The sequence below is a fragment of the Pelodiscus sinensis genome, chromosome 2 (genome assembly GCF_052426305.1).
Source record: "Pelodiscus sinensis isolate ZL-2025 chromosome 2, ASM5242630v1, whole genome shotgun sequence".
NCBI lineage: Eukaryota > Metazoa > Chordata > Testudines > Trionychidae > Pelodiscus > Pelodiscus sinensis.
Genome location: NC_143053.1, coordinates 2849280 through 2985279, shown reverse-complemented (window position 1 = coordinate 2985279; position 136000 = coordinate 2849280). Strand labels below are relative to the sequence as shown.

The following is a 136000-nucleotide window of genomic DNA, read 5'->3' as shown; positions in this document are numbered from 1 at the left end:
AGCGCCAGGCAACGCTGGCCTGGGAGCCGGGTCCCAGCCCACAGGGGTGCGCTGAGAGCGCTGCCAGCCGGGCAGCCCGGGCCCCAGAGCAGGGGGAGGGGGAGGGGCAGAGGGGCTCCGGGCATCGGCCAGTTGGCAGCAGGCGAGAGGCCAGTGATTCCCGGGGCCGGGGGCACCGAGAGCTCGGGGCCCGGGGAATAAGGATCCCCGTGGGAACAGTCCTCGGCCTGCTCTGCCGGTGCCCCTCAGCCCTGGCACCAGCCCCTGCCAGGCCAGCCCTGCCCCCCACAGCCCTGCCGGTGCCCCTCAGCCCTGGCACCAGCCCCTGCCAGGCCAGCCCTGCCCCCCACAGCCCTGCCCCCCCCCACAGCCCTGCCGGTGCCCCTCAGCCCTGGCACCAGCCCCTGCCAGGCCAGCCCTGCCCCCCACAGCCCTGCCCCCCCCCCACAGCCCTGCCGGTGCCCCTCAGCCCTGGCACCAGCCCCTGCCAGGCCAGCCCTGCCGGTGCCCCTCAGCCCTGGCACCAGCCCCTGCCAGGCCAGCCCTGCCCCCCACAGCCCTGCCCCCCCCCCACAGCCCTGCCGGTGCCCCTCAGCCCTGGCACCAGCCCCTGCCAGGCCAGCCCTGCCCCCCACAGCCCTGGACTCCCCCCCCCCCACAGCCCTGCCCCCCCCCACAGCCCTGCCGGTGCCCCTCAGCCCTGGCACCAGCCCCTGCCAGGCCAGCCCTGCCCCCCACAGCCCTGGACTCCCCCCCCCCCCACAGCCCTGCCCCCCACAGCCCTGGGCCCCCCCCGCCCAGCTCACTGGTACCCCTTGGGGCGCCGGTTGCTGGGGGGGGGCCGTACCATGATGGCGTCACTGGCCCCCGTGGACAGGTAGATGTTGTCCGGGTTGGCGGGGACGCCCCCGTCCCGCCGCTCGATGTAACGCGCCACGTCCTGGCGGATGAGCTCGATGCCGGGGCTGGCCGTGTAGGCCCCTGGCGGGAGACAGAGCGAGCTGGGCCGGGGGCTGGGCCGGGGGCTGGGCCGGGGGCTGCAGTGACTCTGGGCCGCCAGGGGGGCCAGCGCTGTCAGCTTCCCCCCCCCCCCCGCAGGGCGACCCAGGCACCCTGCCTGAGCGCCAACCCCCTCCCCAGAGCCCCAGAGGGGGAGCCAGGCACCAAGCTGGGCGGGGGGGGGGGGGGGCAGCACACGGGGCTGCAGGGCCAGGGTAGCAGGCAGGGGGGCTGGGACAGCAGGGTGGGTTCCAGGGGGGCAGCGGGCTGGGGAGGGGGCCGGGGGCAGGAGGGTGGGTTCCCGGGGGCAGTGGGCTGGGGAGGGGGCCGGGGGCAGGAGGGTGGGTTCCCGGGGGCAGCGGGCTGGGGAGGGGGGCCGGGGGCAGGAGGGTGGGTTCCTGGGGGCAGCGGGCTGGGGAGGGGGGCCAGGGGCAGGAGGGTGGGCTCCCAGGGGCAGCGGGCTGGGGAGGGGGCCGGGGGCAGGAGGGTGGGTTCCCAGGGGCAGTGGGCTGGGGAGGGGGCCGGGGGCAGGAGGGTGGGTTCCCAGGGGCAGTGGGCTGGGGAGGGGGGCCGGGGGCAGGAGGGTGGGTTCCCGGGGGCAGCGGGCTGGGGAGGGGGCCGGGGGCAGCAGGGTGGGTTCCAGGGGGGCAGTGGGCTGGGGAGGGGGCCGGGGGCAGGAGGGTGGGTTCCCGGGGGCAGCGGGCTGGGGAGGGGGCCGGGGGCAGGAGGGTGGGTTCCCGGGGGCAGCGGGCTGGGGAGGGGGCCGGGGGCAGGAGGGTGGGTTCCCGGGGGCAGCGGGCTGGGGAGGGGGGGCCGGGGGCAGGAGGGTGGGTTCCCGGGGGCAGCGGGCTGGGGAGGGGGGCCAGGGGCAGGAGGGTGAGTTCCCGGGGGCAGCAGGCTGGGGAGGGGGGCCGGGGGCAGGAGGGTGGGCTCCCAGGGGCAGCGGGCTGGGGAGGGGGGCCGGGGGCAGGAGGGTGGGCTCCCAGGGGCAGCGGGCTGGGGAGGGGGGCCGGGGGCAGGAGGGTGGGTTCCCGGGGGCAGCGGGCTGGGGAGGGGGGCCGGGGGCAGGAGGGTGGGCTCCCGGGGGCAGCGGGCTGGGGAGGGAGGCCGGGGGCAGGAGGGTGGGTTCCCAGGGGCAGCAGGCTGGGGAGGGGGGCCGGGGGCAGGAGGGTGGGTTCCCGGGGGCAGCGGGCTGGGGAGGGGGGCCAGGGGCAGGAGGGTGGGCTCCCAGGGGCAGCGGGCTGGGGAGGGGGGCCGGGGGCAGGAGGGTGGGTTCCCAGGGGCAGCGGGCTGGGGAGGGGGCCGGGGGCAGGAGGGTGGGTTCCCGGGGGCAGCAGGCTGGGGAGGGTGCCGGGGGCAGGAGGGTGGGTTCCCAGGGGGAGCGGGCGGGGGAGGGGGCCGGGGGCAGGAGGGTGGGTTCCCAGGGGGAGCGGGCGGGGGAGGGGGCCGGGGGCAGGAGGGTGGGCTCCCAGGGGGAGCGGGCGGGGGAGGGGGCCGGGGGCAGGAGGGTGAGTTCCCGGGGGCAGCGGGCTGGGGAGGGGGGCTGGGGGCAGCGGGCTGGGGAGGGGGGCCGGGGGCAGCGGGCTGGGGAGGGGGGCCGGGGCAGGAGGGTGGGCTCCCAGGGGCAGCGGGCTGGGGAGGGGGGCCGGGGGCAGGAGGGTGGGCTCCCAGGGGCAGCGGGCTGGGGAGGGGGGCCGGGGGCAGGAGGGTGGGTTCCCGGGGGCAGCGGGCTGGGGAGGGGGGCCGGGGGCAGGAGGGTGGGTTCCCGGGGGCAGCGGGCTGGGGAGGGGGGCCGGGGGCAGGAGGGTGGGCTCCCAGGGGCAGCGGGCTGGGGAGGGGGCCGGGGGCAGGAGGGTGGGTTCCCAGGGGCAGCGGGCTGGGGAGGGGGCCGGGGGCAGGAGGGTGGCTTCCCGGGGGGCAGCGGGCTGGGGAGGGGGCCGGGGGCAGGAGGGTGGGTTCCCGGGGGCAGCGGGCTGGGGAGGGGGCCGGGGGCAGGAGGGTGGGTTCCCGGGGGCAGCGGGCTGGGGAGGGGGCCGGGGGCAGGAGGGTGGGTTCCCGGGGGCAGCGGGCTGGGGAGGGGGGCCGGGGGCAGGAGGGTGGGTTCCTGGGGGCAGCGGGCTGGGGAGGGGGGCCGGGGGCAGGAGGGTGGGTTCCCAGGGGCAGCGGGCTGGGGAGGGGGGCCGGGGGCAGGAGGGTGGGTTCCCGGGGGCAGCGGGCTGGGGAGGGGGGCCGGGGGCAGGAGGGTGGGTTCCCAGGGGCAGCAGGCTGGGGAGGGGGGCCGGGGGCAGGAGGGTGGGTTCCCGGGGGCAGCGGGCTGGGGAGGGGGGCCAGGGGCAGGAGGGTGGGCTCCCAGGGGCAGCGGGCTGGGGAGGGGGGCCGGGGGCAGGAGGGTGGGTTCCCAGGGGCAGCGGGCTGGGGAGGGGGCCGGGGGCAGGAGGGTGGGTTCCCGGGGGCAGCAGGCTGGGGAGGGTGCCGGGGGCAGGAGGGTGGGTTCCCAGGGGGAGCGGGCGGGGGAGGGGGCCGGGGGCAGGAGGGTGGGTTCCCAGGGGGAGCGGGGCGGGGGAGGGGGCCGGGGGCAGGAGGGTGGGCTCCCAGGGGGAGCGGGCGGGGGAGGGGGCCGGGGGCAGGAGGGTGAGTTCCCGGGGGCAGCGGGCTGGGGAGGGGGGCTGGGGGCAGCGGGCTGGGGAGGGGGGCCGGGGGCAGCGGGCTGGGGAGGGGGGCCGGGGCAGGAGGGTGGGCTCCCAGGGGCAGCGGGCTGGGGAGGGGGGCCGGGGGCAGGAGGGTGGGCTCCCAGGGGCAGCGGGCTGGGGAGGGGGCCGGGGGCAGGAGGGTGGGCTCCCAGGGGCAGCGGGCTGGGGAGGGGGGCCAGGGGCAGGAGGGTGGGTTCCCGGGGGCAGCGGGCTGGGGAGGGGGGGCCAGGGGCAGGAGGGTGGGTTCCCGGGGGCAGCGGGCTGGGGAGGGGGGCCAGGGGCAGGAGGGTGGGTTCCCGGGGGCAGCGGGCTGGGGAGGGGGGCCGGGGGCAGGAGGGTGGGTTCCCGGGGGCAGCGGGCTGGGGAGGGGGGCCGGGGCAGGAGGGTGGGTTCCCAGGGGCAGCGGGCTGGGGAGGGGGCTGGGGGCAGGAGGGTGGGTTCCCGGGGGCAGCGGGCTGGGGAGGGGGCTGGGGGCAGGAGGGTGGGTTCCCGGGGGCAGCGGGCTGGGGAGGGGGGCCGGGGGCAGGAGGGTGGGTTCCCGGGGGCAGCGGGCTGGGGAGGGGGCTGGGGGCAGGAGGGTGGGTTCCCGGGGGCAGCGGGCTGGGGAGGGGGCCGGGGGCAGGAGGGTGGGTTCCCGGGGGCAGCGGGCTGGGGAGGGGGGCCGGGGCAGGAGGGTGGGTTCCCAGGGGCAGCGGGCTGGGGAGGGGGGCCGGGGGCAGGAGGGTGGGTTCCCGGGGGCAGCGGGCTGGGGAGGGGGCAGGGGGCAGGAGGGTGGGTTCCCGGGGGCAGCGGGCTGGGGAGGGGGCCGGGGCAGGAGGGTGAGTTCCCGGGGGCAGCGGGCTGGGGAGGGGGGCCGGGGCAGGAGGGTGAGTTCCCGGGGGCAGCGGGCTGGGGAGGGGGGCCGGGGCAGGAGGGTGGGTTCCCGGGGGCAGCGGGCGGGGGAGGGGGTCCGGGGGCAGGAGGGTGGGTTCCCAGGGGCAGCGGGCGGGGGAGGGGGTCCGGGGGCAGGAGGGTGGGTTCCCGGGGGCAGCGGGCTGGGGAGGGGGCCGGGGGCAGGAGGGTGGGTTCCCGGGGGCAGCGGGCTGGGGAGGGGGGCTGGGGGCAGGAGGGTGGGTTCCCGGGGGCAGCGGGCTGGGGAGGGGGGCTGGGGGCAGCGGGCTGGGGAGGGGGGCCGGGGGCAGGAGGGTGGGTTCCCAGGGGCAGCGGGCTGGGGAGGGGGGCTGGGGGCAGCGGGCTGGGGAGGGGGGCCGGGGGCAGGAGGGTGGGTTCCCGGGGGCAGCGGGTTGGGGAGGGGGGCTGGGGGCAGGAGGGTGGGTTCCCAGGGGCAGCGGGCTGGGGAGGGGGGCCGGGGCAGGAGGGTGAGTTCCCGGGGGCAGCGGGCTGGGGAGGGGGGCCGGGGGCAGGAGGGTGGGTTCCCAGGGGCAGCGGGCTGGGGAGGGGGCCGGGGCAGGAGGGTGAGTTCCCGGGGGCAGCGGGCTGGGGAGGGGGGCTGGGGGCAGCGGGCTGGGGAGGGGGGCCGGGGGCAGGAGGGTGGGTTCCCAGGGGCAGCGGGCTGGGGAGGGGGGCTGGGGGCAGGAGGGTGGGCTCCCAGGGGCAGCGGGCTGGGGAGGGGGCCGGGGCAGGAGGGTGAGTTCCCGGGGGCAGCGGGCTGGGGAGGGGGCCCGGGGGCAGGAGGGTGGGTTCCCAGGGGCAGCGGGCTGGGGAGGGGGGCCGGGGGCAGGAGGGTGGGTTCCCAGGGACAGCGGGCTGGGGAGGGGGGCCGGGGCAGGAGGGTGGGTTCCCGGGGGCAGCGGGCTGGGGAGGGGGGCCGGGGGCAGGAGGGTGGGTTCCCGGGGGCAGCGGGCTGGGGAGGGGGGCTAGGGGCAGCGGGCTGGGGAGGGGGGCCGGGGGCAGGAGGGTGGCTTCCCAGAGCGGGCTGGGTGCCAGGGGGACACTCACCGGCACTCTGCCCCCCGCACCCTGCCAGCAGTCTGTGCGCTCGCTGCCTGGCGTCGGCGGGGAAGAGCGGGTCGTTCAGCAGCTCGGGGTAGAGGCAGAGGGCACTGACCTGTGGGGCACAAACCTCGCTTGCTCCACACGCCACCCTGGCCCCGCGTCGGCGCCCCCACCCCCGGGAGCCCTCCCTGCCTCCCAGGGAACTTGGGGCCCAACAGCAGCCCCCCGCCTCTGTGTGAGGGGGGTGGGCCTTGAGCTCTCGGCCATCTCAGCAGCCGGCTCCTGAAGCGGGGAGTTCCGCAGGTTCCTGAGCCCTTCGCCCCACCCCCCATTGTCTGGGCACTGCCCCTGCATAAGCAGCGCCGGCCAATGGTCAGAGCAGGGACGGGTGGGGCCAGCACGGACCTGGGACCTCAGAGCAGGACCCGCTAGAGCGGGGGCAAAGCGCCAGCTGGTGCTCAGCTAAGGCCGTCGAGCAAACCCCTCTGCCAGCGCCAAGCTCAGACACGTCCCTTCTGCCCCGTGCCTCAGTGTCCCCACCCAAGGGCAGTGGGACGCTGGCCGCACGGCTGGGCCGTATCACCCGCCCCCAGACAGGCTCCTCCCAGCTCCCCAGGGCTGCAGGGGCCCCCCCAAAACCTGATGCCCGCACCCAGATGGGGGGGCGAGGTACCTGGCGCAGGAAGGTGACGGGGCGCTGGCCCATGGCGTGGGCATCGCCGATGTTGGCTTTGATCACCTCAGTGAAAGGCTTCTTCACGCCCTGCGGGAGGAGGGGGCGGGATGACGGAGCCCCCCAGGAAAGCGGCACCCGCCACCTGCAACGCCCAGCCTGTGCCCAGCGGGGCAAGCACCGGTCCTGCCCCATCGCCCCTGCCTGGCAGCACAGCGCCCCCTGGCGCCCCCTACTGCCCCCCAGCAGCACAGCGCCCCCGGTGCCCCCTACTGCCCCCCAGCAGCACAGCGCCCCCTGGCGCCCCCTACTGCCCCCCAGCAGCACAGCGCCCCCTGTGCCCCCTACTGCCCCCACCCTGCAGCCCAGTGCCCCCTGGTGCCCCCTACTGCCCCCCAGCAGCACAGCGCCCCCTGGTGCCCCCTACTGCCCCCCAGCAGCACAGCGCCCCCTGTGCCCCCTACTGCCCCCACCCTGCAGCCCAGTGCCCCCTGGTGCCCCCTACTGCCCCCCAGCAGCACAGCGCCCCCTGGTGCCCCCTACTGCCCCCCAGCAGCACAGCGCCCCCTGTGCCCCCTACTGCCCCCACCCTGCAGCCCAGCGCCCCCTGGCGCCCCCTACTGCCCCCCAGCAGCACAGCGCCCCCTGGTGCCCCCTACTGCCCCCACCCTGCAGCCCAGCGCCCCCTGGTGCCCTCTACTGCCCCCACCCTGCAGCCCAGCGCCCCCTGGCGCCCCCTACTGCCCCCCAGCAGCCCAGCGCCCCCGGTGTCCCCTACTGCCCCCCAGCAGCCCAGCGCCCCCGGTGCCCCCTACTGCCCCCCAGCAGCACAGCGCCCCCTGTGCCAACTACTGCCCCCACCCTGCAGCCCAGCGCCCCCTGGTGCCCTCTACTGCCCCCACCCTGCAGCCCAGCGCCCCCTGGCGCCCCCTACTGATTCCCCTAGGAGCCCAGCGCCCCCTAGCGCCCCGTACTTCCCCCACCGTGCAGCACAGCACCCCCTGGCGCCCCCTACTGATCCCCCCTCCTGGCAGCCCGGCGCCCCCTGGGGCCTTGGTACCCCAGAAGGGCCGTAGTGCAGGGCCGAGCTCACCCCGCCCAGCCAGCAGCACCCAGTGACGGGCTCTGAGCGAGGCTCTGGGCCGGCTGTTTCCTGCCGCCCTCGAGAGGCCTGCCACCGGCACCCCCGCCCCGGAGCTGCCCTCGTGCTGGGCCCCTGCCAGCCAGGCTCCTGCCCCCGCGCCCCACAGCGCCCCCTGTGGGTGGGGCTGGGCGGCACCGGCCTGGCTGCCCGCCCAGGCCGCCACAGGCATGCAGGCAGCGCGGTCAGTGCCCTCCGGCTGGCGCGTCTCGGAGGCGAGACGTCCTGCGTCAGGGCGAGCCTGGGACGCTGCCCTCTGCTCCGGGATCAGCTGGGGAAAGTGCAGTGACGCAGGCAGCCACCGCCCACCCGCCCGCCCCCGGGACTTCGCCCCGTTCCGCCTGCCCACCCTGCCCTGACCCGCGGGGAACCCGCAGCGAGGGACACGCAGCCCAGACCCGGCAGCTCCCGGCCCAGTGCCCCCGCACAGACCCCTGCCCCGGTGGGAGGAGACCGACCAGGCCTCATGCTGTGGACCGACACGCGTGTGCAAGAACCCTGCCCCGGTGGGAGGAGACCAACCAGGCCTCATGCGTGTGCATGGCTGTGTGCCAACACACGTGTGCGAGACCCCTGCCCCTGAAGGGAGGAACCTGACCAGGCCTCATGCGTGTGCACGGCTGTGGGCCAACACGCGTGTGTGAGACCCCTGCCCCCGGCAGGAGGAGACCGACCAGGCCTCATGCGTGTTCACAGCTGTGTGCTGACACGCGTGTGCGAGAACCCTGCCCCCGGCGGGAGGAGACCGACCAGGCCTCATGCGTGTGCATGGCTGTGTGCCGACATGCATGTGCGAGAACCCCTGGTAATGATACTCACACGCATGTGCCACCTGCGCGCAGGCCAGCCAATGGCTCTGGCCTTGGCTCACTTGGGCCCATCGTGCCGCCCTCTGGGTGTCTGAGCCGAGGCTGCGACCCTGCCCTGGAGCTGACGGAGCCGCAGCCGAGCCAGCCCCAGCCCCAGCTCCTTCAGCCCGGGCGTTGGCGGCCTCTCCAAGGGACACCAGCCAGGCCGCCCGGACCAGGGAGGGATGGGGCTGGCCAGTCCCACCAGAGACCTGCCAGCGCAGCCCAGGGCCAAGCAGCTCCCTTCCCCCTTCCCCGGAGCCCTGGCCCAGAGCAGACCTGGCCCTAGCCTATGCCTCCCCCTCCCCCCACACCCCAATTCGCCTGCCATGGGGCAGGCCTCGCCCCTTCTATGCTGCCCTCTGCCCTGCCCCTCCCAGGGCCCGGTGCCCCCATGGTCAGGCTGGGATGGGGCCGGCTGGGGCCCTCAGGGATGCCTGGGCAGGCCTGTGTGTGCAGACATGGGCCTGGGACGGGGGCCCGGGATGGGCCGTGGTGCAAGCCGAGCCAGCTGGACCCAGGCCAGGCCAGGGCTGGGGGCCGCGCTGGGGACGCTTATGGTGGTTGATGGGAGGCCGGCAGTGAGACAGGCCAGGTGGCACCATGCCACTGCCGCGAGGGCGGGCACAGCCTCTGCTCCCGGGCAACACGCAGCAGGCACCGGGCAGGGGACAGTCACACGCCCTACACCCACTGCCCTCCCCTGCATGGCCACAGCACTGCCCAGCTGTGTGTCCTAGGCCCCGCACTGCTCCCAGCTCAAGGAGATTCTCCTCTAGCTAAGTAGCAGGGCCCAGTTCTTCGGAGCAAGAGGGTTCGAATCCAGAGCCAGCTCTTGCTGCATGCGGCTCAGGGATCCCGGGGGCCCTCCGTGCCCACAGATTCACTTGGGCGTGGTTGTCTCAGCCGGGGCAGAGGGGTTACACGCGGCTCGTCAGCCCCCAGCCCTGTGCCAGGGGGCGCTGCAGGGCATGGGGCATGGGCTCAGTAGGGGGCGCTCTCCCCTGGCAGCCAGTGCTCTCCAGTGTGGCACCAGGGGGCGCTGCAGGGCATGGGGCATGGGCTCAGTAGGGGGCGCTCTCCCCTGGCAGCCAGTGCTCTCCAGTGTGGCACCAGGGGGCGCTGTGCTGCAGGAGTCAGAGGGGCTCAGAAGGGCCCCCTACAGGATCTAGTGCCCCACTGCAGGACTAGCGGTCGGGAGGAGCCAGCCGTGACCCTTGTGCTCCTGCCTGGCCCTGTTGCCCCAGGAGCGGGGGTTTCCAGGCAGCAGCCCTAGCAAAGCTGAACTTAGGAGTCGCTCGCCTCTCCTGTCCTCCCTCCGCTGCGCCTCAAGGACACTCCTCTCCCCTTCCTGCTGCGGCCCGGCCTCCCGCACGCTGCCCCTTGCCCCCAGAAGCGGCTGCATTTCAGGTGCACTGACGGGCTGCACAGGGCTCCGGGACGTTCCCCCGCCCCCGTCATTCCTGTCCCAGGCTGCTCCCAGATGTTTGCTCAGGACCTTGTACTTCCTGGTGCAAATTCTCAGGGGAGCAATGACAGCGGGTGCCCTCCTGCCCTCAGCCGGTTACACACTGCACCAGGGACGGGACGGGGCCAGTGCCCCAGGCGCCTGATGCTGTTCTCAGCCGACCCCAGGGCCCGGACCCCAGAGACGCTTCAAGAGGAGCTGGGGGTTGACAGGTTCAGGATTGGACCCAGGAGGGGGGGATGACACTGCACTGGGTGGCAGAATTCCCATGCACTTGGGACACAGGGGGCAGGGTGCCCATGCACTGGGGGGGGCACAGGGACAGGGTGCCCATGCACTGGGGGGGGCACAGGGACAGGGTGCCCATGCATGGGGGGGCCACAGGGACCGGGGGGCACAGGGACAGGGTGCCCATGCACTGAGGGGCACAGGGACGGGGGGGCACAGGGACAGGATGCCCATGCACTGGGGGGGGCAGAGGGACGGGGTGCCCATGCACTGGGGGGCACAGGGGACGGGGGGCACAGGGGACAGAGGGCACAGGGACAGGGAGCCCATGCACTGGGGGGCACAGGGGACGGGGGGCACAGGGGATGGGGGGGCACAGGGACAGGGTGCCCATGCACTGGGGGGCACAGGGACAGGGGGGCACAGAGGGTAGGGGGGGCACAGAGGGAAGCTGTGGGGGGCCAGAGGGACAGGGTGCCCATGCACTGGGGGGCCAGAGGGACAGGGTGCCCATGCACTGGGGGGCACAGGGGACGGGGGGCACAGGGACAGGGTGCCCATGCACTGGGGAGCACAGGGGACAGGGGGGCAGAGGGACAGGGTGCCCATGCACTGGGGGGCCAGAGGGACGGGGGGCCAGAGGGACAGGGTGCCCATGCACTGGGGGGCCAGAGGGACGGGGGGCCAGAGGGACAGGGTGCCCATGCACTGGGGGGCCAGAGGGACAGGGTGCCCATGCACTGGGGGGCACAGGGGATGGGGGGCACAGGGACAGGGTGCCCATGCACTGGGGGGCCAGAGGGACGGGGGGCCAGAGGGACAGGGTGCCCATGCACTGGGGGGGCAGAGGGACGGGGTGCCCATGCACTGGGGGGCACAGGGGACGGGGGGCACAGGGGACGGAGGGCACAGGGACAGGGTGCCCATGCACTGGGGGGCATAGAGACGGGGGCACAGGGACAGGGTGCCCATGCACTGGGGGGCACAGGGACAGGGGGGCAGAGGGACAGGGTGCCCATGCACTGGGGGGCACAGGGGACAGGGGGGCAGAGGGACAGGGTGCCCATGCACTGGGGAGCACAGGGGACAGGGGGGCAGAGGGACAGGGTGCCCATGCACTGGGGGGCACAGGGGACAGGGGGGCAGAGGGACAGGGTGCCCATGCACTGGGGGGCACAGGGGACAGGGGGGCAGAGGGACAGGGTGCCCATGCACTGGGGGGCACAGGGGACAGGGGGGCAGAGGGACAGGGTGCCCATGCACTGGGGGGCACAGGGGACAGGGGGGCAGAGGGACAGGGTGCCCATGCACTGGGGGGCACAGGGGACGGGGGGCACAGGGACAGGGTGCCCATGCACTGGGGGGCACAGGGGACGGGGGGCAGAGGGACAGGGTGCCCATGCACTGGGGGGCACAGGGGACGGGGGGCACAGGGACAGGGTGCCCATGCACTGGGGGGCACAGGGGACGGGGGGCACAGGGACAGGGTGCCCATGCACTGGGGGGCACAGGGGACGGGGGGCACAGGGACAGGGTGCCCATGCACTGGGGGGCCAGAGGGACAGGGGGGCGCTGCTGCCAGACCTGCCCGCTGCGGTGCCGGTGCCCGCCGAGGGGATCTCACGACCCTGTTATTCCAGCAGCGCCCCAGGGCCCAGGACGCGCCCGGCGCTGCCCAAGCCGCGGCGGGTCCCTGCCCCGAGGGGCCGGCCCGGTGCCCCCCGGCGCGGCTCGGCCCTTACCTGCCTCAGCTCCTCCTCCAGCTCCAGGGCGCGGGCCAGGATGGGGCCCCGCACCGCGTACTCCACCCGCTTCACGCAGGGGTTCATGGAGTCCCGGGTCAGCACCTTGCCCCGCAGCCCGTTCTCCGCCATCCCGCCGGCTCTGCGGGGCGAGAGGGAGCTGAGAGCCGGGGCGCGGGGCGCGGGGCGCTGAGAGCCGGGGCGCGGGGAGCTGAGAGCCGGGGCGCGGGGCGCGGGGAGCTGAGAGCCGGGGCGCGGGGAGCTGAGAGCCGGGGCGCGGGGCGCGGGGAGCTGAGAGCCGGGGCGCGGGGCGCGGGGCGCGGGGCGCGGGGAAGAAACTGACCTGAACCTGACCAGGGGACGGGATCGGGGTCTGGCTCCCCTCCCCCTGCCCCTCCCCCGCCTCGCTCCCTGCCCCCCCTTTTCCCCCTCCCCGGCCCCTCCGCCCCGCGGGGCGACTCCTACCGGGTGCAGCGCTGCAGCGAGCCGGCCGGCGCCGCGGCTCTTTAAGAGCGGGGCAGAAGGGGCAGGGGGGGGGCGGGGGGAGGAGACAGGCCGGGCCGGGGAGGAGAGTGAAAGAGACACACGCGAGCCCGCTTGGCTCCATGGCAGCGAGCCCCCGGCCCCTCCCCCCGCTTGTCACCCGCCTCCAGGAAAGGGGGAGGGGTCCCCCCAGCCGGAGGAGAGCTTGGAGGCCCCTGTATCTAGTCGGGGGCTGCCATGCTTGTGACGGGCTCCGGCCACTGGAGCTCCAGGAGAATCCCCGCTAGCTGCAGGCGGTACAGGGCCTAGGACACACAGGGGGTCCTGAATCCATCCAGGAGCGGGCAGGGGGCAGGCTGCAGAGCTACACGCCCCAGGGGCATTTCTACTCCGGGATGTGGCCCGTCACATCTGGGGGGTGGGCTCGTCTCAGGAGGCCCCACTGGGGGGCAGGTGGGGGACACCAAGCCCCCCCGTCCCCCCTCCCAGCGCAGCCCAGGCAGCCGTGGCCTCCGTATCGTGTTCCGGGGCATGTCAGGGCAGCGAGGCAGGAATGAGCCTCGCGCTGCGCACAAAGCGGCGAAGCTGGGGAACTGGTTCTCGGCCCACGCCAGCCAAGGGCGCGAGGAGCCACGTTGCACGGGGTGGGGAGGGCCGGCTGGCAGGCCTCCCTGATTGCCCCTGCAGCCACAGGGGAGTCCTACCAGGCAGTAGGGGGCACTGTTCTCTGGGCCGCAGTAAAGGGTGCGACCTAGGGTGGCAGTAAAGGGTGCTGTGCTGTGTGGGGTGACTGTGCTGGGGCCCAGAGGTGGCCAGGTGATTCACCGGCCCAGTGCCCTCTACAGAAGCACTCTGCATGCCAGCTTGCCCTGCCACGTGGTGTAGAGAATCTCCGTGACCTGCTGGCAGTATAGGGCTTCTGACACACAGTAGAAGTTTGCTACGGTGCTCACCCAGTGAGGCAGCACGTGTGGAGTTTGTAAGCCATTTCCAGGATGAACCGGGAGCTGGGGGAGGGGGATAACGCCTGGCTCACACGGGCACTGACCAGCTCTGAGCCCGGGCACCCAGCTGGGCTCGCCTGCACCAGGCTGCACCCTCTGACCACGGCAACCGGTGCTCAGCCGTGTTCAGGCCCCCTCCAACCCCACTTGCGTTGCCCACGGGGCCGGCTGGAGAACGTCACTGGCGCCCAACTCTGGGCATGGAGCCACCCAGCATCCTGCGATCCACAGGGGGTGGGGAGCTGCTCCACCCCAGAACAGGGCGCTGGGAGTGGGGCAGAGGGGTGTGGACACTATGGGGTGAAGGGGGCGTGGCAGCTGGGGCGCCAAGGGGATGGGGCGCTCTCCTCTCGCACCCCTGGCAGGCCCAGCCAGATGGAGCCGGCCCAGGCAGGGCCCCAGGGCGTGGGGCAAGGGGCCAGCTGTGGGCAGGGCAGAGAATCGTGGGTTTCACATCTGCCCAGGCCTGGGGGCAGGGGCAGGTTTGACAGGCCACGTGGTGCCGACCGGGCCGGAGTTTTCAGCTGAGCCGGCTGAGCTGGAAATAACCCGAACTGGCTGGCCAGCATCTGGGGTCAGCGCGGGGGGGGGGGGTCTCCCAACTCAGCCAGCAGCAAAGGGGGCTCAGTTTGGGGGCGGTGGCTCTGGCTGGCTCTTGCCCAGGCCCACCGGGCTGGCCCCAGGAAACAGGCCCCGGCCCATCAGCCAGGGCACGGCTGGGCCCCAGCGCCAGTGCCAAGGGTCCTGGGGTTGGAAGCCAGTGTCTGCCAGGGAGCAACCCCCCCCCCCCCCGGTTGTCAGGGCGACTGTTGCCCCAGGGGGCTCTGCTTTGCGAGCGGCGGAGCGGGCTCCCTTCCGCCCCGCGGCTGAAATCAGCCAGTTCTGGGGTGGAGCACGGCAGCCAAGCACAGCCGAGCAAGCTGGGACAGGGAGCGACTAGCGTGAACCTCCGCTGGGCTGGGGGCAGCCATGGCCCTTCCCACCGCCCCCCGGCACAAGCTGGGGCTGTGCTGTGGGGAACCGGGCAGGGGGGCAGCAGAACGTCTGCCCCCCAGGCATTTCAACACAGAAATCCCCCAGTCCCCTGGGGAGAGCAGGATGGGCCCTGTTCACCAATGGGGAAACTGAGGCTCAAATTGAGGCCGTGACTTGCCCAAGGTGCCTTGGGGAGCCAGTGGCAGAGCCAGGACTAGTTCCTAGTGGCCAGCCCCCCATCCTGCTCACTCCTGAGCCTTGCCCCCGAGAGCTGCCTGCAGCCCCTGCTGGGGGGGAGCACCGCAGCCCCCAGCAAGCAGGACGCCCGGCGCGCGGCAGGAGAGGAAAGGGAGAATCCTGCCTCCTGCCAAAATCAGGGGGATCCTGGCCGCCCGCCAACGTACGCTGGGGTCCCTCCTGGCCACCAGGGGGCAGCACTGCAGAGGTGGCCATGCCCGCAGCACAGCGCCCCCTAGTGTGCCACCGGGGCCAACCCGGCCGGCCCAGGAGAGCGCCCCCTGCGGACCCTCCACTCCCGCCTCTGCAGCACAGCGCCCCCTAGTGTGCCACCGAGGTCAACCCGGCCGGCCCAGGAGAGCGCCCCCTGCGGACCCTCCACTCCTGCCCCTGCAGCACAGCGCCCCCTAGTGTGCCACTGGGGCCAACCCAGCCGGCCCAGGAGAGCGCCCCCTGCGGACCCTCCACTCCCGCCTCTGCAGCACAGCGCCCCCTGCTGCCCGCTGGGCCCGCCTAACGCTCCCGGAGGCCACGTGTGCACGGTGTCGGGGTGTCTCTCGAAATCAGCTCCCGGCTCCCGCCATGCCGCCTGCACGGGTACCCGGTGAGGTCACGGGTTCGAGCCCAGCCTGAGCCCTGTTCCCAGCAGGTGGCACCTGGGGGGTTTCCCGTGGCTGGCACCTGCCCTCGGGGAGCCCTTGGCAGAGCGGCGGAGCCAGTTACACACGAGGAAGGTCCCTCTCCAGAGCTGGGAGAGTTCGGCAGCTCCCCAGTGCCCCGGCCCAGCAGCTCAGAGTGGGGGTGAGTCTGCAGGGGACGGCCACTGCCACGGCCTGGCGCCATCTCCCCGCGTGGCTCCACCAGCCCGTTCCCCAGGGCGCGCCAAGGCACCAGGCCTCACCGAGGCCATGCTCAAGCTACCACCCCAAAGAGAAGGGGACTGGCTCAAACGTTCCCAGCACAGCGGGGTGCCCAGGCCAGACGCCCCCGGATCCCGCCGCGTGTCCCCTCCCCCCAGCACTGGAGGGTTCAAGAGGGAGAGGCACCGGCAGAACCGTGACACACCCACCCGGACCTGGCTCCGATTAGCAGCCTTGGGCGCTGAGCCAGCTGGAGGCTGTGCCGGCCTGGGGGGGCCCGATAGGCTGCATGCAGGCTGCTGGGCCCCGCCTGCCGTGGGCCTCAGGCCAGGGGGGAAGGTCCCTGCCCCACCCTCTCGGAGCCGGGCTGGGAGGGAACCGGAGCCTCAGCAGCGGGGACCTGTCAGCACAAGGCGGGAGCAGCCAGCACCCGCAGCGCCAGCACCTGCCCCTCCCCCGGGACCCCTCGGCGCCCCTGGCCCCAAACACGCAGACCCGCCCCTCCCCCGAAACTGACGCAATCCCCAGGAATGACGCTGCCCAGGTGCCGTGGCAAGAGGGGGCAGATACCCTGTGAGAGCAGAGAACCGGCGCAGGGGGGTGGGGCAGGGCTCAGCACCACGGCCGGATACGGGGGGGGCAGAGAACCGGCGCAGGGGGACAGGACGGGGCAGGGCCCAGCACCACGGCCGGACACAGGGGGAGGCAGAGAACCGGCGCAGGGGGGACAGGACGGGGCAGGGCCCAGCGCGGTGGCCGGACACAGGGGGAGGCAGAGAACCAGCGCGGGGGGACAGGACAAGGCAGGGCCCAGCACCGCGGCCGGACACAGGGGGAGGCAGAGAACCAGCGCAGGGGGGACAGGACAAGGCAGGGCCCAGCACCGCGGCCGGACACAGGGGGAGGCAGAGAACCGGCGCAGGGGGGACAGGACGGGGCAGGGCCCAGCACCGCAGCTGGACACGGGGGGGGGGCAGAGAACCGGCGCAGGGGGGACAGGACGGGGCAGGGCCCAGCGCAGTGGCCGGACACAGGGGGAGGCAGAGAACCGGCGCAGGGGGACAGGACGGGGCAGGGCCCAGCGCAGTGGCCGGACACAGGGGGAGGCAGAGAACCGGCGCAGGGGGACAGGACGGGGCAGGGCCCAGCGCGGTGGCCGGACACAGGGGGAGGCAGAGAACCAGCGCAGGGGGGACAGGACAAGGCAGGGCCCAGCACCGCGGCCGGACACAGGGGGAGGCAGAGAACCGGCGCAGGGGGGACAGGACAAGGCAGGGCCCAGCACCGCGGCCGGACACAGGGGGAGGCAGAGAACCGGCACAGGGGGGACAGGACGGGGCAGGGCCCAGCACCGCAGCTGGACACGGGGGGGGGGGGCAGAGAACCGGCGCAGGGGGGACAGGACGGGGCAGGGCCCAGCGCAGTGGCCGGACACAGGGGGAGGCAGAGAACCGGCGCAGGGGGACAGGACGGGGCAGGGCCCAGCGCAGTGGCCGGACACAGGGGGAGGCAGAGAACCGGCGCAGGGGGGACAGGACGGGGCAGGGCCTGGCACCGCGGCCGGACACAGGGGGAGGCAGAGAACCGGCGCAGGGGGGACAGGACGGAGCAGGGCCCGGCACCCTGGCTGGACACAGGGGGAGGCAGAGAACCGGTGCAGGGGGACAGGACGGGGCAGGGCCCGGCCCCACAGCTGGACACGGGGGGAGGCAGAGAACCGGCGCAGGGGGACAGGACGGGGCAGGGCCCAGCACCGCAGCTGGACACGGGGGGAGGCAGAGAACCGGCGCAGGGGGACAGGACGGGGCAGGGCCCGGCCCCACAGCTGGACACGGGGGGAGGCAGAGAACCGGCGCAGAGGGACAGGACGGAGCAGGGCCCGGCACCACGGCTGGACACAGGGGGAGGCAGAGAACCGGCGCAGGGGGACAGGACGGGGCAGGGCCCGGCCCCCTGGCTGGATACGGGGGGAGGCAGAGAACCGGCGCAGGGGGGACAGGACGGGGCAGGGCCCAGCACCACGGCCGGACACGGGGGGAGACAGAGAACCGGCGCAGGGGGGACAGGACGGGGCAGGGCCCGGCACCCTGGCTGGACACGGGGGGAGGCAGAGAACCGGCGCAGGGGGACAGGACGGGGCAGGGCCCAGCACCGCAGCTGGACACAGGGGGAGGCAGAGAACCGGCGCAGGGGGACAGGACGGGGCAGGGCTCAGCACCGCGGCCGGACACAGGGGGAGGCATAGAACCGGCGCAGGGGGACAGGACGGGGCAGGGCCCAGCACGGTGGCCGGACACAGGGGGAGGCAGAGAACCGATGCAGGGGGACAGGACGGGGCAGGGCCCAGCGCGGTGGCCAGACACAGGGGGAGGCAGAGAACCGGCGCAGGGGGACAGGACGGGGCAGGGCCCAGCACCACGGCCGGACACGGGGGGAGACAGAGAACCGGCGCAGGGGGGACAGGACGGGGCAGGGCCCGGCACCACGGCCGGACACGGGGGGAGGCAGAGAACCGGCGCAGGGGGGACAGGACGGAGCAGGGCCCGGCACCCTGGCTGGACACGGGGGGAGGCAGAGAACCGGCGCAGGGGGACAGGACGGGGCAGGGCCCGGCACCCTGGCTGGACACGGGGGGAGGCAGAGAACCGGCGCAGGGGGACAGGACGGGGCAGGGCCCAGCACGGTGGCCGGACACAGGGGGAGGCAGAGAACCGGCGCAGGGGGACAGGACGGGGCAGGGCCCAGCACCGCGGCCGGACACAGGGGGAGGCAGAGAACCGGCGCAGGGGGGACAGGACGGGGCAGGGCCCAGCACCGCAGCTGGACACGGGGGGGGGGCAGAGAACCGGCGCAGGGGGGACAGGACGGGGCAGGGCCCAGCGCAGTGGCCGGACACAGGGGGAGGCAGAGAACCGGCGCAGGGGGACAGGACGGGGCAGGGCCCAGCGCAGTGGCCGGACACAGGGGGAGGCAGAGAACCGGCGCAGGGGGGACAGGACGGGGCAGGGCCCAGCACCGCGGCCGGACACAGGGGGAGGCAGAGAACCGGCGCAGGGGGACAGGACGGGGCAGGGCCCAGCACCGCGGCCGGACACAGGGGGAGGCAGAGAACCGGCGCAGGGGGACAGGACAAGGCAGGGCCCAGCACCGCGGCTGGACACAGAGGGAGGCAGAGAACCGGCGCAGGGGGGACAGGACGGGGCAGGGCCTGGCACCGCGGCCGGACACAGGGGGAGGCAGAGAACCGGCGCAGGGGGGACAGGACGGAGCAGGGCCCGGCACCCTGGCTGGACACAGGGGGAGGCAGAGAACCGGTGCAGGGGGACAGGACGGGGCAGGGCCCGGCACCCTGGCTGGACACAGGGGGAGGCAGAGAACCGGCGCAGGGGGACAGGACGGGGCAGGGCCCGGCCCCACAGCTGGACACGGGGGGAGGCAGAGAACCGGCGCAGGGGGACAGGACGGGGCAGGGCCCAGCACCGCAGCTGGACACGGGGGGAGGCAGAGAACCGGCGCAGGGGGACAGGACGGGGCAGGGCCCAGCACCGCAGCTGGACACGGGGGGAGGCAGAGAACCGGCGCAGGGGGACAGGACGGGGCAGGGCCCGGCCCCACAGCTGGACACGGGGGGAGGCAGAGAACCGGCGCAGAGGGACAGGACGGAGCAGGGCCCGGCACCACGGCTGGACACAGGGGGAGGCAGAGAACCGGCGCAGGGGGACAGGACGGGGCAGGGCCCGGCCCCCTGGCTGGATACGGGGGGAGACAGAGAACCGGCGCAGGGGGGACAGGACGGGGCAGGGCCCGGCACCCTGGCTGGACACGGGGGGAGGCAGAGAACCGGCGCAGGGGGACAGGACGGGGCAGGGCCCAGCACCGCAGCTGGACACAGGGGGAGGCAGAGAACCGGCGCAGGGGGACAGGACGGGGCAGGGCTCAGCACCGCGGCCGGACACAGGGGGAGGCAGAGAACCGGCGCAGGGGGACAGGACGGGGCAGGGCCCAGCACGGTGGCCGGACACAGGGGGAGGCAGAGAACCGATGCAGGGGGACAGGACGGGGCAGGGCCCAGCGCGGTGGCCAGACACAGGGGGAGGCAGAGAACCGGCGCAGGGGGACAGGACGGGGCAGGGCCCAGCACCACGGCCGGACACGGGGGGAGACAGAGAACCGGCGCAGGGGGGACAGGACGGGGCAGGGCCCGGCACCACGGCCGGACACGGGGGGAGGCAGAGAACCGGCGCAGGGGGGACAGGACGGAGCAGGGCCCGGCACCCTGGCTGGACACGGGGGGAGGCAGAGAACCGGCGCAGGGGGACAGGACGGGGCAGGGCCCAGCACGGTGGCCGGACACAGGGGGAGGCAGAGATCCGGCGCAGGGGGACAGGACGGGGCAGGGCCCAGCACGGTGGCCGGACACAGGGGGAGGCAGAGAACCGGCGCAGGGGGGACAGGACGGGGCAGGGCCCAGCACGGTGGCCGGACACAGGGGGAGGCAGAGAACCGGCGCAGGGGGACAGGACGGGGCAGGGCCCAGCACGGTGGCCGGACACAGGGGGAGGCAGAGAACCGGCGCAGGGGGACAGGACGGGGCAGGGCCCAGCACGGTGGCCGGACACAGGGGGAGGCAGAGAACCGGCGCAGGGGGACAGGACGGGGCAGGGCCCAGCGCGGTGGCCGGACACAGGGGGAGGCAGAGAACCGGTGCAGGGAGACAGGACGGGGCAGGGCCCAGCACGGTGGCCGGACACAGGGGGAGGCAGAGAACCGGCGCAGGGGGACAGGACGGGGCAGGGCCCAGCGCGGTGGCCGGACACAGGGGGAGGCAGAGAACCGGCGCAGGGGGACAGGACGGGGCAGGGCCCAGCGCGGTGGCCGGACACAGGGGGAGGCAGAGAACCGGCGCAGGGGGACAGGGCGGGGCAGGGCCCAGCACGGTGGCCGGACACAGGGGGAGGCAGAGAACCGGCGCAGGGGGACAGGACGGGGCAGGGCCCAGCACGGTGGCCGGACACAGGGGGAGGCAGAGAACCGGCGCAGGGGGACAGGGCGGGGCAGGGCCCAGAACGGTGGCCGGACACAGGGGGAGGCAGAGAACCGGTGCAGGGGGACAGGACGGGGCAGGGCCCAGCACCGCGGCCGGACACCCGGCCATTGCTCAGGGTGGGAAGATCCCAAGCCCCAGCCCTGTGTTCAGGACTCAGCAGGCGTTCGCAGGGACCTGGAGAGGTTTGGCGAAGGAGACTTGGGGTCCCAGAGCTATCGGTCGCCTGTACCCAACACCCCCCTGCAGCACACGGCTGGATCTGCCGCTGGCGGGGAGCAGGGTGCAGAGCTGGGCTGCCCCACACGGGAGTCTGTGCAGAGACCCCCAGCAGCGGCGCCAGCGTCCCAGGCCCCCAAGAGCAGGGTGGGGGCGGCGAGGATCCGCTGTGCTGAGGGCGAGGGGGCTCTCGGGGGCTCTGCCCTGGCAGCCAGTGTTGGTTCTCTATGCCCCAGCGTGGCACAAGCGGGCGCTAGCGCATCAGCCGGAGCGCTGCCCGCTGGCCCAGAGGTGTCGTCATTCCCCTTCGTTCGGCTCTGGGGCGGCCACAGCTGGGGTCTTGTGTCCAGTTCTGGGACCCCACTACAGGAAGGACGTGGACGCACTGGAGAGGGGCCAGCGGAGGGCGACCAAACTGATTCGGGGGCTGGAGCACATGACCTAGGAGGAGAGGCTGAGGGATTTGGGCTTGTTCAGTCTGCAGCAGAGAAGAGGGAGGGGGGATTTGAGAGCAGCCTGCAACTCCCTGCATGGCGGGGGGTAAGAAAGGCTGGAGAGGGGCTGTTCTTAGTGGGGGCAGAACAAGGAGCAACGGGCTCAGGTTGCAGCGGGGGAGTCTAGGTGGGCGATTAGGACAAACGGAGGCGCTGGGCCGGGTTCCCTGGGGGGTGGAATCTCCGTCCCTGGGGTGTTTCAGTCCCAGCTGGACAGAGCCCTGGCGGGGCTGATGGAGTCGGGCTGGTCCTGCCTTGGCAGGGGGCTGGACTCGGTGGCTCGAGGGCCCCGCCCGCCCCGGGGTTCTTTGCTAGCACGAGGCGTTGCAGCCGGGAGGCTCTGTCCCGCCAGGCCTTGCCCCCGAGCCGAGGGTCCAGGGGCTGCAGGGATGGAACGGAGCCAAGGCCCGCGGAGGCCGGACCCAGCCCTGTGGGCGCAGCGTGGGGAGGGGCCGTCCTGGGGAGCAGAGACAGGCCGCCTGTCCCACCCAGATGGCTGGCCTCCGTGGGAGCAGCTTGGCGCGGGGCCGGGGCCTTACCAGCCGGTGCCCCTGTGCCCTGCCCCGGGAGCTACCCTGGAGGGGCCCACTGGAGGGGCAAGGCACCGGGGCATAAAGCCAGGTCCCTGAATGCAGCTCCCTGGGGGCCCATCTGCAGGGTGCAGCCCCCAGTGACCCCAGGGGACCCTCCCTCGCTGTGCCGGGTGCAGGGAGCAGAGGGAGGTGCCGGGGCTGCCCCTCGGGGCTGTCACTGACCTCGGTGGATGGCTCTCTCCTGCACCCAGCGCAGGATCCCGCGCAGATGGGGGGCAGCCGGCCCGGGGTGGGGGCCTCGCTGGGCGGGCGCAACGGCAGCTGCGTGGCCTTCTAGGGAGCAGCTGCCTGCGGGGCAGCCGAGCCAGCTCGCAGCCTGTAAAGGGAGCCGGGTCGGCCCCGCCAGCCCCTCCTCCCGCCCGCCTGCAGCCTCCCCGCATGGGGCCAGCGTCCCTTCAGCTGAGCCCCTGGCAAGGGAGCCCACAGCAGGCTGCCCCGGCGAGGCCAGGGGGTGCCCGGGCCCCCCACTGAGGCGACTGCCCAGGGCTTGCCCTCGAGCCGGGATGGGGGCGCGGAGCCAGCCCGGTGCCGCTGGACCGGAGTCGTTCTGCATATGCACCGATTGGGGGCTGCCTCCGCCGGGACCCCCCCCACCGCGGCTGACATGCGAGAGCCCCCAGCACCCGCCCTTTGAGACACAGGCCTGGCCCAGGCTCTGTGCCTCAGTTTCCCCCACCTCTTCCAGGCAGGCAGGACATTTCCTCAGCTTGCTCCCACGCCCGGAGCCAGACCCCCTCTGGCCTGCGGGGCTGGGGACGCTGGGCCTGTCCCGTGTCTGGCCGTGATGGCCACTGGGAGCCAGCCCTGATGGCTTGAGGGGCAGCTTCATGGTCGGGCCCTCGTCCTCCGCTCCCGGGGTGGGCCCAGTGCCGGGTGAGCATCACCAGCTGCCAGCCGTGGCCAGGGCGCAGCCTGTAGCCAGGGCCAGCTGGAGTGGCTGTTGGCATGGGGGGGTCCTGCCCAAAGACCCCCCCACCCCTGCTAGGAGGGAGGGGCTGTTAGAACCCACCAGCCCCATAGGCGACCCTGTCCTGGGCATGTCACTCCCGGGCTTGACCTGGTGCCCGCCGGGCAGGGGGTCAGCGGCCAGCCACGTGCCAGGAGGAGCCAGGCCCAGCTTGTGGGTCCAGCCCCATGGGGACCGCTGGGGCAGTGGGGAGAGGGGGGCGGGGCCCTGCTCAGACAGCAGCAGCTGGTGGGAGATGCAGCCCCCAGATCCCCCCCGCCTGTCCCCGGACACCTGCCCCCCTGGGCGCCCCCCACCAGCCGTCCCTGCCCACCCCGCTCTGGGCATGTGGGTGCAGCCGGGCGCCCCGGCCTTTGGGCTGCAGAGCCAGGCCGCTTAGCCCGTGCCGGCCAGGCCGCTGGGGCGGGGGGCAGGTGATTGGTGTCCCCCGGAGGGGCCGTGTCACCGGGTGTGGGGGCTCCCCCAGGCCTGGCTGGGACCCCTGCGCCCGGGGGGGGGCTGTGCCCAGGGCAGGGGCGTCGGGGGCTTCCCCAGCAAAGTCCGGCGGACGAGGGAGGGGCCGGCTCCCCCCACGCGCTGTCTGAGGGCGAGGGGCCGGCCCCGACCGGGGCAGCTGGAGTCGCAAGGCACATGCTGGAGGGGGCGGGGTACAGAGTCTGCCCCCCCCACGACTGGGGACACCGAGGGGGGTGTCACCGCGGGGTGGGGGCAGGGTGGTTCTGCTTTCACTTTCAGCAGCGTGCAGGGAGGGGGGGCACCCCCTGGCTAATGCCCCCCCCCCGCCCGGTGAGCGCAGAGCCTGAGAATCCCGCCCCTCCCCCCGGCACCAGCGGAGTTTGGACCCTCGGCGGAGCCAGACCCGCTCAGGCAGGAGATGAGCATCGTCAGCAGCCCCCCCCCCCCGCGCCTGGCTCTGCCCCAGGGGCCCTGCCAGCCTGGCCCCCCCGAGGGAGGCGGGAGCGTCGGTCTGATGCAGGGGCCAGGCTGAATGGGGCGGCTCGGCTCCGGCCCCGCCCCAGGGCACCGGTCTCTGCCAGGGGGGTAGGAGGCGAGCGGGGCACCCCGAGCCCAGCCTGGCTACAGGAGCAAGAACCGACCCCCTGGGCAGCTCTGGGGGGAAAGGGAAAGGCAGGGGGGCAGGGTACCGGGATCTGGGGGGAATTCCGGGGGGGCAGGGCACCAGGATAAGAAGGAGGTTCTGGGGGCAGGGTACCGGGATCTGGGGGGGGGATTCCGGGGGGGCAGGGCACCAGGATAAGAAGGGGGTTCTGGGGGCAAGGTATGGGATCTGGGGGGGTTCTGGAGGGGGCAGGACACCAGGATAAAAAGGGGGTTCTGGGGGGCAGGGTACCGGGATCTGGGGGGTTCTGGAGGGGGGCAGGATACCAGGATAAGAAGGGGGTTCTGGGGGCAGGGTATGGGATCTGGGGGGGGTTCTGGAGGGGGCAGGATACCAGGATAAAAAGGGGGTTCTGGGGGCAGGGTATGGAATCTGGGGGGGTTCTGGAGGGGGGCAGGGCACCAGGATAAAAAGGGGGTTCTGGGGGGCAGAGTATGGGATCCTGGGGGTTAAGGTGCCAGGATTAGAAGGGGGGTTCTGGGGAAAGCACTTCCTCTCGGGTGGGGTCTCTCCACCTCCCTGCCCCCCCAGAGCAGGGTCCCGGCTCTCGCAGGCTCCCAGCCTTGGGCCACAAGTGAGAGCTGGCCTGGGGCACGTACCAGGACACGGAGCCAACGGGCAGCGCCAGCCCCTCCCCCCATGCACACAACTCGGGGGGGACCCAGGCAACCCCCCCCCCACACACACCCTGAGCAAGGCCCTGAAGTCAGACCCCCCCACTGGGCACACAGGGCCGGAGCAGCCCCCCCTGCGTGAGCCCCACGTGGGCCGCACCCAGCCGGGAGCGCTCAGCCACGCGCCGGGGGGCTGGCCCCAGCTCGCTCTCTGGGGCAGAGGTCTGACCTGGAGCCGCTGATTTGGGAGCCTCCAGATTTGGTGCCCAACTCGAGACCCCGAACCCGAATTTCTGGCCCTCCCAGGGGCTGCTCAGCCCCCCGGCATCTCCCTTCAGCCCCCCATCAGCCACAGCCTGAGTGAGGGGCAGGCTCCCAGCTCTTGGGGCTCCCAGCAGTGGGGCGGGGGACAGAGCCAGCCCCCCGGGCCTGACCGCGCAGGGGCCCCACTCGTGGAGCAGAGCGGCCCCACGGTGCTGGGATCAGCCTGTCCACATGCGGCCTGGCGCCTGCAGATCTGCACCCCCCTCGTGCGCCCCGGCCCGGGCAGGGCCCGCATGGCTGGATGGGGGCCAGAAGGGGGGAGATTGATACGGGAGGAGCAGGTGCAGCCAAGTCAGGCTCTCCCGGATCCCCCTGCCCCGGCAGCTGCTCTAGGACCCCGGAGCCGCGCTGCCGGCTGCCGCGTCATGGCCCCGCGCCCAGGCAGGGGAGCACTCACAGGGACCTTCCTGCTGTGCCTGCTCCCTTCCCGGGGTCCACCCATCGGGACGAGGGCTGAGCAGGACACCGGGAATGGCACCGAAGCCGCTTTCCCGGAGAGCGGGGGAGGCCGCAGCCAGTCCCCCTACACGGAGAGCACTGACGGGGCCGGAGCCAGCAGCACTGCCCTCCCGTGACCCCTCGCTTGCCGGGGGGGCCTCAGGGAGCCAGGGCTAGAGCGTCTCGTTCACCACTTCCCTGGCAGCACTCCAGCCTCAGGCCTTCATTGCCACCGGCTCCCACATGCCGAAGGAAACTGAGGCACAGAAAGGCAGGGACAGGGCCAAGGCCAAACAGTGAGGCAGTGGCGGAGTCACTCACCTGGCTCCTGGGCATCGCACGGGGGTCGCCGCCCGCCCTTCGCCGGGCGCCAAGGCAGAGAGAAGCAGCAGGCGGAGCGTCGCTCGCGCACAACGCCGGTGACCGGTCCGTACCCTGACCGGTCCGTACCCGTCCTTGCTGCCCTGCCCATTGGCTCCCTGGGCCAGATTCACTAGCCAGAGTCTGGTCCGGGCTGCCGGGCCTGCAGGAAATCCCTGCCCCACCTCGGCTGTCCAAGGCAGAGGGGGCAGCAGCTTCCCAATCTACATTTCCAAAGGGTCGCCCAGTGTCTCCCCAGGTGGCTCTGCCCCCTTTTGAATTGCCTGGGTCGCCAAGTCTTCCTGAATTGTCGACATGGGTCCCCATCTGGAAAAGGTTGGGAGCCGCTGGGCTAGTGGCTCGGCTCTGCGGGGCCAGGGCGAGCCTCCCAGCCCAGAAAGGGCTTTCCAGCCTCTGATCCCCCCGCCCCGGCTAGGACAGAACCAGCTTTTCCCTCCTTCCGTACGTGCCGAGTCTGGGGGCACCCGCCTGGCTCCGGCCTGTCCATGCGAAAGGCCTCCCCCGCCCAGAGCCGGCGAGTCTCTCCAGCCGGCAGCCTGGCCTTGGGCGCACGAGGGGGAGAGGCCAGAGAAACAAAGCAGAGGTCAGGCCTGGGAAAGGCCGGGGGAGAGCGGGCCGAGAACCGGCCTTTGTGCGAGGTGGGGAGCCCGGGAATCATCCACCCCATTGCCCGTTCCCAGCTACGGCAGACAGCGGCCAGCCTCACATCCCTGCCCGTCCTGGCCAACAGCCACTGGACCGATCCGCCATGAATTCACCTCTCAGATCCCCCGGATCCTCGGCCAAGCCGAGAAGTCCCCGACTTCGGCATCTCTCCTCCAACAGGAGCTGATCCACTCGCCTTTGGCCGGCCTGGTCTGTACCTTCGCCAAGCCCAATAGATCATCTTCGAGATGGGGCCACACACACAACCCCCCCCTGCACACGGGATTCAAGACGGGAGGGGCCACGGATTTCCTGTCCGATCCCCTTCCTCGTGGGCCCCAGCCTTGTTTGCTTGTCCGACGGCCACACTCAGCGGGGAGGTTTCCAGAAAACCGGCCACCAGGACTCCACGGTCTCCCTTGCGCCAGTAACTCAGCCCTTCGCTCTGGACGGGTCGGTGGGATTCTGGCCTCCAAGCCGCTCGACTTCACGTTTATCCGCATCTTGGACCCCGGCACCCGCCTCCGAGCGCCCTGTCCCTGTCTGCTCTGGACGACTCTCCCCAGGGGCTTTGTATCAGCAGCACCCTCCTGTTTCCGGATCATTGAGGAACGTGTTGAACAGGAGCCGGCCCCGGACAGCCCGTCGGGAGACCCCACTGCTGCTCTGCAGGCTGAAAACTGACCGTTTATTCCTCCCCCGTTTCCCGTCTTTTAACCAGTTACTGATCCGTGAAACGACCTTCCCTCGTATCCAGGGCAGCTTCCTTCCCCCAAGAGCCTTTGGTGAGGGACCTTGTCAAAGGCTTCCTGGAAATCGACGAACCCCCGGATCCCGTCTGAGCTGAGGCAAGAATTCAGGCTCTTTAAGAACCTTTTAATTGCATCGTAAAGAACATTCGTTTCCCCGCCCCCACACGCCTACCAGAAACGCTGAGCTGACCCCTGGGTGAAGACCATAGAACAAGTGGGGACCCTCCGGTCCAGGGGCTGCACACGGCCCCCGGCTTGCCTGGATCTGGCCCCTGAGGCTCGGGGCTCCTCCCCCAGCACTGGGGAGCCTGCGCGGGCGCTCCAGCCTCCTGCAGCCCCTGCAGAGCCGGAGCCGACAAAACTCACTGGCCTGGGCCCCCTGGGCTCTGGCATGCGGGGGGGGGGGGGGCAGTGTCTCTCCTTCTCAGCCGGGGCCACGGGGGGTTGGGTCAGGGTCTCATCTGTGTGCGGCCCCCGACTGATCGTTCTGTGGGTCTGCAGCCCCCGGCCCAAAGGAGGTTCCCGGCCTGCAGGAAATACGGGCTCCTTCTCTGTACACAACCTCCTGTGGAACGCAGCGCCTGGTGCGCCCGGCGCCGTGCCACTCACGGACCCACGAGGACACGCTGCAGCGGGGACGGGCACACGGGCGCGGGGACCCTTCCCAATGCAACAGCGCACTGCAGCCTGCACGCCCGGTTTGCATCCCCCCCAGCGCCCGGCTCGCGTCCCCCCCCAGCGCCCGGCTCGCGTCCCCCCCAGCGCCCGGCTCGCGTCCCCCCCCCAGCGCCCGGCTCGCGTCCCCCCCCCAGCGCCCGGCTCGCGTCCCCCCCAGCGCCCGGCTCGCGTCCCCCCCCAGCGCCCGGCTCGCGTCCCCCCCCAGCGCCCGGCTCGCATCCCCCCCCAGTGCCCGGCTCACGTCCCCCCAGCGCCCAGCTCGCATCCCCCCCAGCACCCGGCTTGCATCCCCCCAGTGCCCAGCTCGCATCCCCCCCAGCACCCGGCTTGCGTCCCCCTAGCGCCCGGCTCCCCACGCTGGTAGGTGGCGAGATGGCACGTCCAGGTGGGAAACCTTCCCGGAGCATTGGGACAAGCCAGGGCTCCATTAGCCTGCTGGACAGGTGAGTTACGGCTGGCGACCATCACTGTCCAAGCCATGTCGGCGCTAGGCCACTCCCCCCCCACCGGCCTTCAGTGCTAGTCCACCCCCCTTTGGTGCTATTCCACACACACACACTCTGCCCCCACCCTCCAGCATTATTCCAACCCCCCCCCCAGCCTCTGGCAATACTACACACACACACACACACACACACACACACACCCTGGGCCTCCGGCGCTATTCCCCCCCCCCCCACACACACACCCTGGGCCTCCGGCGCTATTCCCCCCCCCACACACACACACACAGGCCTCCGGCGCTATTCCACACACACACACCCTGGGCCTCCGGCACTATTCCACACACACACATACCCCCCAGCTTCCAGCACTATTACACACACACACACACCCTGGGCCTCCGGCGCTATTCCCCCCCCCCCCCCCACAGGCCTATTCCCCCCACACACACACAGGCCTCCGGCGCTATTCCACACACACATCCCCGGGCCTTCGGTGCTATTACACACACACACACACACACACACACACACACACGTACGTCATTGGCTCTACTCCACACACACCCTGGCCTTCAGTGCTATTCCACACACACACACACACCCACCCCGGCCTCCGGCATTATCCTCCCCCCCCCGGCGCTATTCCACCCTGTAACAGACAGGAGCGCTGAGCAGCACCCCGTGGCTAAGGGGTTAACTCGGGGGCAGATGCAGTGGTATAGGGGGGTTGAAATGTGACCCGGGTGCAGGTCCCGCCTGCTCTCTTTGTGGGAGAGAAACCAGGAGTTGACACAGAGCGATTGACCCCCAGGGAGAACCCCCCCGGAATTCAGGGCAGGGGAGCGCACTGAGCAAAGAGCAAACTCGGCGCGAGGCCCGGGGAACGGGAACCCGGTCGCATTGGGGGAAGGCTCCGTTTCTGGGCCGTCTGAGCTGCTCCGTGTGACGTGGGGCCGCCCCGCCCGTGTCCCACCCAGGCTTTGTGCCGAGCCTGTCCCCGGTGGTTTGGTCCCCGCGGTTGCTCTGTGCATCGCGCGACCCAGGCTGCTGGCTCCAGCTGATCTGTAATAAAACTCCCCTTGGAAGGTGAGGATTTGACTGTGTCCTGGCAGGTCCGGCTGTGGGGCTGCAGGCCCTGCCTGAGGGCTCAGCTCCCCGACTGCAGCTCGTCTTCCTCAAGCTCTTTGGGGCGCCCTGGGGGTGGGTTCAAGAGTTCACCCCTGGTTCAGAGATAAAAAGCACTGGATGGTGGCAGCAAATCCCCCAAATCTGCGTCCTGGGAATGGGGGGTGCTTTTGGCAACCAGTGGCTGTTGAGGTGAAGGGCTGAGCTCGCTGCAGGCCCCCGTCTTCTGCACTCTGAGCGCCAGAGTGGGGAACAGCCCTGACACCCCCCCCAGCGCTATTCCCCCCCACACACCCCCCAGCGCTATTCCCCCCACACACCCCCCAGTGCTGTCCCCCCGCACACACACCCCAGCGCTATCCCCCCCACACACCCCAGTGCTATTCCCCCCACACACACACCCCAGTGCTATTCCCCCCCCACACACCCCAGTGCTATTCCCCCACACACACACCCCAGCGCTATTCCCCCCACACACCCCAGTGCTATCCCCCCCCACACACCCCAGCGCTATCCCCCCCACACCCCAGTGCTATCCCCCCCACACACCCCCCAGCGCTATCCCCCCCACACACACCCCCCAGCGCTATCCCCCCCACACACACCCCAGCGCTATCCCCCCCCACACACACACCCCAGTGCTATTCCCCCCACACACACACCCCCCAGCGCTATTCCCCCCACACACACACCCCAGCGCTATTCCCCCCCCACACAGTGCTATTCCCACCCCCCACAGCGCTATTCCCCCCCACACACCCCAGCACTATTCCCCCGCCACACACACACACACACACACAGCGCTATTCCCCCCCACACACCAATCGGTGCTATCCCCCCCCACACCCAGCACTATTCCCCCCCCACACACAATCAATGCTATTCTCCCCCCACACACACACACCCAGCACTATTTTACACACACACACACACACACCACACACACACACACACACACACACACACACACACAGCCCATCTTGTGCTTTCTCACTTTCCGAAGGCGGGGAGGTGGGGCAGGCCTGCCCTCAGGGCACCGGGGAGCCAGGCCCTTGCTCTTCTGTTGCTAGACACACGGGCTGTGTCTAGACTAGCAGGATTTTCCACAAATGCTTTTAACGGAAAAGTTTTCCCGTTAAAAGCATTTGTGGAAAAGAGAGTCTAGATTGGCACGGACGCTTTTGTGCAAAAAAAGCCCCGATCACCATTTTCACCATTGGGGCTTTTTTGTGCAAAACACTTTTCAGCTGTCTACACCGGCCCTCTTGCACAAGAGCATTTGCACAAGAGGGCTTTTCCCCGAACGGGAGCAGCACAGTATTTGCACAAGAACACTGACAATCTTACACGAGAGCGTCACTGCTCTTGTGCAAATTCAAGCGGCCAGTGTAGGCAGCTGGCAAGTTTTTCCGGAAAAGCAGCTGCTTTTGCAGAAAAACTGGCCAGTCTAGACGCAGCCCCGGGGTCTGCGGTGTGTCCGGTTTTACTGCTCCCTCCTCCCTTGCGCACCCGCCTGCGGACCCGCAGCTTCCCTGCTCCAGGATGCCCCTTGTGCCCAACACAGCGGCTCCATGCACAGGGCAAGTCGGCACGTCCATCTCCGCCTGCACTCGCGGGGTTGCAGCCAAGCCTTAGCCCGGCCGACGCGCTGCACCTCGCCATGGAGCCAAAAGACCCCTGCAAGCCAGTGTGGCCAGGGTGGGGAGAGGGACAAGAGGCAACTGGCATGAGCCCTCGCCCCCGGAATGGGGAGGGAGGCACAGGGGCCCCCAATCGGCGCCTGCCAGCTCACGTCCTAGCGCCCGGCGGTGCCTCCCAGGGCTGGGAACACGCAGAGAAGGCTCTGTGGAGAGCCCCAGGCCCTGGCTCCATGCCCTGAGGGGGCCACTGGGCCCTTCCTTCCTCTAACGAGGATTCCCACAGAGCATCTTGTTAGCAGCGCGCTCCCTGCCCCAGCCCCCATGCCTGGGAACAGCCAGGCCAGAGCCCAGGCACCCAGCCTCCCAGAGACAGAAGCAGGACTGGGGAGTTTTTGTGCCCCTGCAGAAGGCTGCCAGGACCCCCCTGCGTCTGACTGCCAGTGGGAGCACACGAGAGCATCCGAGCGGCCAGGCGGGGCAGACCAAAGGCTGCCAGGACCCCCCTGCGTCTGACTGCCAATGAGAGCACACGAGAGCATCCGAGCGGCCAGGCGGGGCAGACCAAAGGCTGCCAGGACCCCCCTGCGTCTGACTGCCAATGAGAGCACACGAGAGCATCCGAGCGGCCAGGCAGGGCCAGACCAAAGGCTGCCAGGACCCCCCTGCATCTGACTGCCAATGAGAGCACACGAGAGCATCCGAGCGGCCAGGCGGAGCCAGACCAAAGGCTGCCAGGACCCCCCTACGTCTGACTGCCAATGAGAGCACACGAGAGCATCCAAGCAGCCAGGCAGGGCCAGACCAAAGGCTGCCAGGACCCCCCTGCATCTGACTGCCAATGAGAGCACACGAGAGCATCCGAGCGGCCAGGCGGAGCCAGACCAAAGGCTGCCAGGACCCCCCTACGTCTGACTGCCAATGAGAGCACACGAGAGCATCCAAGCAGCCAGGCGGGGCAGACCAAAGGCTGCCAGGACCCCCCTGCGTCTGACTGCCAATGAGAGCACACGAGAGCATCCAAGCAGCCAGGCGGGGCAGACCAAAGGCTGCCAGGACCCCCCTGCGTCTGACTGCCAATGAGAGCACACGAGAGCATCCGAGCGGCCAGGCGGAGCCAGACCAAAGGCTGCCAGGACCCCCCTGCGTCTGACTGCCAATGAGAGCACACGAGAGCATCCGAGCGGCCAGGCGGAGCCAGACCAAAGGCTGCCAGGACCCCCCTGCGTCTGACTGCCAATGAGAGCACACGAGAGCATCCGAGCAGCCAGGCGGGGCCAGACCAAAGGCTGCCAGGACCCCCCTGCGTCTGACTGCCAATGAGAGCACACGAGAGCATCTAAGCGGCCAGGCGGAGCCAGACCAAAGGCTGCCAGGACCCCCCTGCGTCTGACTGCCAATGAGAGCACACGAGAGCATCCGAGCGGCCAGGCGGAGCCAGACCAAAGGCTGCCAGGACCCCCCTGCATCTGACTGCCAGTGAGAGCACACGAGAGCATCCGAGCGGCCAGGCAGGGCCAGACCAAAGGCTGCCAGGACCCCCCTGCGTCTGACTGCCAATGAGAGCACACGAGAGCATCCGAGCGGCCAGGCGGGGCCAGACCAAAGGCCCAGTGGCCGACAGCGGCCAATGCCAGGTGCCTCCGGGAGAACGAACAGAACAGGGAATCATCACATGAACAAGGAAGTTACTTATGTGCCGTAGTGGGGGCGTCTGCTCTGTAACCCACTGTCCCCGCCTGGCTGGGATGTGCCAGTCCGACTCCCACACGTGTGGATTGACCCAGACACCCAGTCCCAGCCTGAGCAGAGAACTAGGCTCTTTCCGGGGGAGAGAGAAAGGAAGGGAGGTGGAGACAGTCACCTGGCTGGGGGCAGAGCCTGGGAGCTGGGCAGGCTTGGCTGGGCAAACAGGAAGAGAAGGGACCAATCAGATACTGGGGGGGTCAGAGGCCTGTGTACCCCTGCTCCAAGGGGTCTAAGGCTGTCTGTTGCTTATTCCATTGAACCCGGGCCATGCTGTATCTCGGAGAAGCAATAACCCCTCTCAAGTCTACAGGCTGGCAGAGTTACATCTTGCTGCGGCCGGGGGGGGGGGGTGCAGGGTCGGAGGTCCCCAATGCACCATCACAATTTATTCCCACAGTATAAGAACTAGGGGTCACCAAATGACATGAATAGGCAGCAGGTTTAAAAGAAACAAGAGGACGGTTTTCTTCACGCCACACACAACCTGCAGAACTCCCTGCCAGAGGACGTGACTTGCTGGGCTGTGGTGACCCCTGCTGTCTGGAGCAAGACCCAGCAGGGAAAACCTCACTATGCAAAGGTGACGCCAAACCTGTTGAACCAGATACCCCCCATGGAGAGGAACAAAGGAAGGGGGAGGCTGCCCTGGCTGGGGGGCAGGGCTGGAAGAGTGTGGGTTAGTTGCTGTCTGGGAGCATGGAGGAGACAGCCTAGGGAGAGGGGCTGGAGTTTAGGGGCCCAGGCTCCCCCATCTCAAGGGGGCCTGAGGCATCCTAGCCCAGCTCTGTGACCAGATTACATCTGTGCTGTGCTGTATCCTGGAGAGGCAATAAACTTCCTCTATTCCACCGGCTGGTGCAGCCTGTTTGTGCCATTTCGGGGTGCAGGAGACGGGGAACCCCCAACGCACTGTCACAGTGGTGAAGGCTACAATTTTAGCAGGCTTCAAAAAGAGCTAGATAGATTCATGGAGGTGAGGTCCATCACCAGCCGTTAGCCAGGATGGGTAGAATTGGTGTCCCCGGCCTCGGTTTCCCTGGAGGTGGGTGAGGGGGCAGGGATCACGTGAGGATTGCTTGTTGTGTCCCCTCCCTCTGGGGCACCTGGCGCTGGCCACTGTGGGCAGACAGGACACTGGGCTGGATGGGCCTTTGGTCTGACCCCACCTGGCCGCTCTTGTGTTCTTAAGTGATCCCTCCCGGCGCCCATTCCGCTTCCTACCCCCTCCTGGCTAACAGCCATCGGTGGGCCCAGCGCTGTCTTTGTGGTGGTCCTGCCCAGAACGGCGTCCGTCACCTGTTTTCCCAGCTCCCACAAAGGGAATGGGATTCCCCCCGCACAGAACGGCCCCGCTTTTCCTGGGGCAGCTCAGCTGACGTGCGTCCTTTTCTTTCCCAGCTCCCAGCATGGCCCTGCAGCTCTTAAAGGGGCCACGACCACATATCAGCCCCCAGTGGTTTTTGGCTCAACAAATTAGCCCCAGAGTATCGGCACCTTTTTTCTTACCCCAAAAAAAAAAAAAAAAAAGCGCATTGGCTGGGCCTAACCTCCATGAATTTATCTAGTTGGGGTTTTTTTAATCCTATTGAAGTCCTGTCTTTACAACACCCTCTGGCGAGGAGTTCCACAGATTGACTGTGCATTGTGTGAAGAAAAACTTCCTCCTGTTTGTTTGAAACCTGCTGCCTGTTCATTTCATTCGGTGACCCCCTCGTTCTTAGGTTCTGGGAGCAAGTGATTAACTTTTCCTTATTGGCTGTTCTGGTTCACAAGTCAGATTTCATAGACCTCTATCCTATCCCCCCCTCAGTCTCCTCTTTTCTAAGCTGAAACGTCCAAGTCTTTCTAATCTCTCTTCGCACGGCAGCCGTTCCAAACCCTCCTCATTTTTGTCGCCCTTTCCTGAACCTTTTCCAGTGCCAATCTACCTTTTTGGAGATGAGGTGACCACGTCTGTACGCAGCGCTCAAGCTGGGGGCGTCCCATGGTTGTACAGAGGCAATGAAAGATGCTGTCGTGTTCTCGATGCCTTTCCTAACGATTCCTGCCGGTTGGCTGTTTGGGCTGCCTCTGCCCATTGAGCACCACCAGGGCGCGTGCCCCTTGATGAGGTGAGGGGGCGGGGGGCCATGCCCCTGGCAGACACACACTGCTCTGGCATGGCAGGGCTCACCCCAGCCCCCTTGCAGCGCCCGTGTCCAGGGAGGGGGACACGGTTTCTCCAGGGGCTCGCACTGTCCAATGCTGGTTTATTGTGGAAAGGAAGCAGGCGATGGGCCGACAAAGCAGGCCCGTGAGCCGTAGAAAAGCGGAGCCTCCACCCCGCCCCGGCGCTGCAGGGCGCCTCGCCGACTCACACCGGGTGGCCCAGAACAGAGCGCGCCGCTCAAACCGGCCCAGAGCCCCCGGCTGCACTCCCTGGGGGCCAGGAGCTCGCCGCACCAGTACGCGCTCAGCCTAGCGCTGCTCCCCTGAAGCTGGAGGGTCCCCAGTGGATTTGGGGGGCGAAGGTGTTCCCCCCCCCCAGCCAGTGGGCAGCACCCCCCCGCCCCCGGGCTCTGTGCCCCTGCTCCTCGCTAGGGTGGCCAGCCAGTGACGTGGCTCCGGCCCTGCGGGGGTATGGGGCAGGCGGGCGGCCCTGCACCCGGGTTTGAACAGCCACGGCTGGCTGCCCACGGGATGGAGCCAACGGAGCACGGGGGGCGAGCGAGCGCCTTGCGGCGGCTGGAACGCAGGCAATGGGGGCTCCCAGCCCCTCCTCCTGCCGCTCCGTTGGCACAGCCGGTGCCGCAGCAGGAGCGTGGCAGGCGGGGGACACAGAGGCCAAGGGCCCGGGCACCGCCCCACCCAGCCCCTCGGAGACAGGGACCGAGCGCAGCTCCCAGCCGGCCAAGGGGCCTTCACTGGGCCCACCCGGCGCCACGTGGCGCCCCCCAGGGAGGGGCCGGCTCCGTGGAGGGTGGGGGATGGGGAGGTGCTAGCACGTGGCCAAGGCCCCACCGGGCTGAGGGCCCAGAAACCAGCTCCCAGCCCTGCCTGGGGCTGCCCTGCGCTTGACCAGGCCCCGGGTTGCTCAGCCCTGCGGTGCGGGGCTCTGCTGGAAGGGTTTCACTGCTGAGGGCAGGAGCTGAGGAGGGGCTGGGGGCACCCCGCAGGTGTTCCAGGGGGGCGGGGGAGGGCACAAGGCACCAAGGCGAGATGGGGGGGGAGGGCACAAGGCACCAAGGCGAGATGGCCGGGGTAAGGGCATGATGGCTGGTGTGGGTGGAGGGGCACAGGGCACCCTGGCGTGATGGGGGAGGGCACAGGGCACCCTGGCGTGATGGGGGAGGGCACAGGGCACCCTGGCGTGATGGGGGAGGGCACCCTGGCGTGATGGGTGGAGGGGCACAGGGCACCCTGGCGTGATGGGGGAGGGCACAGGGCACCCTGGCGTGATGGGGGAGGGGCACAGGGCACCCTGGCGTGATGGGGGGAGGGCACAGGGCACCCTGGCGTGATGGGGGAGGGGCACAGGGCACCCTGGCGTGATGGGGGAGGGCACCCTGGCGTGATGGGGGAGGGCACAGGGCACCCTGGCATGATGGGGGAGGGCACAGGGCACCCTGGCATGATGGGGGAAGGGGCACAGGGCACCCTGGCGTGATGGGGGAGGGGCACAGGGCACCCTGGCGTGATGGGGGGAGGGGCACAGGGCACCCTGGCGTGATGGGGGAAGGGGCACAGGGCACCCTGGCGTGATGGGGGGAGGGCACCCTGGCGTGATGGGGGGAGGGCACCCTGGCGTGATGTGGGAGGGCACGGCACCCTGGCGTGATGGGGGAGGGGCACAGGGCACCCTGGCGTGATGGGGGGAGGGGCACAGGGCACCCTGGCGTGATGGGGGAGGGGCACAGGGCACCCTGGCGTGATGGGCACAGGGCACCCTGGCGTGATGGGGGGAGGGCACCCTGGCGTGATGGGGGGAGGGCACCTGGCGTGATGGGGGAGGGCACAGCGCACCCTGGCGTGATGGGGGAGGGCACCCGGGCGTGATGGGGGGAGGGGCACAGGGCACCCTGGCGTGATGGGGGGAGGGGCACAGGGCACCCTGGCGTGATGGGGGGAGGGCACAGGGCACCCTGGCGTGATGGGGGGAGGGGCACAGGGCACCCTGGCGTGATGGGGGAGGGCACCCTGGCGTGATGGGGGAGGGGCAGAGGGCACCCTGGCGTGATGGGGGGAGGGGCACAGGGCACCCTGGCGTGATGGGGGAGGGCACAGGGCACCCTGGCGTGATGGGGGGAGGGGCACAGGGCACCCTGGCGTGATGGGGGAGGGCACCCTGGCGTGATGGGGGAGGGGCACAGGGCACCCTGGCGTGATGGGGGAGGGCAGAGGGCACCCTGGCGTGATGGGGGAGGGGCACAGGGCACCCTGGCGTGATGGGGGAGGGGCACAGGGCACCCTGGCGTGATGGCCGGGGGTGCAGGAAATCCCGTGTGCCACACGGCGGGGGCACCAGGACAGTCTGTGCGCAGAGCAGGCCTGGCCGGGCCACGGGGCCTGGAGACCTTCTCCCCACGCTGCAGCCCTCTGCCTTCGTGGCAGGCGGGCAGGGGAACCCCCGTGCGCTCAGGGACAGGCAGGGTCGGGGGCTCCTCCCCGTCCTTCCTGGAGGCCGCCCCTCCCGGGGCCCAGCGCAGCAACACGCAGCGGCGGGCCCACCATGCAGCGCTCGCCAGGCCGACCCGGGCAGGGGCGGGGGCTCTGGAGCCGGGTCCCGCCCCGGAAGGCCAGCGCTTTCCCCTTCCGTCGGTGCAGCCCCGAGGGGCTCCTGGGGCCCCGCCTCCGGTCGGCATCTGGAGCCTGGACCGCGGCGCGGGAGGGAAGCCGGCTCCAGCCCCCGCCCGCGGGGGGCCAGGCCCCGGGAACGTCCTCTGGCCGACGCCTCACATGAGCCGGCAGCAGCGCTTCTTCTCGGCCGGGGGCTCCTCGGGCGGGGCCGTGAGCCTCAGCAGGGGCGGCTCCGCGCTGGCGCCCGCGTAGCGCCCCGAGTTCTGCCCCGCGGGCGGCGGCTCGGCCGGGCCCTGGCCCTCGGCGGGGGGGAAGCCCTCGGGGTGGTGGCGCTGGAGCTTGGCGGCCGCCCGCTGGCGCTTGAGGTCCGCGAGCGTGTGGTGGGACTTCTCCCGGCACAGGTCGGCCGCCAGCTCCTCCGGGGTGCCCAGCTGGTAGGAGACGCTGCGGTCCAGCCTCTTGGAGTAGAGGTGCTTGGAGGGGGCGGAGGAGCCCACGGTCCCGTTTCTCTGGGCCGGCCCCGGGTTCTGAGGCTCGTCCCCCGCCACGGCCCCGGGGCCTGCCACGTCCGCCTCGGTGCCCTGCTCGGGGGAAGGAGGCAGCAGCTCAGCCCCCGCGCCGGGCACCACAGCCGCTGAGACGGAAGGAGGGGGGCTGGCGGGGGAGCAGGACGTGGGACTAGGCCAGAAATCCCCCATTCAGACCCCATGGGGCACCCCCCAGCCTTGGGCGGGGCTCCCCCGGAGCCTGCCGCTCCACCCAGAGCTCTCCAGGGCCTGTGGGGAAGGGGGAACCCACCCAGCTCTCCCTGGCACTGGGCACGAGGGGAAGGAGACAGCCCCGGGCAGCGCCAGGCGGGGCCACGCCATGCGGCCACCTTGCTCCAACAGGCGCCCGGGGGAAGCAGACGGGGGGGGCTCGCTCCGACAGGGCGCCCGGGGGAAGCAGACGGGGGGGGCTCGCTCCGACAGGGCGCCCGGGGGAAGCAGACGGGGGGGGGGCTCGCTCCGACAGGGCGCCCGGGGGAAGCAGACGGGGGGGGGCTCGCTCCGACAGGGCGCCCGGGGGAAGCAGACGGGGGGGGGCTCGCTCCGACAGGGCTCCCGGGGGAAGCAGACGGGGGGGGGCTCGCTCCGACAGGGCGCCCGGGGGAAGCAGACGGGGGGGGCTCGCTCCGACAGGGCGCCCGGGGGAAGCAGACGGGGGGGGCTCGCTCCGACAGGGCGCCCGGGGGAAGCAGACGGGGGGGGCTCGCTCCGACAGGGCGCCCGAGGGAAGCAGACGGGGGGGGCTCGCTCCGACAGGGCGCCCGGGGGAAGCAGACGGGGGGGGCTCGCTCCAACAGGGCGCCCGGGGGAAGCAGACGGGGGGGGCTCGCTCCGACAGGGCGCCCGGGGGAAGCAGACGGGGGGGGGCTCGCTCCGACAGGGCGCCCGGGGGAAGCAGACGGGGGGGGCTCGCTCCGACAGGGCGCCCGGGGGAAGCAGACGGGGGGGGCTCGCTCCGACAGGGCGCCCGGGGGAAGCAGACGGGGGGGGCTCGCTCCGACAGGGCGCCCGGGGGAAGCAGACGGGGGGGGGGCTCGCTCCGACAGGGCGCCCGGGGGAAGCAGACGGGGGGGGGCTCGCTCCGACAGGGCGCCCGGGGGCAGCAGACGGGGGGGGGCTCGCTCCGACAGGGCGCCCGAGGGAAGCAGACGGGGGGGGCTCGCTCCGACAGGGCGCCCGGGGGAAGCAGACGGGGGGGGGGCTCGCTCCGACAGGGCGCCCGGGGGAAGCAGACGGGGGGGGGGCTCGCTCCGACAGGGCGCCCGGGGGAAGCAGACGGGGGGGGCTCGCTCCAGCAGGGCGCTGAGGGGAAGCAGACACGGGGGGGGCTCGCTCCGACAGGGCGCTGAGGGGAAGCAGACGGGGGGGGGCTCGCTCCGACAGGGCGCCCGAGGGGAAGCAGACGGGGGGGGGCTCGCTCCGACAGGGCGCCCGAGGGGAAGCAGACGGGGGGGGGCTCGCTCCGACAGGGCGCCGAGGGGAAGCAGACGGGGGGGGGGCTCGCTCCGACAGGGCGCCCGGGGGAAGCAGACGGGGGGGGGGCTCGCTCCGACAGGGCGCCCGGGGGAAGCAGACGGGGGGGGCTCGCTCCGACAGGGCTCCCGGGGGAAGCAGACGGGGGGGGCTCGCTCCGAAAGGGCGCCCGGGGGCAGCAGACGGGGGGGGCTCTCTCCGACAGGGCGCCCGGGGGCTCGCTCCAGCAGAGCGCTGAGGGGAAGCAGACACGGGGGGGCCCCCAGCGCCAGGCTCCTACTCACAGAGAGGTGCATCTGGAGCTCAGCATCCGTTTGCTTGTCCTCGTCCTCCAGCTCAGCCTCGGCCTCCCGCGGCACCGCCCGCTGCCACACGATGGCCTCCTTCTGGAGCTCCTTGCGGTACAGGTTGGTGCGCTCCGTCACGCTCGCCCGCCGCACCACCTTCCTGGCCAACGAGGGCGGGTCAGCGGCGGGGCCGGCCGGAGCCAGGGCTGCGCCCCTCCCCAAAGCGCTGCCCAGTGGGGTCAGGGCAGAGCCCCGAGACGCGGCCACGGCTGAGCACAGTTTCCGAGCCGCGGGCGGCGGGTGCGAGGGGGAGAGTCAAGCAGCCACTTACAACAGCAGCTTTGCAGGCGTGTGCCAAGCCGGCGGGGACAGGGCCTGGCTGCCCAGGGAAGCAGAGCGCCATCGCGTGTTCAGTGTGGGCACAACGCCGGGCGTGGGGAGGGACGTCGGAGTCTAGCTGGGGGTCGGGTGCAAAGGGACCGGCGCGTGGATGGATGGGAGGGGACATCGGAGCCTAGCTGAGGGCCGGGTGCGAAGGGACCGGAGCGTGGATGGATGGGAGGGGACGTCGGAGCCTAGCTGGGGGCCGGGTGCGAAGGGACCGGAGCGTGGATGGATGGGAGGGGACGTCGGAGTCTAGCTGGGGGCCGGGTGCGAAGGGACCGGAGCGCGGACGGGTGGGAGGGGACGTCGGAGCCTAGCTGGGGGCCGGGTGCAAAGGGACCGGCGCGCGGATGGGTGGGAGGGGACGTCGGAGTCTAGCTGGGGGCCGGCTGCGAAGGGACCGGAGCGCGGACGGGTGGGAGGGGATGTCGGAGCATGGCTGAGGGCCAGGTGTGAAGGGACCAAAGTGCAGATGGGCGGGAGGGTGTGACGTAGTGGGGGTACTTGCTGGGCTGAGGTGACCCCTGCTGTCTGGTGCAAGACCCAGCAGGGAAAACCTCAGTAGGCCAAGGTAATGCCAAACTTGCTGAACCAGTGGCCAGACACCCCCATGGAGAGGAGCAAAGGAAGGTGGATGCTGCCCTGGATGGGGGGGAGGGCTGGAGGAGGCTGGGTTAGTTCCTCACTGGAAGGCAGGGTATAAGGAGCTGGGGAGGGGGGCTGGGACTCCCCTAGCTCAAGGGGGGCACTGAGGCCTCTTAGCCCCAGATCCTGTAACCAGATTACATCTGTGCTGAGCTGTATCCTGGAGGAGCAATAAACCACCCTCAATTCCACTGGCTGGTGGGGTCTGTTCGTGCCATTTCGGGGTGCAGGAGACGGTGGAACCCCCAACGCGCCGTCACAGGGGGCAGGTCGGCACCTAACTGGGAGGGGCGTCGGAGCTTAGACGGGAAGCTCTGCTGAGGTCCCCAGGACTGCCCAGCCCCGGGAAGGAGGGCCCCGCCCCGCCCTGCCCCGGCCTGCGAGGGAGGCCGGCTGTCCGCGGAGGCCCTGCCCGGCCTTACCCTCGGCTGCCGGCGCTGGAGGTGCGTCGCTGCAGCAGCGACTTGTGCTTGTCGTGAGACTTCATGATGGCGTCGTGCTTGTGCTTCAGCTCCAGCAGCTTGGCCCGGACCTCCTCATCGCCGCACACGTCTGCAAGGGTCCCGCGGGGGAGGGACAGGGGAGGAGCAGCCGTCGGCTCAGGAGCAGAGCAGCCCCAGGACAGCTCAGCTATCAGGCCATGCACAGCGGCACCGGAGCCCTCCGTATCCCCCCCTTGCTACCAGCTCTGCAATCCCACCGCAGCCACCATCATCCGCTCCCTGCCCACTGACCTCTGCCCTGCGGTGCCCCTTCCCAGGCATTCCGGCCCCAGCTCCCACACCCCCGCCACTCTCCCTGCCGCAGCATCTGCGCACCCCACCGCCTGCCCGCTGCTCCTCACAGCCTCCCTCAAGGCACCCGCTCTGCCCTCCCTGCTCTCGGCCCCTGCGCGCCGACATCCACCGCCTCACGCACAGCGTGGAGCTGGCATCCCCAGCAGGGCAAACGGCAGCATGCCAGAGCAGGGGGCAAGGCCTGGGGCAGGAAAGAGAAGGGGTGAGGTGGGGAGAGGAGGGAAGGGTTCTTCAGATGGGAGGCGCTCCGCAAAGACCCGCCCCCGTGGTCGTCCACCCGCCCCATGTCTGATCTAGTGCCCCCCAAGCCGCGTCACACCTCTCCCTTCTCCCCAGCCCGTGATCCCAGCCACGGAAACCAAGCCAGAGCGGAGGCCACCCTGCCCGTGCACCCTCTGCCTCGGCTGAATGTGCCCCCACCGCCTGCCCCGACATGCGCTAGCGCGGCAGGGCGCCCCGGCTAGGAACCGCGCAGCCGCTGTCTGGGCAGCACGGCTCATTGCGTGACACGCGGGTCCCAGGAGGCCACGCTGCGGGGCTGCCCAACGCTGGGGGGCCGGAAGCCACGGCAGGAGGGGGCGGGAAGGGCCGTGCTGAACCCCGAAGGGAGCGCAGGGCAGGAGGCGTAAGGACGCGGCGGGACTGGCAGGAGGCGGCTGCAGGTCCGAGCACGCACGGCCGGGGGCGGGGGGGCGGAGGAGGAAGACACAGAAAACGACCAGGCACCTCGCGGCATGTGAGAGTGAAAGTCCATGCGGCTCCCGTCACCGCCCAGCAGCCCCTGCCCCTGCCCCGGCCTCTGCCTCCCGCCTCCCCTGCCCCGCCCTCCCTCCTCCCGGCCTCCGCCTCCCGCCTCCGGCCTCCCCTGCCCCGCCCTCCCTCCCCCCGGCCTCCGCCCCTCCACATCCCGCCTCCGGCCTCCCCTCCCCCCGGCCTTCACCCCTCTGCATCCCGCCTCCCCTGCCCTGCCCCCCAGCCTTCACCCTCCCCTGCCCCACCCCCGTCTCCCTCCGGCCTCCGGAGAGCCGCACTCACCCAGGGGCGTCTCGTCCAGCACCGACTTGCCATTCAGGTCAGCGCCGTGGGCCACCAGCAGCTCCACCAGATGGATCTGGGGGCAGGAGGGAAGCTGCCGTCACTGGGGCGGGAGGACTGACGGCACCGACGGCCCCTCCGGCCCATCGCCCCCCACGCTGCAGCCTCCCACCGCCCTCACGCCCCTGGAGGGAGACGCAGAGCAGCTCCCACACCCCCTCCAGCCCGGTCACGTGCCTGATGTCCTGGCCCAGCCGGCGTCCCCGCCTGCCCCTGGGCGACCAGGGCCCTCTGGGAGGGTCCAGCACCCCCCCCCCCCCCCCGGCCACCCCATCCACGACACGCCCCGCATCCCCGGGGTAGAGCGAACCCAGTCACCAGGGCTGCGCAAGCTGGGCCACCAGGGGGCGCTGGGCCCCACTGCGGGAGGGTGCACCAGGGCTGCCAATGCCAGATACAGACACAGACACCCCGGCCACCGGCCACCCGCCCCACACGAGCCGCCCCCTCCCGCCTCCGGCACTCACCTGCCCCCAGCAGGCGGCGGCGTGGAGCGGCTCCCACCCGTCGTTGTCCTTGGCGCTCATGCTGGCCTTGTGCTCCAGCAGCAGCTCGGCAGCCTCCAGGTAGCCGTTTGCCGAGGCGATGTGGAGCTGCGGAGAGACGTGGCACTAGTACACCGGGCTGGGCAGCTCGCTGGGCCACGCGCCTGGGCCGGGCTGGACGCAGCCACGCGAGGGCCGGGCCGGCGGAGAAGGGGCCACGCGAGAACCAGGCCGGCAGAGAAGGGGCCACGCGCCTGGGCTGGGCCAGACGCAGCCACGCAAGGGCCGGGCCGGCAGAGAAGGGGCCACGCGAGGGCCAGGCCGGCGGAGAAGGGGCCACGCGAGGGCCAGGCCGGCGGAGAAGGGGCCACGCGAGGGCCAGGCCGGCAGAGAAGGGGCCACGCGAGGGTCAGGCCGGCAGAGAAGGGGCCACGCGCCTGGGCTGGGTAAGACGCAGCCACGCGAGGGCCAGGCCGGCGGAGAAGGGGCCACACGAGGGCCAGGCCGGCAGAGAAGGGGCCACGCGCCTGGGCTGGGCTAGACGCAAGGGCCGGGCCGGCAGAGAAGGGGCCACACGAGGGCCAGGCCGGCAGAGAAGGGGCCACGCGCCTGGGCTGGGCTAGACGCAAGGGCCGGGCCGGCAGAGAAGGGGCCACGCGAGGGCCAGGCCGGCGGAGAAGGGGCCACGCGCCTGGGCTGGGCTAGACGCAGCCACGCAAGGGCCGGGCCGGCAGAGAAGGGGCCATGCGCCTGGGCTGGGCTAGACGCAGCCACGCAAGGGCCGGGCCGGCGGAGAAGGGGCCACGCGAGGGCCAGGCCGGCAGAGAAGGGGCCATGCGCCTGGGCTGGGCTAGACGCGGCCACGCAAGGGCCGGGCCGGCGGAGAAGGGGCCACGCGCCTGGGCTGGGCTAGACGCAGCCACGCAAGGGCCGGGCCGGCAGAGAAGGGGCCACGCGAGGGCCAGGCCGGCGGAGAAGGGGCCATGCGCCTGGGCTGGGCTAGACGCAGCCACGCAAGGGCCGGGCCGGCGGAGAAGGGGCCACGCGAGGGCCGGGTCAGTAGAGAAGGGGCCACGCGCCTGGGCCGGGCTGGACGCAGCCACGCGAGGGCCGGGCCAGTAGAGAAGGGGTCACGCGCCTGAGCCCGGCTGGACGCAGCCACGCGAGGGCCGGGCCAGTAGAGAAGGGGCCACGCGGGGGCCAGGCCGGCGGAGAAGGGGCCACGCGCCTGGGCCGGGCTGGACGCAGCCACGTGAGGGCTGGGCCAGTAGAGAAGGGGCCACGCGGGGGCCAGGCCGGCGGAGAAGGGGCCACGCGAGGGCCGGGCCAGTAGAGAAGGGGTCACGCGCCTGGGCCCGGCTGGACGCAGCCACGCGAGGGCCGGGCCAGTAGAGAAGGGGCCACGCGGGGGCCAGGCCGGCGGAGAAGGGGCCACGCGCCTGGGCCGGGCTGGACGCAGCCACGTGAGGGCTGGGCCAGTAGAGAAGGGGCCACGCGGGGGCCAGGCCGGCGGAGAAGGGGCCACGCGAGGGCCGGGCCAGTAGAGAAGGGGTCACGCGCCTGGGCCCGGCTGGACGCAGCCACGCGAGGGCCGGGCCAGTAGAGAAGGGGCCACGCGGGGGCCAGGCCGGCGGAGAAGGGGCCACGCGCCTGGGCCGGGCTGGACGCAGCCACGTGAGGGCCGGGCCAGTAGAGAAGGGGCCACGTGAGGGCCAGGCCGGCAGAGAAGGGGCCACGCGGGGGCCGGGCCAGTAGAGAAGGGGCCATGTGAGGGCCAGGCCGGCAGAGAAGGGGCCACGCGCCTGGGCCGGGCTGGACGCAGCCACGCGGGGGCCGGGTCAGTAGAGAAGGGGCCACGCGGGGGCCAGGCCGGCGGCGAAGTGGCACTAAAAGGAACCGAGCCCCCTCCCCCGAAGCGAAGGCAGAGCGGAGCCCAAGCACAGGCTGTCGGGTACAGCTCCATGGAAGCCAGGCCAGGCCTGCGAGTGGCAGGGCAGGCAGCCCCCGGCGCCCAGGGCTGCTGGGTTTCGTACCAGTCGGCGCTTTCAACGGGCGGGCAGCTCCTTCCGGCCGGGCAGGCCCCGTGATCTGCCCAGGGGGTCGCAGGCGTCTGGGGCGCTGCGAGCAGGCCGGAGCCTGCCGGGGGAGGGGAAGAGGCGCTGGCCGGACCCCACCGGAAAGGGGAGGCTCTTGCCGCCAGGGCCCTCCCCATCACCAGCAGCTCCGAGGGCCCAAATGGCACCAGGCCGTGGTCTGAGTCTGAGCACGTGGCCAGGCCTTGGCAGGCTCCCCGGGGGCTGGGGCCGTCACAGCAGCAGGAAGGACTCACCTTGTCTGCGGCCCGGAGCCGGCTCTCTCCCGGAGCCGCACGCGCTGGGCGGCCGTTGCCGGCCCGAGGACAGAGGCCTGGCCACCAGCAGGGCTCCCATGGCTGCCTGTGAGCAGGCGGAGCCCTGGGACGGAAAAGCCCGTGGCCCTGGCCCTGCCCTGGGTGGCCTGCGAGGCGTCCCGCCTGTTGGGGCCCAGCGCAATGGGCCACTGTTTTTACCGAGAGGGGCTCGGGCTGCCCCCCAGCCCCCCTCCTGCCGCCCGGGCAGAGGGGCACCGTACCAGCGTGGCGCTGTGGTCCAGGGGCGTGTTCAGGTCGGCGCCTGCCTGAAGCAGCTTGCGGATATCCTGCACCATGCTGAGCTCCGTGGCGGCTCGCGCCTCCTCGATCTTCTCCTGGGTTATCCCTGCAGGGGGCAAGCGCCGTGAGGGCAGCCCAGGCCCCCAGCAGCGAGGCTGGCAGGCGTCTGCTCCCGGAGCCCACGTCTAGGGGCGTGCCGAGCCCGGCCGGACAGAGTGCGCCCTGGAGCAGCCGTGTGCCCTCTGTGCCCTGCGCCGTGCCCGAGGGACACGGCCTGGCTCCCCTCCCATGCAGACAACACCCACAGCTGCCCCGCACCTGTCTCCAGCGCCTGGTCCTGCCTCCCGCCATCAGCCTCCCGCAGGCCCGTCGCCAGCCACCTCCCAGTCAGCCCCATGTCCCCAGAGGCCCGTGGGATGTCCTGCCAGACGGCCTACCCCCTTCACCTCCCGATCCTTCCTCCCGCTCGGTCTCAAGCATCTCCAAACGCGCTTGCGTGTGCGGGGCAGGGAACCTCTGAGCCCAACTGGGGCGAGCCCCACGCCCCTCGCCCGCTGGTATTTCACCCTGGGCCTTGGCACGGCTTATAGAGCCCAGACGGGGGCGCGGCGAGGGACAGATCTCGTCTGCCTGTCGGGTGCCGCGCACACCCCGGCATGGCGTACACAGCAGCAGCGAGAAATCACCGGGCTCTGTGCGAGCAGCTCGCCCCCGCCAGCCAATCTGCTTGCGAAGCGGGGTCCCTCCCCCAGCCCAGAGCCGCTGGCCAGGCAGGAGGCGCAGGGGGCTGCGAGGGGCGTGCGCGTGTCCGCTGGGAGCCGGCGCTGCGGGAGGAGAGGGCGGGCTGCCCGGCACGCGGCCCTGGGGGGCGCCCCACCGCGAGGGCAGCATGGACAGCTAAGGGATGGCGAAAAGCCCCCGCAGGAAGCTCACAGGACGGTACACGGGGCTGGACACGGCCCGGCGGGCGGTGCCCGGGCAGGAGAGTGGGAAGGGGTGTGTCCGCCGCACAGGGCACGAGGGGACTCACCCTGCTCCGCCATGGCCGCTTCGATGCAGTCCAGCGTCACGTCGTCCTCGCAGAGGTCGTACGGCATGTTCCCGTCGGTGTTCACGGCCAGGAGATTGGCACCGCTGGGCGGGGGCAGGAGAGGAAACACGGTGAGGAAACGGGGCAGGAAGCCGCGGCCCCCGGGCAGCTCGTGCACGGAGACAAGGAGCTAGTTGTACTGAAGAGCCACCGACGGGCCCGGAAAAGCTGCTGCAGAGGCAGGACTCTGCCTTTGCCCGGTGGGTCGGGTTTCTCGCCCGCCTCCGCCAGCGGCAGGGGCCGGCTCCAGGAAACAGGATCCCGGCTCCCTGAGGGCCGGCCGCAGGGGCACTGGACTGGCCGGGGAAGGAGGCGAGGACAGGAGAGGCGCCCTCTCCCGAGAAGCTCCAAGCGGCCGGGGGGCTGCGGGGAAAGCGGCACTGGGGCCCCTCCTCGGCAGGGCGGGCTGGGGAGAGGCCTTTCCAGACTGGCCTGTCCAGCCGCAGCCGGGCCAAGGGCTCCTGTGGGCAGCCCAGGGTGGGGGGGGGGGATTGGGTTACACGGTCAACAATACAGCCCATTAAACATTTACAGCCCCACAGGCAGGGCGACTGGGGGGGAGGAGAGGAGGGGAACAGGCTGCAGAGATGCTGCCGCTCCCGGGGAGGGAGGCCCCAAAGGGTTAATGCCCCCGTTGCCGCCTTGGAAAACCGGGGGTCCGCGCGGGAAAGGGGGTGCCTGGCTCTCTGCGGGAGCAGCACTGCTGGGAAAGCGCGCGGACAGGCCAGCAGGGGGTGCTAGAGAGCCAGGCCGGCCGGGGGGCTCCTCTGCGGGGCGGGGCAGAGCCAGGGGGCAGAGCCAGGGGGCCTGGCAGCGACCCGGCCGAGGAGGGGTCTAGGCGGTCCTGGGCACCTTTCCTGGCCAGGCTGCAGGCCCCACCGAGTCCCGGCTCGGGCGCGTGCACCTGGCAGGCTTCTTCAGGGCCCCGCCCCCCTGCCCCCCTCAGGCAGCTCCCCTCCCTCTGCCCGCGTACCGTGCAATGAGCAGCTGCACCAGGTGCAGGTGCCCGCAGGTGGCGGCGGCGTGCAGCGGCGTCCAGAGCTCGCTGTCGCAGGCGTTGACGTCGGCGCCGGCCTCCAGCAGCAGCGCGACCACCTCCCCGAAGTCGTCGATGCAGCACTGCGAGACGGGAGGGGGCGGGACTCAGGGGGCGGAGCAGCACGGGCCGGGGAGCCGCGCCCCCGCCCGACCGGCTCGGCGCACAAGGCGGGGGCCAGGACCCTGGCTCTAGTCTCAGCTCCGCTACTGCCCGGCCGGGCGCCCGTGGCAAGTCCCTCCCCCGGCTCGCGCTGAGCGGCCCCGGGGCCTGCGAGGGGAAATTCGCGAGGCCCGGGAAGGGCTTGGAGAGCCCTGGGGGCAGCACGAAGGAGCTGACTAACCCGCCCCGGGTCCCCGGGGATGGCGGAGAAGGCGGCTCAGGAGGCCTCGGTCTGCAGGGCCCAGGGCCCAGCCGCATGGAGAGGCTGCGGCCTGTTCCCGAGGGAAAGGAGCCTACGTGCCGGGAAGGGCCAGCCCGGGGCTGCTGTGCTGGCCCAGAGCGAGGGCAGGGCCTTGCCCGACCCGCTCCCTGCACCTCGCTGCAAGCGCCCCCAAAGCAGCGAGACGCAGGCGGGACGGGCAGAAGGGAGGGAAGGGGCTTTGCTCTAGAGGGTCTCGGAAGGGACGGGTGGGTTCACCTTGCCAGCTCCTGCCTGCGACGGGCTGACAGGCCCCCAAGGGCACCTAAGCCCCCCTCTGTGCCACCCGCAGCATCTCCTGCCTTGGCGCCTCGCCCACTGCCGGCAGAGGGGGGCAGGGCCTGGCCTGCAGGAGGCAGGTGCAGGCTGGGGGCTGGAGAAGAGAAGGACGGGGTGGGGGGGGGAGGAAGGAAGCGGGGGACAGGAGGGCCCGTGGGAGAGCGGCGCTGTGGGCCCGATCCTCTCCCCGCCGGCCAGTGCACAAGCAGGAGCCCCAAGGCGCCATGGCGATGGGGGCGGGGGGAGGGAGCTGGGTTTCCGTGTGCAGTTACCTCGAGTCTCTGCCCCGCCCCACTCAACACAGGGCAGGGGCAGGGGCAGGGGCGGGGGGAGGGGCGGGGGGAGGGGCAGGCTTCCCCTGGAGCTACCCCCGGAGAAAACATTAAAGCCCCAAGCGGACAGCTAAGCCCCGCCCCACACGGCTGCAGCCAGGTCGGGGGGAGCTCTCCGGCTGACGGCACGGCCCCCACCAGCGCTGCTGTGGGGGTTGCTCAGGGCACTCGGGGGGGGGGGTCTATCGCTGGAGCCCCGGAGGCAGCCGACGGGGCCGGGGGATTAGCGACTAGCCAGCTGGTGCACTCAGCCGTGTACCGCGGCCTCCCACGCTGCGCCAGCCAGCCGCACGCTCCGAAGCCAGAGCCCCCCCGGATGGTCCCGCCGGCCCCGAGCCAGCCCGAGCGCGGGGCTGTCGGGCCTGAAAACAGCCAGGCCAGCGATGGAGAATCCACCCGCCCCGCAACCTGTTCCAAGAGCCAGTGACTCCGGCTGTTAACACCCCAGTCTGGACGGTCGCGCTTCCGCTGCCAGCCACGGGGCTGTGTCCTGCCCTCCCCGCCGGCCCCAAGAGCCGCCTCCCAACCCTTCCCCCCTGCTAGGCCCTCAGCCCGGGGACCACCGGCACGCGGGGCTCCCGCTGCTTCTCCCTGTACCAGACTGGGCGCTCAGCCCTCGCTGGAAGGCAGGGGCAGGCCGGCCCTGCCATGAGGCAAACTGAGGCGGCCGTCTCAGGTGCAGACTGCGGGGGGCGTCACTAGGCCCCAGAGCGCAGAACATTGTGTGTGGGGAGCAGAGCCGTCCCAGGGGAGGAGCGGGACAGGGAGGAGGCAGAACTGAGACTTGGCAAAGTTTTGGCCCAAGCGAGGGGGCAGGGGGGCGTCGTGAGCTCCCCGCCTCAGGAGCCAAAATGTTGTGGGCCGGCCCCGGGCAGGGGGCTTAATGCTTGAACCCTTGGCACAGCTCTTCAAGCAGCGCCTCCCGCCTACCCCTCCTCTCACGGCTGGGCCTGGGAGAACACGGCTACATTCCCCCGGGCCTGGAATCGCCCAGGTGGCTGGGCCCATCTCGCAGACGCATGGGCAGGCCCTGAGGTCAGAGCAGCAGGAGCCAGGCTGGCGCCAGGCCCTGAGGATACACAAGCCCACGGAGACACGGGTTCCAAAGCGCCCGCTGCCGGGCGAGCGGCCCCACGGGGGTTTCGTCGCATCGCTGCTCGGCTGCCGGGCGAGGGGCCCCGCGGGGATTTCGTCACATCGCTGCTCCGCTGCCGGGCGAGGGGCCCCGCGGGGATTTCGTCGCATCGCTGCTCCACTGCCGGGCGAGCGGCCCCGCGGGGATTTCGTCGCATCGCTGCTCGGCTGCCGGGCGAGGGGCCCCGCGGGGATTTCGTCACATCGCTGCTCCGCTGCCGGGCGAGGGGCCCCGCGGGGATTTCGTCGCATCGCTGCTCCGCTGCCGGGCGAGGGGCCCCGCGGGGATTTCGTCGCATCGCTGCTCCGCTGCCGGTCGAGCGGCCCCGCGGGGATTTCGTCGCATCGCTGCTCGGCTGCCGGGCGAGGGGCCCCGCGGGGATTTCGTCGCATCGCTGCTCGGCTGCCGGGCGAGGGGCCCCGCGGGGATTTCGTCACATCGCTGCTCCGCTGCCGGTCGAGCGGCCCCGCGGGGATTGCGTCGCATCGCTGCTCCGCCGCCGGGCGAGGGGCCCCGCGGGGATTTCGTCCCATCGCTGCTCCGCTGCCGGGCGAGGGGCCCCGCGGGGATTTCGTCCCATCGCTGCTCCGCTGCCGGGCGAGGGGCCCCGCGGGGATTTCGTCGCATCGCTGCTCCGCTGCCGGGCGAGGGGCCCCGCGGGGATTTCGTCGCATCGCTGCTCCGCTGCCGGTCGAGCGGCCCCGCGGGGATTTCGTCGCATCGCTGCTCCGCCGCCGGGCGAGGGGCCCCCCGGGGATTTCGTCGCATCGCTGCTCCGCCGCCGGGCGAGGGGCCCCGCGGGGGTTTCGTCGCATCGCTGCTCCGCCGCCGGGCGAGGGGCCCCCCGGGGATTTCGTCGCATCGCTGCTCCGCTGCCGGGCGAGCGGCCCCCCGGGGATTGCGTCGCATCGCTGCTCCGCTGCCGGGCGAGGGGCCCCGCGGGGATTTCGCCGCATCGCTGCTCCGCTGCCGGTCGAGCGGCCCCGCGGGGGTTTCGTCGCATCGCTGCTCCGCTGCCGGGCGAGGGGCCCCGCGGGGATTTCGTCGCATCGCTGCTCGGCTGCCGGGCGAGGGGCCCCGCGGGGATTTCGTCACATCGCTGCTCGGCTGCCGGGCGAGGGGCCCCGCGGGGATTTCGTCACATCGCTGCTCCGCTGCCGGTCGAGCGGCCCCGCGGGGATTGCGTCGCATCGCTGCTCGGCTGCCGGGCGAGGGGCCCCGCGGGGATTTCGTCGCATCGTTGCTCCGCCGCCGGGCGAGGGGCCCCGCGGGGATTTCGTCGCATCGTTGCTCCGCCGCCGGGCGAGGGGCCCCGCGGGGATTTCGTCGCATCGTTGCTCCGCCGCCGGGCGAGGGGCCCCGCGGGGATTTCGTCCCATCGCTGCTCCGCTGCCGGGCGAGGGGCCCCGCGGGGATTTCGTCGCATCGCTGCTCCGCTGCCGGTCGAGCGGCCCCGCGGGGATTTCGTCGCATCGCTGCTCCGCTGCCGGTCGAGCGGCCCCGCGGGGATTTCGTCGCATCGCTGCTCCGCTGCCGGTCGAGCGGCCCCGCGGGGATTTCGTCGCATCGCTGCTCCGCCGCCGGGCGAGGGGCCCCCCGGGGATTTCGTCGCATCGCTGCTCCGCCGCCGGGCGAGGGGCCCCGCGGGGGTTTCGTCGCATCGCTGCTCCGCCGCCGGGCGAGGGGCCCCGCGGGGATTGCGTCGCATCGCCGCACGGCTGCCGGGCGAGGGGTCCCGCGGGGATTTCGTCGCATCACTGCTCCGCTGCCGGTCGAGCGGCCCCGCGGGGGTTTCGTCGCATCGCTGCTCCGCTGCCGGGCGAGGGGCCCCGCGGGGATTTCGTCGCATCGCTGCTCCGCTGCCGGTCGAGCGGCCCCGCGGGGGTTTCGTCGCATCGCTGCTCCGCTGCCGGGCGAGGGGCCCCGCGGGGATTTCGTCGCATCGCTGCTCGGCTGCCGGGCGAGGGGCCCCGCGGGGATTTCGTCACATCGCTGCTCCGCTGCCGGTCGAGCGGCCCCGCGGGGATTGCGTCGCATCGCTGCTCGGCTGCCGGGCGAGGGGCCCCGCGGGGATTTCGTCGCATCGCTGCTCGGCTGCCGGGCGAGGGGCCCCGCAGGGATTTCGTCGCATCGCTGCTCCGCTGCCGGGCGAGGGGCCCCGCGGGGATTTCGTCGCATCGTTGCTCCGCCGCCGGGCGAGGGGCCCCGCGGGGATTTCGTCGCATCGTTGCTCCGCCGCCGGGCGAGGGGCCCCGCGGGGATTTCGTCGCATCGTTGCTCCGCTACCGGGCGAGGGGCCCCGCGGGGATTTCGTCGCATCGCTGCTCCGCTGCCGGTCGAGCGGCCCCGCGGGGATTTCGTCGCATCGCTGCTCCGCCGCCGGGCGAGGGGCCCCCCGGGGATTTCGTCCCATCGCTGCTCCGCCGCCGGGCGAGGGGCCCCGCGGGGATTTCGCCGCATCGCTGCTCGGCTGCCGGGCGAGGGGCCCCGCGGGGATTTCATTGCATCGCTGCTCCGCTGCCGGTCGAGCGGCCCCGCGGGGATTTCATTGCATCGCTGCTCCGCTGCCGGTCGAGCGGCCCCGCGGGGATTTCGTCGCATCGCTGCTCCGCTGCCGGGCGAGGGGCCCCGCGGGGATTTCATGGCATCGCTGCTCCGCTGCCGGTCGAGCGGCCCCCCGGGGATTTCGTCGCATCGCTGCTCCGCCGCCGGGCGAGGGGCCCCGCGGGGTTTCGTCGCATCGCTGCTCCGCCGCCGGGCGAGGGGCCCCGCGGGGATTTCATTGCATCGCTGCTCCGCTGCCGGTCGAGCGGCCCCGCGGGGATTTCGTCGCATCGCTGCTCCGCTGCCGGGCGAGGGGCCCCGCGGGGATTTCATGGCATCGCTGCTCCGCTGCCGGGCGAGCGGCCCCCCGGGGATTTCGTCGCATCGCTGCTCCGCCGCCGGGCGAGGGGCCCCGCGGGGATTTCGTCGCATCGCTGCTCCGCCGCCGGGCGAGCGGCCCCCCGGGGATTTCGTCGCATCGCTGCTCCGCTACCGGGCGAGGGGCCCCGCGGGGATTTCATGGCATCGCTGCTCCGCTGCCGGGCGAGCGGCCCCCCGGGGATTTCGTCGCATCGCTGCTCCGCCGCCGGGCGAGGGGCCCCGCGGGGATTTCGTCGCATCGCTGCTCCGCCGCCGGGCGAGCGGCCCCCCGGGGATTTCGTCGCATCGCTGCTCCGCTGCCGGGCGAGGGGCCCCGCGGGGATTTCGTCCCATCGCTGCTCCGCTGCCGGCGAGGGGCCCCGCGGGGATTTCGTCGCATCGCTGCTCCGCCGCCGGGCGAGCGGCCCCCCGGGGATTTCGTCGCATCGCTGCTCCGCTGCCGGGCGAGGGGCCCCCCGGGGATTTCGTCGCATCGCTGCTCCGCTGCCGGGCGAGGGGCCCCGCGGGGATTTCGTCGCATCGCTGCTCCGCCGCCGGGCGAGCGGCCCCCCGGGGATTTCGTCGCATCGCTGCTCCGCTGCCGGGCGAGGGGCCCCCCGGGGATTTCGTTGCATCGCTGCTCCGCTGCCGGGCGAGCGGCCCCCCGGGGATTTCGTCGCATTGCTGCTCCGCCGCCGGGCGAGGGGCCCCCCGGGGATTTCGTTGCATCGCTGCTCCGCTGCCGGGCGAGCGGCCCCCCGGGGATTTTGTGGCAGCGCTGCTCCGCTGCCGGGCCGCTGGCAGCTCTCTGGTCCCTGCCTCGCGCTGGGCTCCCCACCTCAGTACACAAGCACCCTGCACCCGGACACGCTGGCTCCCCACAGCGCCTCACGCCGTGCGTGTTCCCTTGAGCAGCCAATCAAAGCAAAGCCACTGGGCCACGCCCGCTCCACCGCCGGACTCCCCGAGGTCGGCCCCGGCCAGCGGCTGCATCGGAAGGCGCCATTTTGCAGGGGCAGTTACCCGGGGGCCGGTCCCCGAGGGAAGTGCCCTCCCCACCCTGAGGAATGCACGGCCTTGCCCGTCTTCCCGTCCCATCCACTCGAAGCGGGCGAGCTCTCCTGGCCCCGTGCCAGCCCGGCCCCAATGCAAAGCCCAGGGCGAGCGGGAGCACACGCCAAGTAACCACAGAGCCCGGCGTCAGTGCGGGCACTTGCTGTGGGAGTAACTGTCCCTTGTACGGTATGAGCACAGACTCACAGCGCGCTGGACCTGGAGGGGCCCCGCGAGGCATCGAGTCCAGCCCGCAGCACCGGCTAGACCAGGGCGGCCAACCCGTTCCAGGCACAGAGCCACAGCAGCGCTGGATATAGCGCAAGGAGCCAAGAGCCGCGCCGGACGCTCCTCTGCCCCGGTGAGCACAGGGAACTGGGAGCCGTTTCCAGGGGCGCCGCCAAGGGGGGGGCGTCGCAAGCCGCACGTGGCCACCCCTGGGCTAACGATCCCTGCCAGGTGACTGTCCAACCGGCTCTTGGCTAGCTCCAGGGACGGAGACTCCACAACCCCCGAAGGAATCGATTCCAGCGTTTCTCCGCCGACAGGCAGGACGTTTCCCCTAATGTCCAACCTCAACCTCCCTGGCTGCAGTGTAAGCCCCTTGCTGCTTGTCCTGTCCTCAGAGGCCCAGGAGAACCATCTTCTCCCTCCTCCTTGGGACACCCTTCTAGGTACTTGAACGCTGCTCTCGTGAGAAGAGGCGCTGCTGCTGCCCTCCTGCCTCTCCCTCTTGCGAGGGGTACGTGCATGCCGGGGGTGCGAGGGGTACGTGCATGCCGGGGGTGCGAGGGGTACGTGCATGCCGGGGGTGCGAGGGGTACGTGCATGCCTGGGGTGCGAGGGGTACGTGCATGCCTGGGGTGCGAGGGGTACGTGCATGCCGGGGGTGCGAGGGGTACGTGCATGCCTGGGGTGCGAGGGGTACGTGCATGCCCCGTCCCCGGCTACGGAGCTCTTGCCAGGTCCCTCCGTGTCATCCGCAGCCGACCCTCCTCTCTACTTCTGCTCAGTCCTGGGGGGAGACCTCCTGGGGAGGCCCATAGCGCACACCCTGCCGGATGTACAGCCCAGCCGCGCAGCAGGCCCAGCTCTATCTGCCATCCCTTCCCAGGAAAGGGATTTACCGACCCCGCCGCCTTCTCCCAGAGCAGTCCCAGAGCTCGGCTCGGGACAGAGCCTTGCAGAGCAGGGCCCCCGCCAGCTCCTCTTGGTTCAACACCAGGGCGGCTACAGCCAGCTCCGGCTCAGCCATGCTGCCCCCGGGCCCCGTGGAACCCGCCAGGCGGCGAGAGGGTGGCAGGTTTCGCTCCCCCTGCTCTGAAGGGGAACGTGCCCCAGGGAGCGAGGTCAGAGGGGCAGAGTCTGACACCTCAGCGCAGACTCCGCTGCGTCTGGGGCCATGGAGCCCTAGGAAGGGCCGGCTGCTAGGACGTTAGAGCTCAATTAGCTCCCTCTTTGTTGCCTTAGGGACACCCCAGGTGTGAATGCCCCCTTGCATTTTTCTGCCTCATTAGCTCCTCTGCTCTGTCCTTCCCAGCATCCCCACAAAGGCCTCGGCAGCTGGCCTGGGATGGCCAAGACGCTCTCCGGGGAGCCCAGGGATCGGGACAGAAATGCCGCAGGGGCAGTGAGCAGCCAGGGTTCCCGCCACGGTAGTGATCAACGGGCCGGGCGAGCTCTGCTGGCGCCAGACTCGGAAACCCTCCGAGCAGAGTTCGCTGGGGCCGGGGCAGCTTGTGGCTAGAGGCAGGAGGCCGCAGGACTCTGCTCCCAGCTCTGTAACCTAAACGCAGCCACATCCCCTACGTGCCACAGCTGCGCAGCGGGGGGTGGACAGGCAGGTAGATCCGAGCACCCACGGTGGGCCTGGGGCTCGAAAGGAAACGACCCCCACTCCCTGAACAGTGAAACACCCTGGGTCCCGGGGGAAGGAGAAGGAGAGAGAGAGAGAGATCATGCTGAGAAGAGCAAGAGCAGAGTGAGGGGGGATTTGAGAGCAGCCTCCAACTCCCTGCAGGGGGGTTCCCAAGAGGCTGGCGAGAGGCTGTTCTCAGTGGGGGCAGGTGGCAGAACAAGGAGCAATGGGCTCAAGTTGCGGCGGGGGAGGTCTAGGTTGGATATTAGAAAAACTATTTCCCTAGGCGGGTGGGGAAGCGCTGGGATGGGTCCCTAGGGAGGGGGTGGAATCTCCATCCCTAGGGGTGTTTAAGTCGCGGCTGGCCAAAGCCCCGGCTGGGACGGTTTAGTCGGGGTTTGTGCTGCTCTGGGCAGGGGCTGGACTCGATGACCCGAGGTCTCTGCCCGCCCTGAGAGTCTCTCAGGCATTCCAGTGTCACGGAGAGGCCCCAAATACGGGAGAGCAGGAATCTCTTCGGAGCGACAAGTCCAGGCCCTCATTTCAATGGGGCGTTCCTTGGGCGAGAGGCGCACCCTGATTTCCAAGCTGCGCCCTGGTCTGTGGCTGTTCCCGCACCAGCAGGATCCAAAGGGCTGGGGGATTCGAAAATCGGAATTTCAGAATTTGAAAATCGGAAAATCAAAACCCTGGATCCACCAGGTGATGCCGCAAGTCAAATCTAGAACCTGCAGCTTCCCCTCAGGTGAAAGACAAAGGGCCCCAGGGTCGGATCGCTGCTCGGGGCCCGGGGAGCCGCATCCTGGCCTCAGGTGAGGAGCAAGCTGGCAGAGGGCGCATGGAGCTGCAAGGTAGTGACAGGAAGAAGGGAGTCCGGGCGGACACCTGCTTCAGCGACCGGCCCTGCCTTGGGGAGGTGGCGGGAGCAGTGAGGGGAGGGAGGAGGCGCTGGAGAGGGGGCCGGCCACAGAGAAGTGCGCGGCGACGGCCGAGGCTCGGTGTCCGAAAAGGCCCTGCCAGCGGGGACCTGGAGAGCCTGCTTACCTGGTGCAGCGCAGTGAGGCCATCTTCATTGGACACGTTGGCGCTGATGCCGCTCTGAAGGAAGTGGCGCACTGCAAAAACAAAGAGCTTTTAGACAGGGGCCGGGGCTGCAGAGGGACTTCGGAGCCGCGTGACCCGGGCAGGGAGTGGGGGCAGCCGCACATCCCAGCCAGGGGCCTAACTCTCCTTGACTGCCAGTGTGAGTTGGGTGTCTTGGCGCATCTCCCCTCACCCCAACACAGCCCTGAAGAGCCCGGGAAACCTCGCCTGACATCTCACACAGCTCTTAGGGCCCCTTCTGGGGAGCCCAGACACAGACCTGGCCCCCGAGGGGCCGGGGGCCCCCACCAGCAGGTGCCCTGGAGGAAAGAGAATTGAGGTTTGATGGCCTGACGTGCAGAAGGAGAGAGCAGGGAGGGCAGAGAAGGAAACCCCGGGGCCGGGGGGTTCGGGGGAGTGTGACCTGGCTTAGAGAGAAGGAAGAGGAGGGCCGGACGGAGGTCGTCAGCCTAGGGACGGACCTCATACACCGCGACTCCTCCGCCCCGCCCACTAGCGAGAGAGACGCCTTAGACTTAGTGCCTCAGGCTGAAGCCACGGGTAGGAAACGGGAAGGCCTGGATCTGTGCCTGGTTCTGCCCCCGAAGCCGACCAGCAACGTCCCCAGCGCGACCGCGTGGCCAACCAGAAACACGCAGCTGCCGACCCTGGGCTGCAGGGCTCCATTTGCACCTTGAGACGTGGCGCCGACCCGCCTAGCTAGAAAGCTTTCACCTCCAGCCCTCTCCGCCGCCGTGAAATAAGCAGCCTGAGCGGGCCACAGATGTAAATCGACCCAAGCGAAAAACGATGAACCCCCCCCCCGGTTGTGCGACGGGCAGTCCAACTGGAAACGCTCACAAGTAAACACCAAGGGGAGCTGGAACTCGCCTTGCGCATGGCGGCGTTCACCTGGGGGAGTCCCTGCCGCAGGCGCCCCGAGCCGGGGCTGGGATTTCAGACGTGCGGTAGATGATCCATCCCACGTGAAGGGGGTTTACGGTGAGGCTCTTACGGTGAGGCACAAGCCTCATCGCTGGGCAAGACTCAGGCAGGCAGACGGAGTATTTCCAGAAGCCCTGAGCTAGCGTCTTCCCCACGACTAGCAGCGGGAGAGCCACACTGCCAACCGGTGGGCAGTGGCGGGGGCGGCAGAGACACGTGGCTGAGGTGATCTCTCCCCAGGCGCCGCTGCTCCAACAATGCGCACTCCGGCTCCCGGGTCTCACTCCTCACTGGGCCGCCAGGGCCGGGACAGGCTCTCCTTGCTCTCGGGGAGCGGGAGCCCTCACCTGCCTACAGGGACGTGGCGGCAGCGGCGAGGTCGCAGGCTGAGGGGTCGGGGCAGGACCTCAGCCGGGGGCAGGGGCGGGGCTGCATTCAGGGGCACAGCTGGGCTCTGCCCGACGGCGCGCTTCGGGGGGACCGTGCTGTGAGCAGAGCCCCGGCCTGGCGACGGCTTCAGGACACACGGGGCCCAGTCCCCACAGCGCGTGGGGCGGAGAGAGGGCGAGGGCGAGGCCAGATGCGGCTGTGGGCATGCCTGGATCCGGCCCCCTGGCACTCCAGCCCCCTTGCCGGAGCACACAAAATCCCCCCGGGCTCTGGTGTGGGAGGGGATTGGGGGGACGGGCTCTGGCCGTCCCACTCGGGGCCCACCGCAGTGCGGATCTCATGGGATTGGTTCTTTATTTGCTTCTCACTTGTGTGCGGCCCCCACTGATTTTCCTGAGGGTCAGCAGCCCCCCCGACCCAAAAGAGGTCCCTGCCCCGGACTAGAGGATCCAAAATGTGAACCCGTCACGCTGAATCCCCGCCCCGGGGGCACAAACCCAAAGGGCACCGCCAGGCGAAAGCCGAGTAACTGGGAGGGCCCGTCGGGCTCCCCGTCCCTCCGCCTCCGCTCTGCACACCCCCAGGGCCGCTCTCGCTCCGGCGACGGGGCCCTCCTGCGCAGCTTGCCGGGAGGCAGGCAGCCCTCGCGCCCCAAAGCCCTCCCCGGAGAAGGGCAGGCACCACCTCTTCTGGAGACACCTCCAGCCACTGGGGAAGTGAGAGAATTGGGCAGTGCCCGAGAGGAAGTCGGTGTCTGTGCAGGCGGCTTCTACCCCACGGCCAGCAGGGGGCGCTGCCCTTGGACAAGACCAAGAGAAACCCATAACAATGGGGGCCGCAGGGTTGGGATGAGGTTCTAGCTACCCTGCCCACAAGCAGTCTGCACCACCAGACACACATACCCCTCCGGACAGGTGCCCCCGCCGCCATGAGACTTATCTTATTGATAAACTAGGCAAATATAACTTAGATAGGGCCACGATAAGGTGGGTGCATAATTGGCTGGATAACCGTAGTCAGAGAGTTGTTGTTAACGGTTCTAAATCCTGCTGGAAAGGGATAACAAGTGGAGTTCCGCAAGGGTCTGTTTTGGGACCCGTACTGTTCAATATCTTCATCAATGATGTAGATATTGGGATAGAGAGTACGCTTATTAAGTTTGCAGATGATACCAAACTGGGTGGGGTTGCAACTTCTTTGGAGGATAGGGACATAATTCAAAATGACCTTAGCAAGTTAGAGAAATGGTCAGAGGTAAACAGGATGAGGTTTAATAAAGAGAAATGCAAAGTGCTCCACTTAGGAAGGAACAATCAGTTCCATACATACAAGATGGGAAGCGACTGTCTAGGAAGGAGCATGGCGGAAAGGGATCTAGGGGTCAGAGTGGACCACAAGTTGAATATGAGTCAACAGTGTGATGCTGTTGCAAAAAAAGCAAATATGATTCTAGGTTGTATCAACAGGTGTGTTGTAAGCAAAACTCGTGAAGTCATTCTGCCGCTCTACTCTGCACTAGTTAGGCCTCAGCTGGAGTACTGTGTCCAGTTCTGGGCGCCACATTTCAAGAAAGATGTGGAGAAATTGGAAAGGGTACAGAGAAGAGTGACAAGAATGATTAAAGGTCTAGAGAACATGACCTATGAAGCCAGGCTTCATGAACTGGGCTTGTTTAGTTTGGAAAAAAGAAGATTAAGGGGGGACATGATAGCGGTTTTCAAATATCTAAAAGGGTATCACAAGGAGGAAGGAGAAAATTTGTTCCTCTTGGTTTCTGAGGACAGGACAAGGAGTAATGGGCTTAAAGTGCAGCAGGGGAGGTTTAGATTGGACATTAGGAAAAAATTCCTAACTGTCAGGGTGGTCAAATATTGGAATCAATTGCCAAGGGAGGTGGTGGAATCTCCCTCTCTGGAGATATTTAAGAACAGGTTAGATAGACATCTGTCAGGGATGGTGTAGACGGAGCTTGGTCCTGCCTTGAGGGCGGGGGGCTGGACTCGATGACCTCTCGAGGTCCCTTCCAGTCCTATTATTCTATGATTCCCCGGCGAGGCGCCCCCCCCCCCCAACTCCCATCCCAGGACCCCCCCCAGCCTGGCGCCCACTCCGCCACGCGACTTCCCCAGCGAGGCGCCCACTGCCCCGGGACCGCCCGGCGAGGTGCACCCTCCGCCACAGGCCCCCCAGCAAGGCACCCCCCCGCCACGGGCCGCACGGTCCAGCCCTGTCCACGTGCCAGGGGAGGGATCGCGCAATGGCTCCCTGCTCCGGGCTGATGGACCTTTGGGCTGACCCCACACGGCCGGTCTGATGCTCATTTCTATGGGCCTGGGGGCCGTGGAAGCGGTGGGAGGACGGACAGCGGACACTGGGCCCAGCTTTGCAGGGCGTTCACCTCCCGCCCCAGGCCCTGACACGCAGCGGGGCCGCCGGGCACTTGGCTGTCTCCACTTGCCACGGGCCCATCGCCCGCTCCCCCCGCAGACTGGCTGGACGCTCCACTCCGCCTGCCGGACTTCTGCCAGCGCAGTCTCGGGCGGCACCACCCGGGGGGGCAGCGCAGAGACAGGACAGGCCCCGCCTGGGTCCGGCCGGGTGCTTTCTCCCCGGGGTCGGGCTCACCGCGCTCTCCTCGCGTCCCTCAGACACGGTCACTGTCACAACCACAAGCCTGCAGCCCCCGAACCTCCTGCAGCGGTGCCACTGGGTGCCCCCGAGGCGGGGGAGTCCCCGGGCCCTGCACCCACACCCGCAGCCAGAGGGGAGGCTCAGACGGCAGGGAGCCCAGAAGGGCCACTGCCCCAGGGACACAGCGTAGGACGGACTCGTTAGCACAGGAACAGAGGGAGCCAGTGCAATCCAGCCTGGGGAGGGGGGCCCGGGGCCCCCTCCCCGTACCCTGCGCCAGCCCAGACTGACTCCCACACTCAGCAACAGGTCCCGGCCCTGCAGGCTGCCCCCCCCTCCTTTGTCCAGCTTCCAGGGCAAAAGGGGTCACCTGGGCACCCCCCTCCCAGGCTCAGGTTACAGAGTCTGGCCATTGTGAGCCCACTGGGGCTGGGGCAGCCTCCCTCCGTGAAAGTCTCGGTACTGGTGCAGTGCCCAGGGAAACTGAGGCACACACACAGGGTTACCACAGGACAGCAGCACATCGGAGTGACCCAAGCGAATGCGATCCCCGCTTTGACGCACGCGCTCAGCTTCCTCTGTCCACAGAAGCTACAGGACCCCGGGGCGGGCGGAGCCCTCAGGAGCCACCGAGTGCAGCCCCCTGCCAAGGCAGGACCAGCCCGACTCCATCAGCCCAGCCAGGGCTTGGGCAAGCCGGGACGTAAACACCTCTAGGGACGGAGACTCCACCCCCTCCCCAGGGAACCCGGCCCAGCGCCTCCCCGCCCGCCTAGGGAGCGTGTCCTAATCTCCAATCTAGGCCTCCCGCACTGCCACTTGAGCCATCGCTCCTGGTTCTGCCCCCCCCCCTCCCGAGAACAGCCTCTCGCCAGCCTCTCTGGAACCCCCGAGGGAGTTGGAAACAATGTCAAGTAGGAACATAAAGCACGTTTCCTTCTTCCGTAAAACCCCTCTTAACACCACCCGATTCTGAAAGCGACTCCGAGCGGGCCACAGAGGGTCATCCAGGGACCCCTCTGGCGCCCAGTCCCAGCCTGTCCGACCAGACAGCGCTTATCCAAGTGGGGGGGCCCTGCGGCGCTGCGGCCCAGCGGCCGGGGATGCAAAGATCAATCTCCCCTGGGAACTCCCCGCCCGGCCCTTCCCAAGCCAGGCGCAGGATGGGACGTGGTTTGATGCCCCACATGGCAGAAGACGCTGGATGGTCTGTGCCCATGCGTGGCTCTTCGCGGCTAGCCTGCCAGCGGGAACGGGCCGGGCCCGCTCTGATCAGCAGCTCGTTGGCTCTGCTGCGCCGGGCTCTCCCTCCACAAAGGGCTGCTGCGGGGTCAGGAGACAGATCAGAGGGCAGCAACGGCCCTGCCCCGCATCCTGCCTGGCTCCCGTGGGCAGGGGCGGCTGCCACTTGCCAAGGGACCCGGTTCCTTGCTCGACCATCTGCCGGGAGCCAGGAGAGTAGATGGCTTTGCCGGCGACTCGGAACAGCCTCAGCTGGGCCCCGCTGCCTGCGGAAGAGCCGGCAGGTCGGAGGGGCAGAGACCCAGCGGGTCGGACGGGGGGGGGGGTTACAGACACACCCGGCGGGTCGGAGGAGCAGAGACCCGGCGGGTCAGACGGGGGGGGTTACAGAGACACACCCGGCGGGTCGGAGGGGCAGAGACCTGGCAGGTCAGATGGGGGGGGGGGGGTTACAGAGAAACACCCGGCGGGTTGGAGGAGCAGAGACCTGGCGGGTCAGACGGGGGTGGGGGGGGGTTACAGAGACACACCTGGCAGGTCGGAGGGGCAGAGACCTGGCGGGTCAGACGGGGGGGGTTACAGAGAGACACCCAGCGGGTCGGAGGGGCAGAGACCTGGCGGGTCAGACGGTGGGGGGGTTACAGAGACACACCTGGCGGGTCGGAGGGGCAGAGACCTGGCGGGTCAGACGGGGGGGGGGGGGTTACAGAGAGACACCCAGCGGGTCGGAGGGGCAGAGACCTGGCGGGTCAGACGGGGGGGGTTACAGAGAGACACCCAGCGGGTCGGAGGGGCAGAGACCTGGCGGGTCAGACGGTGGGGGGGTTACAGAGACACACCTGGCGGGTCGGAGGGGCAGAGACCTGGCGGGTCAGACGGGGGGGGTTACAGAGAGACACCCAGCGGGTCGGAGGGGCAGAGACCTGGCGGGTCAGACGGTGGGGGGGTTACAGAGAGACACCCAGCGGGTCGGAGGGGCAGAGACCCGGCGGGTCAGACGGTGGGGGGGTTACAGAGACACACCCGGCGGGTCGGAGGGGCAGAGACCTGGCGGGTCAGACGGGGGGGGTTACAGAGAGACACCCAGCGGGTCGGAGGGGCAGAGACCCGGCGGGTCAGACGGGGGGGGGGTTACAGAGACACACCCGGCGGGTCGGAGGGGCAGAGACCTGGCGGGTCAGACGGGGGGGGGGTTACAGAGACACCCGGCGGGTCGGAGGGGCAGAGACCTGGCGGGTCAGACGGGGGGGGTTACAGAGACACACCCGGCGGGTCGGAGGGGCAGAGACCTGGCGGGTCAGACGAGGGGGGGGGGGTTACAGAGACACACCCGGCGGGTCGGAAGGGCAGAGACCCGGCGGGTCAGACGAGGGGGGGGGGGGTTACAGAGACACACCCGGCGGGTCGGAGGGGCAGAGACCCAGCAAAGCCCCTCTGAAATCAGCGGGCGCATCCAGCAGGGCCCCGCAGGCGTGGGACTCTCCCAGCCTGGGAGCTTGTTACCCTGCACACGGGACCCAGGGTCGGGCCCGGTCGGCATGCGCACGGGAGCCCTCCCTGAGGGACCGACTCTGGTCAGCCGGTGGCCAGTCCTCCCTCCCCGGTCACACGGAGGGAGCGCTCCGCGAGGGCGGGCTGGCCCTGGCGGCTAGAGGAGCCACACGGGGCCCAGGCTAGCGGGGAAAGCCCCCCGGCCCAGTTCACAGAACATGCCAGTTGTGCCGAGCCTGGTGCCCCAGTCCCACAACTGAGATGGGGGGGGTTGGGCTTGTGCCCTCTCCTGATGGACACGGCCGCACGGCAGGCTCCTTCGCCAGGCGAGGCGTGGGGGGTGGAGAGCCAAGCACTGCAGGGATGGGAACGTGACCGGGTTGCTCCGACCGTTTACAACAGGACGCCCACTGGACAGCGCGTAGGGAGGCAGGAAGCCTTTGCCAGGTGCTACAGACCCGTGTCTCCAGGCAAGGGCTGGGCGCTGCTCTCCCCTGAGGCCAGCAAGTCCTCCAGCCAAGCCAGGAGAGCCCTGGCTCTGTTAAAGAGAGGCCCACGGCTAATCCCCCCAAGCCTTCCAGCCCCGTGTGCAGCGCTGTGCTGCCGCGAGCTGTGAAACGGAGACGCTCGTGCCCCACAGAGGGGGCCGCAGCCAGCCCTGCGTGACGGTTTGTCGCTCTTTAGGGAGGCTAACACTGCTCTGCGGCGTTCACCACGGTTCCAGCCCCTGCGCGTGCAGAGGCCCGTCCCTGCAACGAAGCCAAGCGCGTCCGCCAGAGCCTCTGCGTGAGCCGGCGGGGCCGTTCCAAGGTTACGCGGGGCAGCGTGACTAGCCCTGCTTCCTGATGCCAGCCAGTGTGTCCACTGTAAACTGGCCCGGCACACCCCCCCCCCCCGCCGGCCCCTGCAGAACTGAACCTGCCTTCCCGGCACAGCCTGCGAGGAGGAGGCAGCGCGCCAGGCAGCGGGACGCGGTGCCATTACACAGTTCTCTGCTGCAATACATTAGGCTCCTATTATAAAGTAATATGATCTTATCGTTCGTTCCCAGCTTTGCTTGGTGCTTTGTGCTCCCGAGGCTCAAGTCCAACGGTGCTTACAGCGCTGAGGACTCACATGGCTGCTCAGCAGGGCTGGCTGGGAGGGAGCTCCTAGCTCCTTAGCCTCCCACAGCCGGGGAGTCGGCCGCTCCCCTATTCCACGCTACCAAAACGCTGAGCGCCGCAGCCGCGGTACCCAGACCCCCACCGGCAGGGAGTCTGAACCTGACGAACTTGTGACCTCTAGGAGAACCCACCGTGAGAAATCCCCCAGCTCTCCTGCTTTGTACTGTCAGGGCTCTCTGCAGAGCTGTTTAGCAAGCTAAACCATTACAAGGGGATTAAACATTTCTACACTTCCACCAAAACTAACACACCCTCGCGGCCTCCGCATTCTCCGGGCCCTAATCTGCATCACCTGATTGGCGCGCCTGCTGGGAAGTCTCAATACAATAGCTGCTGCTTCCGTGAAATAGCACCAAGGATTACTGAGACCTGGCCAAGCCTCCATTTTAAACATGCTGCAACACAGGCGGATTCACTTGAAGGGTTTGCTGTAAGCCCACATTTCCCCACTGCCGGTACTGAGCTTGCGTGGTCACTTCATGCAAGTTTCACGTGTGCTAGGTCTTCTTTGAATGTTTCAGACGGAGGTAACGGTAGCGAGTGTGCAAAGTTAAAATGTTTTTACAAAGAGCAGCAGGAGAAAAGTCAATCTTAGGAAAAGCCGCGTTTTCAGCCGTGACCTTAACCCAGAGCGAACAAAGCAGCGAAACACGGGGGCTTTCCCCGATCCACCGGAGCATGCGGAGCGGTATTACGATGCTGCGTTCACGTGAACGCTAGGATCAGGTTCAAAATCATATTTCAAAGCAATGAGCCTCCCTTGTGTTGTCACCCAGAGCTCATGGAGCCAAACAATTACCAACTTGTTTGATTCTGACCATCACTGGGCCTAGAGCAGCCAGCCGGCCCGAGCGAAACCAGGACCCCACCTTGCTATTCACTGTGCAGACACACAAGTGACAGTCCCCACCCCAAAGATCTTACAAGCTAAACCGACAAGACAGAAAAGGAGAGGAAGGGAGGGAGAGATAAAGTGACTTTCCCCAAGCAGCACACAGCCGGGGACATGGCCCTAAGCTAGGTCAAGTTTAAGAGGCCCCAGAGCACTACCAAAAACATAACGTGCAGTGTTCTAACGGAAAGGCCAATGGACAATGAAGTTTTAGATTTGCCCGTATCCCAGGTCACAGCCGAGGAGGCAACTAGAAACAAATCCTTTGTCTGTACGTCGAGGCCCCAAGAAGTAGCTTACTTCGCTTGTGCATAAATCCGGCACCGACTCAAACGCAGGCTTCTCGAGTTCCAGTCTAGCGCCTTATACGCTGGGCCATGCCGTCTCTCTATGCCATCCGAAGCCACCCGTGTGGGGCAATGAATATGTTTGGCTTGGGATTCTGGTAAGAACTCAGCCTGGTATACGTCATGTCCGCCATAGGACCATAGTTATGCAGCAAATCCGTTCCAATGTAGACGCGCTCAGAAAGCTTGGCGCCAGCTCTGTCCTGCCTCATTGCCTAAGGCTCTCTCTAGCAATCGAGCGACGCAGCTTTTGTCGTTCACAGTGCTTCAGCCCCCCTCCCCGGACGAAGCCTTGGCGCGGCCATTGCTAGTGCTCAATCCGCCGGCAAAGCAAAGCCGCTCGAGGGGCGGGCAGTGTTTTGTTGCCAAAGGGCCAACAAACAGCGTGTGCACCATGTGACTTACGGCACGGCCAGGCCACGACAAGCTGTGCCCCCTAGCCAAAGCCTGACGCTTCCATGACGTCCAAATGGGCCATCTGCCGAGGGAAGGTCCGGTCCTTCCCTCCTCAGGGCAGAGCCTCTGTTTCTGTGCTACCTGGAGACCACGAAACCGCTATGGAAAGCCAAGTGCAGCACTTGTGCCGCCGCACAGCGTACGTAGTGAGACGCGCGGCGCCCTGTGCCTGGCATTTGTGTGCCCGTTCCGATGGGCCGTTTAGGGCCATGCTAGGACGTGGAAGAAGCTAGACTAGACCAGTGGGAATAGAAGTATCTGAAGGGAGGCAGCGGTTCCATAATCCAGTCGAGTCTGCTCCTCCCGGGCTTTTCCTGGCTCGCTGTCAGATGAGCGCCGTCCCTCAAGGCTGGTTGGGTAAAACGGAGCTCTTGCAGGAACTGAGCCAAGTAGCCGCATTACCACCACGCGCGGCAGCCAGGCAATCCCCGCTGCATTGCAGCCGTGTTCAGAGCACGAGGTGCCGGGAGTAGAACAGAAGAACGGCCGTACTGGGTCAGACCAAAGGTCCAAATACTCCCCGGGGCTCGCCTCCGCAGCTACGCCGGCAAGCACGCGCCTCCAGGGCAGATGTCCGGGTCCCGCTGACTTCAAAACTTACCACCTAAGCCAGCTGGTCTCAGCATGCCAGGTTACCGGGTCGGGGGGCTGCTGGGGCTGTAGCGGAGCTACAAGGAGCAGGTCCCACCTCTCAGAGCTAGTGGGTCACACTCCACCGCCACTGGCAGACCAATGAAATGACGGCCTGGTCCCACTCTCTCAAACGGGCCTGACAGGCCTGTTGAACAGAAGGGGCTAAAACAAGCCTTTGAGGTGGCCCCCAGAGAGCCCTGAGGGGCAGAGGAAAGCACCAAGCCCTATGAGAGCCGTGGACAGACACTGGGGCCTTTCCGCTCACGCGGGGCCCAGGCCAGGAACGTCCTGCCAGACGGCCCTGCAGTGGCCTGTGTAAAACGACTCGGTGGCTCTCGGCCCAGGCCCGGGAGCAGAGTGGCGAAGGTCGGAGCAGGCCACAGCGGTACAGTTATCAACTGTGGCTGGATCTATTCCTGGAGGTGTCCTCACATGATGTGACCTTTAATTGAGGACGCCTGGAGACCGCAGGGCAATCCTGGAGGGTTGGCAACCCAACCCAGAGACCAAGACCCTAGAGGTCAACCCTGCAGCTGGCACATAGTTTACACTTATTATATGGACAGACCACATCCGCCTCTAGGCCAGCGGAGCCGGCAGGTTTCCTCCATGTGATATTGAATGCAAACAGCCACAAAGCCCCTTTTCGGTTCCTTCCCGGCAGCCCGGATCCAAGTCCCGGAGCGACTCAGCTGGTTAACTTCAGGTCTATTTTTAGCCAGTCTGCCTCTTCATCTGAGGACCACACGGTGCCTGTCTAGGCAGGCCCGAGAGAGAGGCGGCGCCAGACGGTGCAACCCCAACACAGTGGAAACGCCAGCAGCCCGCCACTCAGCGGCCTGGGCCGCCCAGCAGCACGTGGCCAGGTCCCAGCCCCTCACATGCCGGGCGCTCGGCAGGGAGAGCGGAAGGTCTGGGGTTCTACTCGGCCTCTTGGCCGAATGCCGGCAACTCCTGAGGCGGAGCAGATGCTGCACATTCAGCAAGCACGTCCTGACCCACCATCACCACTCGCCTCAGCATGCTGGGCTTTCCTTGGAGGCCTCACATCCCTGTGCTGAGCCGGCCCGGCGTGCCGCCTTGTGGGAGAGTCACTGCACACCAAGGCAGAGCTGCAAAGGTCTGAGGGCAGGCACCAGTGAACACGGGGACAGCCCACTAGTCGGGCGTGACCCATGGCAAATCCTGCACTTTGAGCGTCGGACTCTGACAGCAAAGAGCTCCACAATGAATTAAGACACTTTGTTCTCCTGCCCGCCTCCCCGCCACACACTGCAGACCCTTCCACCTGCCTTCCCAAAGCAGTAACCTCCCACCTTTAGGGCTTGTCTCCACTACTGGCTGGATGGACACTGCAGCAATCGATCCACTGGTGGTCGATTTAGCCAGTCTAGCAAAGACCCAATAAATCGACAGCCAATCACGCTCCTGTCGACTCCAGTCGAGAACAAGATGAGTAAGGGGAGCTGACGGGAGAGTTTTTTCTGTTGACTCTCTGCAACATGGACCCGGGGGTAGATAGATTTAAGCTACTTCGATAACAGTCACGCTACTAATGTCACTCAAGTTGCGTAGCTTAGATCAACCTGTTCTTGTTGTGCAGACCTGCCCTTAGTCTGGAAACACCAACCCCCAGCCACAACTAAATGTTCATTTGTTTCAGGTCCCAGCTGATGACCACAGACAACCTGCTTGGTTGCAGAAGGGAGTGGATCGATCCTGTTCTCAGCAGGAAGTGGGGGTGAGAGGAGCAACCACTGCCCAGCCCAAGGCCCCGAGGGCGACTCCTGAACCAGCACGTACAGATCACGATGCTCAGTTGGCTTGTCTGGATCCCCACCGTGGGGCTCTCTGGGCGGTTACAGGAAACGAGCGGGAGAAATTCCATCCTCTAGCTCGGACAGAGGTTTGGTGCTGCGAGGAGCAGGGTGCCCTTGCTGATAAAATCTCTCTCCTTCCCTGAGAAACGGAGCAGAAACAGGAAGCTAAAGGACACTGCAGGGTTCCAGGCACCCAAAGGATACGCGTGCAGATTCCAATCCACGCTGCCTACCTGCCCACGGCTACCTAGAGCCGGTGGATCCTGCCTGGAGCATAGGGCAGCGTAATGACCCAGGGCCCACTGTCAGCTTGTCCGGCCCCAAGGATCACCCCTAACCGCACCCAGAGAGCAGACGGCAGCTCACTTCCTCCAGACTGGAGAGAAGGTGCACCAATGACAATGAGTCCCAGCATGCAATGCTTTGACCAGGCCGCTCAGCTCAAGACTGCAAGCAAGCTGGGTCTGGAAACTTCGGTGGGAAGCCCCAGTAGTCAGGATGAGAGAAGCCGCAGGCTCAGGAGGAGGCAGCTCCCCCACACAGGGACGGGGGGAGGAAAAGGAAGATGCTGTGGTACATTGTTGTAAATAGACTGTAATCTCATCAGAGCCTCAGGGTGCTAAGAGGAAACAAACAAGATTAGGAGGGTTTCTCCCCCCATAAATCAACTCCCAGACAGCTGCTCTCAGCCGAAGAGACTGTACTCCCCACTGGTGATGAGAGCAGATAACGCCACACGGAGCCAATCTGCCTATGCCACATTAACCTATGAAAACTACACACGTGCAGATGTTTTTCTCTGTGACATCTCAACACATCGTAGGGCACACACCTACCATTCGAACCTCCATTCAGACAAGGAATGAGACACGGTTCATGAAGGGATCTGTCAAAGTTCCCACTACAGAGTGGGCCACCCAGAAATAAGACCCCAGGGCTCCCAAATTCTAACCTCGATCCACCAGACCGGCTGCTGCTCCTTCTGTAATCAGCTGGAAAGGCAATGGGGTTAGTCGAGGCACCTCCCTGCCAGAAGGAACACCGCTGTATTATATGTAAGGAGCAAACAACAACGTCAAAAACCTACGAAGGGGAAAATTTCCAGATTCCCAAATGTTAGAAAGAATTATGTAGGAACTCAGCAAATGCCAGCGTTACAAATTAATCAATTGACATGATTTAATATATGTCATTTCACACAGTGCCTTGCCTAACACCTCCGTTATTACAGGTTTTTACATCTTTGTTGAACATACCTTGCCAAAAAAAACAAAGACCAGAACCCTTATTCTACATTTCACTACTTTGAAACAGTCAAAGATGACCCCAAACTGGGAGAGGGTGCGAGTGCTTTGGAGGATAGGGTCATAATTCAGAACGATCTGGACAAACTGGAGCAATAGCTGGAGGGAAACAGGATGAAGTTTAACAAGGACAAATGCAAAGTGCTCCACTTAGGACGGAACAATCCGTGTCACACACACAGAACGGGAAGCGACTGTCTAGGAAGAAGTACTGCAGAAAGGGATCTAGGGGTCATAGTGGATGACAAGTTAAACATTTGTCAACAGTGTGATATTGTTGCAAAAAACGCACACATGATTCTGGGATGTATCAACAGGAGTGCTGTGAGCCAGACACGAGAAGTCATTCTTCCGCTCTACTCTGCACTGATTAGGCCTCAATTGGAGTATTGTGTCCAGTTCTGGGCACCACATTTAAAGAATGATGTGAGGAAATTGCAGAAGGTCCAGAGAAGAGCAACAAGAATGATGAAAGGTCTAGAAAAACATGAGCTAGGAGGGAAGACTGAAAGAATTGGGCTTGTTTAGTTTGGAATAGAGAGGACTAAGAGGGGACATGAGAGCAGTTTTCAGGTATCTAAAAGGGTGTCACGAGGAGGGACAAAAATTGTTCCCCTTGGCCTCTGAGGATAGGACAAGAAGCAATGGGCTTAAATGCAGCAAGGGAGGTTTAGGTTGGGCATTAGGAAAAACTTCCTGCCTGTTAGGGTGGTGAAACACTGGGATAAGTTGCCTAGGAGGGTTGTGGAATCTCCCTCTCTGGAGATATTTAACAGCAGGCTGGACAAACACGTTTCAGGGATGACCTAGATGGTGTTTGGTCCTGCCCTGAGGGCAGGGGACAGGACAGACTGACCTCCCGAGGTCCCTTCCAGTTCAGTAGCAAGCAGAAACCCGTTCCTGGCTGGCAAGCACAGTGAGGTGGCCAAACCATCCGTTTCAGGTTTCTAGCCCTTGTGGTTGCAAAGGGAACCCCCCCACATGTGGCCTGATGCGGTGCTGTCTTTCGGAGGCACGTCCGCAAGGCCGCTCTACGGCGCGGCAACCGTCTCGCTCGGGGGCGTGAAAACGCAACCTGTGGCAGCGCTGGGAAGCTCCGAGGTCAAGAGGCTCCCGGCACGGAGAGCCATGTCCCTCATGCAGGTGGGTCACACAGCGCGCGGAGGCCACACTGGCGCTGGGCAGCACAACGGCGGCCGTGCACTAGCGCGCCCAGTGCAGCCTTAGCCAGAGTCTGTAACACGTCCAGCGCCCCGGGTGCGGCTCAGGCCTTTCCCAAGCACAGAGAGAAATACCAGGAGGCAGAATCCCCCAGCACGCAGCCAATGAACAGAAGCAGCAGGGGAGAACCCCTCTGCCAAGCCCAGAAATACAGGAGGCGGGGAGAGGAGGCCAGGGGTGGAGAGGCCACACCCAGCAAACCCCCTGCAGCCAGCAAGTCCGGGGGAATAAGGGTCAGCTCCTTGGCCTTTCCAAAAGCCAGAAGTGGGCGAGGGTAATGGAGAACAGCCTGCTAGCCAGAGGCAGATACCAGAGCCCGAGGGGGGTCCCGGAAGCTGCACCCTGGACTGTTCTGAGCAGCAAGGGTGAGTGGGTTCTTAGCAGGCACTGCCCCAGGACTCGGGGGGCTGGGACACGCCTCTCACAGCAGTGTGCTTGCAGAGACCGGTGAATCCCGTGACCTCTGTGCAGCTGAATAATTGACAGAGCTACTACGGGAAAGAACCGGCCACCTGTGACCAGTGCAAGCTGCACCCGGCTTAATCCTCAGGCTACAGAGTCTGGTAAACTCCCCAGGCAGGCAGTTTGGGCATTTCTGGAGTCACTGGCAATTACAAAGACGCACAGTTGAGTGTAGGCCCCTTTCAATCAATACTCCTTTTAGCACCATTAGAACGGCCACGCTGGGCCGGACCAAAGGTCCATCCAGCCCAGGGGCCTGTCTGCCCACAGTGGCCAATGCCAGGTGCCCCAGTGGGAGTGAGCAGACCAGGGAGTCATCAAGTGATCCCTCTCCTGTGACCCATTTCCAGCCTCTGGCAAACAGGCCAGGGACACCGTTCCTACCCATCCTGGCTAATAGTACTGATGGACCCAACCTCCGTGAATTTATCTAGTTCTTCCTTGAACCCTCTTAAAGTCCTGGTCTTCCCAAAATCCTCTGGCGAGGAGTTCCACAGGTTGACTGCGCTGCGTGAAGAAAAACTTCCTTTGGTTTGTTTTAAACCTGCTGCCTATTCACTCATTTGGTGACCCCTAGTTCTTATGTTATAGGAACAAGTCAATCACTTTTCCTTAGTCACTTTCTCCACACTAGTCACGATTTTATAAACCTCTGTCCTACCCCCGCTTAGCCTCCTCTTTTCTAAGCTGAGAAGTCCCAGTCAGCTCATCTGCAGCTAGCGGCGTAAGGCCCGGCAGGGAACAAAAGGCCATTAACCACTGTAGGCTGCACAGGCTTGCTCTGCGATGTCCCACATCATTCTGCGAACTCTGTAGACTCTAGAGCTCCAGCAGCTGCCCGTGACTCCCGCAGCCAGAGCCATGGGACTTGGCTAGAACTCTTCTCAGAAAGCTCTCAGGAAGTGAAGACCGCTGGGGGGACGTCACAGAAATGAGCTTTGAAAAGAGGCGAGCAAAGCGTGGGAGTTACAGGATACGGGTCTGGGGTGTCTCTGGCAGCAGCGGGACACCCCTTGGCCCGTTTTCTCTTTCCAAACCCTCAGCCTGAGGTCTCCTCTCACCAGACCAGCGTGAAATGGCGGGACAGGGCGTCCCTGCTAAGCGGCCAAGATACATTCCAAAGCACGCGGATCCCTCCCTTATGCCAGGGGAGCTGTCGAAACAGGCTCTTTCTCGACAGATCCCCCCTCGACTGCTGCTTTTTGCCGACAAAGCGCTGAGTCGGTGTGACGGCGCGTCGGGGTCCCACACCTCCTGCACCCCCGGAGTGGCACGGACAGACTCCGCCAGCCAGTAGAACAGGGGAGTTTATTGCTTCTCCAGGGTACAGCCCAGCACAGATGGAATCTGGTTCCAGGGCAGGCCTAGGATGCCTCAGCCCCCCTTGAGATGGGGGAGCCTGGGCCCCTAAATCCCAGCCCCTTGCTTAGGCTGCTTCCCCCGTGATACCAGCCAGAAACTCAAACTCCCTGCCAGCCCTGCCCCCAGCCAGGGGCTGGTCTCCTCCTCCTCCCTTTGTCTCCCTCCCTGGGAGGCTGAGCCGGGGTGTCTGGGTTAATCCACGTTTGGGAGAGTCAGTGAGAATCTCCCCTCACAGGGGGGACCCGGGTCACAGAGCAGACAGCCCCCCACTCCGCCACAGTCGGCAAAACGTGGTGGCCATTTTTATGCACATTAGGCACGGGATATTTAAATCCCTGCCTCATTTGCAGTGTCGACCTGCCTAATCTACATCCCCCAGAGGGATGCCGTCTGGACATACCCTAAGAGCGGGGAATGGGACGACAAGAGCCAGCGGAACGGACGTGACTAGGGGCGCGGACGCCCTGTGAGACACTGCCTGACCCTTATGCATGCTCACCCCCCGCAAGAGAGAGGAGCTTTGCTCCTTACAGCCAGCTGCTCCCGGGCACCAACCTTCCCTGGCAAGCCAAGGCCCGCGCACCAAGCCGGATCTAGAAGAGACGGGAGGGACACTGCCCGCGCCGAAGGGGGCAGAGTAGATCTGCCTTAGTGAATCAGAGCCATTAGGGACTGAAGAAACCTACGACCCCGCTCCCCCGTTCGCCCACCTGCCCTCTGCCACTTATCAAGGCTGCAAGGGCAGATTTCACCTCGTGGCCGGTGACGGACACAGCTCCTCACATCCCAGGGACCAAGGCAGGGGTCTCCCTAGCTCTCCTCTGAGCATGGCTGGTCCCTGGAAGGCTGCACGCCACCGACTGACGCCCACCCGGAGCCTAGCGCTGGTCTGCCGGCTGCCAGGCTCTGTCTGCGGGAGCCTCAGGGAACCACAGCCTGGCACTGGACTTGGGGCCACAAAGCACAGCCCTGAGAAGTAACGCTGGGCAGCCGCGCGTCCGGAAGAAGGGAGGCGGTTACTCCTCTGCCGTGCCGGGCTGGCGGCGCCAGCGAGCCAGAGCTGGCCCTGGAGTAGCTGTGCGGTGTTCCGGTGCTCTGGAGTTGCCCCATTTTAAACAGCGAGGAAGCCTGGGGGCCCCCAGAGCTGGCGATGCTGGAGCGCGCTGTGCTTGGAGGTGAGCCGCTTCCCCCCGACGCCCGTCAGACCTCATGCTGCCCCTCCGCTCCCCAGTCAACAGGCAGCAAGTCAGAGCCCAGACGGCAGCAATTTCAAAGGGGATTGGTGGGCACAGAACCGCGTGTTCCGGAGCAGCCCCGGGCAGACGCTGCCCCAGACCCACCGCCCCGCAGCCTGCGGACCAGCACTGCTTGCTGAGGCGTCCAGACGCCAGCTCTCCGGACAGCAAGGCATGTGTGGGCCGGGTTGTTTGTCACCCCCCAGAAGGAGACCCCATGGCCCTCGCCGGGGGATTCCCTTGCTGCAGCGAGAGGCGACCCACCACTAGGGCCTGGATTCACGGCTCTGCCCCCCGAGGAAAGACACCCCCAGCACCAGCCCACCCTGCCCGCAGCCCGGGAGGGAGTGCCATTCACAGCCCGCCTGACAGAGGCCATCCACAGCTGCTACCACACCCGGCCTCCCGCGCCCTCACCCCCAGCCTGCAGGCCCCCTGCCCACCTACCTTCCTCCACGTCGTTGCGCGACGCGGCCTCCAGTAACCTGGTGCTCTCCGGGAACAGCACGCGCTTCTCCTTGCGGCTGCTCTTCCGCCGCTTGTCTGCTCTGGCCTTCCTGCCCTGGGCCTCCTTCTCCAACTGCGCCCACTTCTTCAGCTGCTGCGTCCGGCGCTTCTGCGCATGCTTCAGCCGCTCCTGCGTGCTCATCCGCGCCACTGCCGGCATCTCCGCCAGCAGCTCCAGGTGCTCCGCCATGGCCGGCGGAATGGGCGCCCCCCCCCACTCCGCCCCGAGGCCTCTGCTCCAGACGCGGGCGCTTGGATAGCCCGGTGTGTGCAGAAGGGAGGTGAAGGGACCCGTGGCCCCTCCCAGAGCATCAGCCGCACCCGCTGTGTTGCCAGGCCCCAGCCTCAGAGAGCTGGAATGGTGCAAACTCGTCTTACCCCTGGAGCCTGGCTGCTTTCTGGGGCTCCACCAGACCCTCCGGAGAGCGAGGGGGCTGCCCCATAACCACCCTTTCCCCAGCTTTCCTCTGCCTGCCTTGCTGGGCTTCCCAGCCTCACAGCCCTGGAGTCTCTCCCCTGAGTTGGAAGTCCAGAAACCCCCCACCGTGCGAACCAGCCGACAAGCAACGCGCCCGGCACAGCGGGTGAGACACCCCCTCAGCCCAGTGGACGCCACGCAGGGACGAGAAATCTCTCCCCCGCAGAGCGGCACAACCGCTCCGTCCTGCGGCAAGCCAGTGGGGCCAGCCCCGCCTCGGCCGGCACACCCGGCAGCGCACAGCAGAGGGGCAGAATGGCTTCTCAGGCCCTGCCCGGGGGAACAGGCACGTTAGTTGTCTGGCACCGGTCCGTGCTCCGAAGCCTGGCTAACGTCCACCCTTTTGCCTCCTGTGCTCACGAAGCAAGGGCCGGGGTGGCCAACAAGGGGGAAAAAAATCACCGATCACTCAGTTGCAGCTGTCCCCGCTCCATGCGGCCGCCTCGGAACCGCAACGGCGCTCCTCCCAGTCCTGGGACCCAACAGGTAGTTCCATGGCTGCTGGCTCCTCCGTTCACAGCTGCCCGACGGCAGAGACGCACAATTTAGTGCCCATCACCTGCGGCCCCCGCAGGGCCGAGATCAGATATCCGGCAGAAGAAAGGGGAAGAAAAGGCAGGCACCGTGCGCTCAGCCCTGCACAAGCCCGTCAGCCGAGGCGAGGAGAAATCCCTTCTGCACTCGCTCCTTCCTTGTAACTGGAAACCCCCGCGGGATCTGGTCTTTGCCCTCATGGGTTCCCAGGTGCTCGAGAATGCAGATCTGCGGGGGAATCCTTCCTGCTGCTGCCCACGCCCCCCGGCGCGCTGCAAGGTAACCTGCTTCCCGTCTCGCTTGTGAGCCCTCCGAAAGGAAGCGGTCTGTCTGCGCCGGAGCGGCACCAGGCCGGGGCTCTACCCCTCGGCTTGCACCCTGGCTGGCAACGCCTCCCTCCCTGCAGTCACCGTGAGCCTTGGAAGCCGGGCTGAGCGTGCTGCTGTCCACGGGCAAGTCGCCCCGGAGAGAGGCGCTTTGGGAGCCCTGCAAAGAGAGGAAGAAGGAAACAAACCAAAAGGAGTTAAGGGGCTGTGGGGAGCGAGCCGGCCCCTCCCGAAAGGCCTGACCCCTCTCTGCACCCCACCCGAGGCGGTTCTGCCCTCTGGTAATCCAGGATTAACCTACAATCAACGTTTAAGCAAATTACCCAGAGCTTTGCCAGTGGCAACTCAAAGCTCCTTTCTCCCTCCCTGAAGCAGGCGGCTCCAGCCGCCCCTCCCAGGCCCGCCTTCCACCAGCAGCGCTGGGCAGACCGGCCCAGGCCTGGCAGTGCAGCACGGGAGTTGCTGGGGTAGGCTGGCAGGCAGAGCGGAAAAGGAGTTTCCTCTAGGAATGGAGCTGCACTGGTTAGCCAATTGCAGGGGGTCTGACCCACACGGGCAGGCCGCTCCATCTCCCACCACGGCGGCGCCTGGTCTCGGACCTGCCTTTCAGGATGTTCCACCATTCAAAGCAGCCCCCCTCCCCCACTCTCCTCCAGGAAAACCCCTGCTAAGGGCCTGGCACGGACACTAACCCTTCCCTTCGCCTTGCAGGGCGGCTCGTCTCCGCCACCCAGCCAGGTTACTCCCTTACGGGAGACAGGACGTTTGCAGGATCGGCCGAGGCCTCTCACTGCTGAGCCAGAGGGAAGAAAGTCGGTGGGTCCAACGAGTCGCTCCAGGGCTGGCGTGGAGCACCCCCCGTCTAGCTGAGAGCAGCACCAGGCACTTGGCCCTTCAGAGAGCCCAGCCACTCCTAGCCCTTTAGGGCAGGAACTGCTTTTTTGTTCTTTGTACAGCCCCTAGCGCAAGGGTGGGCAACAAGTTTCCACCAGGGGCCACTTCAGACATTTTTACCTAAGAACATAAGAGCGGCCGGACTGGGTCAGACCAAAGGTCCTTCTAGCCCAGTATCCTGTCTGCCCACAGTGGCCAGCACCAGGTGCCCCAGAGAGGGTGGACCGAAGACAATGACCAAGTGATTTGTCTCCTGCCATCTCTCTCCAGCCTCTGACAAACACAGGCCACGGACACCATTTTATCCCCTGGCTAATAGCCTTTTATGGACCTAACCTCCAGGAAATTATCTAGCTTCTCTTTAAACTCTGTTATTCACAGCCTCCTCTGGCAAGGAGTTCCACAGGTTGACTACACGCTGTGTGAAGAAGAACTTTCTTTCATTAGTTTTAAACCTGCTCCCCATTAATTTCATTTGGTGTCTCTAGTTCTTCTATTTAGGGAACTAATAAATAACTTTGCTTTATCAGCCCTCTCCACACCACTCATGATTCTATAGACCTCTATCCTATCCCCCCTCAGTCTCCTCTTTTCTAAACTGAAAAGCCCCAGTCGCATTAGCCTCTCTTCCTATGGGACCCGTTTCAAACCCCTCATCATTTTTTAAGTGCCCCCGGGATGCCCTGGAAGGGGCAGGGCCTCAGGTGGAAGGGGCGGGGCCAGGACACTTCCCATGCTTCCCCGCCCACGTACCCTGGTCTGTGGATGGGGGAGCGTGTGAAGTCTTTGTCCCCACCCCCCAGAGAGAACCGCCAGCTGATCTGGACAGCGAGTGATTCCCTCTAGGCGCCCGCGACCCTGGTGGTAAGAGGAGATTTCGCGTGCGGCCCCCCACTGCACCCAGGCCAATCAGGGCCCAGGGGTGGGGGGAGCACATGACGTCTGCCCCGCCCTGCAAGGGAGCTTAGCAGCAGCTGGCAGTTGACTCTAAGTGCAGAGCCCCTTGCAGGGCAGGAGGAGACTTTGTGTTCTCCCGCGACCCCAGGCCCTGACTGGCGTGGGGATGGGGGGAGCGCGGAGTCTCGCGCTCCCTACCTTCCGGTGCGCGATGCTTAGAGTCAGGCGCCAGGGTGGACTAAGCACCGCACGCTCCACGGATCCGGCCCACGGACGCCTTTTTGCCACCCCTGCCCTAGCACAATGATTTTTGATCACAGGCCACACAAAGATTTTGGTAAGTGGTCAAGGGCTGCACTTTTCTGTGGAAGGGCTGCAGGGTCTGGGACAGAGGTTGGGTGCAGAAGGCAGCTCGGGGTAGGGGACTGGAGTGCAGGAGAGGGTGTGGGGTCTGGGAGGGAGTTCGAGTGAAGGAGGGGGTTGTGACCTGGGGCAGGGGGTGGGGGTGCAGGGGTCCAGGAACAATTCTGGGTGCAGGAGAGGAGTCTGACCTGGGGGAGGGGTACAGAGGGCTTGGGTTATAACCTGGGGCAGGAGATTGGGGTGTAGGAGAGGATTCTGGGAAGGGTGCAGGGAGTTATGATCTGGGGGGGTGCGGGGTGGTGACCTGGGGGAGGGGAGCTGGGGTGCAGGAGGAGGGTACCAGATGCGGCTCCCCGCAAACAGGCCAGCGGGACCCTCAGGCAGGCTCCCTGCCTGCCACAGCCCCACGTCGCTCAAAGCGGCCGGCTGCTTTGTGCCTCTAGGTGCCCTGTGCCCGGGGTGGGGAGGGAACAGCCAACAGGAGCCACAATGATCATGCTGGGGGTGGGCACAGTGCACAAAGCCCCCCCCCCCCGGGGCACGTGACACCGAGAGGCTCATGGTCCGAGCAGCTGACTGCTTTGAGCGGCCTGGGGCTGCGGCGGGCAGGGATGCTGCCTGAGGGTCCCAGCGGGAGGCAGGCCAGATTTCAAGGGCACATTTTGCCCACCCCTGCCCTAGCGCAATGCAGGCCTGGCTTCTAACTGGGGCTCTCTGGTTCCACAGTAACACGCTCCAGAATTATTATCCCTCCTGCACTGAGGAGAAACTGAGCTGCAGAGAGGTGTCCAAGAGCACCGGTGGTCCTGGGAACCACACGTCTCAGCTTCTAGCCTTCTACGGCCAACCCAAGGCCACCTTTTCTCCCCTCCCCTCCCCTCCCCCGGGACGGCATTGTGCACAACTCAAATCTCACATCCGGGCCGTCCCCGATGCTCAGAGCAATCTGTGCGCCAGCCGTGAGAGCAGCCCTGAGTCCTCACCATGCGCTCAGCCAGTCAAGATACAAACTGCCAGACTGGGCCATCCAGCCCAGAAACCCACCTCTGAGAGGCGCGTCCAAAGAAGGCGTAAGCACCCACAGAAGCAAGCATGGGATAATCTGCCCCATGCCACCATAGCAAGTCTCACCCCGGTCTCTAGTCATTGAAGACTCGTTTAGCCCAGAAGTGGGAGGTTTTATCTGATCTCCCTTCCAAAATGTGTTACCACGAGTTAGACCAACTCTGGGTACTCATGATATCGCTGTGTGTCCAGTCCCTTCTTGTAACTTGCTAAATTTCTCGCCTCACTGATTTCCTGTGTCGAGGAGTTCCACAGTCCCATTACTCATTGCAGGAAAAACGGTTTCCTTTTATCGGCTAGAATTTCCCACCTTTAAATGGCATTGAATGCCTCCTTGGTGATGTGTTCTTGCCAGACTTTTATTACGTCTCCTCTTCCTCCTCTGCTCTCCAAGGTAATCACCCCAATTGTTTCACTCTCTTTGCAGGAGAGATTTTCTAGGACGTTGATCATACTCAGCACCTCTCTCTGAATCCCCTTTCGGTAGGAGATAGGCTGGCCAGCAGCGCATAAATGAGACCACCACTGGGCAAAAGACCCCACAGAGCGTACTGGGAGCTGAAGAAAACAGCATCTAACTCACAAGAATTTCACAGGAGCACAGAGAGCCAGACTACTGCAGCCACAGGGATGAGTTTCAGAGCCGTCTCAGCTTGCTTCTTGACGTGATCGGCCTGCACAGTATGACTAGTGGAAAAATGGGGCTCCCCTCACAGACGGGACGGACTCCATCCGAACTGCTCAGGAGAAATGCCATATATAGCACAACAAGCCAGCATTCCTGCGACACCCAGAATCCCCCTCCGAAAGCCAAAACCACTAAGGAAAAACAAACAGGAATGCACTTAGTCCGCCCTTAAGGCTCACATTCACTGGGGAGCGGGGGAGAAGGGGGAAGGATTTCACCACAATCCTGAACGTCATGAAACACGTTAGAAAAACGAGTCTCTAAGGTGCTACAGGACTAACGATAGAGATAGACCCAGGGGCTCTAGAAAAGCCCACTTCTCAGGTGAGTGGAGAGAGGAAGCCAAACATTTGAGATTTAGCTTAAACCTTTGGCACTCAGCGCAGGCAAATATTGACAAGGAAAATGCACCAGGCAGATGCAAATTAAAGAGACAAAACCTTAACTTTGCAGTAAGGCTGGTTGCACTTTCCAGGGCTCTGCCATACATCTGTCAGGGATGGTGTAGACGGAGCTTGGTCCTGCCTTGAGGGCGGGGGGCTGGACTCGATGACCTCTCGAGGTCCCTTCCAGTCCTAGTATTCTATGATTCTATGATTCCTGGGGCACCCACCACCATGACCCAGGCTGCCAGCAAACAGGAGAGGCAGCAATTCAGCGTGGATGCTCCCACCAGAGCTTTCGCTGAAAGGCCTTTCAGACACGACTCCTGCGCCAGACTGGCGGCTCTTCGGGCAGTGACCAATTGTGCCAGAATCTCATCTCGACTGCACCGACGTGAGTCTGCAGTAATTCCCCTGGCCATGCCAGAGCTGCTCTAGGACGCGGCGTTTACCTTCCATGTGGCGCCTTTCCTTTAGAAGCAGCTCAAAGAGGTTTGCAAGAGAGCCTTGAAATGCAGCCGTCTCCGAGGTGGAACGCGGCAGCGGTTTGACAGCAGCCGAAAGCTACCCAACAGTTTCCAACCGGCCGTTAAAACCACAATGAAGGAAGCCCGGGGAGGAGGCAGAATGTAACATCCAGATTAGATTGGAGGGTGCCCGGGACTGCCAGCAAGTAGCTGGGGCCTTAGTTTTGGGCCTTGTCTGCAAGGCGGCACAGCACTGCCAAGGCTGCGCGGGGGGTTAGCTCAGTCCGGACTCAGAACACCACTGAATCGCAGCCCCATTGCTGCAGTGCCTGCCTGGGGGGCTGTTACACAGCAGGCAGGCGACTGGCGAGATCCCAGCCCGAGGGAGCACACGGCACGGCCCTGGAGACTCCACTCCAGAGAGTTCCATGAAAATCTGCCCTCGGGTCAAAGAGCAACTACCCAAGGTCGCTAGGCTGCGGTGCCTCAGGGCCGTGTTGGTCTGTAACTTTAAAACCAGCGAGCAGGCCTGTGGCACCGGGCGGCGGGCAGGCTAGGCGGGAAAGGCACAGGCTTCCCAACCACCGGCCTGGCCCCGCCCACACAACACCTACGGGAGCGCCCCCCTCCCTCCCCAGGCTCCGGGGCCAGGAAGGCTGGGGCACGTGCATCCATCCGCCCTCCTCCTCTCCCCGTAGCAGTGGGGGCGAGGAGGGGAAGAGGCTTCACTCCCTGGGGGCTTGCCTCCCCCAGCCCTACTTTCACCAGCCACCCACGTGTGGCACCGTAGAGACCAACAAAAATATAGTACTGGTTGGACCTCCCTGGTCCGGCACCCTCGGGACCTGACCCGTCCCGTCCCGAACAAGGGATTTTGCTGGACCAGGGGAAGTCATTTCTGGACCCTCTGCAGCTGGCCTCCCAGCCGGCTCCTCACCTCCTGCTAGCTTTGCTGCCCTGGCTCTGGGTCCCGCAGACAGCCGCGCCCGCCAGGCTGGGGCTCCGGGACCCGCAGACAGCCACGCCCGCCAGGCTGGGGCTCCGGGACCCGCAGACAGCCGCGCCCGCCAGGCTGGGGCTCCGGGACCCGCAGACAGCCATACATGCCACGGTAGGGCTCTGGGACCCACAGACAGCCATACATGCCACGGTAGGGCTCTGGGACCCACAGACAGCCATACATGCCACGGTAGGGCTCCGGGACCTGCAGACAGCCACGCCCACCAGGCTGGGGCGCTGGGTCCCACAGACAGCCATACATGCCACGGTAGGGCTCCGGGACCCGCAGACAGCCACGCCCACCAGGCTGGGGCGCTGGGTCCCACAGACAGCCATACATGCCACGGTAGGGCTCTGGGACCCACAGACAGCCACGCCCACCAGGCTGGGGCGCTGGGTCCCACAGACAGCCATACATGCCACGGTAGGGCTCCGGGACCCGCAGACAGCCACGCCCACCAGGCTGGGGCGCTGGGTCCCACAGACAGCCATACATGCCACGGTAGGGCTCCGGGACCCGCAGACAGCCACGCCCACCAGGCTGGGGCGCTGGGTCCCACAGACAGCCATACATGCCACGGTAGGGCTCTGGGACCCACAGACAGCCACGCCCACCAGGCTGGGGCGCTGGGTCCCACAGACAGCCATACATGCCACGGTAGGGCTCTGGGACCCACAGACAGCCGTGCACACCAGGCTGGGGCTCCGGGACCCACCAAGCAGCTGCACATCGTGGTTTGCTGCCCCACCAACCTACCACACCAGGTCTCCCAACTCCATGGGGCAGACCTGCCTCGCGCTGGGCGGCCCTTCCATCAGCTCACTGTGGACAGCTCACTGGCCTGCCGGCCCTCCACCGGGACTCTCTGGCCCTGCAACATCAGTGCTGGACCATGGATGTTGCCAGACCAGAGGATCCCGATTCAGAGAGTTTCAACCTGTATGAGAAGCTTCCATGGGTAAAACCCATTTCCTCAGATGTGCTGGCCACTGGGCGGAAATAACAGGGCTCTAAGTGTATTGCCCATGCAATTGGACAGCCTCTTTGCTGGGTCGCTAATGGACGAGGATCCGTTGAACTGAACAGTTCTTAATTTGTAACCACAGAAACTGGGCCTTTGCTGCTCCAGCCATCTGAGGAGGTGGGCTGGGCCCACGAAGGCTCAAGACCCCATCGCCAGGGTTTGTGAGTCTCTAAGGTGCTGCAGGACTATTTACAGACTCACCCAGCTCCCCCGCTGACGCTTTCGGAAAAGCAGCGTTGTTCTGAATCGCGAAGCGATTCTTCGTCGGGTGGTTTCATAAGGTAACTGCCGCGGGGCACTTTTTTAAACTGGGGACTCAAGAGTATGGATTGGCCGTGGCAAACTGGGATGTTCATGTTTTAAAAACAGACTCGTGGCCCCCTCAGGCCAAACATTCCTGCCTGTATCGCCTTCCCCCTCGCACACTCTGTGCGGCTGCCCCCTCTTGTTCTCAAACTCCTCTGGGCGGGCTTCCTCCTTGTGATGTCCTTGTTTTGTAAAGGGTCACTCACCCACATCCTTGAGCCAGTTCTACACCGCAGGCCGGCGAGGGTTATCAAACCACAGACTAGCAGCACATGCCGTTTCTCCCCTGCAGCTCTATTACTGCCCCTTGTCACAACCACAGAGTTACCGCAGTCCCACGCCCGGGCTAGCCGGGGTACCTCAGTCCAGCAGCCCTCACGCTCCAGTCCAGGGAGCTTCCCATTTGGGAAGGGAGCAGTTAACCGTTCCGATTAACTGGTAACCAATGGGGGCTGGAGCTGGGACTGCTCCAGCAGGGATGGGTAGCCAGAAGCCAGCCGCAGCTCCCGTGTAGGTCCTGGGAACCGAAAGCCAGCCCCAGCCCAGATCCCGTGATAGTCAGTTAACCGGCTACACATTAGGCAGATCTAATGTTTAACCAGTTATCTGATTAACCAGGATTTTACATTCCCCTCCCTCCCTCTGCCACATCCCTCCATCCAGCCTGACACCGCTGGATCAAGCAAGTTTGGAAAATCCTGAAGAGCCAACACATCCCTTGCTTTCCCCACACCTGCCCTAACCGCTCTGCCACACCTGCTTCCGGTGGGCAGGGGACTGACCACATGCAGCCAGGGACAGGGGAGCAGATGTGTGTGTAAGAAAGGACGGGAGCTGAAGAACAAGAAATGGGGCGTCTCCGGCATCCTCCTGCCAGGACTAGGCTCTGACAAAGCAGGAGACTCGGATTCCAGCCAGCTCAACCTCCCTGCCGCAGAATTTCCATTTGGAGAGCATAGGGTGGACAGTTCTCCCGTCACCGGCACACCAAGCACAACACACTATTTTAGAGGGGGACCCATTCTGAAAAATCCCCGCTTGCCCGAGAAGCTCAGCTCCCTGGGCAGCTACCTCCCAGGCGGCCTGCTCCCGAACGGACGCCGCGCCAACATTTTGGACCAGCTTTGGTAGGAGATATTTGAATTCCATCGAGGGCTCAAGTGATTACTGAGCGCTTAGTCAGCACCACGCAGCTCACGGCCACACCACGTGGCATGGGAGCCTGGGCACTAAGCATCACACCCGCCTTTCGGCCCCGCCTTACGGAGGGTTGAGGGCCGGGTAACCCCGGTAGCTGCAGGCCCACCTCTGAGCAGGCAGACTGCAGGTGACCCACTCTCTGGGGTGGCTTCGTGCTGGGGGCAAACGTTCACTAGGGATTAGCTTGAGACCAAATGCATTTCGCTCGTGGCGAGTGGCTCTCTCTTTAAGACTGTGTATACAAAGCACATGTAATCCGGGCAATATCTCCTGTCCGGCCCTCTCCGAGCTGGCAACATCCATGGGCTGGCAGATACTCACTTATCATGGGTGTGGCCAAGTTTCCTGCAGTCCCAGAAAGTTTGTTTACAGCCGCCAGTCCTGGCTCTCAGTGTTCTGGGCTGCCAGCTCTAATTTCTCCTTGAACGTCTTCTCAGAGCACAGGAAGCAGTGACAGTGCTGGTAACGTTGCCAGACAAGTCTGACCTCCCACGGTGCAGCACCGGCCAGGTCTCGAGGCTGCCGGACAGGAGAGGTTCAACCTGTACCGCCTTTCTTAAAGAGCAGAGGGTACTTCCCACGCTGCCATTCCCTCCCTGTGTAACTCCGGCCACCTGAGTGGGACCAGTGCTGGGAAGACGCGGCCGCTCTACCGGTGAGACGTGCAGTGTATTCATCTGAGCAGCAGAAACGACTCTCACTGGACGGGGACTCTCCCTGCACTTGAATCTTGGCATTGCTCTTGACAACAGATTAACACTGCGCTGGCTCCAGCTAGCAACTGCGGCTGCCAGAAGAGCTGCGCCAGAGGGGGGCTGCCGAAAGATGCAGACCAGGCAGGCTTCCAGCCGAAGGCTTCAGAACACCAGCAAGAGTGTCAAGCACTCAGCACCAGGCTGAAGGACTGGGGGCGGGGAGTCTGCGGACTTGAAGGGTTCCACAGACATCAGCTTTCACTCTTAAGCTCCACTCTTCCTCCTGCCAGCCACATGCCTCTGCCTGTACCCAGGCCCGGGAGCCCCCACAGAGCCCAACACCTGGGGAGCCTGCACCAAAGAAATGAAGCTGCAGTTGCCCGGATCAGGTGCAATTTGAAGCCCCACGCAGCTGTGGCCTGCAGGAGGGGAGGGAGCAGCAAGGAAGAGGGATCAGCGGCAGGAGAGGAATGTCGGGAGCCCCTAGAGAGTAAAAGCAGATTCAAACGCACGTAAGGGGTCTGCTTGGGGACTGGCCCTGTTCAACAGCTTCATCAACGATTTAGATATTGGCATAGAGAGCACGTTTATTAAGTCTGCAGATGCTACCAAGCTGGGAGGGGTTGCGACTGCTCTGGAGGATAGGGTCATAATTCAAAATCACCTGGACAAATTGGAGAAATGGTCTGAGCTAAACAGGTTGAAGTTTAATAAAGACAAATGCAAAGTGCTCCACTTAGGAAGGAACAATCAGTTTCACACACACAGAATAGGAAGTGACTGTCTAGGAAGGAGTCCAGCAGAAAGGGATCTAGGGGTTATAGTGGACCACAAGCTGAATATGAGTCAGCAGTGTGATGCTGTTGCAAAAAAAGCAAACATGATTCTGGGAGGCATCAACAGGTGTGTTGTGAGCAAGACACAAGAAGTCATTCTTCCGCTCTACTCTGCGCTGCTTAGGCCTCAGTTGGAGTATTGTGGCCAGTTCTGGGCCCCACATTTCAAGAAAGATGTGGAAAAATTGGAGAGGGTCCAGAGAAGAGCAACAAGAATGGTTAAAGGTCTAGGGAACGTGACCTATGAAGGAAGGCTGAAAGAATTGGGCTTGTTTAGTTTAGAAAAGAGAAGACTGAGGGGGGACATGATAGCCATTTTCAGATATCTAAAAGGGTGTCATAAGGAGGAGGGAGAAAACTTGTTCATCTTGGCCTTTGAGGATAGAACAAGAAGCAATGGGCTTAAACTGCAGCAAGGGAGGTTTAGGTTGGACATTAGGAAAAAGTTCCTAACTGTCAGGGTGGTGAAACACTGGAATAAATTGCCCAGGGAGGTTGTGGAATCCCCATCTCTGGAGATATTTAGGAGCCGGTTAGATAAATGTCTATCAGGGATGGTCTAGACAGTATTTGGTCCTGCCGTGAGGGCAGGGGACTGGACTTGATGACTCTCGAGGTCCCTTCCAGTCCTAGTATTCAATGATTCTAAGAGCAGTATTCTTGAGGCAGTATTCCCCAGAACACTCCAATGCCCAAAGCACTGAGGACACCATCCTTGCAAGGGGATCATGGGTACTTTGCTGCCAGCAAAAGAGCAACACTCCAGGGCTCCAAGGGATCTGTCCCGGGCCCAGTGTTGTTTAGCACCTTTGACTGACCTGGATGTGGGCACAGAGAGCACAGTGACCAAGTCTGCAGATGACACAAAGCTGGGGCAGGGGAGGTGCCACGATTCAAGGGGATCTTGCTAAATTGGAGAACTGGGCTGTAGACCCCAAAGTGAAATTCAACACAGCCAAAAGTATGCGGCACGCGTGGGGAAAGGGACCCGATGCGGCAACACAGGAGGGGGCCTGCCCGGGCCGCAGCGGACGTGGGAGCTGTGGTGGAGCAAACCCTCGGCGTGAGTCAGCAAAGAGAAGCTGTTGCAAGAAAAGCAAATGCACTGCTGGGTCACATTAACAGAGGCAGAGCTGTCTGGCATGGGAGGTGACAGCTCTGCTCCCCAGGGCACTGATTAGGCCTCAGCCGGAGCCCTCGGTCCAGTTTTGGTAGAGGTAGAGAAACTGGAAAGGATCCAGGGATGAGTGACACACTGGCTGCCACAAAAAGGATGGAGAAAAGCTGATGTCTCTGGTCAGCGCCGGCAGGACAAGAGGCAAAGGTTCACATTCCAGCCAGGCAGATTTGAGTAGATCTCAGGAAAAGCTTCCGAACGGGAAGAACCAGAGAATGGAACAAATTGCCTGGGGAGGGCGCAGAAGCTCCTCTGCTGGAGGTTTTCGAAAGGAGGCTTAGTAGCCATCTGGCCAGGATGGTTTAGACACAACAGACCCTGCGTCTTGGCCGGGGTTAGACTAGCTGATCTCTTCAGTCCCTTCTAACCCCACGGCTCTCTGATTCTAAGAGACAGAGAAGAGCTAAGTGATTGGTCCCGAGGGGATTAATTGATAAGGAGAGATTTCTAAGAGCTGAAGCTGTCTGGCACGGCTAAATGACAGCTAAAGTCTACACATTTTTCAAGGGTGCAAACATCAAGGAGGAAGGGTTTTTACAATGGAACCCACAGAAGGGTAATTTAGAGCAATGGACGAGCATAAGAACAGTCATAACGGGTCAGACCAAAGGCCCATGCAGCCCAGTGTCCTGTCTGCAGACAGTGGCCAATGCCAGGTGCCCCCGAGGAAGGGGACAGAACCGGGAATCATCTTCCCTGTCACCCATTCCCGCCTCTGACAAACCGAGCACTAGGGGCACCTGGGATAGGGAGAAAGTTAGGGCTTGGATTTCTGAAAATAGGATAGACACCAAGACGTGCTTCCTGGCAGCAAAGTGGATAAGAATTGCTTATGTAAAATGAATACGTAAAATCAATCATTGGATTTTGTTTCAATTGATTTAATCTTGTTTAAAATGAAACCTGAGTTTAAGACAAATCTGTTCAGACCTAAGCTGATTGTAAAGGTAGTTATAAATGTGGAAATGTTTTGATAAGAGGTTTGTGAAAACAAAACAGTTAAGGTTGCTTTGTTTAATAAAAATAAACCTGGCGTCCTGTTCTGTGAGTTCAATTAAATACCAGTTACCGCCCTAATGCGGATTGTCACAAATCATAAGCAAAAAGGTAATTATCTAATAAATAAGCCATATATCATTTGCCATTTTCTAATGTACCAAAGGTACACAATTAATAAGAAACGGAAAACATTAAGCTATATAATTGCTTTAATAAAAGTATGCCAAGTATTCCCATGTACGTAGCAAACCAATGTACTAAATTAATGAAAAGGCACCATTGAGTAAAAATACGTGTTAATGGCTATTAACCAGTGACAATGCACCTTTCTTTAGAAAGTAACTGAAGTCCAAATGGAAAAGTTAATTGTAATTGGTAAATTAAATCAAGCCTTTCCACTTGGGGAGTTAAAGCAACCCTGGACTCTAGACAGTAAAAGTCTCCTACGGCAAGCGATGGCACTGGCAGGCCCAAGCGACCTGGGCAAGGCAGAAGAGCACACGCTTTCGGAAAAGGTCTCCAGACAGAAAGAGGTCAGGATTCCGGGGCTCCCTAGACAGGACCAGTTTTCAGAACAAACTGATCTTCGCATTTTGCAGTCTACTCTGTCGCTTATTTCACATTTCCCGGAGAGCCGCCTATTGCAAGGACTGAGTGACAACAGGACAAGAGAGCTTACCACACTCGCCGATATATGCCTGTGAATCCCATTAGCACCACAATACTTAATAGTACTTAGCACTTCCATTGCTCTTTCCAGCCTCAAATGACCTTCCAGACATCAACTAATAGGCTCAGTGGGAGCAGCGTGCACAGGGAGAAGGGAAAGCAGGCGCACTGTAGTTTGGTACCATGTAACGAACCGTGCAACCCCTTAGCATGGACACGAGGGGCTTACTGGCCCAGAGGGGTTTCCACAACTAGATCTTATTTGTCTGTAGCAAAATGCAGGACAATGTAGCACTTTAAAGACTAACAAGATGGTTTATTAGGTGATGAGCTTTCGTGGGCCAGACCCACTTCCTCAGATCAAATAGTGGAAGAAAATAGTCACAACCATATTTGTCTGTGTAATTGCATCTACACCAGGAGGATGAACTAATTTGACCATAAACTTAAAAAAAAAATGGTCTGGTAACACTTACTACAGAGTGCCAAAAAACTGCGTGGACAAACCCTTCGTATTGCCTTGCACCGAGGAAAATCTTGTTCTCCAGTGTGTGCCATATACATATGACGTACTGCGTACTAAGCAAATTCAGGTTGTGCACCTCAGCCTGATAATCATATGGTTAAACATCAACAAGGCAACTGTCCTGGTTCAAAAACCAGAAAGATACACTCCCTGCCCTGAGAAACCGGAGCAGCAGCAGCAGTGGGGCAGAGAGACCAAGCCAGACAGGTTTGCATGGATCCCCACATGATAAAAGTATACAGCTAATGAATGGCTTAGAGACCATAGGTCAGAAACTCTGTTCTCCCCATCTTCTGCCACAGGGATTCTGTCACACTTTTCCTTTCTGCCCACCTATGCCACAATAACTGGTTTTCTCTTTTAAAAGCCAGGGCTGGCATGAGGGTAGCACGCAGGGTAAGTGTCTGGGCTCCAAGCAACAGGGGCCCCTACAAAGCTACATTGCTCAGGGCCCCAGGCTTAAGACCCATTTGATGGGGCGTCAGTTTTCTGCTGAAATAAAATACAGGACTATGCAGCACTTTAAAGACTAACAAGATGGTTTACTAGGTTTTCTGTTGTGAGCCTCAGCAAGTCTCTCACTGGCCATGTTTGGCAGACCCCCGCAGAAACCTGCTGGCTGGCCCCGAGGGAAACCAGTACCCCGGCAGAGAACGAGCGCTCCAACACAAGAACACAGGGCATCCAATTACGGTAAAAGATGGCACACTGACAAATCTGTTATATCATGGAATTAGACTGTGGAACTCATTGAGAAATTATATCATTGAAGCCAAGGAACTCACAAGGTTCAAAAAGACCAGACATTTAGGGTGTGTCTTAGTGTACACTTGCTTAGTAAACTGCTTGAAATAAGCTATGCAATTTGAGCTACGCAAATTGTGTAGCTTATTTCGACTTAATTTCAAAATAGCTTCTTTCAGAATTTGGCAGTATCTAAACAGTGCCAAATTTCAAAATAAACCATTCTTCCGAAACGTTCTTTAAACCTCGTGGAACACGGAATAGCAACTTCAGGATACCGGAAGTATCCCAAAATAGCGCCGCAGTGTAGAGGTACCCTTACTTATTGAATAGTTTAAAAAACAACAAATAGTCTAGTAGCACTTTAAAGACTAATAAAATGTCTTTAAAGTTCTACCAGACTATTTGATGTTTTTTAAGTTTTTCCTGTTACAGACTAACTCAGCTACCCCTCTGAAGTTATTGAATAGTGGTAAGTATTACTCTGGATATTCTTGTGAACAAGCATTTTGGAAGGTATATTAAACTTTCTTCAAGACTTAAACTAAGTTAAAAATCACCTAGAAAAGTTAGATGCCTGCAAGTCACCAGGGCCTGATGAAATGCATCCTAGAATACTCAAGGAGCTGATAGAGGAGGTATCGGAGCCTCTAGCTATCATCTTTGGAAAATCATGAGAGACAGGAGAGATTCCAGAAGACTGGAAAAGGGCAAATCTAGTGCCCATTTATAAAAAGGGAAATAAGAACAACCCAGGAAACTACAGACCAGCTAGTTTAACTTCTGTGCCAGGGAAGATAATGGAGCAAGTAATTAAGGAAATCATCGGTAAACACTTGGAAGGTGGCAAGATGATAGGGAATAGCCAGCATGGATTTGTAAAGAACAAATCATTTCAAACCAATCTGATAGCTTTCTTTGATAGGATAATGAGTCTTGTGGATAAGGGAGAAGTGGTGGATGTGATATACCTAGACTTTAGTAAGGCGTTTGATACGGTCTCGCATGATATTCTTATCAATAAAGTAGGCAAATACAACGTAGATGGGGCTACTATAAGGTGGGTGCATAACTGGCTGGATAACTGTACTCAGAGAGTAGTTATTAATGGTTCACAGTGTGATGCTGTTGCAAAAAAAAGCAAACGTGATTCTGGGATGCATTAACAGGTGTGTTGTGAGCAAGACATAAGAAGTCATTCTTCTGTTCTACTCTGCGCTGGTTAGGCCTCACCGCATTTCAAGAAAGATGTGGAGAAATGGGAGAGGGGCCACAGAAGAGCAACAAGAATGATGGTCTAGAGAACATGACCTATGAAGGAAGGCTGAAGAATTGGGTTTGTTTAGTTTAGAAAAGAGAAGATTGAGGGGGGACATGATAGCAGTTTTCAGGTATCTAAAAGGAGGAGGGAGAAAACTTGTTCATCTTGGCCTCTGAGGACAGAACAAGAAGCAACGGGCTTAAACTGCAGCAAGGGAGGTTTAGGTTGGACATTAGGAAAAAGTTCCTAACTGTCAGAGTAGTTAAACACTGGAATAATCTGCCCAGGGAGGTTGTGGAATCCCCATCTCTGGAGATATCTAAGGGTAGGTTAGATAAATGTCTATCGGGGATGGTCTAGACAGTACTGGGTCCTGCCGTGAGGGCAGGGGACTGGACTCGATGACCTCTCAAGGTCCCTTCCAGTCCTAGTATCCTATGGTTCTATGATTCTTAATCTCCAACTATTAGTGATTTGGATAAGACCTTCACAAGGAGCAGATTAATTCGTATCTTCTTGCTCTGGGATTTCTTAAACCTTCCTCTCTAGCATCTGGTGTTGGCCACTTTAAGAGACAAGATTCTGACCAGTGATCTGATCCAATCAAGGGATGTTAAATACTCGTTAATTGAATAGTCAAGTAACCTCATGAATTCTTATCAGTTACTCGATTATTCTATAGACCCTTGCAGTGCTTTGTTAAAAAAAAAAAAGTGCCAGTACTCCAGGGGAAAAGTTGTTGAACTCTGACTGGAGGTGCGGGTACTACATCTGGAAATGCCGGTACTGCGTCTGGAAGTGCCGGTACTGAGTACCTGGCAGTACCATCACAAAAACACTGGACCCCGAGGGTGGGGCCAGCAGGCAGTGCACTCCAGCCCCACACCTGAGGAGCCTCCTGCCACTCGGCGCTGCTGCCTCTATAATATTTAATATAATAGAGGCAGCAGTGCAGGGTGTCAGGCAGGAGCTGGTCTATGAGGGGAGGCAGTTGAAAAACCAGCTCCCCTCGCAGACCGGCTGCCTGTCACAGAGGCAGCAGCCCGGGATGACAGCAGCCCCTGTCCAGGGGTGGGGCTGAGCTCCTGAACACAGCACAAGCTGGACTGCCTGCCCACCTGGCTCCTAATACACTTTAAATGCAGAGCCACAGCGGGGGTAGGTCCCGGATCCAACGAGAAGCAGGACTGAGCTGGCCTACTGGCCAGCCTGCTAAAAAATTTACTGGCAAGAGGGGCTGGGAAACGTGTGTAGTTTATAGCATTAACCGATACGCTTTTGCTTATAGTTAATCGACTACACTGTTACATCTCTAATCCAGTCCATTCCACGGAAGCATCAGCAGTGGGGCAGGGAGGGAACCGGCCATTAGAGTCCCCTCTGAATCATAGCAATTAACTGGATTGGACTAGAAAAACATGGCTGCGGGCCTTTCATTCTGATCAGGAAAGGAAAGGGTGCTGGTTAGAAGGTGCAAGAAAAATACCGCAAAAGGCACTGAAATGACACACAAGTGTTGGAGCTCCAAGAGAACAGGAAGGGCAGAGTGAAATTAGACACTGCGACCACACTTGCTAACGCAAGCGGAGTGAAGTACCTGGACGAAAGAACAAAGCTGAGAAAATCAATGGCTGACCAAGTTCCGTGTCTCTCTTACATGTTGCATGTCCATCCCTTTCTGTAGGACATTCGATTAGACTGTAGGCAAGGACCTCATTTACATGTTTACACGGCACCCCGCACAATGGGGCCCTGATCCAGACTGGGGCCACAGGAACATAAACCTGAACTAACACGTGAATAGCCATCATCCCCCACCCACATTCTCATTTGCACAACAGGTCTCTGCTCCAGCTGAAGTTTCACCAGCTGGGCAAAACCCCTCTCAAATTCCTGATATGGGAAAGCGGGGAAGGGAAATAGTCTGCCACCTTCACAGCCCCTATGAATTCTCTTCTGCGCTCACTTGGCTCAAGACCAACTGGGCTCCCCCACTACCCCCCGAAGTGTCAGCAGACAGCGAAACGAGGGAAACAACAGAGCCCCCAGGGTTCCCAACGTCACTTAAAAACATCGGTAACAGTGTCCCCGCCCCCGCCACACGGGACACCTGCCCAGCCCATAGGTTGTCCCAGCCCCCCATCACAGAACCTCTAATCCCACCCCCCCACTGCCTCCCCCAGGGCCCTCAGTCCCCCCCACAGCCCCCCCATCACAGAACCCCCAATTCCACCCAATCCCCCACTGCGCCCACCAGGGCCCTCAGTCCCCCCCACAGCCCCCCATCACAGAATCCCCAATCCCACCCCCCCACCAGGGCTCTCAGTCCCCCCCACAGCCCCCCATCACAGAACCCCCAATCCCACCCCCCCCACTGCCCCCACCAGGGCCCTCAGTCCCCCCCACAGCCCCCCATCACAGAACCCCCAATCCCACCCCCCCACCCCCCCACCAGGGCTCTCAGTCCCCCCCACAGCCCCCCATCACAGAACCCCCAATCCCACCCCCCCACTGCCCCCACCAGGGCTCTCAGTCCCCCCCACACCCCCCATCACAGAACCCCCAATCCCACCCCCCCCCCCCCACCAGGGCTCTCAGTCCCCCCCACAGCCCCCCATCACAGAACCCCCAATCCCACCCCCCCACTGCCCCCACCAGGCCCCTCAGTCCCCCATCACAGAACCCCCAATCCCACCCCCCACCTTGGCTCTCACTCCCCCCCACAACCCCCATCACAGAACCCCCAATCCCACCCCCCCACTGCCCCCACCAGGGCCCTCAGTCCCCCCCACAGCCCCCCCATCACAGAACCCCCAATTCCACCCAATCCCCCACTGCGCCCCACCAGGGCCCTCAGTCCCCCCCACACAGAACCACCCCCCCACCAGGGCCCAGTCCCCCCCACAGCGCCCGTATCACGTGACCCCTCCGCAGCCGGCCGCGCTCACCCGCCGTCGGCAGGAGCCGGGCCGCTCTCCGGCTCTGTCCCGCAAGGGCGGGTCCCCACGGCGCCTCGCCATAGCAACCAGCCACACTTCCGCTAGGGGCGGCGCTCCCGCCGGAAATGGCCGGCTCGGCGCGGCCGCCGGCGCGAGCGAGCTGGGGTGGGCGGGGCCAATGGGGCGGGGCCTGAGAGGCAATGGGACCCGCATGCCCCGGGATCCTGGCCAGGGCCCCTCCCCCCGCGAGGGCGTGGCCGGTCCCTAGCTCCGCCCATCTGGGCCCCTCCCCCCGCGAGGGCCTGGCCGGTCCCTAGCTCCGCCCAGCTGGGCCCCTCCCCCCGCGATGGCCTGGCCGGTCCCTAGCTCCGCCCAGCTGGGCCCCTCCCCCCGCGAGGGCCTGGCCGGTCCCTAGCTCCGCCCAGCTGGGCCCCTCCCCCCGCGAGGGCCTGGCCGGTCCCTAGCTCCGCCCAGCTGGGCCCCTCCCCCCCCGCGAGGGCGTGGCCGGTCCCTAGCTCCGCCCATCTGGGCCCCTCCCCCCGCGAGGGCCTGGCCGGTCCCTAGCTCCGCCCAGCTGGGCCCCTCCCCCCGCGAGGGCCTGGCCGGTCCCTAGCTCCGCCCAGCTGGGCCCCTCCCCCCCGCGAGGGCCTGGCCGGTCCCTAGCTCCGCCCAGCTGGGCCCCTCCCCCCCGCGAGGGCGTGGCCGGTCCCTAGCTCCGCCCAGCTGGGCCCCTCCCCCCGCGATGGCCTGGCCAGTCCCTCTCTCCGCCCAGCTGGGCCCCTCCCCCCTTGGGCCCTGCTGTCCAGCGGGCTGCTCCAGGCTGCCCAGGCCGGTCTCCCCCCAGCTCAGGCTGTGCCCGCAGTGCCAATGCCGCCTGCCTCCCTGGAAGGTCCCTTCCCCCCATCCTGACACTTGGGACCAAGCCCTAGCGCAATAGGAGCCCCAGAGGAGGAGGGGGCTGGCGGGGGCGGGGGCTAGTCCCACCCCACAGGCAGCTGAGCGATCGGCCCAGCAGATGGGCTGGTAGAAGATGCTAATTGCCGTAGCCATTAGGAAGATCGCTCCCCACTCTCCCCCGATGAGCCATTGACTCAGCGAGCTGGTCCCTCCCGCCCTCTCACCCCACCGTCCGCACTAAATCTGATCTGTCAGGTTAATAACGGGTTCACTTTTCCATTGTATCCTTTGGTATACGTGGTCCTGCCAATTCTCGTCCAGAATTTGATCTGAGGAAGTGGGGCTGGCCCACGAAAGCTCATCCCCTAATAAACCATCTTGTTAGTCTCTAAAGTGCTGCCCAGTTTCTCCTTTTGTTTTATCGACATGTTTCCTTAGTCAAAGTGCTACCAGACCATTCGCTGCTTTTTCTGCCACAGACTCACTCGGTTGCCCCCTCAAATTCCTTTCGCAGGCAGCTGCATTTGAAGGGAACCTCCTGGATCCTAGCCCAAGTCACCAGACCTCCTCCCCCATCCCAGCCCCTCAGTGCCATGACATTTCCACCCTGTCCCTTGGTGGCTTCCCTCTGCGGCTGCCTGGAGGGTGAAGGGTTTCCCTGCCGCGCAGGAGCTACGCTCGCCGGCCTTAGGGCTGGCGGCTGCTGTGTCTCTATCCTTTGCTTCGGACAGCTGCCCTAGCCTAGCCAGTCTCCCTGAGCGCTGTATGCTCTAGCCAAGAGATTTCTAAAGGCGGGGTCCCCGACAGCAGGGTATGACTGCTGGCTCCTGACCCATATTCTACCCCCCCACCCCACTGGGGCTACATAACGCTGCTCCCTGCAGCATTCCTGGGCTCACACAGGGGCTGTCTCTTGACTGGCCAGTTTTTCTGGAAAATCAGCCGCTTTTCCGGAAAAACTTGCCAGCTGTCTACACTGGCCGCTTGAATTTCCGCAAAATCACTGACTTCCTACGGTAAGAAATCAGTGCTTCTTGTGGAAATACTATGCTGCTCCCATTCGGGCAAAAGTCCCTTTTGCGCAAAACTTTTGCGCAAAAGGGCCAGTGTAGACAGCTCAGATTTGTTTTCTGCAAAAAAGCCCCGATTGTGAAAATGGCGATCGGGGCTTTTTTGCGGAAAAGCGCGTCTAGATTGGCCACGGACGCTTTTCTACAAAAAGTGCTTTTGCGGAAAAGTGTCCGTGCCAATCTAGACGCTCTGTTCCAAAAATGCTTTTAACGGAAAACTTTTCTGTTAAAAGCATTTCCGGAAAATCATGCCAGTGTAGACATAGCCAGGGAGTAGCTCTCCAGCAGGCTGGCAGGCCATGGGGACCGGTGGCCCAAAGCGCAGGTAGCCAGCCACAGACACGCAGCAGAGAAGGACAAGCAGGAACAGCTCTAGAGCTGGACAGAAAAAGGAGAAGAGGCATGGGGGGGGGACCCCAAAAGCAGAGGGGAAAGGAGACAAGAAGGGAAAGGGCAGCAAGGAAAAGCCGGGAGAGGCAGCGGCGGGCCAGGCGGGGAAGGCTGAGGCAGGCCGGGAAGGGCCAGGGGAGCTGATGCGGCTGCCCGAGTTCACCCGTTCATTTCCTGCCAGTGTCCCCGAGCCGGGCTTTGTGAAAGCCGTTCCCAAGCACGCTGGCCGGCCCAGCGCCCCGAGGCCGCACCGGTGTCTCACTGCAGCCAGGGTTAGCAGCACATCTCCCTAGGACACGGGGTGCCAGGGAGCAGGCCTGGGCCTCGCCGCACAGCAGGCCAGAAGAACATCGAGGGTCCCCGAGCCGTGCCAGGGCTTCCGAGGCAGCTCCCGATTGTAGCTGTGAAGAAGGCACTAGGATCCGTGCAAATTCACCAGGGAAAGCGCCCCCTTCTGGGCGACCTCGCTGATGCCTGCAGCCTGGCACCCTCCTTCTGTCCTGGGGCTTTGGAGTTGGCCTTGACAGCAAGGCAGCCTCCCCTCCCGGGTCATGCACCCCTCGATCTGTGCTGGGGCTTGGGTGGGCCCTGACGGCAAGGCGAGGCAGCCTCCCCCCACCCCGTCCTGCAGCCCTGGCTCCTGATGGGGGTGGGGCACCGTCCCCGGGGGTGGCACGCAGGCCATTTCCAGAGAGAGAATGAGCTGGCGTTGCAGCCGGGATGGGCAAGCATTTTTCAAGAGGAGCCACTTCGCAAATTGTTGCAGTGGCCCCAGGCCGCCCTGGAAGGGGCAGGGCCTCAGACAGAAAGGGCGGAGCCAGGACACTTCTCATGCTCCCCCATCCCCAGGTCTCGATTGGCCGGGGGGGGGGAGTGGCAAGGCAGCTGCAGGCCGGGTGAGTCCGGCCCCTGGAAGCTGTCTTGCCCACCCCTGCCCTACCGCCTAAGCTGAGCGCCAGCTGGCTTTTAGCCCAAGCTGTAGCGCCTCCTGCCCTGAGCTCCGGAGGTGCCCGGTTCGGGCCCGCCTGTCGGCGCTTCGCAGGCTCAGGACAGCAGCCCCCGCGGCTTCCCCAGGGGGTCTCCCCTTCCAGCCTGACGCCGCGAAGCCTTCGGGAGCCAACTCTCCACGGTGCCGAAGGCTCCCGGCTCCTTTAGGCAGCGCAGCTGGCGTTCAGCCCCCAGCATGCTTTGCAGGCTGAGTCTCGCAGGGGCGTTCTGCTGACATCACAATGGGGAGACTTCACGGCCCCTGGAGCTGGGTCCAGAGACATCCCCCCAGCACAGGCTCCAGGCTCCGCCTTTCCCCACGGCCTGCCGGAGCCCCGGCCATGGCCCAGGCAGGGCCAGCGTGGGGCACAGCCCCCCACGCCTGCGGGAAAGGAGGGCCCTGTGGCAGAATAGACCGAGCCGGGCTCCTCCCTTCCTGCGAGGATGAAGCGGACGACTGGGAGACCGACCCGGACTATATAAACGATGCCCCAGGGAGAGGCTGTTGGTGGGGGGATGGCCAGGGAGCCGGCTCCCAGATCTCAACCGCCTCCATCATCTCCGGTGAGGCCCAGAGAGCGCTGGGGAGAGCCCGTGGCTGCTGCCGCGAGGGGCGTGTGGGCGGCCGGCCCCTAGAGCCCTGCCAATCCGCCGACCGCGGCTTCACACGTGGAATCGCGCGGGTCAGTTTTACACACTGTATCCGCGCTGGGTCTTCCGCCAGCACCGAACCCACAGGCCTGCCCCCCTCTCCTGCCTGTCGCCCTGCTGCTGCCGCCCTTGGGGGGGCAGGATCCGGGGCAGACGGGGGTGCCTGGGGCAGGAAGTGATACTGACCACCAGCCAGTGCCCTGGCTGTAGAGGGGCTGCCGCGAGCCTAAGGAGACCCATTGACCCCTCTCCACTCGCTGGCAGCCCGACAGATTTCCAGTGGGGACAGCCGGCAAGTGGGGGCCCAACCCAGGGGAAACCTTTGGTCCTGCGTCTCACACACACGCGCGCTCTCTCTGCACAAGCAGCGAAGGCGCGTCCTGCCACTTGCCGGGGGCTCAGGCCCATGTGTGACCCTGGGCAAGCGGCGCGTGTCAGAGCCCGGTGCCTCGGTTTCCCCTGCCAGGGAAGGTGCTAGAGGTGGGTGGTGGGGAATCAGCCGGCTGCTTGTTGCGAATTGCTCTTTCCTTTCTGGGGCTGTTTCAGATCTGTCCAACTCCATCCGGGGCTGTGAGCTGAACTGGCCTGGTATGGGGAAGCCAGGCGCGCCTCCTGCCCTCGCCTACGAGAACGGGGAGCTCCGGCACCCGCCCTTGGCTGCGGACAGCCCTCGCGAGGCACTCCCACGGCGCCCAGGGCCGGGCCGCAGGGCCCCCCCGCAGCAGCCGTACTCCAGCGTCTACCTGCACTCCTCGGCGGGCACGGGCATCGAGCGGGGCTCCGTGTTCGAGTGCAACGCCGCCGAGACGCTCGACACCTTCTTCTACGAGAAGCTCAAGGCCTGCGAAGAGGCCCCCCCAGCGCCCGGCCCCGCCCGCCCGGACTCCGGCTCCTACGAGAACGAGGAGCCAGGCCCGGAGGCCGCCGCAAGCAGCGAGGGGCCGACGGGGCACCAGGGAGGGGCCCCGCAGGACCGGGGCAGGAGGCACAGACGGAGTCACCCCGCACAGAGGGGCAGGGAAGTTCTCCAGCAGCTGCCCAGACCGGGCGATGTTCCCAGCCCCTCAGCCTGCACTCGGAGCCTGGGGCTGGGCCAGCCTGGGGCCGGGCCCGTCGCAGGGCTGGGGTGCAGCTCACCCTGCCTGGACGCCGGGGGGCCGCCCCAGATCCTGCCCCGCTGCGTAATCGCTCATCTGCAGAGCTGCATGGCCTGCCAGCAGTTCAACCAGAGTCAGCAGGCCTGGCCTGGGGAGAGAGCCACCTACGAGAACAGCTGGGGCCCGCGGGAGGAGGAGGGCGCCCCTCGCCGGAGGGCCCGCTCAGCGCTGTCCTCCCACAGGCAGCTCCACCAGAGGCTCTGCCAGGTCCAGAAATGGCTGGAGCAATCCGCCCCCCAGGAGCCTTTGCTTTGCCCGGGGCCAGAGCCCCTGAGGGCCCCCAGCCCGGCTGCCCCCAGCTGGTCCTACCCCTGCGACAGCTACAGGACCTTGGACGGGAAAGAGGAGGGGGCCTGGAGAAGGCGGGAGGGGGACGGGGACCTGAGGAGCCGCAAGCAGCCGGCGGAGCCCCAAGCAGCCCACGGCGGCAGGAGGGGGAAGTCGGACGCAGGAAACGCCACGCACCACCAGGTACGGCCGGGGGGCTGGCCCGTGCGCGGGGGGTGGCTCTGATCTGCAGCCGTGGGACAGCCCATGCGGCAGGGCGGGGCGCTAGCCCTGGGGCCAGCCCCTCGCCCCTGGGGATCAATCCAGCCCAGGCGCTGCGGTGACCAGCCACCTCCATCAGCCTTGGTTCCCCTCCCAAAAGCCCCAGCAGGGTTAGGGGAGGGCTCGTCTGGCAGCCACAGGGGGACCGACCGGGAGCCTGGACCGGGGGCACGTGGCCGACCGGGAGCCGGCTGGCGTGTCCCCGTGTCATAGACACGGCTCTGCCCAGCAGTGCCCGGGGCAGGTGGAGCAGGAGGCAGCCCTGGCTCCCCATTTATTGCCCATCCGAGGGCACCTACTCCCGCACTGGGGCCGTAGGGAGCCACCCTTGACAGCCAGGGGGGCAAGTGGCACCGGCTTGGGCAGGACCCACGGCTTGGGGGGAGCCCCACGACCAGGGATTGGGGCTCGCACTGGGGGAGGGGTCAGGCATTTGCCTCTCTAGAGTGACCCTTTGGGAGCCGGCGTCCCAGCGGAGCTGCCAGGTCTCTGCCCCGGGCTTGGGGCAAGGGCGCGTCAGTCCAGTGGCAAGGGGTCGCCCGCGGGCACAGGCCTGCAAAGGCCCAGCTTGCCCAGAGCACTGGGCACGTGAGACAGGCTCCGGGGCTGACGGCCTACTGGGTTGTCCTGCTAGGGCGGGATCCAGATGGAAACCCCAGCAGAGGGACCATGGTCTGTCCTGGTCGGGGGGCGGGGACGGAGGGACGCCAGTGGAGATGGACCATGGTCTGTCCTGGTCGGGGGGCGGGGACGGGGGGACGCCAGTGGAGATGGACCATGGTCTGTCCTGGTCGGGGGGACGGGGACGGGGGGACGCCAGCGGAGATGGACCATGGTCTGTCCTGGTCGGGGGGCGGGGACGGAGGGACGCCAGTGGAGATGGACCATGGCCTGTCCTGGCCCACGGGGGGGGACGCCAGTGGAGATGGACCATGGTCTGTCCTGGTCGGGGGGGGCGGGGACGGGGGGACGCCAGCAGAGATGGACCATGGTCTGTCCTGGTCCCAGGGGGGGGACGCCAGTGGAGATGGACCATGGTCTGTCCTGGTCCCGGGGGGGGGACGCCAGTGGAGATGGACCATGGTCTGTCCTGGTCCCGGGGGGGGGACGCCAGTGGAGATGGACCATGGTCTGTCCTGGTCCCGGGGGGGGGACGCCAGTGGAGATGGACCATGGTCTGTCCTGGTCCCGGGGGGGGGACGCCAGTGGAGATGGACCATGGTCTGTCCTGGCCCACGGGGGGGACGCCAGTGGAGATGGACCATGGTCTGTCCTGGCCCACGGGGGGGGACGCCAGTGGAGATGGACCATGGTCTGTCCTGGTCGGGGGGGGCGGGGACGGGGGGACGCCAGCAGAGATGGACCATGGTCTGTCCTGGTCCCAGGGGGGGGACGCCAGTGGAGATGGACCATGGTCTGTCCTGGCCCACGGGGGGGGACGCCAGTGGAGATGGGCCATGGTCTGTCCTGGCCCACGGGGGGGACGCCAGTGGAGATGGACCATGGTCTGTCCTGGCCCACGGGGGGGACGCCAGTGGAGATGGACCATGGTCTGTCCTGGTCCCGGGGGGGGACGCCAGTGGAGATGGACCATGGTCTGTCCTGGTCCCGGGGGGGGGACGCCAGTGGAGATGGACCATGGTCTGTCCTGGTCCCGGGGGGGGGACGCCAGTGGAGATGGACCATGGTCTGTCCTGGCCCACGGGGGGGACGCCAGTGGAGATGGACCATGGTCTGTCCTGGTCCCGGGGGGGGGACGCCAGTGGAGATGGACCATGGTCTGTCCTGGTCCCGGGGGGGGGACGCCAGTGGAGATGGACCATGGTCTGTCCTGGCCCACGGGGGGGACGCCAGTGGAGATGGACCATGGTCTGTCCTGGCCCACGGGGGGGGACGCCAGTGGAGATGGACCATGGTCTGTCCTGGCCCACGGGGGGGACGCCAGTGGAGATGGACCATGGTCTGTCCTGGTCCCGGGGGGGGACGCCAGTGGAGATGGGCCATGGTCTGTCCTGGTCCCGGGGGGGGACGCCAGTGGAGATGGGCCATGGTCTGTCCTGGTCCCGGGGGGGGACGCCAGTGGAGATGGACCATGGTCTGTCCTGGTCCCGGGGGGGGGACGCCAGTGGAGATGGGCCATGGTCTGTCCTGGTCCCGGGGGGGGGACGCCAGTGGAGATGGACCATGGTCTGTCCTGGTCCCGGGGGGGGACGCCAGTGGAGATGGGCCATGGTCTGTCCTGGTCCCGGGGGGGGGGGGACGCCAGTGGAGATGGACCATGGTCTGTCCTGGTCCCGGGGGGGGACGCCAGTGGAGATGGGCCATGGTCTGTCCTGGTCCCGGGGGGGGACGCCAGTGGAGATGGGCCATGGTCTGTCCTGGTCGGGGGGCGGGGACGGGGGGACGCCAGTGGAGATGGACCATGGTCTGTCCTGGTCCCGGGGGGGGGACGCCAGTGGAGACGGACCATGGTCTGTCCTGGCCCACGGGGGGGGGGGACGCCAGTGGAGACGGACCATGGTCTGTCCTGGTCCTGGGGGGGGGACGCCAGTGGAGATGGACCATGGTCTGTCCTGGCCCACGGGGGGGGGGACGCCAGTGGAGACGGACCATGGTCTGTCCTGGTCCTGGGGGGGGGACGCCAGTGGAGATGGGCCATGGTCTGTCATGGTCCCGGGGGGGGGGGACGCCAGTGGAGATGGGCCATGGTCTGTCCTGGTCCCGGGGGGGGGGGGACGCCAGTGGAGATGGGCCATGGTCTGTCCTGGTCCCGGGGGGGGGGACGCCAGTGGAGATGGGCCATGGTCTGTCCTGGTCCCGGGGGGGGACGCCAGTGGAGATGGACCATGGTCTGTCCTGGTCCCGGGGGGGGGACGCCAGTGGAGATGGACCATGGTCTGTCCTGGTCCCGGGTGGGGGGGGGGATGCCAGTGGAGACGGACCATGGTCTGTCCTGGTCCCGGGGGGGGGGGGACGCCAGCGGAGATGGGCCATGGTCTGTCCTGGCCCTGGGGGGGGGGACGCCAGTGGAGATGGACCATGGTCTGTCCTGGCCCTGGGGGGGGGACGCCAGTGGAGATGGACCATGGTCTGTCCTGGCCCTGGGGGGGGGGGACGCCAGCGGAGATGGACCATGGTCTGTCCTGGCCCTGGGGGGGGGGACGCCAGCGGAGATGGGCCATGGTCTGTCCTGGTCCCGGGGGGGGGGGGACGCCAGCGGAGATGGACCATGGTCTGTCCTGGCCCTGGGGGGGGGGACGCCAGTGGAGATGGACCATGGTCTGTCCTGGCCCTGGGGGGGGACGCCAGCGGAGATGGGCCATGGTCTGTCCTGGCCCTGGGGGGGGGGGACGCCAGCGGAGATGGGCCATGGTCTGTCCTGGCCCTGGGGGGGGGGACGCCAGCGGAGATGGGCCATGGTCTGTCCTGGCCCTGGGGGGGGGGACGCCAGCGGAGATGGACCATGGTCTGTCCTGGTCCCGGGGGGGGACGCCAGTGGAGATGGACCATGGTCTGTCCTGGTCCCGGGGGGGGGGACGCCAGTGGAGATGGACCATGGTCTGTCCTGGTCCCGGGGGGGGGGACGCCAGTGGAGATGGACCATGGTCTGTCCTGGTCCCGGGGGGGGGACGCCAGTGGAGATGGACCATGGTCTGTCCTGGCCCTGGGGGGGGGACGCCAGCGGAGATGGGCCATGGTCTGTCCTGGTCCCGGGGGGGGGGGACGCCAGTGGAGATGGACCATGGTCTGTCCTGGTCCCGGGGGGGGGGACGCCAGTGGAGATGGACCATGGTCTGTCCTGGTCCCGGGGGGGGGACGCCAGTGGAGATGGACCATGGTCTGTCCTGGCCCTGGGGGGGGGACGCCAGCGGAGATGGGCCATGGTCTGTCCTGGCCCTGGGGGGGGGGACGCCAGTGGAGATGGACCATGGTCTGTCCTGGTCCCGGGGGGGGGGACGCCAGTGGAGATGGGCCATTGGTTGGTTCCGTCATGGTGAAGAGGCTGTTGCTGGCGGCTGGACTGACTCCCCCCCGCCTGGCGCCCGGGGCTCAGAGCTCGGCGCTGCCCACTCACGGCGCTGCCTGCCCCGTCTCTCTGCCTTGGCCACCAGGAGCCGAGCGCGGCGACCGTCCCGCGGGGCGTCTGCTCCTGCCTCTTCTGCGAGCCCCAGCAAGGCAGCCCCGGCGCAGCCCCAGGCCGGCGGAGAGGGGCCCACGCCCGCACAGCCCAGCCCGGTGCCGCGGCCCAGCTGCAGGCCGAGAGCCGCGTGCAGAGGATAGTGGAGGCCTTCGAGAGACGGTCCCGCCGGGAGGCCAAGAGAGCCGTCCAGGAGCAGCTGTTGCAGGCAGCCCGGCAGAGGGAGCTGGACGCACGAGCCAGGGCGGGGGCCACAAAGGGGCACCGGGGGGCCCGGGCTCGGCAGCCTCAGAGCGGTTCCAGGCCACCCCGCTCGCTCTCCGGGGAGCGCTGGCGAGAGGCCCCCCGGCCAGAGGCTCTGACCAAGGGGAGGCCCCAGGGCTCCCGGCAGAAGGGAGACGTCACCAAGAAGAAGAAGAGGCCAAGCTCTGTGGAGAAACTCAGCGGCCATCGCTAGCCCTGTGACCTGCGGGGGAGCAGGCGGCCCCAGGCCCGAGGGGACGAGCAGGGCCGACATGTGGGGCGCCTGGACGGGCAAAGGCAGGCTGAGCCGGGCTGCAGGGCCCATGGTGCCCACGGACCCTCTGCCCGAGCAACCGGGGAGAAGGGGGCACCAGCCGGGGGCGGGGAGCAGCTCAGAGCGCCCGGAGCTTGAGAGACCACGGCCCCCGGGCGGGCGGGGCTGCAGAGAACACCCACGTCTGGGGCGACCGGGCCACGGGCTGCCCCAGGAATGCCAGGCCGTGCCAGGCAGGGCAGTGTGTGTGCAGCAGCCGGCTGGCCTCCTTGCCATGCCCCCGGGGGCTTTCTGAGGTCCCCCCACGGGTGGCAGCCCCTGGGGCCAAAGGGGAGGTTCCACGGAGCAAGGGGAGCCCGGCACAGGGCCGGGACCAATACACTGTTGCACCACTAGAGGTCGCCCTGTGTCTCCTTCTGGAGGCTGGGCGGGGGAACCAGCAAGGAGCAAAGCCCCCGGCTCTGTCCCCCCCCACCGAGCTCAGGGACCCCCCCAGCCATGGACACGACAGGCAGAGTCCCCAACACCCGGCCACCCTGCACACAGGCGGACAGCTCCGCCCCCTGCAGCGAGAGGGGCACCACGCGCAGACAGACAGACAGACAGACAGACACCTGGCTCCGCCCCCTGCAGCGAGAGGGGCACCACGCACAGACAGACAGACAGACAGACACCCAGCTCAGCCCCTGCAGCGAGAGGGGCACCACGCACAGACAGACAGACAGACAGACAGACACCCAGCTCAGCCCCTGCAGCGAGAGGGGCACCACACGCAGACAGACAGACAGACAGACACCTGGCTCCGCCCCCTGCAGCGAGAGGGGCACCACGCACAGACAGACAGACAGACAGACACCCAGCTCAGCCCCTGCAGCGAGAGGGGCACCACGCACAGACAGACAGACAGACAGACAGACACCCAGCTCAGCCCCTGCAGCGAGAGGGGCACCACACGCAGACAGACAGACAGACAGACACCCAGCTCAGCCCCTGCAGCGAGAGGGGCACCACGCACAGACAGACAGACAGACAGACACCTGGCTCACCCCCTGCAGCGAGACAGGCACCACGCGCAGACAGACAGACAGACAGACACCCAGCTCAGCCCCTGCAGCGAGAGGGGCACCACGCGCAGACAGACAGACAGACAGACACCCAGCTCAGCCCCTGCAGCGAGACAGGCACCACGCACAGACAGACAGACAGACAGACACCCAGCTCAGCCCCTGCAGCGAGAGGGGCACCACGCGCAGACAGACAGACAGACACCTGGCTCACCCCCTGCAGCGAGACAGGCACCACGCGCAGACAGACAGACAGACAGACACCCAGCTCAGCCCCCTGCAGCGAGAGGGGCACCACGCACAGACAGACAGACAGACACCCGGCTCACCCCCTGCAGCGAGACAGGCACCACGCGCAGACAGACAGACAGACAGACACCCAGCTCAGCCCCCTGCAGCGAGAGGGGCACCACGCACAGACAGACAGACAGACACCCGGCTCACCCCCTGCAGCGAGACAGGCACCACGCACAGACAGACAGACAGACACCTGGCTTAGCCCCTGCAGCGAGAGGGGCACCACGCACAGACAGACAGACAGACACACACCCAGCTCCGCCCCCTGCAGCGAGAGGGGCACCACGCGCAGACAGACAGACAGACAGACACCCAGCTCAGCCCCCTGCAGCGAGAGGGGAACCACGCGCAGACAGACAGACAGACAGACACCCAGCTCAGCCCCCTGCAGCGAGAGGGGCACCACGCACAGACAGACAGACAGACACACACCCAGCTCCGCCCCCTGCAGCGAGAGGGGCACCACGCGCAGACAGACAGACAGACAGACACCCAGCTCAGCCCCCTGCAGCGAGAGGGGCACCACGCACAGACAGACAGACACCCGGCTCACCCCCTGCAGCGAGACAGGCACCACGCGCAGACAGACAGACAGACACCCAGCTCAGCCCCCTGCAGCGAGAGGGGCACCACGCACAGACAGACAGACAGACACCCAGCTCCGCCCCCTGCAGCGAGAGGGGCACCACGCACAGACAGACAGACAGACAGACACCCGGCTCACCCCCTGCAGTGAGACGGGCACCACGCACAGACAGACAGACAGACAGACACCCAGCTCAGCCCCTGCAGCGAGAGGGGCACCACGCACAGACAGACAGACAGACACCCAGCTCACCCCCTGCAGTGAGAGGGGCACCACGCGCAGACAGACAGACACCCGGCTCACCCCCTGCAGTGAGAGGGGCACCACACACAGACAGACAGACAGACACCCGGCTCACCCCCTGCAGCGAGAGGGGCACCACGCACAGACAGACAGACAGACACCCGGCTCACCCCCTGCAGCGAGAGGGGCACCACGCACAGACAGACAGACACAGTTTTGCTCATGGCTCGTGATGCAAACTCGCAGTGCCCACCCCCGAGTGACGGCGTCAGCGGGAGGGACCCCAAGACTTTCATGCCCCCCCGGGGGCGGGGGAGGTCCTGGTCCCTGGGACTCTCGGGGTGGCAGTTTTCACACCCCTCCCCCAGGGGCACCGGCAGGGCTGGGGGGAGCCCAGGGCTGGGCTGGCAGGGCTGCGGGTCGGGTGTGAGGGGCACCGGCAGGGCTGGGGGGAGCCCAGGGCTGCGGGTCGGGAGTGAGGGGCACCGGCAGGGCTGGGGGGAGCCCAGAGCTGCGGGTCGGGTGTGAGGGGCACCGGCAGGGCTGGGGGGAGCCCAGGGCTGGGCTGGCAGGGCTGCGGGTCGGGTGTGAGGGGCACCGGCAGGGCTGGGGGGGAGCCCAGGGCTGCGGGTCGGGTGTGAGGGGCACCGGCAGGGCTGGGGGGGAGCCCAGGGCTGCGGGTCGGGTGTGAGGGGCACCGGCAGGGCTGGGGGGGAGCCCAGGGCTGGGGGTCGGGTGTGAGGGGCACCGGCAGGGCTGGGGGGGAGCCCAGGGCTGGGGGTCGGGTGTGAGGGGCACCGGCAGGGCTGGGGGGGAGCCCAGGGCTGGGGGTCGGGTGTGAGGGGCACCGGCAGGGCTGGGGGGGAGCCCAGGGCTGCGGGTCGGGTGTGAGGGGCACTGGCAGGGCTGGGGGGAGCCCAGGGCTGCGGGTCGGGTGTGAGGGGCACTGGCAGGGCTGGGGGGAGCCCAGGGCTGGGCCGGCAGGGCTGCGGGTCGAGTGTGAGGGGCTGCGGGTCGGGTGTGAGGGGCTGTGGGTCGGGTGTGAGGGGCTGGGCTGGCAGGGCTGGGGGGGAGCCCAGGGCTGCGGGTCGGGTGTGAGGGGCACCGGCAGGGCTGGTGGAGAGCCCAGGGCTGCGGGTCGGGCGTGAGGGGCACCGGCAGGGCTGGGGGGAGCCCAGGGCTGCGGGTCGGGACTGAGGGGCACCGGCAGGGCTGGGGGGAGCCCAGGGCTGCGGGTCGGGTGTGAGGGGCACCGGCAGGGCTGGTGGAGAGCCCAGGGCTGCGGGTCGGGCGTGAGGGGCACCGGCAGGGCTGGGGGGAGCCCAGGGCTGCGGGTCGGGACTGAGGGGCAGGCATGACCCGTCTCTGCTCTGGGCCTGACTGCGGCTGGTGCTGCTCCATCTCCTCCCGCAGCCGGGCGGCCCAGCCACAGAGCCAGAACCACGTCCCCGGCCCAGGCGATGGCCCCAGGGCCCAGGCCGGGACGGGCCAGTGGAGCCGCCCCCCCAACAAGCCTTCCCCAGCTCTCACCCTCCCTGATCTCGCACCACAATGGGGCTGGGAGCCCCTGCTGGGCTCAATCAGCAGCCGACAAAGGCAGCTCCGGCCTGGGCTGGGCAGGGCGATGGACCCAGGCCCTGCGGGGGGGCAGCCTGCCGGGGAGGGGCCAAATGCTCCAGCACCAGCTCCGGGGTCAGAAGGGCAAAGGGGGAGCAGCCAGGACCGGGGACCACGGGCGGGCGTGGGGGGGGGGCAGCGGGTAGGGGTCCAGGGCAGCCAGGGCCCATCCCGGCCACAGCCGCCCCCGCCCACCCGCCAGGCCCTGCCCCCACCTGGCCCAGGGCAGCCAGGGCCCATCCCGGCCACAGCCCAGCGGGTGGAACGAGCCGCCCCCGCCCGCCAGCCCTGAGGTTGCTTCCACCCGGGCAGAGGGAGCCTGAAGAGGGGCCACGAGCCAGAGCCCAGAGGAGACAGAGAAGGGCAGGGGGGGCCAAGCCCAGAGTGACCCCAAAGGTCCTTGAGTCACTGCTCCCCCAGCCCGTGCCAGGGACCAGCGAGGCCACTCGCCTGGGGGCACTCGGAGCCACAATGTGAAGTGTGTGTGGCCAAGCCTGGCCCAGCCCTGGAAGGCTCACCCATAGCCCCGCCCACCACTGCCACTCATAGCCCCGCCCACCACTGCCACTCATAGCCTGCCCCGCCCACCACTGCCACTCATAGCCTGTCCCGCCCACCACTGCCACTCATAGCCTGCCCCGCCCACCACTGCCACTCATAGCCCCGCCCACCACTGCCACTTATAGCCTGTCCCGCCCACCACTGCCACTCATAGCCTGCCCCGCCCACCACTGCCACTCATAGCCCCGCCCACCACTGCCACTCATAGCCTGCCCCGCCCACCACTGCCACTCATAGCCCCGCCCACCACTGCCACTCATAGCCTGTCCCGCCCACCACTGCCACTCATAGCCTGCCCCGCCCACCACTGCCACTCATAGCCCCGCCCACCACTGCCACTCATAGCCTGCCCCGCCCACCACTGCCACTCATAGCCCCGCCCACCACTGCCACTCATAGCCTGCCCCGCCCACCACTGCCACTCATAGCCTGCCCCGCCCACCACTGCCACACATAGCCCCGCCCACCACTGCCACTCATAGCCTGTCCCACCCACCACTGTTACTCATAGCCTGTCCCGCCCACCACTGCCACCCATAGCCTGTCCCGCCTACCACTGCCACACATAGCCCTGCCCACCACTGTCACTCATAGCCTGCCCCGCCCACCGCTGCCGCCCATAGCCCCGCCCACCACTGCCACTCATAGCCTGTCCCGCCCACCACTGCCGCCCATAGCCCCGCCCACCACTGCCACTCATAGCCTGTCCCGCCCACCACTGCCGCCTATAGCCACACCCACTATTGCCACCCATAGCCCCGCCCATCCACTACTGCCATCCATAGCTCCACCCTCTACTGCCACCTATAGCTCCGCCCATCCACTACTGCCACCGATAGCCCCACCCACTACTGCCAGCCATAGCCCCGACCATCCACTACTGCCAGCCATAGCTCCACCCCGCTCACTACTGCTGCCTATAGCCCGGGGCCCCACCCACTACTCCCACCTATAGCCCCAGTCTCCCACCCCCCACTCCAGGTCCTGTCCCAGGCTCTGAGATCCAGGCCTGACCCTCCCCCAACTCATCCCACCTATCAGGCCCCCACACATCAGCTCCTCTCTCTCTGGCCCCCCGCACATCCTGTCCCCCGAGCTCCCCCAGGGGGACAACAGCCCCAGCCCCCGCACAGCCCCAGCCATGCTGTCAGCCACAGGGAGCAGCTCCCTCCCCCCAGCCAATTCCTGGGGGGGAATCTGTGCACCCATCTCTCCACACATCGGGCAGGTCTAGCCCACGGGCTCCGGGCTGGGACCATAGGGGCCCCGGGGTTCCAGTTTACCAGGGTGGATCTTCACCCTCCACTGGGTGCCCCCCCAGTACCCAGTCTGGGTTCAGCCCAATCCCGCCCCTCGCACTGTGGGGGGAGGGGGACAGATCATTATGGGCCGGCCACAGAGGGGAAGAGACAGAGCCCAGGCCAGCCACCGAGTCGGGGAACCGAACCCTGGAGTCCTGGAGCCCCCTGTGCCCCCCAGGCTGCCAGCCCAGGTGAGCGGATCCCCACGTCACCGCTTCCCCTGCCAGGGCTCCCCAGCAAGGCTGCTGGGCCCCCACCTGCCTCCCCACCACATGGCGCCCCCACCGCCTCCCTGCAGTCCAGCGCCCCCTGCCGGGCCCCTGCCCCATTCCCCGCGGCCCAGTGCCCCCTAGTGCCCCACTGTGGTCAGCACTGACTGCTGGCAGAGCTCCCCCGCTCCTTGAGCACAACCCCTGCAGCACCATGCTGGGTCACGGGGGTCCCGTGCGACAGCTGGAAGCCCCAGACTATCAGGCCTGGAAGAGGCCTCCAAGGCAAGCCTGGCCCCACAACTCCTGGGCTCCCTACGGGTTTCCCTTAAGCAGCCGCCCAAGGAAGCCACCGCTTGGCCCCGCTGCCAGGGGCACCCAGGCCTGCCCTCCACACAGCCGGGTCCCTGCAGGCGAGAGCACAGCCCCGTGAAAAGCGCGCAGCCGAGGCGCCGAGCCATGGCCTGGCTTGCAGGGATGGGGCTGCGCATTACGTCACCCCAGTGCCCGGCAGGCTAGAGCAGCAAGGCGAGGGGATGGCAAGTGTGAAAATCCCGGGGAGGGGGGAGGGGCACGGTGACTACAGAAGCCTCGAATATTGGAACGGTCCCTACAAACTGGGGACGCCTGGTCCCCCTCAGCCCAGGCACAGCGGCCTCAGGCCTAACCTAGCCTCCAGCCAGCCCCGGCTCTGTAACTCCAGCCTGCCACTCCGCCCACAGCATCACAGCTGGCACCTAGAGCGGCCAGGTGCGCACGCGCCCTGTGGAAAAGCAGGTGGCTCTAGCCATGCGCGTTGGCCGTGGGGACGCTCTCAGAAGACGGTTTTTCGGAAGATCTCTTTTTCTGGAAGAAGCCTGCAGTGTAGCCATAGCCTGGGCAGACAGGCGCCGGCTCCTGAGCCCCCTCGTGCCCTCTGGGCAGCAGGCTGGAGGGTCCCTGGAGGTCTCCCAGCCGCGTGTGCAGGAGTCTCACAAGACCCCGGCCCTGAGCATCCCCAGCCCCTGCCCAGCCTGGGCCCCACATTTCCTCCTCAAGCCCTGCAAACCGGGCTCCTCCTGGGGCCTTTGCTTGGGGCTTGGAGTCCTGGGGCTGCAGGGGACTCAGTTTCCCCAGGAAGTGGGCAAGACCCCAGCTCCCAGGCCTTCTGGGGAGGAAGTCTGCCTGGGACTTGGGAGAAGGGGCCAGCCCCCAAGCCCCTGACCCAGGCCAGACCCATGGGATTCAGGCTCCGGCCAGGGGTGTCCAGGGATGTTCTGAATTCGGCTCCACAGGGCAGGTCCTGGCAGAGGCGCTGCCCTGCCGGGTAGGGGTCCAGGGGAAGGCCAGGAGGGGCTGTGGGAAGGGGGCAGGTTCTCCCCTCCTGCCCCCAGCTGGGCCTGGGGTCTCCCCTCCCAGCCCTTAACCTCCCCCAGGCTCCGCTTAACAGCAACCTGCTAATTGTCCGCCCCGGGCCCTCCCCCGCGCCTCCCCCTGGTGCCAGCCGTCTGGCGGGCCGGGGTGCGGAGCAGCCAGATAAAGGCCTGGAGGAGCCGGAGCGGGGGAGTCGCCGCCTCCCTCCCGGACCGCCCCAGCCCCTCCGGGCCCGGCCGGCCATGCCCCAGCCTGCGCGCGAGGAGGGGGCCGCGGGGAGCCCGGAGCGGGATGGAGCCGCGCCCCAGGACCCGGGCCGGCGGGGCAGGAAGAAGAAGAAGAAGCGATACAACCGGCACCGCAAGCCGCCCTACACCTACCTGGCCATGATCGCCCTGGTCATCCGCGCCGCGCCCGGCCGCCGCCTCAAGCTGGCCCAGGTAGGGGCGGGCAGGGCCTGGACCCGGGCTGGGGAGGGTCCCCCGGGGCGCTCGGGGGAACTTGGGGCTCAGTGAGTCTGAACTGCTGGATCGCCCCCCCAGTGCCCCCCCCGCCAGGCGTACCCCCCGGTGCCCCCCCGCCAGGCGCATCCCCCGGTGCCCCCTCCATCCCCCTTCCCCCCGCCAGGCACACACCCCCAGTGCCCCCCCGCCAGGCGTACCCCCCGGTGCCCCCTCCATCCCCCTTCCCCCGCCAGGCACACACCCCCAGTGCCCCCCCGCCAGGCGTATCCCCCCAGTGCCCCCCCGCCAGGCGTATCCCCCCAGTGTCCCCCCGCCAGGCACACACCCCCAGTGCCCCCCCGCCAGGCGTACCCCCCGGTGCCCCCTCCATCCCCCTTCCCCCCGCCAGGCGTACCCCCCGGTGCCCCCCCGCCAGGCGCATCCCCCGGTGCCCCCTCCATCCCCCTTCCTCCCGCCAGGCACACACCCCCAGTGTCCCCCCGCCAGGCGTATCCCCCCGTGCCCCCTCCATCCCCCTTCCCCCCGCCAGGCACATCCTCCCAGTACCCCCCGCCAGGCGTACCCCCCGGTGTCCCCCCGCCAGGCGCATCCCCCCAGTGCCCCCTCCATCCCCCTTCCTCCCGCCAGGCACACACCCCCAGTGCCCCCCCGCCAGGCGTACCCCCCGGTGCCCCCTCCATCCCCCTTCCCCCCGCCAGGCATATCCCCCCAGTGCCCCCCCCGCCAGGCGTACCCCCCGGTGCCCCCTCCATCCCCCTTCCCCCCGCCAGGCACACACCCCCAGTGCCCCCCCGCCAGGCGTACCCCCCGGTGCCCCCTCCATCCCCCTTCCCCCCGCCAGGCACACACCCCCAGTGCCCCCCCGCCAGGCGCATCCCCCCAGTGCCCCCTCCATCCCCCTTCCCCCCGCCAGGCACACACCCCCAGTGCCCCCCCGCCAGGCGCATCCCCCCAGTGCCCCCTCCATCCCCCTTCCTCCCGCCAGGCACACACCCCCAGTGCCCCCCCGCCAGGCGCATCCCCCCAGTGCCCCCTCCATCCCCCTTCCCCCCGCCAGGCACACCCCCCCCAGTGCCCCCCCGCCAGGCACATCCCCCCAGTGCCCCCCCGCCAGGCGTATCCCCCCCGTGCCCCCTCCATCCCCCTTCCCCCGCCAGGCACATCCCCCCAGTGCCCCCCCCGCCAGGCGTATCCTCCCCCGTGCCCCCTCCATCTCCTTTCCCCCCCGCCAGGCACCCCCCCAGTGTCCCCCCGCCAGGCACATCCCCCCAGTGCCCCCTCCATCCCCCTTTCCCCCGCCAGGCACACACCCCCAGTGCCACCCCCGCCACGCACATGCCCCCCCCCCGTGTCTCCCCTTCCCTCCTCCATCCCCCCACCAGGCACGTCCCCCGCGTGCTCCCTCCATCCCCCAGTCCCCGTCCCCCCCGCCAGGAGCGAGGAGCAGGCGGCCAAGGGGCGCTGGGGGCTGCCCGCCTTGCGGGGCAGCCCCAGGCTGGGTGCTGGGCGCGGGGAGCCCACGGGCCGGGCGGGGCTCCGGGGCAGGGCGCGGAGCGGCGCTAGCTGCGCTAGGACGGGCCCGGGCCAGGCGACAGACCCCCGCGGGGGGCCGGATCGGCTCCAGCTGCTCCCCCGCCCGCGCTATCTCGTGTCAATAGCCGGGTCAGGGGTCGGCCGGGGAAGCAGATTAGGAGCAGCGGGGGGGGATTCAGGAGCTCAGCTGAGCCGGGGGATTAGTGGGGGAGGGGGAGCGAGGAGGGTCCCCCCCGGCTGTAGCGCTGCCGGGCCCAGCAGCTCGCAGGCCTCTGCAAACACCGAGCCAAGCGGGGGAAACTGAGGCACGGACCGGCCCGCGGCTCCCAGGCGGTAGGACCAGGACGCAGGTGCCTGGTCCCAAGCCCCGCTGCAGCCTGTGGGCGGCTCCTGCTCCCGCTAGGGGCACGCAGCCCTGCCTGCAGCTGCCGTGTATGGACCCCAGAGCTGCCGATACAGCCTGGTGGGGGGAGGGGCCTGGACGAGCCAGCCAATGAGCTCCACCCAGATCGGCCGGGGGTGGGTGGGGGGCTGGGCTCATATGTTGAGCTCCGCTGTCATCCCTTCCCCCCCACCCCAGGGTCTCACGTGGGCGTGGGATGCAGCAGCGTTAATGGGAGGGCTTTGAGATCCTGGGGACCAGTGCTGAGGGGAGGGGCTCCCATCCCCCCTGGACTGGCCGGCCAGGCTCCGTAGGCTGCAGGGGGGAGTCCCAACCCCGAGACACTGTTCTGACCAGTCCCTGCTCAGGGAGCCAGCAGGAGGCATCAGGGCACCCCCAGCAGCCTGCCTGGCTGCGTACCCCCTGCCCAGGCCCACGGCAGTGTGCCCTCTAACCCCCACCGCCGAGGGGGGGAGTGATGTGCACCAGTGTGGAGGGACGTGCGACACGAGGGGGCGTGCAACACCATTCAGAGGGTGGGAAGGGGGCCCTGGGGTTCTGCGTGTGGAATGGGGCTCCAGGCTGGTGGGTGGGACCAGGGATGAAGGTGTTAGGGTACAGGAGGGGGGTCTCATTTGGGAGATTCAGAGTGGGGCAGGGGGTTGGGACTCGGGACTTACCTGGGTGGTTCCTGGCCAGCGGGGCCACGCAGGTGGCCTGGTGTTTGCCTGCCCTGGGGCTGTGTGCAGAGCGGGGCAGGGAAAATACGTTTACTTGTGTAAATGTGTAACCGCTGCTTTTTACATGTTTACACGCAGGGGGCACGCGGGAGCTGGCTTAAAAGCTCGCTGGCTCCTGCTTTCCCCTCCCCACGCTGCTTGTTGGGGGCAGGCTGCCGTTTCCTCCCCCCCCACCCTTGCTGCCTGGGGGAACGTGCAACTGAGGACACTTTAACATCCCTAGCACAGAGGCCCAGGATCCTGCTGGCTGCCTCCCTCCTGGCCCCCGCATGGAGCTACTGCTGTAGCTTTCTTGCTGAGCCTGCGGGGGAGGGCCCCCCACCCCACCTGGAGCAGCTCTGTGCTGGGGCTGGCAGGAAGCAGCTTCTCCTGCCTGGACCCAGCAGTTTCAGGGCTTGGGGAGGGGTCTCTGCCCCCCACACGGGGCTCAATGGGAATTTAGACTGGTGGTGGCACTGCCTTCAGAGCTGGGTTCCTGGCCAGCAGCCACCCCGCCCCCCCACACACACGCTCTGCCTGCCCAGCTGTGAAAGCCTAGCTGCTACCAGCAACTGTGCAGAAGTAAGGGGATAACGGTACTGCAAGCCCCCTGTAGTAACCTTAAGACCCTGCCCCCGAGCTCCTTTTTGGGCCAGGACCCCACAATTGCAACACCGCCACATTTTGGATTTCAGAAGCCGCCACTATGAAATTTACCATTTTAAAAATGCTCTGACCCTGAAATTGACCAAAACAGACCATCCATTTGGAGGGTTGTAACCCTCCATCCATTCCTCTGTTCTCCCAGTGTCAAACAGCAGCCAGACAAGTTAGATATTTTTACATCTGCTAGTCTGGATAATTACATCCAAGAGTTTTAAAAGAGCTGGCTTGGGCACTGTGTTGAGCTTCAGTAAGTCTTGGTACAACATGGAGGTTCCAGAAGACAGGAAGAAACCTGAGGTGCTGGCACTATTTAGAAAGGATAAACAGCATGATTCCGGTAATTAAGGGCCTTTCATCTGTTATCAGTCCCAGGCAAGATAAGGAAGTGGCTGAAACAGGACTTGATTAATAACGAACTAAGGGAGGGTGATATAATAATGCCAGTCAGCACAGTTTAAGGGCAGAGAGAGCCTGGCAAACCCATCTCATCTCTTTTCCTAATGAGATTCTAAGTGTGGTTGAAAAAAGGAATAGTGTTGGCACCCAGGACTTGGACTTCTGGGCATTTGACTTGGTACCGCAGGATGTTTTGCTTAAACCACGGGGAAGATCCGAAATGAACCGGTGCACGTGACATGGATCGAGAGCTGCCAAATGGAGGCCACTGAGCATGTAACTGTCAATGGGGAGTTTCTAGAGAGGCCCAGCTGAGTCGGGCTCTTGGCCCGATGCTACCTAATATTTTGGATCAGTGAAAACCTAAACTCCTCCTTGGCAGTGTGTTCAGGTGACCCAGCAATCAGGGGAGGGGTGTATAAGGAAGAGGCTGATCATAGAATCATAGAATACTAGGACTGGAAGGGACCTCGAGAGGTCATCGAGTCCAGTCCCCTGCCCTCATGGCAGGACCCAGTACTGTCTAGACCATCCCTGATAGACATTTATCTAACCTACTCTTAAATATCTCCAGAGATGGAGATTCCACAACCTCCCTGGGCAATTTATTCCAGCGTTTAACTACCCTGACAATTAGGAACTTTTTCCTAATGTCCAACCTAAACCTCCCTTGCTGCAGTTTAAGCCCGTTGCTTCTTGTTCTATCCTCAGAGGCCAAGATGAACAAGTTTTCTCCCTCCTCCTTATGACACCCTTTTAGATATCTGAAAATGGCTATCACGTCCCCCCTCAATCTTCTCTTTTCTAAACTAAACAAACCCAATTCCTTCAGTCTTCCCTCATAGGTCATGTTCTCTAGACCTTTAATCATTCTCGTTGCTCTTCTCCGGACCCTCTCCAATTTCTCCACATCTTTCTTGAAATGTGGTGCCCAGAACTGGCCACAATACTCCCAACGGAGGCCTAACCAGCATAGAGTAGAGCGGAAGAATGACTTCTCGTGTCTTGCTCACAACACACCTGTTAATACATCCCAGAATCATGTTTGCTTTCTTTGCAACAGCATCACACTGCTGACTCATATTCAACTTGTGGTCCACTCTAACCCCTAGATCCCTTTCTACCGTACTCCTTCCCAGACTGTCGCTTCCCATTCTGTGTGTGTGAAACTGATTGTTCCTTCCTAAGTGGAGCACTTTGCATTTGTCTTTATTAAACTTCATCCTATTTACCTCTGACCATTTCTCCAATTTGTCCAGGTCATTTTGAATTAGACCCTGTCCTCCAGAGCAGTCGCAACCCCTCTGAGCTTGGTATCATCTGCAAATTTAATAAGCGTACTCTCTATGCTGATATCTAAATCGTTGATGAAGATATTGAACAGAACCAGTCCCAAAACAGACCCCCGAGGAACCCCACTTGTTATACCTTTCCAGCAGGATTGTGAACCATTAATAACTACTCTCTGAGTATGGTTATCCAGCCAGTTATGCACCCACCTTATAGTATCCCCATCTAAGTTGTATTTACCTAGTTTATTGATAAGAATATCATGAGAGACCATATCAAATGCCTTACTAAAGTCTAGGTATATCACATCCACCACTTCTCCCTTATCCACAAGACTCGTTATCCTATCAAGGAAAGCTATCAGATTGGTTTGACATGATTTGTTCTTTACAAATCCAAATCTCGATATACACAGGGATCTCGAGAGCTTGGTACACTGGGCACAAGCACACAACACGCTGTCGGACAGCTACATAGTAATGTGTACAGCTAGGCACACGGAGGGAGGACTCGGGGACGCAGGGAGCCTGGAAAGGGTTTGGGGGTTGTGGATAATCTAAATAGGAGCTCTCGGTGTAGCCGGAAGACCTGGGACAGGCAGAGGGGAATCTCGAGTAGGAGCAGAAGGGCGATTTCCCATCTCTGCTTGGCCCTGGTGCGACCGCTGCAGGGACCCTGCGTCCGGCTCTGGTGCCCACTATGGAGGAAGGTGTACACTGGCCAGAGAGGCGATTGGAGAACGGCTCCAGCATTAGAATCCGGGCCTGGCAGGGATACAGGCAGGGAGCGCGATCTATTGAGCTTAACAGAGCCGGTGAAAGGGAGACTTGAGGCCAGGGAGGGCAGGGGGAGCAGGTATTCAGTGGCCGGCTCTGCCGTCTAGCAGAGGCAGGTCTATGGACAGGCAGGAACTCAGACAGGAAATAAGGCGGAACATGTTGAGCAGCGAGGGGAACTGGCCCTTGGGGCGTGGAAGCCGGGCGGGCTGCGTTTCGACCAGCACTGCTCTGGCAGCGAGCGGGGGGCGGGCGTCCGCGTGACACGAGGGGCCAGCCTGGATGGTCACGATGAGCCTCCCCAATTTGTGCCCCCGCAGTGTGAGGGGCCCACCAGGCTCCCTTGTCGCGGGGGGCACAAAAGCTGGCCCACCCCCATCTACAAGTCCCAGCAAGGTGGTACCCAAGCCAGCTGGCTGGAACAGCCTAACAGAGCAATCCCACGGGGCCCGGCCAGGGTCTCTCACCGCCCGTCTCGGTTTCAGATCATCCAGGAGATCGGCGCCCTCTTCCCCTTCTTCTCCGAGGGCTACCAGGGCTGGAAGGACTCCATCCGCCACAACCTGTCCTCCAACAGCTGCTTCTCCAAGGTGCGTGAGGGGGCGGGCTGGCAATGGGGGGACGACTGACTCCAGGGGGACTCCGGAGAGCCGACGGGCTGGGTCCCAGAGCAAAGGGACGGGAGGGGAGTCAAAGGGAGTAAGGAGAAAATATATTAGAGGGATAAATACCAGGGAGGGAGAGGAATTATTTAAGCTTAATACCAATGTGGACACAAGAACAAATGGAAATAAGCTGGCTAGTAGGAAGTTTAGACTTGAGATTAGACGAAGGTTTCTAACCATTAGAGGAGTGAGGTTCTGGAAGGGCCTTCCAAGGGAAGTAGTGGGGGCAAAAGATCTAGCTGGCTTCAAGATTAAACTAGATGGCTGTGTCTAGACTGGCAAGTTTTTCCGCAAAAGCAGCTGATTTTACAGAAAAACTTGCCAGCTGTCTACACTGGCCGCTTGAATTTCCGCAAGAACACTGACGATCTCATGTAAGAAATCAGTGCTTCTTGCGGAAATACTATGCTGCTCCGGTTTGGGCAAAAGCTTTTGTGCAAAAGGGCCAGTGTAGACAGCTCAGATTTGTTTTGCACAAAAAAGCCCCGATCGTGAAAATGGCATTGGGGCTTTTTTCCACAAAAGCACATCTAGATTGGCACGGACGCTTTTGCACAAAAGTGCTTTTGGGGAAAAGCGTCCGTGCCAATCTAGACGCTCTTTTCTGCAAATGCTTTTAACGGAAAACTTTTCCGTTAAAAGCATTTGCGGAAAATCATGCCAGTCTAGACGTAGCCGATGGGTTTATGAAGGGGATGGTTTGATGACATAACGTGATCTTGGTAACTAATTGACTATTCATTATTAGAGGGAAATAGGTCAAGGGAGGGATGATAGGAGTTACTAGAGAGAACTTTCTGGGTGTCTGGCTGGTGAGTCTTGCCCACATGCTCAGGGTTCAGCTGATCGCCATATTTGGGGTCGGGAAGAAACTTTCCTCCAGGGTAGATTGGCAGAGGCCCTGGAGGTTTTTTGCCTTCCTCTGTAGCATGGGGCACAGATCACAGCTGGAGGATTCTCTGCATCTTGGGGTCTTCAAAGTATTTGAAGGGTTCAATATCTGAGATCTAGGTGAGAGGGTTATTCTAGGGGGGTGGGTGAGATTCTGTGGCCTGCACTGTGCAGGGGGTCAGACTAGATGATCATAATGGTCCCTTCTGACCTTAAAATCTATGACTCAGCTTCGGGGGCAGGCGATGGACTGTCCGGATGCTGGGCAAGGCGGGGGGGGCTAAGAGGGGCAGCCTGGCGAAGCGCGAGGCGCTGAGGGTGACGTGGCCAGGCCTGACCCACAGGGAAGCGCTGTCCAGGGCAGGGCGCCAATTCCCTCGCTGAGCCCGTCTCGCTCTGTGCCCGGCAGCTGCTGAAGGACCCCGCCAAGCCCCAGGCCAAGGGGAATTTCTGGACGGTGGACGTGAGCCGCATCCCGCCGGAGGCCCTGAAGCTGCAGAACACGGCCATCTCCCGCCAGGAGGCGGCCTCCTTCGCCAGCGACCTGGCCCCCTTCGTCCTGCACGGGTGGCCCTATGGCCGCCAGGGGGCACAGCGCCAGCCGCAGGGCACTGCCGACGCCAGCTCCGACGACGAGGAGAGCGGCTACCCGCCCGGCGAGGGGGCCAGGCCCGGCAGCTCCTTCACCATCGACTCCCTCCTCAGTGACTTCCAGGAGGTGGGTCTGTCCGGGAAGCCCCAGGAGGCCAGGGCCCAGGCCCAGCCTGTGCAGCCCCCTCCCAGCCAGCCAGCGGGAGAGTCGCTTCCCCTCAGCATGTGGGGCCCGGTCCCCATCTTCCGCCTCTCCTCCGGGCCCCCGGTGCTGCCCTGGCGACCGGCCTGCCCCTTGGCTGCGCCGCGGTCGTTCTCCTCCTCCTCCAGCAGCATCTGCACCCTCAGCTCCGTGTCGTCCGACGAGAGGGGCCCCGGCGGCCGGCGGCCGAGGCAGGCGCGCGCCCCGGCCAAGCGGCCCCGGCTGCTAGCCGCCCGCCAGAGCAGCGCATCCAGCTCGGACTCCGACAGCTCCGGAGGCTGCACCCCGGCTCCGTCGCCCACCCTGCTCCCCCGGCCGTGCTGGGAGCAGCTCCCCACCTCCTACACCAAGTGCGTGGCCCCCAATGTCGTGGCTCCCCCCAGCGGCCCCCCGTTCTTTGCCCTCCCCCCCATGCCAGGCCTGCCCTTCTACAGTTACAGACCCCCCAGCTATGGCAGCCCGGTGTACTGGGACCTGAGGCCAGGCTCCTCAGGGGTCCCCCGGCAGCAGGGCCCCCGGCTTCCTTGCCTCTCCATGGACCTGGACCACACGGTGCCGGGCATGCCCCCCAACAAGAGTGTGTACGACGTGTGGGTGAGCCATCCAGGAGACATTCTGCACCCGGCGGTGTTGCCTGGCGGCGTGGCGCTGGCCCACTACCACTCCCTGTGACGGGCCCAGCCCAGGGCCTCGGCAGCCTTGCCCCCACCGGTTCTGCCCCACTGTGGTCTCTGGGACTACAAATCCCAGCATGCAACACTCCACCCCAGGGGCTGCGCCTCCTCCCATGGCAGCCAGCGGGGTACCTGGCTGCTCTGCGGGAGGAAGACGCACGTGCCATTGACATGGGGCCTCCGTGGCTGGGCCGGGCAGCTCCTGTGGGAATCTCTGCCCCCCATCTGGGGCGCCAGGATCCACCCCAGGCAGCACTGAGACGTCATGCACAGCTGGTCCTGGGGACGCCCGAGGCCGTGCTGCGAGGCCAGTGGGCAGAGGACCCTCTCCCTTCCACGCCCGGTCGGCAGACACGTGCCCCCCCACCTGCCCCACGGGACAGCGGGTGCTGCAGTCGAGGGGCTCCTGATCCGGGTCCCCCATATTTCCCCCCTCCCCCCCAGTTCTGCAGGCTGAGGGGGGGGGGGAATGTGAGGGCAGGACTGGATACCAAGTGGGACACAGGGCGGCACGAAGGCTGGTTTTGTAGTTCAGTCATCAAAATACCAGGTACCAAGTCCAACCCGACCGCTCTCAGCCAAAGCTGGCGGGAGATGCCGGGGGGTGAGACAGACGGCAGCTTCCCGCGCCCCCTGGGGGTTGGCATTGATTGTACCCCACTCCCTCCTTCTTGACTAGCTGCCCCCTGGCACTGACGCTAATGGAGAGCTTCCGCCAGCAGCAGTAGTAAGTCTCTTTCCCCGGGCATCATCCCTTGCTGCCCACACCCTTATGTGCCTTAGGGGATCTCCCCCACTTCAGTGCCCAGAGTTTTCCAGAACCCTTTCACTGAAGCCGGAGGTTCTGTTTTGTGCGCTTCTGCGGCCCTGTCGTGGTCTGGGCTCCCTCTCAGCCGGACCCAGCGGGGCCTTCTCAAAGTTCTCCCCCACCCCCCCAGCAGCCTGGATCTGCTGTAGCTGGGGGAAGGGTGCCCCTCCCCACCTCAGCCTCACCAGATCTGCCACAGCCGGCCCCTCACCGGGCCCAGAGCCGCTGTGGTGAGAGGCCTGGGGGATCCCTCTCTCCTGGGGGAGCCTGTACCCCAACCCCTCCCTCAGCCCCACCCCAGATCCTGCACAGCCCCAGCCCTGAGCCCCTTCCCACTTCCTAAACCCCTCACCCCCACCCCAGAGCCTGCACCCCCAGCCCTAATCCCCCCCAAACCTCACACTGAACCGCTCTGCCCGGCCCCACCACAGACTGTCCATGTACAGAATGAATTTTATTATGTGCACCACCATGGAGGTGACGCGTCGCGCACCATCCCCCTCTTGGTGCACGTAACAAAACCCATCCTGCACCTGGGACACACACAATTAGCCTCACAACTCCCCCTAGAGGCCGAGCAGACCTGTTAGCCTCACTTTCAGGATGGGAAACTGAGGCACAACAAGGCTAAGTCACGCAGGGAAGGTCTGTGGTAGACCAGAGACCTGAACCCCTGCCAGCAAACCCGAAGCCAGTGCTCTAACCACTGGGCCACCCACCCTCTCGCACCCGTGGTGGCTTTCTAAATAATTGAACCCCCTGCTGCAACTGGCGCGCCACATCGCTTCGCTGTTGATGAATTCAAACCCGCGCTGTCCGGCGAGGGAAGGGAAATCAGAGGACGCCGTTCTAGCCGCTCAGACTGGATGTACGGCCAAGGGCCTCGCCCAGAACAAGCTGCCAGTGGCCACGGGGGCTTTGCCATCGTGGGCCGCATTCGAGTGCCGACTGGCTGGTTGCTAAAGGCTCTGCTCCGAGGAATTAATTCGGAGGAACTGGCTGGTCCCGAGGCAGGCCAGGCGATCACACTGGCCCCTTTTGGCCTTGGCAGCCGGGGGCCATGGTCACGAGGAAATGCTGCTTTTCCCTGGGGCGCGGGGCTTGGGCTGGCTGCACACAGCGTTTAGCCGGCCGCACCGAGGGTGCGCGTCCCAGCCGGCAGATCATGGCTGAATCAGCAGAGTTGTCGAGTGGGTCAGAACTGCCCTGCCAGGCCCCGGGGTCTTGCCCCGTCCCGAGGGGCTGGTGGTGACCCCGGCAGGGGGGATGCTGGGTTAGATGGACCCGGGACGGAGCCAGTGGGACCCGCCCTACGTGCCTTAGCCCTGTGTTTGCCAGCCTCTGATTGGAGAGTTGAGCTGGGCAGGCGTGTGCCAGTTGGACGCCTGGGTCACATGGCGCGCTGCGGTTCCCACCCTGGAATGAGCGTGGGGGTGGCAGGAGCGAGCCCTGTGGGTGAGACATTCCCCAACCCCGTGGCCTCCCCGCCTGCTCTGGCACTGCAGGGCCTGCAGGGGGCGACAGGCGCGAACAGGCCAGGGATGCTCAGGGGTCCCCCCAGGTCGACTCGGGTCCTGCCCGTCTCTGAAGGAAGCCGGGGCCCTTCTCCTGCCAGGCCTCTGCCATCCAGCCGTGCCTGGTCTCCGCTCGCTAAGCGCCTACAGGCCCGGGTCTTCTGCTGGGTGCTGGCCTGCGCGTGGCCCCTGCGCGTGGCACCCTGCGCCTCTCCAATAAAGTCCTATCCACGTACCTGTCCCTGGTGAATTGGCTGCAGGTCTGTGCGCCGCCCCCCGGGCTCCGAGCTGAGGCCTGAGCGGCCCGGGCTTCCGCTGAGCTTGGCGGTGGGGAGAGCAATAGGCCACGCTGGAAGGGCCTGGCAGCTGGGCTGCATCAGGGCAACTGAACTTCCCTTTGAACGAGCCGGAGGATGTTCCTCATGCTGGCGAGGAAGCTCACACCCCCTGGCACAACTCCAAGCCCATCCCTACGCGGGGGGAAGCCACTGGATTGTGGGGACAATGAGGGACACCCCCCACTTAAAACGTCTGAGAGCCAGAGCTGGCAGGTAGCTGTGTCAGTGGCAGCACCCTGTAGCACAGGCTGTTTTCCCCTTAGAACTGCCATCAGTATGTTTCAGAGTGAACAGGCTGAGACGGGCCCCAGGTTGCCTGCAACCATCACTGCTGGTTACCGCTCACAGAGGGAGGGGCTGGTTTGCGAAATACAAACCAGGAGGGCTAGAAACTGACTTTTAGAGACTTTGGGGACACTAGGGCTTGGAATCTGCCCCGTTGTGCACTGGTGTGGGGGTGGGCTGGGTAGCAGGCCCCATAGCTGTGGGAAAGGGGGTTGCACACGCTCCACTGACCCTGGAGTTCTGTCACGAGGTGCCCCCCGTCAGGAATGAACCCCCCCAACCCACCATTCAGCCCCACCCCCCAGGGCCTGGTTCAGGGAGCTCCCCTCCCTCCCTTGGGCTCCCTCACCCCAGGCACTGGACTAGGGCAGGGGCCCAGAGATGGGGGCTGAGATCCAGCTGGGGGGGGGGCCTCACAAGCACTGAGGAGCCCCTTCCACGTCGGGCCAATTGTAGGTTCACTCTCCCTCTCCCCCCCCCCCGCCAACAAAGCAAACCCACAGTCCCTGGACCAGACACCCCGTCAGCCCAGGGCACCCGGCGATCTGCCTGTGCAGGGCTCCTCTGCGCCCCTGCCCCCCACATGGGCAGCGCTGGCCCACGCCCCACACTGGCTCCAGGCGCGGCCGCGAGCCCTGCCCCGGCTTCACCCACAGGGCGCTCTGCCGGCATGCGCCCCTGTACCGCCCAGCACCCACTGCCCATGTGGCCCTGCAGCCCCCCCCCCCACTGCTCCAGCCTGCTGCCCCCCCTCTGCTCCGGCCTGCTGCCCCCCCTCTCCCCCAGCCTGCTGCCCCCCCTCTGCTCCCCCAGCCTGCCGCTCCCCACTCTACTCCAGACCCACCCGCTCCCCCAGCCTGCCGCCCCCCCGCTCTGCTCCAGCCTCCGCTCCCCCAGCCTGCCGCCCCGGCTGTTCTAGCCTGGCCCTCTGGAGCAGAGCTGGCTCATGCCCAGCACGGGGGGCTTTTATCCCAAGACCCCGTTAAATGCAGCTTGTGGAGCCTGCTCTGAAGGTGGCACCAAGCCGCGTGTGGGGGGGGGCAGCGCGGGGCCAGGCCAGGCCCACTGGGCACTGAGACACGGTGCTAAGGGCCTGGGAACTGTCCAAAGAGGAGGAGCAGCAAGTGCCACCGAAGGGAGGGCAGAGGAGTTCGCCCTCCTGCTCCCCGGCCCTGGGACAGAGACCCCCCCCCCCCCAGCCCTGGCCGACGGGTCCCTGGCCTCTCTGGGTCTGCGACTAGGGACCAGGGGCCCCAGGGCTGGGAGGGGGCCCAGCGTGCGCTGCAGCCGCAGAGGGGCGGGAGAAGGGCTGGGACCCCCTGGACTAGCCCCCCCCCCCCCAGCAGGCTGGAATCAGCAAACGCTCCCCTCTGGATCCACATGGCGGGCGCCTCAGGGGCCGTGTGGACAGGCCCATCAAGGAGCTAATGGCTCCCCCAGGGCAGCGGAGGAGGCCGGCCCAGCCCCTTGCCTGTCTGGCCGAGAGGGGCTGCTGGGCGCTCAGTGCGGAGTGTCTGCTCCCCCTCGCTCGTTAGCCCCAGCCCCCCGGTACCTCAGCCCTGGGGTGCCCCCCAGCCCTGCCAGCGCCCCCCAGTCTGACCCATGGCCCCTGGTACCTCAGCCCTGGGGTGCCCCCCAGCCCTGCCAGCGCCCCTCAGTCTGACCCACGGCCCCCGTTACCTCAGCCCTGGGGTGCCCCCCAGCCCTGCCAGCGCCCCTCAGTCTGACCCCCAGCCCCCGGTACCTCAGCCCTGGGGTGCCCCCCAGCCCTGCCAGGGCCCCTCAGTCTGACCCCCAGCCCCCCGGTACCTCAGCCCTGGGGTGCCCCCCAGCCCTGCCAGCGCCCCTCAGTCTGACCCACGGCCCCCGTTACCTCAGCCCTGGGGTGCCCCCCAGCCCTGCCAGCGCCCCCCAGTCTGACCCCCAGCCCCCCGGTACCTCAGCCCTGGGGTGCCCCCCAGCCCTGCCAGCGCCCCCCAGTCTGACCCCCAGCCCCCCGGTACCTCAGCCCTGGGGTGCCCCCCAGCCCTGCCAGCGCCCCCCAGTCTGACCCCCAGCCCCCCGGTACCTCAGCCCTGGGGTGCCCCCCAGCCCTGCCAGCGCCCCCCAGTCTGACCCACGGCCCCCGGTACCTCAGCCCTGGGGTGCCCCCCAGCCCTGCCAGCGCCCCTCAGTCTGACCCACGGCCCCTGTTACCTCAGCCCTGGGGTGCCCCCCAGCCCTGCCAGCGCCCCTCAGTCTGACCCACAGCCCCCCGGTACCTCAGCCCTGGGGTGCCCCCCAGCCCTGCCAGCGCCCCTCAGTCTGACCCACGGCCCCCGGTACCTCAGCCCTGGAGTGCCCCCCAGCCCTGCCAGCGCCCCTCAGTCTGACCCACAGCCCCTGTTACCTCAGCCCTGGGGTGCCCCCCAGCCCTGCCAGCGCCCCTCAGTCTGACCCACGGCCCCCGGTTCCTCAGCCCTGGGGTGCCCCCCAACCCTGCCAGCGCCCCTCAGTCTGACCCACGGCCCCCGGTACCTCAGCCCTGGGGTGCCCCCCAGCCCTCCCTGCGCCCCTCAGTCTGACCCACAGCCCCTGTTACCTCAGCCCTGGGGTGCCCCCCAGCCCTGCCAGCGCCCCTCAGTCTGACCCACGGCCCCCGGTACCTCAGCCCTGGGGTGCCCCCCAGCCCTGCCAGCGCCCCTCAGTCTGACCCACAGCCCCTGTTACCTCAGCCCTGGGGTGCCCCCCAGCCCTACCAGCGCCCCTCAGTCTGACCCACGGCCCCCCGGTACCTCAGCCCTGGGGTGCCCCCCAGCCCTTCCAGCGCCCCTCAGTCTGACCCACGGCCCCCCGGTACCTCAGCCCTGGGGTGCCCCCCAGCCCTGCCAGCGCCCCTCAGTCTGACCCACGGCCCCTGTTACCTCAGCCCTGGGGTGCCCCCCAGCCCTGCCAGCGCCCCTCAGTCTGACCCACAGCCCCTGTTACCTCAGCCCTGGGGTGCCCCCCAGCCCTGCCAGCGCCCCTCAGTCTGAACCCCAGCCCCCCGGTACCTCAGCCCTGGGGTGCCCCCCAGCCCTGCCAGCGCCCCTCAGTCTGACCCACGGCCCCCCGGTACCTCAGCCCTGGAGTGCCCCCCAGCCCTTCCAGCGCCCCTCAGTCTGACCCACGGCCCCCCGGTACCTCAGCCCTGGGGTGCCCCCCAGCCCTGCCAGCGCCCCTCAGTCTGACCCACGGCCCCCGTTACCTCAGCCCTGGGGTGCCCCCCAGCCCTGCCAGCGCCCCTCAGTCTGACCCACAGTCCCTGTTACCTCAGCCCTGGGGTGCCCCCCAGCCCTGCCAGCGCCCCTCAGTCTGACCCCCAGCCCCCGGTACCTCAGCCCTGGGGTGCCCCCCAGCCCTGCCAGCGCCCCTCAGTCTGACCCACGGCCCCCGGTACCTCAGCCCTGGAGTGCCCCCCAGCCCTGCCAGCGCCCCTCAGTCTGACCCACAGCCCCTGTTACCTCAGCCCTGGGGTGCCCCCCAGCCCTGCCAGCGCCCCTCAGTCTGACCCACGGCCCCCGGTTCCTCAGCCCTGGGGTGCCCCCCAGCCCTGCCAGCGCCCCTCAGTCTGACCCACGGCCCCCGGTACCTCAGCCCTGGGGTGCCCCCCAGCCCTGCCAGCGCCCCTCAGTCTGACCCACAGCCCCTGTTACCTCAGCCCTGGGGTGCCCCCCAGCCCTGCCAGCGCCCCTCAGTCTGACCCACGGCCCCCGGTTCCTCAGCCCTGGGGTGCCCCCCAGCCCTGCCAGCGCCCCTCAGTCTGACCCACGGCCCCCGGTACCTCAGCCCTGGGGTGCCCCCCAGCCCTGCCAGCGCCCCTCAGTCTGACCCACGGCCCCCGGTACCTCAGCCCTGGGGTGCCCCCCAGCCCTGCCAGCGCCCCTCAGTCTGACCCACGGGCCCCGTTACCTCAGCCCTGGGGTGCCCCCCAGCCCTGCCAGCGCCCCTCAGTCTGACCCACAGCCCCTCTTACCTCAGCCCTGGGGTGCCCCCCAGCCCTGCCAGCGCCCCTCAGTCTGACCCACGGCCCCCGGTACCTCAGCCCTGGGGAGCCCCCCAGCCTTGCCAGCGCCCCTCAGTCTGACCCCCAGCCCCCCGGTACCTCAGCCCTGGGGTGCCCCCCAGCCCTGCCAGGGCCCCTCAGTCTGACCCACGGCCCCCGGTACCTCAGCCCTGGGGTGCCCCCCAGCCCTGCCCGCGCCCCTCAGTCTGACCCCCAGCCCCCGGTACCTCAGCCCTGGAGTGCCCCCCAGCCCTGCCAGAGCCCCTCAGTCTGACCCACGGCCCCCGGTACCTCAGCCCTGGGGTGCCCCCCAGCCCTGCCAGGGCCACTCAGTCTGACCCCCAGCCCTCCGGTACCTCAGCCCTGGGGTGCCCCCCAGCCCTGCCAGGGCCCCTCAGTCTGACCCCCAGCCCCCCGGGTACCTCAGCCCTGGGGTGCCCCCCAGCCCTGCCAGCGCCCCTCAGTCTGACCCACGGCCCCCGGTACCTCAGCCCTGGGGTGCCCCCCAGCCCTGCCAGGGCCCCTCAATCTGACCCACGGCCCCCGTTACCTCAGCCCTGGGGTGCCCCCCAGCCCTGCCAGCGCCCCTCAGTCTGACCCACAGCCCCTCGGTACCTAAGCCCTGGGGTGCCCCCCAGCCCTGCCAGCGCCCCTCAGTCTGACCCACGGCCCCCGTTACCTCAGCCCTGGGGAGCCCCCCAGCCCTGCCAGCGCCCCTCAGTCTGACCCACGGCCCCTGTTACCTCAGCCCTGGGTTGCCCCCCAGCCCTGCCAGGGCCCCTCAATCTGACCCACGGCCCCCGGTACCTCAGCCCTGGGGTGCCCCCCAGCCCTGCCAGCGCCCCTCAGTCTGACCCACGGCCCCCGTTACCTCAGCCCTGGGGTGCCCCCCAGCCCTGCCAGCGCCCCTCAGTCTGACCCACGGTCCCCGTTACCTCAGCCCTGGAGTGCCCCCCAGCCCTGCCAGCGCCCCTCTATCTGACGCACGCCCCCCGTTACCTCAGCCCTGGGGTGCCCCCCAGCCCTGCCAGCGCCCCTCAGTCTGACCCACAGCCCCCCGGTACCTCAGCCCTGGAGTGCACCCCAGCCCTGCCAGCGCCCCTCAGTCTGACCTACGGCCCCCACTGTCTCAGCCCTCAGGTGCCCCCCAGCCCTGCCAGCGCCCCTCAATCTGACCCACAGCCCCCGTTACCTCAGTCCTGGGGTGCCCCCCAGCCCTGCCAGCGCCCCTCAGTCTGACCCACGGCCCCCGTTACCTCAGCCCTTGGATGTCCCCCAGCCCTGCCAGCGCCCCTCAGTCTGACCCACGGCCCCCTGGTACCTCAGCACTGGGGTGCCCCCCAGCCCTGCCAGCGCCCCTCTGTCTGACCCCCAGCCCCCCGGTACCTCAGCCCTGCGGTGCCCCCCAGCCCTGCCAGCGCCCCTCAGTCTGACCCACGGCCCCCGGTACCTCAGCCCTGGGATGGCCCCCAGCCCTGACAGCGCCCCTCAGTCTGACCCACGGCCCCTGGTACCTCAGCCCTAGGGTGCCCCCCAGCCCTGCCAGTGCCCCTCAATCTGACCCACGGCCCCCGGTACCTCAGCCTTGGGGTGCCCCCCAGCCCTGCCAGCGCCCCTCAGTCTGACCCACGGCCCCCGTTACCTCAGCCCTGGGGTGCCCCCCAGCCCTGCCAGCGCCCCTCAGTCTGACCCACGGTCCCCGTTACCTCAGCCCTGGAGTGCCCCCCAGCCCTGCCAGCGCCCCTCTATCTGACCCACGGCCCCCGTTACCTCAGCCCTGGGGTGCCCCCCAGCCCTGCCAGCGCCCCTCAGTCTGACCCACAGCCCCCCGGTACCTCAGCCCTGGAGTGCACCCCAGCCCTGCCAGCGCCCCTCAGTCTGACCTACGGCCCCCACTGCCTCAGCCCTCAGGTGCCCCCCAGCCCTGCCAGCGCCCCTCAATCTGACCCACAGCCCCAGTTACCTCAGTCCTGGGGTGCCCCCCAGCCCTGCCAGCGCCCCTCAGTCTGACCCACGGCCCCCGTTACCTCAGCCCTTGGGTGTCCCTAGCCCTGCCTGAACCCCTCAGTCTGACCCACGGCCCCTGTTGCCTCAGCCCTGAGGGGCGCTGGCAGGGCTGGGGGGCACCCCAGGGCTGAGGTACCGGGGGGCTGGGGCTAACGAGCGAGGGGGGAGCAGACACTCCGCACTGAGCGCCCAGCAGCCCCTCTCGGCCAGACAGGCAAGGGGCTGGGCCGGCCTCCTCCGCTGCCCTGGGGGAGCCATTAGCTCCTTGATGGGCCTGTCCACACGGCCCCTGAGGCGCCCGCCATGTGGATCCAGAGGGGAGCGTTTGCTGATTCCAGCCTGCTGGGCTGGGGGGGGGGGGGGCTGCCGCTGCAGCGGACGCTGGGCCCCCCTTCACATCCTCCATAACTGGAAACTGGGCACCAAGGGGGGCTCTGAGCCCCGGGCCGGGCCAAGCCGGCCACATGGGTCACTGTGGGGGCGTCTCCCTGCTGTGACTGAGCCCCACCCCAAGCAGTGTGGGGCGCAGTCAGTGCCGGGGCCATGGGGAGACCTGCCAGGAGAGGGCACATGCCATCTTGAGCGGGGGGGGGGAGCTGGCCCGCACCGGAATGTGCTCTCTTGCTGCATGCCAGCCAGGGGCCATCGCCCCCACCCCACCCCCGGGTTATGGTCCTGCCCCCCAGGGTGCAGAAAGCCCGAGTCCAGCTTATGCATTGCAAGATCCCCGAAGCCAGACAGCGGGTCTGGGGGCCCCGTCCGCACGGCCCAAGTGGGGGACCTGTGGCTTTCTCCACGGCGGAGACGCCGAGCCTGGGGCTGATGGACAGGACGGGTCAGGCCCCGCAGGGGACACTGGGCCTTGCCACAGGACTGTGGTTCCCTGCTGGGCCAGCGGAGCCTACAGCCCTTGCAAGGGGGGCTGGGCCAAGGGGCATCCGGCCTCCCTCTCCGTGTGGGCCTGGTGCCCGGCCATGCCCGGTGGCCTCAGGAAAGCCTTGCCCACGGGGTGCTGCCCGTCTCCACGGCCCAGCCCTGGGCAGCGGATGGGAACCGCAGGCCTGGGTAGAAAAAGCTCCCTCCCCACCCCAGGCGACTCCTCCTCCCTTCTGGCCGCCCCGAGGAGACGGGATGAATGCAGAGGGCCCAGGGAGCGATGGCAGCCCCCCCGCAGCCAGGGAAGGGGCACGGCAGAGAGGCGGGGGGGGGGTCACAGTGGATCACAAGCTAAATATGAGTCCAGGGTGGACAGAGAAGCAGACGCCTCCTGGGCCATTCCGGGGGGGGCACTGGGATCGGGCCTGAGCGGGAGAACTGCCACCTGTTCCGGGCACATGGGGCCCAAATGGGAAAGGTGGAGAAGAGGCAGGATCCGGCTGCAAGGCCTTAGGAAGGGGCAGACGACAGGCCCGGGCTTGTTTAGTCTGGGGATGAGGGGCCCTGGGCTGAGAGCAGCCTTCAGGTGCCTACAAGGCTGGGGGGGGAGTTGTTTCCCCCCCCCCCCCCATGGGCGAGCAGGGCTGGGGCTAAAGTGCAGCCAGGGAGGTTGAGGTTGGACACCGGGGGGGGGGGGGGGGGGTGATGCCCCAGGGGGTGTCTCAGACAGACCCCTCCAGGCCAGACACCTGCGGGGGGGGCTCCCCCCGTTCTCTCCCCCCCAGCGCCCTGTGACCCGCAGCCGGGCCCTGTTACTGCACCAGGCCTCGCTCGGCCCCAAGCCCCAGCGCCCCGTCGGGCGGGGCCGCCCCGAGCCAGGCAGGGCAGGTGGCTCCGGCAGGGCCGGCGCTCACCTCCCCCCGCCCGTGTCCTGGGCTGGGCGGGGCCGCCCCTCGCCCATTCTCACCTCCATCAAGCCGGGGCCCCCTGCCGAGAGCGGAGCCGCCCGGCCCCTGCCCCCGGGCGCGCCCCAGCCGGGCTGGCTCCAGCGGGGGGCGCCGCCCATCAGCATGACAAAGGGGCGATGGGCAGGGAGCGCCCCGAACGCGCCCCCCGCAGCCCTGCCCCGCCACAGGCTCCGGCCCGCCGGGACGGACGGACGGACGGACGGCCCCGGCCCCGCGCCATGGAGCGGCCGCGCCACTGCGCTGCGGCCGATCCGGACCAGGATCCGGCTTCGCTCCGGGAGCGGCCGCCCGCGGCCCCGCCGAAGAAGAAGCGATACAACCGGCACCGCAAGCCGCCCTACACCTACCTGGCCATGATCGCCCTGGTCATCCGCGCCGCGCCCGGCCGCCGCCTCAAACTGTGCCAGGTGCGCCCCGGCCCCTACACTCCCTGCGGGGAGCCCAGCCAGGGCCACGGCACCGGGCTGCGCCCCGCTCTGTCTGCCTGGGGGGACCGGGTAGCTGTGGGGGGCGCAGGGGTGGGCTGGCGGTGGCAGGGTCGTCTCCGGCTTGGGAACAGGGGGCAGCGGCTGGGGGCGATCCCTGGTTTGGAAGGGGGCGGGACGGCTGGAGTGGGGAGGGGGCGGTGGGGGTCACTGGAATAGGGCTGGGGGTGGTCGGGGTAGAAGTCTCGGGGTGGGGAAGTGGGGTGACTCGTTCAAGGTGGCTTGGTGGGGGATGGGATTGTGGGGTGGGTGGCAGGTGGGGTCCGAGATTGGGGGACAGGTAGGGATGGAGTTCAGTGATTGGCAGGGGGGTCTATGTGGGGAAGGTAGGGGTGAGGGGCAGTGGTTTAAGGGGATGAAGTTATGGGGCAGTGGTTTGGTTATGGGGGCAGTGGTTTGATTATGGGGGCAGTGGTTTAAGGGGATGAAGTTATGGGGCAGTGGTTTGGTTATGGGGGCAGTGGTTTAAGGGGATGAGGTTATGGGGGCAGTGGTTTGGTTATGGGGGCAGTGGTTTAAGGGGATGAGGTTATGGGGCAGTGGTTTGGTTATGGGGGCAGTGGTTTAAGGGGATGAGGTTATGGGGCAGTGGTTTGGTTATGGGGGCAGTGGTTTAAGGGGATGAGGTTATGGGGCAGTGGTTTGGTTATGGGGGTCAGTGGTTTAAGGGGATGAAGTTATGGGGCAGTGGTTTGGTTATGGGGCAGTGGTTTAAGGGGATGAGGTTATGGGGCAGTGGTTTGGTTATGGGGGCAGTGGTTTGGTTATGGGGGTCAGTGGTTTAAGGGGATGAAGTTATGGGACAGTGGTTTGGTTATGGGGCAGTGGTTTAAGGGGATGAGGTTATGGGGGGCAGTGGTTTGGTTATGGGGGCAGTGGTTTGGTTGTGGGGGCAGTGGTTTGGTTGTGGGGGCAGTGGTTTGGGGGATGGAGCTGTGGAGGACAGTGGTTTAGGGGAGGCGGTTATGGGGCAGTGGTTTGGTTATGGGGGCAGTGGTTTGGGGGAGTGGTGTGGGGATTGTGGGGGGCAGTGATTTGGTTATGGGGGGCAGTGTTTAGGGGGATGGGATTCGGGGGGGTCAGCAGATCGAGGCAGGAGGGTCCATGTGGGGAAGGTGCTGAGGGGAGTCACTGGCTCCGGGGGGCGTGGCTGGGCCGGCCGGGGTGCTGGCGAGGGTCCCGTCTCTCACCGCCCGTCTCGGTTTCAGATCATCCAGGAGATCGGCGCCCTCTTCCCCTTCTTCTCCGAGGGCTACCAGGGCTGGAAGGACTCCATCCGCCACAACCTGTCCTCCAACAGCTGCTTCTCCAAGGTGTGCGGAGCTGAGACACGGAGCATGGCATGGGGGGGCAGGCTGGCAGAGGGAGGGTGATGGGACGTGGGGCAGGCTGGCAGCAGGGGGATGGGACATGGGGGAAGGCTGGCAGTGGGGGAGGGTGACGGGACACGGGGCAGGCTGGCAGTGGGGGGGTGACGGGACATGGGGCAGGCTGGCAGTGGGGGGGTGACGGGACATGGGGCAGGCTGGCAGTGGGGGGGGTGATGGGACATGGGGCAGGCTGGCAGTGGGGGGGTGACGGGACATGGGGCAGGCTGGCAGTGGGGGGGTGACGGGACATGGGGCAGGCTGGCAGCAGGGGGATGGGACATGGGGGCAGGCTGGCAGTGGGGGAGGGGGATGGGACATGGGGGCAGGCTGGCAGTGGGGGAGGGGGATGGGACATGGGGGCAGGCTGGCAGTGGGGGAGGGGGATGGGACATGGGGGCAGGCTGGCAGCAGGGGGAGGGGGATGGGACATGGGGCAGGCTGGCAGCAGGGGGATGGGACATGGGGCAGGCTGGCAGCAGGGGGATGGGACATGGGGGCAGGCTAGCAGTGGGGGAGGGGGATGGGACATGGGGCAGGCTGGCAGTGGGGGAGGGTGACGGGACACAGGGCAGGCTGGCAGTGGGGGAGGGGGATGGGACATGGGGGCAGGCTGGCAGTGGGGGAGGGTGACGGGACACAGGGCAGGCTGGCAGTGGGGGAGGGGGATGGGACATGGGGCAGGCTGGCAGTGGGGGAGGGGGACGGGACATGGGGCAGGCTGGCAGTGGGGGAGGGTGACGGGACACAGGGCAGGCTGGCAGTGGGGGAGGGTGACGGGACACAGGGCAGGCTGGCAGTGGGGGAGGGGGATGGGACATGGGGCAGGCTGGCAGTGGGGGAGGGGGACGGGACACAGGGCAGGCTGGCAGTGGGGGAGGGTGACGGGACACAGGGCAGGCTGGCAGTGGGGGAGGGTGACGGGACACGGGGCAGGCTGGCAGCGGGGGGGTGACGGGACATGGGGCAGGCTGGCAGCAGGGGGATGGGACATGGGGGGGACTACGGCCTATAATGGCAAGGAGAAAGGAGGGTCAGGGCACAACAGGGAGGCAAGATCAAATCAGTATCTTAGATGCCTATATACAAATGCGAGAAGTATGGGTAATAAGCAGGAAGAACTGGAATTGCTAACCAATAAATACAACTATGATATCATTGGTATTGCAGAAACCTGGTGGGATGGGACGCATGATTGGAATATTGGTATGGAAGGGTACGGCTTGCTCAGGAAGGACAGACAGGGAAAAAAGGGAGGAGGGGTTGCCTTGTATATTAAAAATGTACACACTTGGACTGAAGTGGAGATGAACGTAGGAGATAGCTGTGTAGAGAGTCTCTGGGTTAAGCTAAAAGGGGTAAAAAACGAGGGTGATATCATGCTAGGAGTCTACTACAGGCCACCTAGCCAGGTGGAAGAGGTGGATGAGGCCTTTTTTAAACAATTAACAAAACTATCCAAAGCCCAAGATTTGGTGGTGATGGGGGACTTCAACTATCCAGACATATGTTGGGAAACTAACACAGCGAGGCACAGGCTATCCAATAAGTTTCTGGACTGCATTGGAGACAACTTTCTGTTTCAGAAGGTTGAAAAAGCTACCAGAGGAGAAGCTGTTCTGGATTTGGTTTTAACAAATAGGGAGGAACTAGTTGAGAACTTGAAAGTGGAAGACAGTATAGGGGACAGTGATCACGAAATAATAGAGTTCATGATCTTAAGGAAAGGTAGAAGGGAGACCACCACAATTGAGGTTATGGATTTCAGGAAGGCAGATTTTGATAAGCTCAGAGAACTTGTAGGTAAGGTCCCATGGGAAGCAAGACTGAAGGGAAAAACAACTGAGGAGAGTTGGAAGTATTTCAAAGGGACGTTGTTAAGGGCCCAAAAGCAAACAATTCCGCTGTGTAGGAAAGATAGAAAATATGGCAAAAGACCAGCTTGGCTTAACAAGGAGATCTTGCATGATCTCAAAATAAAAAAGGAGTCATATAAAAAATGGAAACTAGGACAACTAACAAAGGAGGAATATAGGCAAGCAACACGGGAATGCAGGGGCAAGATTAGAAAGGCAAAGGCACAAAATGAGATCAAACT

At 66.3% G+C, this 136000-nt stretch overlaps 5 protein-coding genes across 9 annotated transcripts in view; 3 read left to right on the top strand and 2 right to left on the bottom strand.

Annotated features, from left to right (window-relative positions):
* Positions 1 to 12293, bottom strand: part of GPT (glutamic--pyruvic transaminase) — an 18004-nt gene extending 5711 nt beyond the window's left edge. The window contains exons 1-5 of one of the 3 annotated variants that reach the window (XM_089776120.1): positions 12189 to 12293; positions 11725 to 11867; positions 6298 to 6387; positions 5628 to 5736; positions 848 to 981 (exon numbers count right to left, since the gene is read on the bottom strand). In XM_089776120.1, the coding sequence (XP_089632246.1) occupies positions 848 to 981; positions 5628 to 5736; positions 6298 to 6387; positions 11725 to 11856 (465 nt within the window). In that variant the 5' untranslated portion in view covers positions 11857 to 11867; positions 12189 to 12293. Of the gene's footprint in view, positions 1 to 847; positions 982 to 5627; positions 5737 to 6297; positions 6388 to 7390; positions 7414 to 11724; positions 11868 to 12188 lie in introns of those variants that run through there. The other 2 variants (XM_089776121.1, XM_075919941.2) reach the window with 2 other exon arrangements.
* Positions 12294 to 36578: 24285 nt separating this feature from the next.
* On the bottom strand, positions 36579 to 94536 carry PPP1R16A (protein phosphatase 1 regulatory subunit 16A). 3 transcript variants are annotated; one of them, XR_016348668.1, is made up of 12 exons: positions 94404 to 94536; positions 74864 to 76421; positions 56781 to 56851; positions 47692 to 47837; positions 46659 to 46762; positions 45610 to 45734; positions 42982 to 43107; positions 42455 to 42530; positions 41045 to 41174; positions 39591 to 39753; positions 37122 to 37866; positions 36579 to 37088 (listed from the first exon to the last, which is right to left on the bottom strand). XR_016348668.1 is itself a non-coding variant. In XM_075919936.2 (11 exons), the coding sequence occupies exons 2-11, from the start codon at positions 75111 to 75113 to the stop codon at positions 37441 to 37443; spliced, it is 1617 nt and encodes a 538-aa protein (XP_075776051.2). In that variant the 5' UTR covers positions 75114 to 76421; positions 94404 to 94536; the 3' UTR covers positions 36579 to 37440. The 3 variants fall into 3 exon arrangements, 2 of the variants coding, with proteins under 2 accessions (XP_075776051.2, XP_075776052.2); XM_075919936.2 differs by having other exon boundaries at positions 36579 to 37866; XM_075919937.2 differs by lacking the exon at positions 94404 to 94536 and adding an exon at positions 84870 to 85105 and having other exon boundaries at positions 36579 to 37866.
* A 3470-nt stretch (positions 94537 to 98006) lies between these two features.
* On the top strand, positions 98007 to 105246 carry LOC142826897 (uncharacterized). Its single transcript, XM_075919935.2, has 3 exons — positions 98007 to 98302; positions 98936 to 100017; positions 104208 to 105246. Exons 1-3 carry the CDS (start codon positions 98080 to 98082, stop codon positions 104688 to 104690), a joined length of 1788 nt encoding a protein of 595 aa, XP_075776050.2. The 5' UTR covers positions 98007 to 98079; the 3' UTR covers positions 104691 to 105246.
* Positions 105247 to 111185: 5939 nt separating this feature from the next.
* Positions 111186 to 121374, top strand: LOC142826898 (forkhead box protein H1-like). The gene is made up of 3 exons (XM_075919938.2): positions 111186 to 112421; positions 118693 to 118797; positions 120173 to 121374. Exons 1-3 carry the CDS (start codon positions 112224 to 112226, stop codon positions 121226 to 121228), a joined length of 1359 nt encoding a protein of 452 aa, XP_075776053.2. The 5' UTR covers positions 111186 to 112223; the 3' UTR covers positions 121229 to 121374.
* Positions 121375 to 131803: 10429 nt separating this feature from the next.
* The window catches only part of LOC142826678 (uncharacterized), an 8030-nt gene continuing 3833 nt past the window's right edge, over positions 131804 to 136000 (top strand). The window contains exons 1-2 of the mRNA XM_075919785.2: positions 131804 to 132457; positions 133744 to 133848. Coding sequence (XP_075775900.2) covers positions 132167 to 132457; positions 133744 to 133848 — 396 coding nt within the window. The 5' untranslated portion in view covers positions 131804 to 132166. The remainder of the gene's footprint in view (positions 132458 to 133743; positions 133849 to 136000) is intronic.

Bases quoted from the DNA above. Each gene is read 5' to 3' on its own strand.
- PPP1R16A (XM_075919936.2), bottom strand. From the start codon at position 75,113: ATGGCGGAGCACCTGGAGCTGCTGGCGGAGATGCCGGCAGTGGCGCGG. The intron at 42,531-42,981 runs GTGAGTGCCGGA...TCCTGCCCCCAG, and splicing joins CCGCCGCCTGCTGGGGGCAG to ATCCATCTGGTGGAGCTGCT. The intron at 41,175-42,454 runs GTGAGTGCGGCT...GGACCCTTGCAG, and splicing joins GCTGGACGAGACGCCCCTGG to ACGTGTGCGGCGATGAGGAG.
- LOC142826897 (XM_075919935.2), top strand. From the start codon at position 98,080: ATGGCCCAGGCAGGGCCAGCGTGGGGCACAGCCCCCCACGCCTGCGGG. The intron at 98,303-98,935 runs GTGAGGCCCAGA...GGGCTGTTTCAG, and splicing joins AACCGCCTCCATCATCTCCG to ATCTGTCCAACTCCATCCGG. The intron at 100,018-104,207 runs GTACGGCCGGGG...CTTGGCCACCAG, and splicing joins GAAACGCCACGCACCACCAG to GAGCCGAGCGCGGCGACCGT.
- LOC142826898 (XM_075919938.2), top strand. From the start codon at position 112,224: ATGCCCCAGCCTGCGCGCGAGGAGGGGGCCGCGGGGAGCCCGGAGCGG. The intron at 112,422-118,692 runs GTAGGGGCGGGC...TCTCGGTTTCAG, and splicing joins GCCGCCTCAAGCTGGCCCAG to ATCATCCAGGAGATCGGCGC. The intron at 118,798-120,172 runs GTGCGTGAGGGG...TGTGCCCGGCAG, and splicing joins CCAACAGCTGCTTCTCCAAG to CTGCTGAAGGACCCCGCCAA.